The sequence below is a fragment of the Lampetra fluviatilis genome, chromosome 59 (assembly GCF_964198595.1).
Source record: "Lampetra fluviatilis chromosome 59, kcLamFluv1.1, whole genome shotgun sequence".
In the NCBI taxonomy this organism is placed as follows: Eukaryota; Metazoa; Chordata; class Hyperoartia; order Petromyzontiformes; family Petromyzontidae; genus Lampetra; species Lampetra fluviatilis.
Genome location: NC_136333.1, coordinates 7,817,800 through 7,960,899, shown reverse-complemented (window position 1 = coordinate 7,960,899; position 143,100 = coordinate 7,817,800). Strand labels below are relative to the sequence as shown.

Here is a 143,100-nt window from a genome sequence, read left to right as displayed (position 1 = left end):
TCAACCCATTTTAGTGGTCACTTAGAAGAAAAAAAACCCCACAAAGATTATGCTCCTTATTGTGTATACGACTCATATATTATTTGTGCCAGTAAAGTTTTTTTTTTTTTACACTGGAAATGAAACGATAACAGTGAGCGCTTGATTTCGTTTAAATCTCTCACGGAAGGATTTGTTTTTAAAATGCAACGGGCGTTTTGTAAATTTTTTTGAAAAATTGTTTTGGTCAAAGTTGTATTTACATTTACAATGGGATGGGATGGGGGGTTCTCATTTTTTTCGAGCCAAACAAAAAAGAAAACACCCCACAACACAATCCTGAACGTCGGCGAATCGTATACAACCAAACGTTCACAAGCAATTGAATAGGTTTGTCTTAAATAAGTCTAATCCTTACCCCCCCACCCCTCCAAAAGCCTGCCGATATACGAATTCAATCTGAAAGCGAATTATTTCATAAGTGTTAAACCTTAAATGTGTTTTTTTGTCTTATAATTACATTATCAGGAAATAGCATAATTAAGGCTTTAAACATTTTTTTTTTAAACCAAAATGCCTGTGCAACGAATGTACATTTACTTTTTTGTTTCCAAACTATATTTCGGTGTGAAACACACAGCAACATACAAATCTAGACAACGGTATGTGTATTTGTACATTAATTTCACAAGTATATACACTTCTCATCAAACCTATCAACAAACCACCAATACAAGTTTTTTTTTCCTCTCTTCCTTAAAAAAAAAGTCCCGTACATATTTATAGCCGACTTCCTATTTTTTATTTTTTTGTAATTTTTTTTATAAAGTGCCATGTTGGCTCTCTCTCTCAAATGTGACCGTGGCAACGTTGTTTGACCCGACACGCAACAAATAAAAGCTTTCCTTCGGATCCCAGCTGTGAGAATTGGCATTCGCAAGAATCCTCATTCATCACCACTTTCATACGGGCCAGCCAGGAGTGTCACATCGTCTGAATGTAACACGCCGGGTCCTCAAACACGCAAACGGCAAGCGGGTCTTTCTTATGCGCCCGCTTGACATTGTCATTCCGTTAAAAATAAACTCTTACCGGTAGGCAGGTCGCGGCGAATCCGACATGCCGGTGACAAAGGTTACGTGATAAAAAAAAAACCCGATTCAGCGCAATTGTCTTTCAGAAAAGCTTTAACAACTCCCGTTACAAATTCAGCCAAGTGTCACGGTTTTCTCGGACTCCACTTGCAATGTCACAAGTAAAAATGCCAGTCTTGGGTTAACTCAGCTGTTTATCATCATCATCATTCCTCTGGGCTTCATAAAATCAGTACCACTTTGTGGGCAGCCAAGGACAGTGGTCGTCCGATTGAGCCGGGCCCCGTCATAGAAACGTGAAATTTCCAACATCGGCTCGGGGCGATAAACTGGTAAGCAACAACCCCAATGCTATTACCACGAGGGACAACAATCAGACAATGGTCCATCGTAAAAACTCACCCCCCGAGAATCGGCCATACAGCCACGTAAGCAGGACACCCCCTCCTCTTGAAAACGTCTGCTGAGATTCGGCGAGGGTTTTACGCACAAATGACGTTACTATCGTCACATCGGAGTCGTGCGACTAAAGGTCACATGGAGAATCGACCTTCCCCGAAGCTCGTTTCTGCAAAAGCGTTGCGCTCGACCAAATCGCCGTCTTCGTTTACGAGTGGATGATGAATATTGAGTTCCCCCCCCACCCCACCCACCTCCTTGTGGTAGGGCAGTGTGGGTCAAAGGCGAGATCGTCGACGGAGATCCACGGGCTGCGTATATCAACCACGAGGACGATGACGACGACGACGAAGAGGAGGGTACACGAGGATTAACGTGAACGTAAACACGCGGCTTAAGAAGGCGGTCGACAATGAAGTTCGAAATTTTTGATTCTATGGTCACCGATCGAAGGTAAAAAAAAAAACATCGGTAGATTGCAAACATTTTTGCGAACGTTGAGGTTGGTTAAAGTTCCAAAAATGTTGGGAATCTAACCAAAAGAGCATCGGTTAGAATAATTTTTTTCATGACTACCAACTCTTATTTAATCGAAAAACCCCCCAAGATTACCTGTACACAGTAATAACAATGACATCCATGTACGGTCGATACTGAGAAGCAAAATAACAATCGTGCAACAGTCTTAAAGCCCGAATCATCGGTCACTGCCCAGCTAAATATGATTAGTTCATTAATGCCGCTCCCGTACTTTGAATTTGGAGAGATAATTTGCAATCAAACATAATTGGATGAAGCGAGGGCTCGGCATTGAGTTATGAGCAAAACGTTGACAGTTTGCATAAAATAATGGCAATGGTTTAAAGGTACGGCATTGTAGTTGCTTTGGCAATATCCCCACAACCGGCGACACCTTTTAGGGAAACGCACTCAACCAAAATGAAACTGGACCTCTTGAATCCTAGTATTTGAAAAAAAAATGGAAAACAAAGATTTGTAAACGAAAAAACGAATGTTTTCGCAGGCCATAACAGATCTGGCTAAATTTATGCTGCAAGATTCTTGGCGTGCGTAGTCAAGCGAAACGTCGCAACCAAATGCAAACTTTTGGTTGTGAGAATCGCGATTCAATTTACCATTGCGAGCGAGCCGAAACGATAATAAACAGCGCGTGAAACGATTGCGCACGGGACGATTCAACGTTTGGCTGCGTCGGGTGCTGCAAGGGTCATTTGCGGCACAAATTTGGCCAGATCATGACGTTGCCGATCACAAAACAGCGAATCGGAAATCTGCAAAAGCTGACCTGCCAGCGGGTAAACGATTTCGCATTCAGATGCAGCCCAAAAAAAAATAAGATTGCGGATTTTTACTCCTTCAAAATAACGTTAGTTTGCTACGACGCTGCAAGTTAAATCTCCTTGTGTATACGAATCACCGCCTGGTGACCTCTCAAATCTGGCTAATGGAGGAGTCTGTCGGCTTAACGGGTTTCAAATCACCCCCGCCCCCCGCCTGGGCGCCCGTAGGCTGACATTGAGCATCTCTCAGCATGCAGGTCACATGGCTCCGCCTTGACAGTGTTCATTCAAATCATTTTTTGTTGTCTGTTAAGTCATTCGCAGCTGGCACATGTAAAAGCAGTCAAACGTTTAGTCCACACTTTAGTTTTTAAATGTTGGTGCGAGGGAACAGTGCAATTCCACCCTCGCAGGATTTTCCCGTCAGTCAATTTGTGAACTCCGTTAAAAAATAATTATATACTCTACGCATATCGCCAATGACAAAATTTAAAAAAATCTTTCTCAATGCACTGCGATCTAAAATAGCGCGACTAAATTATCTAAGAGCGAGTATTCATTCAAAAACTTGGGTTCATTCACATCGTCATAGTCGGGCTCGATTTCTTCTTTGGATGGCATCAAGTCATCGTTAATTAAAATAAAACGCTAAAATCGACGGATAATTTTGGTTAAACAAATTGAGACTGCACCGTGACCGACGCCACACAAGGGCGCGCCAGGAGCGGTGCGCGCCTGAGAGCCGCGCCAACTCTCCAATTTTAAATCATTTCCAACCCACCGACGGACAGAGCGGGGGGACACAGAGCCCAAGTGTTGTTTTGTTGATCGACAAAAAGAAAGGCTCAACATATTTTGTTTGATTTGCATCTCCCTTCAAGCGACCGCACACAGCCATACCGTGGGAAGTTCACCGCCGTCAAATGGTTCAATGAACGTCACGGTATCTTCCGACTCTTACTGGCCCTCTTTCCGACGGTAAAAACGAAAAAATAAGTCAACATCCGCACCTCGAAAATAGTCAGAGCAGCAGGTTTGAGACGTGTTTTTCCCCTATTCATTCTCACCAATGTGTTAAAAATCATCTTAACACCGCATCGAAGCCCAACATTCGGATACATCCCAGGGCCTATTCCCCGTCGTAAACCACCGTAAAATGGAGATAAATATAACCTACAGTACCCAATGTCTGCTTTAGTGTAAAGGAAGCAAATATCCCTTAATTACCACAGTACATATATACACGGACAGCAGTTCACCATCAGCCCGGTAAGTAGCACTGCACTCATCGCTACGGGTGTTACGATTTATTACCGTAAATCCTAGGCTCACGACAGGTACATGAATTTCCTCGCTTTGTGCGGTCGTAGTAGTAGTAGATGCATTCCAGAAAAACGGGGGTGCGCGCAGAACAAAAGCGCACAGACAGTTGTCTGCCGAGTAGCGGTATACGCACACGGTATACACACACGCAGCGTTGCCCCGTGCCCGATCGCATAGCCGCGTACGCGTGAATTCAAAGCGCATGATAATCGTGAATTTTGGATAGACAGGTTGAGCCGCACGTACGAGAAATCGCGCAAAACGAAACCTGCGCAGAGCGAGAGAAAGCCTGTGCCGTCAAAGTGTGGTTGATCAAATCGATTGTAGTATTTCCATCAGTTAAATCTGTCAGTTGCTACAGAGAACCAATGGGCTAACGTTGCAAAGAAATGCTTCCAAGGGCTAATGTTCAAAACGTAAGCTTGTTTTGCAGACATTTCGTTGACATGACACAGTATGAATGATGAAGCGGAGTCACATTTGTTTAAGTCTCCCAACGTGAAACTTTGCTTCTCACAATCTTATTTAGCTCTTCAACTTTGCCTAAAATAAAGTTGAAATCAGAATACAGCACTGCGCAGTCTTAAAAGAGGGTGGCTTTAGTAATCAGTCACAAGTTACTATTAACCTTGGTGTATAAATAAATTAATGTCATCCCAGATAGAATTTTAAAACTTACTCTTAGGTTTTTTCGGTAAAGTTATGTAGGTAAAAATAAATAACATTAATAGAAATAATTTACAGTAAATTCAGCTGTGACGGTCCCACCTGATGACTGAGACTTGTGTTGCCTCCGAAGCGTCGCGAGTTATTCTTTTATTTCTATTATTATTTCTATAAATTGTATTATTTATTTTTATTATTTATTTTTTACCTACGTGACTTTACCGAAAAAAACCTAAAGAGTATGAATCCTTGCAGTTACGAAAGCTTCAAATCTAGAATTCTTTAACTTGACTCACCGTAATACCTTCACCCTTACTTCCATCAAATTGACAATCTCTAACAATTCTTGGGCATTAAAATCGCGCCCCGTAACGCAGCAATGCGTGCGCACTCTCTAGCGTAGCAGGGGGACACAGCCCTACCGGCAGAGTTTGAACACTTCAAAAAGTGTTCCTCGAAGCCACAGAAAGAGCAGCACTGCGACGGGGACGAACTTATTAGACCAATCACCGTTGACCTCCGCACGCAAAGTGATACCGACCCTGCAGAAGAGGGATGATGGACTGAGTGTAACCCCCGGCAACCCAGAGTTCGAACTCGCAAAACCTTATGCTCGTGAGCAACCCCTCTCTCTCTATGGGCAGAACCACCACCGTGGCTCGATTTCAAAGTAAAACCAACAGTAATATAGTATATTACCAGCAAACACACTTTGTGATCCGATTACAGTAACATTACTCCCCAACACTGCCCGTGCGCATTACATTGAAAATAAATATCCGCTATATCATGGGACCTTTCTTTTTGCCACTATCAAAGTATGAAGAAAAAGGGTAAAAACCTATTCTCAATTTTCAAATGCCTGCTGTTATCTGTAAAAAAAAAGATAAGAAATGTCGTAGTGCCTGGGTCCGGCTCGCTTGAATAATCTGGGGTTCCAAATACAGCCGACTCTCGATTTTGACGGGGAGGTCGGCCGCGGATAATTCAACATCGCGGATAATCAAAAAGTATAAACATTTTCCACGGATCTCGATGGGCAGAAGAGTCGGCCTCCTAAGTGGATCGCAGAGCCACGCAAAACAAAATCCGCCCACCGTTGTCAAGATATGCAACTACTGCACTGCAGAGGAGATCACTTGGATTTCGGATTAACCAGAGCAACGGATTTGTTCTGTTTAAGCACGTAGCCTAAAATAAACATTTCCAAAAATCACAATGTATAAGTGTTTTTATATTTCGATTTAAAGCTTTCGTGACTGCAGGGATTCATCTTCTTGGTTCTTTCGGTAAAGTCACGTAGAAGGGAAGTTTATTATTTTATTACTTCCCTTCTACGTGACTTTACCGAAAGAACCAAGAAGATGTTTTTATATTATGAGTTTGGCCTCGAAGGGAAAATCATAAGTTATTAATTTACGTCAAAACCTCACCTGCACGGTTAATCCGCAAATCGGATAAGCCGCGCACGCAAGTAATCGAGAGCCTACTGTACATATCTGGCTACCTTGAAACGTGGCCCACATAGCTCAATAGTCAATGAGCCAGAACCACCGAGTGACCCTGGGTGTGAGCAAGGTTTCCAGACACGGCTGAGACTAAACCAGGGTTCTCTCAAGCGCGCTGAGGTGGTAGCCCCAAGGCCACGAAACAAAAATAAAACAAAACCTGATCTGGTTTGTTGTGCGTCACATGACAAAACGCCCCCCACAGAGCCACGAGGGGTTGTGTGTGGGATAGCGCCGGGTAGCATTGGGTGAGCAAGTCCCACCGATCGACACAGAGCGATGATTGCAGGATGCGGCACCAGTAGCGATTTTTAATGATTCTCGGATTAAAACGATTCTAAAATTCGGCTAATCAAATCGCAAGCGCAACCAAATCACCGACTTGCGTTCCTTGCGTTCACACCGCGATGGGCTCTTACAGATCGCACCGCACGCGGGACTCTCGGCGGCGTTTCTGCGGCGGACAAAAAACCGCGAGAGAGTTGGCGTCAACAAGGACGGCTGCGCCTCCAACCTCTCCGAGTTTGTCGGTCCAAACGACAAACGCGGCCATGCTCTGAAGTCCCCCTTTTTTGAGTCGGCGGTCTAGACGAGGTTTGAGCGCGACGACGGAGTTTTTTTTGTTTTCAGCGCAGCAGGGGTGGTCACGCGCGACCGCCTGCACGACGTGAGCGCATCGACGGGGAGTAGTCGGTTTGCCTTCGTGCGGCTTTGCGAGTAGACACACCGTTGCTCGTGCCGTTAATTTTGTTTTCTTCACCCCCCCCCCAACACCACTTCGTGGCTATTCCAATTAAATCGCAAACGGCCGATCGTGGCAATCCGCCGAATTCGGCAGAGGGTAAGGGGGGGGGGGTTTCCGGCGGTGAATATCCAGAGGGCCGCCTTCTTGAAGCCGATGTCAACAAGCAGAACGCAACCACCGGGTGGGACGGGGGGGGCAGAGAAATCAAAGGGAGAAAGCTGACGGCGGGAAGCAGGCGCTTGGGGGTGAGGCAGGGGGGGGGGGCAGGGGGGGCGAGTGTCACTGCGGGGGGAAGTCCCTGTGCTGCGTGTACGGTGTTGGCACCAGGTTCGCGCCCGTGTGGTAACCGATGACGCCGGCGGCGAAATCTGCGGAACGGAGAAGGGACGAGGTGAGGACACGATGCGTACATTGTTTTCCTCGCTCGGGGACGCTTCGGATGGCGTGGCAAAGCTCAAATAGGTTGCACGCAATTGAGAATTGCTTGCCTGGAAGGATGAGGATGGTTTATCGTTGTATTTGTATGTGTTTGGGTGATTTCTTTTACCTTTCTTGTACTTTGCACTATCATATTTTTGTATTGTGTGTTGTTGTAATGCTCGTATCCGCCCCGACTGAACACCTGTGAAAAAGAGCTTACAGCTGATAGGATTCCTCCAGTATCAATACATATTCTGGTTTTGTGGACGTCTCTGCAAGAGCATTGCGCGAACTTGTGGTTCCTAAAAATTATGATAACTGTAACACTTACTATTACTTTACGAGTACATTTATTTTGTTACGAAGCTTGTGCTTGCAAGCCTCTTTTATGGGACACTTTAAATGCCCCGGCAAAAACTCAACTCGGTTGCACGGAGCTGAGAATCGCTTGCAAGCGGACGTCTCTCCGCAACTATATTGCGCGGACTTGTGACGGATGCCTATAGGGGCCATACTGCACTGATGGTTCCTAGAATTTAGCGTTGTTTTTTTACGAAGCTTGTATTGCATGCTTTTTAAAACTGTCTGTAAAAACTCAACACTGCTGTGTCAGAAGGCTTCTGGACTACTGTGCAGTTAACACTGCACCACCACCGCAGCCGTGCCGCCCATTGAGGTCGGGTTATGGACTGTGCCGTGTGGATGCAGGGTGCACGGTGCAGGATGCAGGGTGCGCACTTCCTCACCTGCGTCGTGTCGCACCGCCGAGTCGGGCAGCTTCAGGTGGCGCTGGAGACTCGGCTCTTCGCGGGGCATGCTGGGATAGGGGGCCTGAGGAAAGCTGTACGGGTGGCTTGGCTGCTGCCAGACTGGAATGCCGCTGCTTGACTGGCCTGAACAGGGACAAAGATCACCCGTATAGCCTTCAACAGATAGCAGGAGCAAGTGAAGTTAAGCGAGCACCACGCCCGGCCGCCTTTGTCTTCCTAGTGGTGATGTTTACTCACCACACGAGGTACTCATTTGAGGCCGAGTCGGCCCCAGGGGATGCCAAGGACTGATTCAGATAACCGTCACTGGGTGCTGAACGTGAGTGGGAATCGAACCCGGGTAATCTGGTTCGTAGCACAGCATGCCAACTGCTACACTACCGCTCCCCTGACAAAGATCCCCAGTTTAGCCTGTAACAGACTGTTGGGGCAAGTGCTGTTAGCGAGCACCTACGAAGGCCGGCTTGGCACACGAGGGAACGGGTGGCCAGCACCACGCCCGGCCGCCTTTGTCTCCCGAGCGGAGATGTTTACTACACACCGCACCAGGTACTCATTTGAGGCTGAGTCGACCCCAGGGGAGGTCCAGGCCTGGTTCCGATAATCATTACCGGTGTTGACCGTGAGCGGTGAAAAAAAACCCAGGTAACCGGGAGCGCGTAGTGCAGCACGCTAACCGCTACACTACCGCTCCCCTGAACGCGTGTGCACACACACGCGCACATAAGCGCGCAGTTTCAGAACGCGACCGTACCTAACACACATACACTGCAGCTAAACCTCGAACTGCGAGGTGCCCGTAGATGAAGTTGATAATTGACGAACCCAAGGACTTCCAACCGGAATGATTGAGACCGAGTTATTCCTATTTTGTCAAGGCTCTCTTCCTCCTCCCTCACAGCTTAAATAGACACTCCAAGCCTAAGACGTGTCATTTAGACTCTGTCTTATCGACAGACATGTTCTTCACCTGAGGACGGCTGCTTGCGTTGTGGCCGAAACGTCGTGAGAATTATTTCATTATGTTTTATTTTTATTATTTTATTACTTCCCTTCTACGTGACTTTACCGAAAGAACCAAGAATATTCCTATTGTCTATTACAGACGGTACCAACCTCTCCAGACTCGCGGACCACCTCACTTTTCACAGAACCACCGCACACCAGCAACTCCCCGCCCTAACCCCCGGCAACTCCGCAGCGCCAGCTTTGCCGGGGACGTCCTCGTGGCGCACGTACCCGCGTTGACGAGCCAGTGCGTGCTGGCGTACGACGGGAGGCAGTGCGGGTGAGCGAACAGATTCGCCTGCGGCCGGAACACGGGCTGGAACGGGGGCAGCGTGTAGGCGCCGCCGTAGGGGAACTGCACCGACTGCTGGTGCTGGGGCTGGTGCTGCGGCTGGTGCTGCGCCTGCTGCTGGTGGTGCTGCTGCTGTGGCGCGACCGCCGTGCCGAACGAGAGGTGCGCCGCCGCCGAGAACTGCGCCGCCATGTTGAGCAGCGGCGGCAGCGCTTGCGCCAGGGCCCCGAACGTCTGGGGCTCGGCCGACGCCGCCATCGTCGCGAGGGACGACGAGGAGCACGAGGAGGAGGAGGACGAGGAGGACGAGGGCGGCTGGGGGACGTACGCGCGCTGCGGCACGATCACGCCGGCGCTCGCCGTCCCCGCCGCCGAGTACGGTTTGGCACGGGCGGCCGTGCCCGCCGACGACGGAGACTGGAAGCTGGTGCGCTCGTTGTGCTGTGCTGCGAGCGCGCCCTCTGGGGAGCTGTCGCTCTGGGAGGTGGTGGGGCTGAGTTCCTGCTGTTGTTGCTGCTGCTGCTGGTGATGCCCAGATCGCCTTTGCTGCTGCTGCTGCTGGTGATGGTGGTGGTGTCCCGATCTCCTGTGCTGCTGCTGCTGCTGTTGTTGTTGTTGTTGCTGCTGTTGTTGTTGCTGCTGTTGCTGCTGGTGGTGGGTGCCGTTACCCGCTTGTGCGTTGTACGAGTAAGCCTGCTCTACCACGCTCTGCGCGTACGAAAACAGCGCCGGCGAGTCCCGTGGGGGCTCCGTGCCACCCACCTCCTGCCGGAACGACGCTGCCTTGCTGCGCACGCCGCCACCACCACCACCACCAGAACCTCCACCGCCGCCACCACCGTAGTTAACAGACTGCTGTGCCGCGTTCCCTCCGGCAACCTGGCTGCCATTGCTGCGCCCGTTCGGTCCAACCGGAACCAGCCGTGGCATGGGGCCGGGAGAGCCAAACGCTTCGGTGGAGCGCGGAGAGTTTGGGTCTCCGTTGTTGCCGCCGCCACCATTGCTGCTGTCATTGCTGTAACTCTGCTGCTGCTGTTGCTGCTGTTGCTGCTGTTGCTGCTGCTGTTGCTGCTGTTGCTGCTGCTGCTGCTGTTGCTGCTGCTGGGCGTGCGACAGTGGAGACACAGCCGCGGCCGAGACGTACGGCTGCGCGTGCTTGGCGTAGCTGGCGTCGCGGGTGCCGTGAGCCGCGTCCGAGATGAGCTGCGGGATCGGCTTGGAGTAGGTGTACTGCTGGGTCGCCGCCGTCGCCGCCGCCGCAGCCGCGGCCGCGGCCTCGCGGGCCGAAGCGGAACCGACGGCCGCGTAGGCCTTCGCGTAGGCCTTCCCGTAGGCGCCGTCGGCCTCGGGGAAGGCGGCGTGCGCGTTGGGCACGATGCACGAGGCGGTGGCCGCCGACAGCGTCGCCGACGACGACGAAGACGACGACGAGGACGACGGCGGCGGCGCCGAGGAGACGTGCTGGTAAGCGGCGGCGCCGCCGTCTGACACCATTGCGTGGTGCTGGTGGAGTTGCTGCTGTTGCTGGTGATGTTGCTGTTGGTGATGTTGCTGTTGGTGATGCTGCTGTTGGTGGTGTTGCTGGTGCTGCTGCTGCTGGTGGTGTTGTTGCTGCTGCTGCTGCTGGGGCACGGCATACGCCTGCGGGTTGGACACGATGGTGCCGCCCCCCGCCGACTGAGCGTAGGCGAAGGTCACAGGAGGGTAGGCCGCCGGCGGGGTGGGCGGTGGGGCCGGCGCCGGGGACGTCCGGCTTCGCGACGCCGTCGGTGCTCGCTGCAGCACGGAGACGGCGGAGGCCGCAGGGTGCGGCTGGACCTGGGGAGGTGGAGGGGAACCGCAGGGAAGAGGAGGTGTGGAGGAAGAGATGGGGGGCGAGGGATTGTCATCAAAAAGCAGATGCGGGCAACTCAGTCAAGAGGTTACGGTAACTCCTTACCCAAGTGAAAAGATTATGTTGCTGAAAAAAAAACACCGGTATTGGTAATATTCCCAATTTTAATATGTAACTTTTATAATTGGGAAATTCCGATTAAAAGTGGTAACAGCACTTTCACTACAGTGAAAAGTCTTGAGACTCCGTAAGGCCATCAAGGGTGGAAAAAAAAAGTGATGATAATAATACAAATATTACCATTGTGAATAGATTGCCAGGCAAATACATCTTTATAAGAAAAATCTAATATTATTTGTGTACATGTACACAAAGTAGAGTTACATGTTCCCTTTGCGCACGTGCACAACTGCAAACAGTTCCCTTCACGTTTTATTCCGTTACTGCCGTCAAAACTTCACCTGATGAGCAGAAGTGTTCACCGACTGCTGCTGATGCTGTTGCTGGTGTTGCTGTCGTCGGCTGTTCGTGAACGACATCTGCTGCTGCTGCTGCTGCTGCCTGCCCACGCCGCTACCCCCGTGGCCGGCCCTGGCCCCAGCGAACGACTGCGAATGCCGCGCCGATCCCCCGCCGAAATTCTGCCGGAAGGCCGCCGCCGTCACCGACGAGGACGATAAACTCGAAGACGAGGACGACGAAGACGCTGGCAGCGGGTGATGATGATGAGGATGATGATGGTGATGGGCGCTGCTGTACACCGACGATGAAAGGAGCTCCTTCAGCGCGTTGTGCTGCTGCCAGCTCCCACCTCCGACCGTCTCCCCGCCAGGCAGAGCGGCATAGCTGCCATCAGCCGACTGCTGCTGCTGCTGCTGCTGTTGCTGCTGTTGTTGCTGTTGCTGGAGCTTGCCGGGCCGGGGGTTGAGCGCCAGCTTGAGGGCGCTGTCTGCCAGGCACAGCTGCAGGTGCTTGCACACCACGCGGTGCGTGCGGAAGCGAGCGCTGCAGTTCTCGCACCTGCGGGAGGCCGCAGTGGTTTACCGACGTTTTGCTTGTCACGTAATCACCCCCCCACCCCCCCATCTCCGCATACCAGATGCAACAAACTGTTCACATACCCTGGCCAGCAGACATAGGTGTTATGTTCTAATGAAATCATAAATCCATTCGTTTTATTTGAATGACGTCCGCATGGAATGTACACCTAGGGCAGTGTTCTTCGTTGCAAGGCCTCACGGGCTACTGGTGGCCTCCTGGTGGCATTTAGTGCGGCCCCTGACGTGCTGCCCCCCCCCCCCCCCACGACAATACACAAAGGGTGAAAACACCCCCCATCATCGTCCTCCTGTCAAACTCCCAATGGTTTCAAATGTGTGGCGCCCCTCCTCGCAATGATGACGTCTTATCGGCGAAAGTGGCACTCCCTCCCTCTGAAAATTAGTGACGAACACTGACCTAAAGCATACGGTTAATACTTAAGATGAAATACAAGCGGTTCCCTGCTTCTATGACAATACAATGTGTTCCTGGAAACGCCGTCGATCTAAATCGTCGCGAAACGGACCCCCTTATTTCCCCCCCATAGACAGTAGAAGCCTTATAACCATCACTTGTCAATGTGTTTTCCCTTTTCTTCATTCGTATTTTAACGGGATTTTTTTAAGAGGTAAAAAAAAATCCACAAGAATAAATTCATCACTCAAGAATAACAAAAGGTCCACTCCCGACTCGCGTCGGAAACCGGAGCAACTCGGTTCGAATGCGCTCCGGAGTCGTGTCGGAGGACGCATTCGGAAAACCAAGTTTCTGCATCTTGCATCGATCCGTGTTGGCGTCATATAAACGTCGTAAATGTGGAGCGTAGTAAATCATGACCGTAAACCAGGAGACCGTCTGCATTTACAATTTAATAAGCACTTTTAAAATTACCGTCGTGCTATTTACGTGAATGTATGCCCTTCACAACCTCAACAACAACCCACAGCCTCAACAACCCACAGACTCAAAAACAACCCACAGCCTCAACACCAACCCATAGCCTCAATACTAACATACAGCCTCAACCACCATCTCACAGGCTCCAGGTAGGCGCACACTTACTTGTAGTAGCGGAGCGGCTTGTGGTGCACTCGCATGTGCTTCACGAGAACATGCATGCTGTCCAAAACCTCCTCGCACCCTTCCATCGAACAGTAGAACTGTTTGCCTGTGTGGTGTGAGAAGAGCAAATGGAGAGATACACAAAAGGAGTGCCCGAGATGGACACAAACTCACAGCCTCAACACGAACCCATAACCTAAACAGTCACCTACACCCACAACATCAAACCAGCCTCGACACGAACCCACAACCTCGACACGAACCCACAGGCTCGACACCGACCCACAGCCTCAACACCGACCCACAGCCTCAACACCGACCCAGAGCCTCAACACCGACCCACAGCCTCAACACGAACTCACAGCCTCAACACCGACCCACAGCCTCAACACCGACCCACAGCCTCAACACCGACCCACAGCCTCAACACTAACGCACAACCTCAACACGAACCCACAACCTCAACACGAACCCACAACCTCATCACGAACCCACAGCCTCAACACAGCTCATGCTGCTGTGTGAATGTGTACGACTGTTGAGCAAGGTGCGGAATAAATCTGCTAGACAGGTAGACTGCGAAGTGCTTTGAGCGTTCTTTAGAAGAGCATTGCGATTATTGATGTGATTTTATTTAATTGATATTCATAGGTCACAGATGTGTTTTTGGGTTTGCACGGCACACACAAATGAAGCGCCCAGTGAGCCGAGTGCAACGTTAGCCATCAAGGCGAACAACATTCATCGGTTCTCAAAAGGAGCTCGCAGGCATGCGAAACGAAATGTCGGACACAACACCGAACAACACGCGGCAATAACCTGAGAACACTTTGGCCAGCTGTACAGCACAACCGTGAAAAACCTCCGCAGCAGTAGAGCACTTATCTTTATTCCATTATTACCTGGCAAGGACTGGGTTTCCGGAGGGTGGTGAGTTTCCACATGCTCCATTTTACCAGCAGGCAACTCCTGGAGGCCATCACTGTCAGACAAAATGCACAAAACACGAGAAGCTTAAACCCTCTCCGGCTATGATGACGTTACATGTACGTCATCAAAATTAAACCGGAATGAAAAAAACATTACTTTATAGGTACCGAGGCACCAGCAAACCAAAGTAGAATGCTCTTGTTTTGAAGATGCACACCTTTGCTTTGTAACTTGGCCGTCCGGCACGCTACCTTTGAGTCGTCTCTCACAGTCTCAAAATAAAACCAACTACTTAATGCCTGCACAGGATTACATTTCATCGCTTCATCTCCATGGTGGATGTCCTCTGGGATCTACTACATTTTTATCTGACTATTTTTTTTATCTTTAGACGTGACTTAACCGAAAGAACCAAAGAATAATTCCTGCAGTCACTAAAGTTCCAAAATTAAGATTTCATCTGACTCTTCGTCATAAGCCTCTACTATCTCTCATAAATTTTAGAGATAAAAATACAAACACTTAAATATGTTGAAAAAAAACATTTGGTTCTTTTGGTAAAGTCACGTAGATAGGTTCAAAGAAAATAACAAAAAACTACGACGTTTCGATCGCAACACAAGCGTTCGTCAAATGCAGATATCAGTGCATTAATAATTACCAAATTGAACTCCGTCAATACTGATGGTTGGGCTTTAGATAGGAACCCAGTCGGTGCTATTACTCAGCCGTTACAAAGCCCCTTTTCCACCAAGCCACTCAGCCACGTGAAATGAAAAAAATATTTTGCTTAATCACCCAAATTCAATAACTTTAACTTCACTCTCATCTACTAATGGGCTTCCTGGACCGGTGTTCCTCAGTAGCATTTGTGAATTAAATGCGGAAATCTTAGGACCGCTTTAGATCTCACCAAGTGTCATCAGCAAGGTTATCGCTTGTTAAATGAAACAGTGGATGAAGTTTAAAAATTCACTAACCAGTTAGTGTTGCGCATAGGAGAGCTCCACTCACAGGTCAACTCAGCCCACAATCATCATCGTTATGCCTCCGAGGTCGATAAAATGAAAATAACGTTGTGAGAAGTCAAGTGATCCTCCTGCTTTGAATGCAGCGACCACAGGATAGTGGAATTTACCACAATGGCTCAGAGCAAGTACTAAACTATTTTTATTTCACCAGGTAAGGTCCACTGAACTACATAGCTCTTTTTCAGAAGAGACCTGGCACAAATGATGACCCAACAAAGTGGCTTACCATCATGTGGAAATTTATAGCAGCCAAACCCTCTAAACGCATGTCGATTCTGAATGTGGAGGGGAAAACCGGAGGACCCAGAGAAAAATCGACGTGATTACGGGAAGAACATGCAAACTCCAAATATACAGCAGCAGGCGTCAGGGTTGGGATCGAACCCATGACCTCCTGTATACCAGGCAAGGTAGTTAATATCTCCTAGCCACCGTGGAGATGATCACAGACCCCCTGGCTCTTTTGAGCAGGGAGACGTTTTGACCCTTGACCGGCTTGCCCAGGGGTCAGCAACCAAAACAACAAGAGCCAAAAAAAAACTCAATATTTCAAGAGCCGCAATGCACGTGAATACAAGACGATGGTTCCTTAATAAATAACGTCACAAAGCTGTCCTTAAAAGAGCCGCACGCGGCTCCGGAGCCGCAGGTTGCCGACCCCTGGGCTCGCCCGATGTTATACACTCATTCTGTTGGTTACCCCAAAGTCTGTCGCAACACCAAAACATGCACCGTGTGGTATTGTTGTTGTTATTTGCAATGTTGGGTATCGCTGTCCCCACCGGTTGAATGCTTGCTGGAAGAGAGGCACGGACATTAGGGAAGTGTTCATCACGACCACATCACTCCATCTTCTTTACCGAGCACCCACAGCTGGAAAGAGAGAACGAGACAAAGACAACAAGAAGCGCTTTTACATCATCCACAGCTCATATCTTTGTGTGCCTTAACAGACCGCCGGGGCAAATGCTGTTAGCGAGCGCCTATGAAGGCCGGCACGGCACACGAGGTAGTGGGGGTGGGTGAACAGCAACAACACCCTGCTGCCCTTGTCACCATTGTGGCAAAGTTTACACACCGCAGCAGCTCCTCATTTGAGGCCGAGTCGACCTAGGGGATGGCCCAGGACCGTCTCAGATAATCGTCATTGGTGTAGACCGCAAGCGATAATAGAACCCGGGATGCCGGTTTTGTAGCGCAGTGTGCTAACCGCTGCACGACAGACCCAGCGACATGCAAGACGTCAATGTGGTAGCACGGCAAGTGGGTTTCGGTCCCAATAGTTTGGATTTGTGTTATCCCCCTCATAGGCATGGGGGATTTGATCAAATTGCTTCTGTTTCTAATGAATGCAATTTTTTTTTTTTAAATAGAATGCCTTTATTTTAAAATTGGAATCTATCCCAATGCTGGACAGGTTTATGGCGCTGTACAACTCATAGAAGATTTTTTTTATGGATAAAGAGCGATTATTACAGACATGCTTTGTAAACGTAAAGTTTCGGTGTTCGTTTTAATGTACATCGTACATATGAATAATGATTTGCTATAAGTGAAACTGACAAATTACAATTAAGCTTGGATAATCGAGTCACTCGGCACGGTTGGCTCTCAAAATATATAAAGTACATGGGACTTTATAAAAACGTTTTTTGTGATACTTGCGTTAGCGGTAGTGCACACGCATACATAAAATAATTCTACTTCATAACACGCGTGTGCTATGAAGAAGGGGGCATTTCTAGAAATGTCACCTAAATATCTTTGAGGGCACTTGTTACTGTCCAATGTGCTGAGTATTAGTTACGCGGACTGTGTTTGTTTGTATCCAGGTGAGAGAGAGAGAAACATTATCTTTGGTATAAAAAATGCCAGGGTGCTGTCCACTAGCAATGTGGAAGGAATGTATCCGGCACACGCAGTGCATAAAATATACGGCACATTCCTGCACTGGGAGCAACACAAAAAAACGAGAAGACAATTTGTTAGCAAAACAATTATTCGTACATGTAATAAAAACAATCGTGTATTGAAATTAAAGAGATACCGGGCTTCCGCGTAATATATGCAATGTGCGCATTACATAAACATGCAATATATACTAATCAATAATGTTCACAACGTGCCAAATAGGAGTTAAATAAACATATATACAGTACAATATAAGTACAATAATGGGGGGGCGGAGGATATTTAAGCTAAACCAAAACTTGACATTTAAATAGTAATGAATGTAAAATTGTAATATGATTAATTATAGTGTAGCAATTACATAACACAATTACAATAACACAGCTATTTGACAAATTAGCAGTAAAAAGGGAACACGATAGAATCCTTGGTTTAAATCTCAAGACACATGAATACTGTTTATACTAAAGATAAGAGTACAATTATTAATACTAAACAATGCAGTTATAACAAATCCATTGTCGATAGGCAATCATCAATACTAATGAATGTAGCAATTGCTAGGGGCATCTGTTTTAAAAGCCACGTCAATGCTATTACTGTAGTAAGAAGAGAATTACTGCATTTATTACCTCAACGAAACAAGTCGGGTTTGAAATGCGATAATGAAACCTGCCATCAATCTACGAAACCTCACCTCACGTCGCCAGAACGCCACATTAACGCTAATACGGCAGTATAAACAGAAAATCACAATTATTCACTTGCAGTTTTAGCGACGAAACCAACTTATTCGAATCGAAATGTTGATCACCACATTACCTCATCGAAGGCCTCAGAAAGCCACGCCAATACGACCAACTATCCTCTGCATCGCCAAAATGACCGCAATTATTTTAGCGACTAAGCGATCTGCGAATTACATCGCTAACGACGAGGACACAAGACCACGCGGGGCACTGCCATGTGATTACAATGTGTAAGGTCTCAAATAAGCCGAATTAAAACAAAAACCTCCTTTGTATCTTATAAACTCACGTCCATCACCAAAATCACCGTTCACCGGCCGCCTGAAAGCACCGCGCCAGAACCACCACCGCTTATTTGCATTCGCATAATTACGACTATTTGTTACTTGTCAATCACACGCACACGACCGACATCGTTAAACAATCGAGAGTTTGTCAATAATTACAGTGCAAGACGATCGCTCTGGGGTATTGAAAAAAAAATGCAGCTCCGTCCGTTCCACCTCTCCCCCTCTCGCTAGGCCCAAATCCCGGGCCTCGGGCCCTGCTGCGTCGCCTTGAAGAGCGCCCCGAATCGGAACGCCGCCCCCGCCGCCGCTGCCACTGCCGCCACACCCCCCCCCCCGGCCGCGTCTCCTTCGCCAACCGCGGAACGGCGCGAAGGCTTTACCCACCCACCACCGCCTCACGAGTGCGAATCGCGACTTTGTAAAAACAACAAGAATGTTGTTGGTGTTGTCGTTATAATTGTTGTGCGGGTGGGGGAGTTGTGGTGGTGGTGGTGGTCGTCTCCTGCTCGCGGCGGCTCCCACCAAGACGACGCCTCCTCGCCTAGGCCCAGGCGAGCCGTTTGTAATCCGTAGCGCGGACGCGCATAACGGCGCGCCCACGCGCGACCCTATTGGCTGGGCGCGAGCGCGCGCCAATGGGGGCGCGGCTTGTTGGCGGGACGTGGGCCAATCGGAGGGCGCCGCCGCCCCATCGGTGGTGGCAAATGTAAAAGGCGCCGTAAAAGGCCGACGCGTCCGGGACGTGTTGGTGTTTGCGGTCGAGGGCCGCTTCTGTTGGGGGTGGCGGCGGTGATGCGAGGCCGAGGCCTGTGAGAGCCGTGTTCTCACACGGGAGGGGTGCGCGCACGACACAATAACGCGGCGGCGGCGCAAGGGCGCCCGCCCTTCGCGATTCTGCGGTGGTAATTTCGAGCGCGTGTTTATGCGCTCTGGGATATGTAACGCGCCCGATCCTTGTGCGTGCTACGAAATGCAAACGCGTGTTTATGCGCTCTGGGATATGTGACGCACCCCATCCCTGTGCGTGATACGAAATGCAAACGCGTGTTTATGCGCTCTGGGATATGTGACGCGCCCGATCCCTGTGCGTGCTACGAAATGCAAACGCGTTTTTATGCGGTCTGGGATATGTGACGCGCCCATCCCTGTGCGTGCTACGAAATGCAAACGCGTAGCTGCTTTGCAATTTATTTTGTTAAACGCAATAAGGCCGTCAACATTGTGCAGTCGGAGTAGATAGACCAACGCGTGGTGATTTTTTGACTTAAAACGTTCCTGACTGCAGGGATTCATATTCTTTGATTCTTTCGGTAAAGTCACGGAGATAGAATAAAAAATATTTTTAAAACATGACGTTTCGATCGCAACACAAGCGGTCGTCATCAGGAAAAGGCGGTTAGCCTCCAAAGGCAAACTGTTTATAACGGTTTAGAGATGGGCGTGGCCCAAGTGTGTCAGCAGCATGGGCGGGGCAGCTTATGTTAATTTAGCCCACGTGTGTCAGCAGCAAGGGCGGGGCAGCTTATGTTAATTTAGCCCACGTGTGTCAGCAGCATGGGCGGGGCAGCTTATGTTAATTTAGTCCACGTGTGTCTGCAGCATGGGCGGGGCATCTTATGTTAATGTGTCCCAATTGCGTCATCAGCATGGGCGGAGCAGTTTATGTTAATGAAGCCCAAGTGCGTCATCAGCATGGGCGGGGCAGCTTATGTTAATGTAGCCCACGTGTGTCGGCGATCAACAAAGATTCGTTCATGAAGCCATCCATATCTACAGACACAGACACAATTTCAACCGAGAGGATGGCTATAAACTCAGAAATCATTGGAAAGATGTCATCAACCACTTTGGGTCATGACAACCTCCACCTTCAGCAGTGTGGATGTGTGCAGCGAGGTGCAATGATTGCCTGGCGGCCCTTTGATTGGAGGAGACCCACTGCCTGTGTCTTTGTTTTCTCCCACATTAACATAAGCTGCCCCGCCCATGCTGCTGACACACGTGGAATACATTAACATAAGCTGCCCCGCCCACACTGCTGACACACGTGGCCCACATTAACATAAGCTGCCCCGCCCATGCTGCTGACTCACGTGGGATACATTAACATAAACTGCCCCGCCCACGCTGCTGACTCACGTGGGATACATTAACATAAGCTGCCCCGCCCACGCTGCTGACTCACGTGGGATACATTAACATAAGCTGCCCCGCCCACACTGCTGACACACGTGGGATACATTAACATAAGCAGCCCCGCCCATGCTGCTGACTCACGTGGGCCACATTAACATGAACTGCCCCGCCCACGCTGCTGACTCACTTGGGCTACATTAACATAAACTGCCCCGCCCACGCTGCAGACACACGTGGGATACATTAACATGAACTGCCCCGCCCACGCTGCTGACTCATTTGGGCTACATTAACATAAACTGCCCCGCCCACGCTGCAGACACACGTGGGATACATTAACATAAACTGCCCCGCCCACGCTGCTGACTCACTTGGGCTACATTAACATAAGCTGCCCCGCCCATGCTGCAGACACACTTGGGCTACATTAACATAAGCTGCCCCGCCCATGCTGCAGACACACGTGGGATACATTAACATAAACTGCCCCGCCCATGCTGCTGACTCACTTGGGCAACATTAACATAAACTGCCCCGCCCACGCTGCTGACTCACTTGGGCTACATTAACATAAGCTGCCCCGCCCATGCTGCAGACACACTTGGGCAACATTAACATAAGCTGCCCCGCCCACGCTGCTGACTCACTTGGGCTACATTAACATAAGCTGCCCCGCCCATGCTGCTGACTCACGTGGGATACATTAACATAAACTGCCCCGCCCACGCTGCTGACTCACTTGGGCTACATTAACATAAGCTGCCCCGCCCACGCTGCTGACTCACTTGGGCAACATTAACATAAACTGCCCCGTCCATGCTGCTGACGCACTTGGGCTACATTAACATAAACTGCCCCGCCCATTCTGCTGACACACGTGGTCTACATTAACATAAGCTGCCCCGCCCACGCTGCTGACTCACTTGGGCTACATTAACATAAGCTGCCCCGCCCACGCTGCTGACACACTTGGGTGACGCCCATCTCTAAACCTTTATAAAGAGTTTGACTTTAGAGGATAACCCCCTTTTCCTGCTGACAACCGCTTGTGTTGCCATCGAAACGTCGTGTTTGTTTTATTCTATCTACATGACTTTACCAAAATAACCAAAGAACGTGGATTTTTAGATGTACATTCCCACACAGTGTGCACTACGCAATTGTTGCAAACCCCGTACGCGTGTGCCGAATAACCTGTCAACCTCTTATCAGTGCCCTACCTGTACCGCTTATAAATCTCAACGTTCATCCTACAAAGTCCCATCGCAAGGAAGAAACACAAACAAATAAAAAAAATGTTGCCCATATTGAAACGGCTGTACGCTGTATGAACCTAGAAAGACAATGTCCCTGTTCAAGAATACGGGTAAACCGTATGGGTTGACAGGAATGCACTACCCAGTGTCTCTGTACCAGTGTCTCACCACCTGTGCCTCACCACTCTCACAGCCAGTGTCTCTGAATAGTGTAACACTACCATACCTGTCAACCCCTTATCAGTGCCCACCTTATAACAGACCAATTCAGATCTTATTGGTCACCCCGTGCCCTTATAAATCTCAAAGTTCATCCTACAAAGTCCAATCACAAGGGAGAAACACAAACAAAAATACAAAAAAAAATGTACCCGTATTGCAACGGCTGTACGCCGTAGGGACCTGAAAAGTGATTTTCCCTGTACAAGAATACGGGGATAAACCATATGGGTTGACAGGTATGTGTGCGTGATGGGGAACTGTGACCTATTTTTTTTTTAAAAATTGCTCTCTCATATCTCTTGCATCGCCAGTCCATGGTTAATCCACTGCTGGGCGACGAAGGCCTCCTTCCCTAGGCAGTCGGGCACATGAACGAACTCGTCATAAATCATCCCGTGCACTGCTGTGTTCGTGTAAATGCAACGGGTGGCAAACTGCGTGCAAATTGCTCGCTCGCACGACAGCTGGCGGATGGGTGGACGAGGGAGCGGGGGGGGGGGCCCTCCACTAGAGGCCGCTGCGATATAGAGACCCGCTCTCGACTGGTGTTTTTGGCCTACTCTTCCCACGCTGATCCCGGTCTAGGCTTGCCAACCCTCCCGGATTGGCCAGGAGACTGGAGCGGAATTTGTCATCGGTCTCCCGGCGACGATTCAAAGCAATCCGGGAAATTTTAATCGGGTGTTTTAAGATAAACCCATGAATTGTTAATACAAAAAAAGTATCTTCGGGGAATAGTTTCAGGAATAGTTCTAACCTAGCTTATATATAAGCTCCAAGCTTGGCAGTGTCTCATTCTTCACCTGAAGACGGCTGCTTGCGTTGTAGCCGAAACGTCGTGAGAATTATTTTATTATGTTTTATTTTTATTATTTTATTACTTCCCTTCTACGTGACTTTACCGAAAGAACCAAGAAGATGAATCCCTGCAGTCACGAAAGCTTTAAATCGAAATTTACTGGCTAGAGTGTTTTGAGTTCTCACTTGAGTTTTCACCTGGTTTAGAGTCGAGTCAGTTTTCACCACGTTAAACAAAATAAGCTTCAACTTTGTTTAACAGGGTTAGCACTCAAGATACTTTTCTTGTCTCATTTGCACGAGTGACCACACTGCATTTTAGGTATCTTGCTTGTTTTCTGCGGGAAAGCCTCGCTGAGTCTGATGACACTACTATTGTATATGTTTTCTTCCAATTTGACAAATTTGGACCAAGACGCCAGCATGCAACGGCATACTCATGCGCACGACGTCACGGGGTCTATAGCGTTCACTGTGAAGCAGGCGGCGTGTTCACAGACTCACACAGGATTCAGACTTACATAAGAGACCCATGGAGTCACATAGGACATGCAGATTTACAGATAGACCCACAGACTCACAAAAGACCCATGGACTCATATTTAGTCCCATAGACTCACAAAGACCCAGAGACTTACATATCGATCCATAGACTTACAAAATACCCATTGACTTACGTATCGACCCATAGACTTCCATATAGATCCATAGAATTACAAAATACCCAAATGTTTACATATAGACCCACAGACTCACGAAGGCCCCCATAGACGTACACACAGACTCACAGACTCACAAAGGCCCCCATAGACTTACACACAGACTCACAGACTCACAAAGGACCCATAATTGTCGTACTCGGTGGCATGGCACAAGCTTGTGAGTCTGCAGGAGGCGCAAGTGGCCAGGCGGCGGGGTGGATGTTTGAAGAGGGAGAGACCCCACGTGTCACCCCACGTGTCGCCCCACGAGTCGCCCCACAGTTCCCAGAGCACCCGAACCCGCGTGACGCCGCTGCGTTGATGTCAGTCGTCAAGTTGGGAATCGAACGCCCCCCCCCCATACCCCCCCCCAACCACCGCTCAGACTTCCACCTCGGCAACTTTTTTCGGCGGCTGTAAACGAAACAGCGGCCCCGGCACCGCCGTTGACTCCCCCCCCCACTGCCCCCCCAGCAACAACGTCGAAGATTTGGATGCTGAGATTTCGATTTAAAGTTTTCGTGACTGCAGGGATTCATCTTCTTGGTTCTTTCAGTAAAGTCACGTAGAAGGGAAGTAATAAAATAATTAAAAAAATAAAAATTAAACATAATAAAATAATTCTCACGACGTTTCGGCCACAACGCAAGCAGCAGTCCTCAACGTCGTGAGAATTATTTAAATGTTTAATTGTTATTATTTTATTATTTTATTATTTTATTACTTCCCTTCTACTTGACTTTACCGAAAGAACCAAGAAGATGGATGCTGAGAGTTCGAGATCTGTCGTGGGCCGAGTGGCTCGGTGGGGCGCGCGCGGGATGACGAGGGCGACCTTGCCACGAGAGCTCGTGTATTGTCACGCGCTCGCGGCGGGGGACGATGACCTTGGCTTGCCCCCCCCCCTCCCACCAACACCACCACCACACCCCCGAGCGAGTATCCCCTGTGAAGGGCGGGCGGGGACATCCCGGAGCCTGCTATTGACAGCCTTCACGACGAGCCATTAGGGGGGGAAGGGGGTGTTGATGGGGCTTAGTGGAACGCTCGCCGGCCGTTTTGGAGCGGAGCGTTTTTTTTACTCGTTTCGGATCGAGTTGAACGCGGCAGAGGTCGTTGTGGTTTAATTAGATTTTTTTAAATAAATAAATAAATAAATACCCCCCTTCCCTCCACCACCACCTCCGCCTCACCACTTTCATTTGCCAATTGACGCCCTCGGGGTGGCGGCACGAGATGAACAATCGGTGCGGAACTCTCCGCAGGGCAGCGCGCGGCCCCCCGCGATGGAGAACGGCCCACGGACGCGGGTATCACAGAGCCACCTCTAGGACGCCTTCGAGTGACCTGTGGCCCATGTGTCAAGCGAGGGGGAAGCACTTACCCACCTCGCCCAGCAGCGTGCGAGAGACAACCCCGACGGTTTAAGTCTCGGAGGTGAGCGCCTTTGGTCTGCACTCCAAAACGCCTTTTTACAAGTCACCAAAATAAATTTTGTTTTCAGGCACGATCAATCCACTGCTGGATGGAAGCTTCACCCCCCCCCCCCAAACCGTCGGCATCTCTCGCGGTTCTGCAATAACAATCCACCGAGCGCTCACACCCGAGCGAATTTCGTCACTCCATCTGCGCTGAACGTACAGGGACTCCTCGACTTACGAACGAGTTAGGTGACAGAGGTCTGTTCGTAAGTCGATTTGTTCGTAAGCCCAACTTTTACTCCCGTCGATTCCAAACACGTTGCACGGCGTGTAAACTAAACACGGGGAATGGCTTAAAAAGTTTAATGATCTCCTGTAGATGTAGATGCCACTGATGCTTCATGTTCTACAGATGTAGATGCCACTAGTTCTTCACGTTCTGCAGATGTAGATGCCACTGGTTCTTCACGTTCTGCAGATGTAGATGCTTACGACTCTCGGTCCGAACAGGCGACTGGACATACGGACGGGTTTATAAGTCGAATGGTCGTAAGTAGAGAAGTTCTTGCATGTTGAACTTCTTCGCACCGTACGTAGCCAACCGTGCTAATCGAAGGTGCGGGGGGAAGGACAACAACACTAAACACAAAAAGCAGGTCTAAAGAAATGAATTCGTCAATCTGGATGACGATGATGATTTAAAAGTGTCATGGCTCCCAGTGACTTCCGAATATCGGAAGGAAGAAGCGTTCCAGACGGCCACGTAAGCGCATCCGACATGCGGTCATGTTGATTTTTATTCGTATGTTGTTTTTTTCTGACCTTCAAAATGTTACTTCGTTGAATTCCGTCTGCGATTGCCTTTCTGACCCTTACCGATTCACTCAATTATATATCTATCGGTTTCATGTTGGTCGTCGGTTTGCTGAAACAAAATTAAAACATTTGCACGCAGAAGACAAAAAACAGCCGCCGTGTTCTGCGTCGCATTTCGCGGCGCGCCTGTTATCGACTTTATTTCTCAGTTTTATCCAACAACTAAAAAAGAATATTGGCTTTATGTCACGATGCTCGTGTGCCCCAAGGAAAGGAATTATCGATGTCTAAATGGGGCTCTGTCACATTCTCCCGCGGCGAACGGCGTTGGTGACCGTGGCGGTGGTGAACATCAGAGGAGATGATGGGAGGCCTGTTTTTGTTGTGCCCTGAAAAGATCTCCGTTAATTTTCCCGAAATTCTCGAATTTACTTTCTGCGCGTGCGAAGTCTTTAGACGCCAGACTGTCTGGTATCTGATGGGATAAAATAGACTTACCAGGACCTAAACTAGACCGTACTGAACTTTCTTTTTATTTTATTTCAGTTTAATTTATTTGGTATAGCCCTGCGAGCCATTCGGCTCTTGAATCGGGTGCAACCGCAACAAACAAAAACATGAACAAGAAAACATCTCAAAGTGACTATGTGACTAAGTGCAAACAGAAAATCCAGGAAAAAAACAGCTAAAATTCCAGAAAAAAGCACTTAAGGTTTAAGGCCCACTCACCTATACAGCTCTTTTTCAGGAGCGACCTGGCAATCACAAATTGATAGCTCGACGAAATTGACTTATTATCATCATCGTGTAGATATTGAAAGTAGCAGCCAAAAACTCGAAATGCACTTTGACTCTAAATGTGGGGGGACAACCGGAGGACCTGGGAGTGAGAGAGACACACGCAAACTCCAAATATACAGCAGCAGCAGGCGTCAGGGTCGGGATCGAGCCCACGACCTCCTGTATACCAGGCGAGGTAGCTAACATCTCACACCGGAGAGACACGCAAACTTTAAATATACAGAAACAGGCATCAGGGTCGGGATCGAGCCCACGACCTCCTGTATACCAGGCGAGGTAGCTAACATCTCGCCACCGTTGCAGGCCACGTGCATAGCCACCAGCGCCTGGCATTGGCACACAATCACAGATAACAAAAACCCATCGTCTGTCAATCATGCTGCCCTAAAGAGGAAAATACATATCGGATGACGTTTCGGGTGATGGTTCTACTTCATGGGCACATAAGTAAGAGTGAATCATCGATGAAAATGGCCCTGGCAGAAATGTTAATTGGAAGAATAATTCTTCCCTGGAAAGTTCTGGAACGCAGGCATGCCCCACCACCACCACCACCATCATCATTGTATGTATGTATGCGTGTTGATGCTTATTTCGCTCTGGACGTAGCCAACCGTGGCTAATCGGAGAGGCGGGGGAAGGACAACAAACTGAACCACAACAACAACAACAAGCGGTTAGTTGCCCGGTGGTACAAATTCCACATTCCTATGACAGGGACGAGGTCTCACCAGAGCGCAAAAACCACTGGAGACTTCTCCACGAAGCGGGCCCCCGTTGAATCGACATCGGAGGGGGGAGGGATGATGGGCTGAGATGACCCCCCTCCCACCACACCGCCCCAACAAGACCAGGGATGTGAACTCTAAAACCCTTCCGATGTTGAGCCACTCGCTCTGCCGCGGACGGACGGACCTGCGGTCCGCCGGTGAAACACCAAAACGCACCGGTCCTGCATGAAACAGTCGAGAAGAAAAATCTTTAAGTTTGAATCGTAAAAATCTGTTCATCAGTCTTTCATTGACCCCGTCGCCGAGTCTGACGCGACTCGAAAGTGTATTCAGTCGACGGAGACTTGATGAAATAAAAAAAAAGGTTAAAATTGATCGTTGATTTGGGGTTCCGTTGAATCAGCCGCTCTTGTAATCGCTCCGTCATCCGACCAGCTTCGGCATCACGAGAACTGATTTTTGACGCACCGCCACCGCCACCACCACGCCCGCAAGATTTTGCGGCAAATAAATGATTATTGTGAAAATTTTGATATTTTATTAAATATAGGAATCAGAATATGTATTTCTACTTGAGGAATCCGATAAGCTATGAAGCTCTTTTTCACAAATGTCCAGTGGGGGGCACGGGGTAGGAACGTTTCAACAGCAAACAGGAACACAAACACGATCGGAAGTGCAAAGTGCAAGAAAGGTAAACAAATCACCCACGCACATGCACACAACACAAAGACAAAGATTCCCCGTGTAGCCTGAACAGACTGTAGGGGCAAGTGCTGTTAACGAGCACATATGATACACACAAACACATACACACACACACATACACACACACACCCACACACCCATACACCCACATACACACACACCCACACACATATACCCACACATACACACACACCCACACCCACACAACAACAACAACAACCGCCATTCGCCACTAAGTGGCGGTGACGTCACCACGACGCTTGTGCCAGGCCATGTGCACCTTGAGGCCACGTGAAGTGTCGAACGCCCGCTGGCAGGAGGTCACGGGGCAGACCCAGGTGCCACGGGTCGACTGACCGAGATGACCGAGATGACTGGCTGATGCACCACCTGTGCCCCCTACTGTACCAACTTGCTGTGCTTTAGCCACCCGGCGCTCCGCTCGTTGTTGTGAGCGTTGCTCCTCCGCCCTCCGTTGTTGTTGGAGGGCGACTGCCTCCAACTGCCCAGTAGCGTCCTTCACGAGCCTCCTCCACTGAGGCCGATCTTGACACCGCTGGTACCAGTCATCGGCAAGTCCACTCAGCTCCACGTCCTCCTGTACCACATCACTCCATCTCTTCTCTAGCCAGTGCCGCGCCCGTTTAGCCCCCTCAATCCGGCCGAACAAAAGCTGTTTAGGCATGCGGTGGCTGGGCATGCGGGCTACATGACCCAGCCAACGCAGCCTTGCCTGCCGGAGGAGCTCACTGATGGGACTTTGCCCAGATCTTTCAAGGACTTGTGAGCTCCTCACACAATCCAGCCTGGTTAAACCCAGGATGGATCGTAGGCAGGCCAGCCTAAATGTTTCCAACCGGCGAAGATGCTCCACTAGGGGGTCCACGTTTCGCAAGCGTAGAGAAGGGAGGGAATGACCGTGGCCGAGAAGACCTGAAGCTTCGTGCGGAGCGACAGACCAGGTAGCTTCCACACAGCGTTACGCAACCGATGAAAAGATATTGCCGCTCGACTGATTCGGAGTGAGACCTCTGCTGATAAACTGGAGCCAGTCATAAGCACACTGCCCAGGTATGGGAAACTCTCCACTCTCTCCACAACTGCCCCATCACCAATTGGGAGTTGTGGGGGTGGAGTGTCCGATGGTACAAAATACCCAGGCAGGTGCTTAGTTTTGGTGGGGCTGATGGTAAGGCCCCACCTCTTAGTGGCACGCTCCAGTTTCAGCAGCAGCGTCTCCAACTCCTCTTCTGAATGAGCAGCTATTACCAAATCATCGGCATACATAACGTGGTTGACCAATAGGGAGCCATCCCTTGATCGCACCCGGGCGTCGATCAGCCTCCCATTATATCTGTACCAAATGGAAATTCCCCCGGTACAGCTATTGAAGGCTTCACGAACTACGCAGTCGAAATAGATGTTAAATAATGTGGGAGCCAGAGGACATCCCTGTCGCACCCCAAGGTGTACAGGGAAAGGCTCCGACTCCCGGCCACGTAGTTTTACCCGGGCCTGCTCACCATCATGAAGGTCATTAATGATCGTGAGCAGAGGGTCAGGGACTCCGAAAGCACGAAGAACAACCCAGAGCCCAGTCCTACTAATGGTATCATAGGCCTTGACCAGGTCAATAAAGCAGAGATGTAGGTCTTTTTGGAATTCCCTACACCTCTGCTGTAGCAGACGGACAGAAAATATGGCATCTGTGCAGGACCGCCCTTTCCTGAAACCGCATTGGGGCTCCGCAAGCCTCTCCTCAGCGTGCCTAGCAAGGCGATGTTGAATAATCCTTGCCAGGACCTTACCCGGCACACTGAGGAGTGAGATGCCCCTGTAGTTGTTACAGTCGGTACGGTCCCCCTTCTTAAAGAGGGGGACCACCAGGGCATCCTTCCAGTCCTGCGGAACCCGTCCAGTGGTCCAGACTGTTGTTATGATGTCATATAGGGCAGTCTGTGCACAAACACCCACACACACACCCACACACATACACATACACACCCACACACACATACACACCCACACACACATACAGATACAAAACTAAACCATCCCCATCCTACCAGAGCCCACTGAGTTGTTAACTTACTTTTCATAAGCGACTTGGCTACCACAAATAACAGCCGCTCAACAAATGGGCTTATCATCGTTTGGCCATTGAGAGCACTAAGCTCGCCTTGAACAATCTGACTGCGCGTACTGCCAATAACGTCCAAATGCCCCAATGCCCCTCACCTCGCATCGCACCCAGAGCCCCCGGGGTCACGCTGGATGCTCACCACAGCGTCACGGCAGATCAATACGTGCAAATTAATTAGAGCGATTTAGAGAGCGCATCAGCGAGTTGCCATCACGTGACGAACAGAGCCTCGGGGTGACTCTGGCTGAGTTTCGTGGGGGGTGACTTTGTGAGTTTGTAGGGGTGAGTGTGTGGGGGTGAGTGTGTGGGGGGTGAGTGTGTGGGAGTGAGTGTGTGGGTTGAGTGTGTGGGGTGAGTGTGTGGGGGAGCGGTAGTGTAGCGGTTAGCGCGCTGCACTACGAACCTGGCGACCCGGGTTCGATTCACGCTCACGGCAAACACCAGTGACGATTATCTGAACCGGTCCTGGGCCTCCCCTAGGTCGACTCAGCCTCAAATGAGTACCTGATGCGGTGTGTAAACATCGCCGCTAGGGAGACAAAGGCGGTCGGGCGTGGTGCTGGCCACCCACCGAATCGTGTACCGTTCCGGCCTTCATAGGTGCTCGCTAACAGCACTTGCCCCTACAGTCTGTTAAGGCTATATGGGGGATCTTTATCTTTTTTGTGTGGGGTGAGTGTGTGTGGGGTGAGGGTGTGTGGGGTGAGTGTGAGAGTAGGGTGAGTGTGAGAGTAGGGTGAGTGTGAGAGTAGGGTGAGTGTGAGAGTAGTGTGAGTGTAGGGTGAGTGTGAGTGTAGGGTGAGTGTGAGAATAGGGTGAGTAGAGGATGAGTGTGTGTGGGTTTGGTGGGGGTGATTCTGTGTGTGTGTAGAGTGAGTGTTGTCATGAACTGCAGTGTGAGTGGTGTGTGTGTGTGACTGTGATTCCAGTGAGTGTGTTAGTTGTGTGGGTGAGTGTGAGCGTTTGGTGGGGTGAGTGTGAGTGAGTTTGGTGGGGTGAGTGTGAGTGAGTTTGGTGGGGTGAGTGTGGTGGGGTAAGTGTGAGTGAGTTTGGTGGGGTGAGTGTGAGTGAGTTTGGTGGGGTGAGTGTGAGTGAGTGTGGTGGGGGTGAGTGTGAGTGAGTGTGAGTGAGTGTGAGTGAGTGTGGTGGGGGTGAGTGTGAGTGAGTGTGAGTGAGTGTGAGTGAGTTTGGTGGAGGTGAGTGTGAGTGAGTGTGGTGGGGTGAGTGTGAGTGAGTTTTGTGGGGTGAGTGTGAGTGACTTTGGTGGGGTGGGTGTGAGTGAGTTTGGTGGGGTGAGTGTGAGTGTTTATGTTGGTGTGAATTTGTGTCTGTGTGTACGTTCGAGTCAGAGTGTGTGTGTGTGATTGTGGAGGTGTGTGTGGGTGTATGTGTCTTCGTCTGTGAGTTCATGTCAGTGTGTGTGTTTGCGAGGGTCAGTGTGTCCGTGAGGGTGTGTATTTGATGGTGATGACAGTGTGTGCGTGTGAGAGTTAGTGTCAGTGTGTGTGTGAGGTCATGTCAGTGTGTGTGTGAGTTCATGTCAATGTGTCTGTTTACGAGGGTCAGTCAGTGTGTGTGTGCGAGTGTGGACTGTGTGTGTGTGTGCTCAGGGTGCTGCAGTGTCGCGGTTAGCGCTCTGCGCTACGAACCCGACGTCCCAAGTTCAATTCCCGCTCACGGCCACCAACATCAGTGACGATTTTCTGAACCGGTCTTGGGCCTCCCCTAGGTGGACTCAGCCTCGAATGAGTACCCGGCGCGGTGTGTGAACATCGCCACTGGGGAGACAAAGGCGGGCGGGCGTGGTGCTGGCCACCCACCCCCTCGCGTGCAATTCCGGCCTTCATAGGTGCTGCTCGCTAACAGCACTTGCCCCAACAGTCTGGTTGAGGCTATACGGGGCATCTTTGTCTTTGACGGGGGGGCTGTGGTGTGGAGGCACTGGTGGGCGGGGTGGGGGGGCTCAGGGAGCCGGGATTTTGTATAAAAAAGCGACTGACGGGAGGGTGGGATGGAGAGAGACGGGAGAGGAGGTTGTGATGGGAGGGAGCGAGATCAGTTTGTGATGGAGAGAGATAGTGGTGGGTGATGGAGAAAGATCAGTGGGTGATGGAGAGAGATAGTGGTGGGTGATGGAGAAAGATCAGTGGGTGATGGAGAGAGATAGTGGTGGGTGATGGAGAAAGATCAGTGGGTGATGGAGAGAGATCAGTGGGTGATGGAGAGAGATAGTGGTGGGTGATGGAGAGAGATCAGTGGGTGATGGAGAGAGATCAGTGTGTGATGGAGAGAGATCAGTGGGTGATGGAGAGAGATCAGTGGGTGATGGAGAGAGATCAGTGTGTGATGGAGAGAGATCAGTGGGTGATGGAGAGAGATCAGTGGGTGATGGAGATAGAGACAGAGGAGTGTGTTGATGACAGACCCGTGTGTGTGTTTGTGTGATTTTGTCAATTCGCCCCTGCCTTCTTGATGCGACACGAGGTGCTACTGAACTCATTGGCACAGCGCACAATGCACTTCCATCCTTGACCATCCATCTCATCAAAATCACAAACAATGTTTCATTTAAAAAAGTTATTTTTTAACGCGTGCAGTCGGTTTTATTCGTACAAACAAGTGACATTCTCCTCTATATGTGCGCGTTTATTTCTTTAGTCTATTCAGTAAGATTTAAACTTACCCTCTTTATCCCATCAATTACAACCAAAGTATTTCTCTCATTTAGCGCCGCTAGTGATTGTGAGGTTTGACTCTTTGCTTGTTTTATCTCCCCCCCCCTCCCTCCCCCACCGCCGTGCCAAGTGAACGGCGAGACGAGGCGAGGCGCTTTGCTTTTCACCGTGCGGTGGACAGATCCGTCAGCCCCCCCACGTCTCACCGTGTCCCACGCGGTTGTCTTTGTCGAACGCAAAGGGGGTCCCGTCCCAGACCGCGTGGCTCTGAGCGACCGCGTGGCTCCTGATGACCCCGTGGCTCTGACTGACCTCCGTGCGAAACGGCTCCACGAGGTGAGTTGCAGCATCCACGTCAATTTCTGAGCCCCGTGCCCCTTACTGGACATGTGTGCGAGAGAGAAAGAGCTTCATAGCTCATCGGATTCCTCCTACAGGATGAATAATAAAGTTTCATGATTCTCAACTTTTCAGCCGTGTTATTGAGTCAGCTGGCGCTCGCTTTAGCCACCCCTAGAGAGATGATGATGAGGTGGCACTTATTTTATACCACCAGACAGCCGATGATGATGATGTTCTTCTTAGGTTTTTTCGGTAAAGTCACGTAGAAAGTAAAATAAAATAAAAAAAGATCATTACATCTTGAATCATTGCCTCACTTGATACAGCTAATCTGGCTATGACGGTCCCACCTGATGACGGAGACTTGTGTTGCCTCCGAAACGTCGTGATTTTTGTTTTTATTTTATTTTACTTTCTACGTGACTTTACCGAAAAAACCTAAGAAGATGATTCCTTGCAGTCACGAAAGCTTCAAATCTAGAATTAGATGATGATGTTGCCAATCAGACGGTACTTATTTTACCCCCCTCCCCCAGTAAGATGATGATGGATCTAGCAATAGAACTGCTGATCATCTTTGCAACCGTTGCGACACTTAATACCCTGTTATAAGACGCTTTTTTATCACCGCCTCTGTATTCGAAGCGAAAGTTGTCGCGGTGCGTTTGGGCGCAACGCGGTGTCGATGTGCGTGTTGTGTGTGCGTGTGACGATATTTACACAACCTTGTTGACGCCGGGGGGTGCGTCTTACTTTCCAGAGAACCTTGTAATCGAGAGAGAACGCTATTTGTGTTTAGTAATTATTAAACGGCTGATAAACGCTTTAAAGTTGATCAAAACATCATCATCATCTTTCGATTTAAAGCTTTCGTGACTGCAGGGATTCATCTTCTTGGTTCTTTCGGTAAAGTCACGCAGAAGTGAAGTAATAAAATAATAAAAATAAAACATAATAAAATAATTCTCACGACGTTTCGGCCACAACGCAAGCATCCGTCCTCAGGTGAAGACCAGGTCTGTCGGGGAGACAGCGTCTGAATTATTTTATTATGTTTTATTTTTATTATTTTATAACTTCCCTTCTACGTGACTTTACCGAAAGAACCAAGAAGATCATCATCATCATGTTCTCTATGGGCTGCGTAAAACGAGCATCGTTCTGATGTGACAAAGCCAGCATCTTCAAGGGTATCTCTGGGTGGGTACATTCCTTTGCTAAACTGGTGCAGAAATTCCACAGTGATCGGATCCCGCCAGAGGAACGTGGAATTGTCACCGCTGGGCTTCGTGGCCTTTCTCAAGGGGGATCATGACGGCCGTGTCGCATCTGAGCAAAGCCGACGGGCGAAAGAAAGCCGGCGAATTGGTAGCACAGCAAGTAGATGGAACTTGAGAACTCCCATCTCATATGTGGCGAGTTGGTACTTCTCCCCCGGGAGGTATGACGGATTCACCGCCGTCGGCGAGTCCGTGTTGTCGCGTGGTTGTCGGAAGTAGGGCAGTGCAGCAAGTAGGTTAGCTGCGATACAAATTGAACACTCTAATCACAAACACACACACACACGTGTATGTTTGTGATTAGAGTGTTCAATTTCTATCGCAGCTGGGTATGTGTGTGTGTATAAGCATTTATCCGGGGCACTGCAGTTTCAGCGTGTCGAAATACAGGTCACACGCAAACACGCACATACACGCACGCACACACGCACACACACGCAACAACAACAACCGCCATTCGCCACTAAGTGGCGGTGACGTCACCACGACGCCTGTGCCAGGCTATGTGCACATTGAGGCCACGTGAAGTGTCGAACGCCCGCTGACAGGAGGTCACGGGGCAGACCCAGGTGACACGGGTCAACTGACTGAGATGACTGGCTGATGCACCACCTGTCCCCTATACTGTGCCAACTTGCTGTGCTTTAATCTTAATTTTTGGAGCTTTCGTGACTGCAGGAATTATTCTTTGGTTCTTTCGGTTAGTTAACATCTCGCTCCCCCCCCCCCATCGTGTCGAATGCCGCGCCAGGAGATATTGGAATCGAACCGGCGAGCTCCAGATTGCAAATCCATCGTGACTCCAACTCATTACAATCGTGGGGGGGGGGGGGGGGTCTCCTTCCTGCTATTGTAGCCTCTCGATCTTTGGGGGCAGAGTCAGGGGCCCTACCGTGGCAAGGAGATGTTAACTACCTCGCCTGGTGTGCAGGAGGTCGTGGGTTCGATCCCGACCCTGACGCCTGCTGCTGTGTATTTGTAGTTTGCGTGTCTCTCTCTCCCATCATCATCATCACGGTGGCTAGGAGATGTTCACTACCTCGCCTGGTACACAGGAGGTCGTGGGTTCTATTCTGACCCTGACGCCTGCTGCTTTATATTTGGAGTTTGCGTTTCTCTCTCTCTCCCCGTGATCGCGTGGGTTTTTCTCCAAGTCCTCCGATATTTCCCCCCTCCACATTTAGAAAGTCGTGGCGTTTAGAGTGTTTGGCTGCTGCTGTACATCCCCACGTGACGGTGATAGTGATGATGGGCCCACTTCGGCAAGCCATCATTTTAGATAGCTGGGGTCGCTCCTGAAAAAGCGCCAAGTAGCAGCTCGGTGGAGGCCTGACGCCTGGTGAAATATAAAATATTAAGTTTAAATTTCGATTTAAAGCTTTCGTGACTGCAGGGATTCATCTTCTTGGTTCTTTCGGTATAGTCACGTAGAAGGGACATAATCAAATAATAAAAATAAAACATAATAAAATAATGTTTTATTTTTATTATTTTATTACTTCCCTTCTACGTGACTTTTTGTCATGTTTTATTTTTATTATTGTATTACTTCCCTTCTACGTGACTTTACCGAAAGAACCAAGAAGATAAAAAGTTTAAACAAAAGTCTCGACCGCTCACGTTCACCTCTCGCCTCCTAGCAGTGGCATCTCCCCCCCCCCCCTGCCCCCCCCCTGTCCGTCCGTCCCCACTCCGTTCGTTTATCCACGGAGCGCAGTGTTCCCCTTCACGTTCACGTCGCTCACGCATCGCCCCACGGGGCAGCCACCGACACACAGCGGGAACAGAAGCAGCGATTGTTGTTGCTGTTGTGGTGTAAACCGCACTGCCACCCCTCATATGACAAGTTGGGGGGTGGGGGGGGGGTTGGTTCATCACCACAGCCAATTCCATCCGTGTCACAAAGGGGGCTCATTGTGAGACACCGCAGCCAGGGCACAGCATGTGACGCCCAGCACCTCGTGACGAGCGCGGGCTGCCCGGGCCCCCCTCGGGGCGGACACTCGAAATATGAAAGTGATGAAGAGACGACGCACGCGCACACCACGTGACACCCAGCCCTGGTGTGGTGACATGCACACCACGTGACACCCAGCGTGGTGTGGTGCCAACCACACCCCCGGGAATCGAATTCGGGACTCCCGGATTCGCAGCGCACTAACCACTACACGACCGCTCCCCACACAAACACTCACTCACGCACACACTGGCACACACTGGCACACGCACACACACGCACACACTCACACACACGCACACACACACACTGGCACACACTCACACACTGGCACACACTCACACACACTCACACACTGGCACACACTCACACACTGGCACACACTCACACACACGCACACACACACACTGGCACACACTCACACACTGGCACACACTCACACACACTCACACACTGGCACACTCACACACTGGCACACACTCACATAATCACACACTCACATACTCACACACTGGCACACACTCACATACTGGCACACACTCTCACACACACTCACACTGGCACACACTGGCACACACACTCACACACTGGCACACACTCACACACTGGCACACACTCACATAATCACACTCACATACTCACACACTGGCACACACTCACACACTGGCACACACTCACACTCACGCACACACTGGCACACACTCACACACACTCACACACTGGCACACACTCACACACTGCCACACTCACATACTGGCACACACACCAGCACCAGTGACGATTATGTAAACTGGTCCTGGGCTTCGTCTAGGTCGGCTCAGCCTCAAATGAGTACGTGGTGAGGCGTGTAAACATCGCCACTGGGGAGACAAAGGCGGCTGGGCGTGGTGCTGTCCACCCACCCCCTTCACAGGTGCTGCTACTCGCTAACAGCACTTGCCCCTCGAGTCTGTTACAGGCTACACGGGGGAACGTCGCCTTTGATGCTTTCGATGGCATCAGCTGTTGACTTGATGTGTCGCGTCCGTGAGCATCGGAGTGGTGACGACGACGATGAGGGTGGTGATGATGATGACGATGAAGGTGATGATGATGAAGGTGATGATGATGATGACGATGATGAAGGTGGTGATGAAGATGATGAAGGTGGTGATGATGATAATGATGATGAAGGTGGTGATGAAGATGATGATGATGAAGGTGGTGATGATGATGAAGGTGATGATGATGATGAAGGTGATGATGATGATGACGATGATGAGGGTGGTAATGATGACGATGATGATGATGACGATGAGGGTGGTGATGATGAAGGTGATGATGAGGGTGGTGATGATGATGAAGGTGATGATGACGATGATGAGGGTGGTGATGATGACGACGATGATGATGACAATGATGAGGGTGGTGATGAAGGTGATGATGACGACGATGATGTTTGATGCCGACTTATAAGGCAGGAGGAAGGCTTCGTCAGTGGGGCGACAGCACAGCAGGTAGCTTGTTGTTGTTGTTGATGTTTTGCAATCACCTCTCTGCTGTGGAGTGTTTCAGTGTTGTCCGCCCTTCCTTGTTGCGCGCGCGTGCGACTTTTCTCCAGGGAAGTCCACCACCACCACAACCACCACAACCACCACCACCACAACCACCACAACCACAACCTCTCTCCACCGGGGAACGCATCGCGAAGACAACGAACGATCCCACCCCGCCGAGCCGCCTCCTCCGTGCGCTGTTCCACGGGGTAGGATTGCCTCTCGCCTCTTGGTGATTCATCACGCGACATGAACTCCATACAAAGAATCGTTTCTATACCCACGTGACTTTACCGAAAGAACCTAAGGGTATGGATTCGTGCAGTCACGAAAGCTTCAAATCAAGATTAAACTATTAAAACTAAACACATTTTTTAAATAAAAAATGTTGGCTTAGGTCGCGTAAATGATATGAATGTGTCGTTAAACCGGCCACCACCCGACACAGCTGATTAGTAAGGGTTGTCAACAGAACGTGTCACTAGCACAGCACTAACCGGTGCGTTGGAGAGCCAAGCCACAACATTTACAATCTGAGTACGACGTTTCGCCAGTAATTACAACGAGCATCATCAGGCGCGCAGCCAAAACCTATATTATGGATGCTATCGATCGCGAAAGCCTACGTGTTAAACTAAACTAGTTTAATTTCACCAGGTTAAGGCCCCGCACTGAGCTGGTATGTAGCTATTTCTTCAGAAGCGACTCTGGCCACAACAAACGAAAGCGCGACGAAGTTTCGGCTTCTCGTCAACGTGTAAGAACTCTGCAGCAGCCACACCGGCTACACGCGTGGCGATGCAGGACACGGAGACAAAAAACCACGCGACCACGGGGAGAGAGAGAGAGACACGCGAACGCCAAATATACAACAGCAGGCGTCAGGTTCGAGATCGAACCCACGACCTCCTGTACACCAGGCGAGGTAGTTAACATCTCCTAGCCACCGCAGCGCCTCCATAGAGTGTGGGCGCGAGACTCGTGATGGTGATGATGTTGTGTGACGATGACGACGATGATGATGTGTGCGATGTGACGACGACGACGATGATGATGATGACGATGATGTGACCTTTGGGTCGCTTGTTTGCAGGACCGCGATTCTGTTCCAGAGGAATTGGAGAAGCGAGCGAGCGAGACGGAGGGGTGGAGAGGGGGTGGGTGACGCACGAGGAAGCGAAACATCACAACCCCCCCCACCGGCCCCCCAGAAACAAAAAGCACCGCACGTCCCCCGTGTGATATGTTTGATATATTAGGTTGTTTCTTACGCACGCAACTATATATCAGACATATGCGTACGGTGGACGGGCCGAGTCAGCCTCCACGCCGGGGACTCGCGGCCGGCGCCGTCCTCTCCGTCCCTCGTCCGGCGTCTTCGTGCGGTCCACGGACGATGACACGCGGGGTTCGTCTTGCCCGTGGTTTTTTAAAAAGTTTTCTTTTATTTTTCTGCCGAGGGCAACTCATCGGTGCGCGGGTTTCCGCGCTGTTGTCGGCGAGCTTTAGCCGACGCTCCACTCGTGCATCATCATCAGCCCGCCCGCACTTGCTGCTGCTGCTGCCACGGTGTGGGCAGTGGGTGATGTGGGTTGAGGGGTTGGACCATGAGGCCGCTTCGTGAGAGCTCAAACCCCCGGGGATCTTCTGCGTTGGGTTCCTCGCAGCGAGCTGGCGCTAGGAGATGTTAACTACCTCGCCTGGTGTACAGGAGGTCGTGGGTTCGATCCCGACCCTGAGAATGCCAGCTGTTGCTGTATATTTGGAGTTTGTGTGTCTCTCTCTCTCCCGGTGGTCACGTGGATTTTTTTTCCGTGGGAAAAAAAAAAGAGAGCTCTGTAGCTCATCGGATTCCTCCAGTCCAAAGATTCTGATAAAGATTCTGATTCTGAATGTGCAGCCCTGCAATTGCTTATGTGCGTTGTGTGTATGTTGTGTTTTGTATGTGTCTATGTTGGACTTCTTTTGCTCCACGTTATGTAGCCAAATCGTGCTAATCGGAGGGGGGGGGCAAGGACACACACAAACTACGTCGTTCTTGTTCAGAAGCGACCTGGCCATCAAAAATGATCGCTCAATAAAGCGGCTTGACATCGGTGGGAAATTTATAGCAGCAAAATTACTCTAAACGCACCACCGGGAAAGAGAGAACGCGCAAACTCCAAATATACAGCAGCAGCAGGCGTTGGGGGTTGAGTTCGAGCCCACGACCTCCTCCATACCAGGCGACGTAACGTGACCAAAGCCCCCACCGAGTCGGCCAAGCGTTGCGTGCAGAGGAGTTTATAAATCCGCGCACGAAGGCGTCTCTCTTTCTATCGGCAACGGCGTCATTGGAATCGCAGCGCGCTGGCGCGCGTCAGGACGACGCCACCCTTTTAACTCTGCGCTCATTTCGTTACGAAGCCACACGCGGAACGCCAGCGACAGCGGCGACGTCGCCTTGCTCGACATTTGACGCACATGCTGCTGGGATTCCAAGATACGATTTTGCCACCGAAGAAAAAAAAAAACGTGGTAGTTCCCAAAGAAGCCTCCCCCCCCCCACCCAGCTTGCGGGGGCGAAACGTCGGACATTCGTGACGACGTACGGACCCGAGGGCTGTACAGCTCCGAACGCGAAAACGTGTGCAGCAGTAGAATGCACGCAATGGACAGACAAGTGTGGCACCAGATAAAAAAGTGCTTTATTTGTTCTCAACAATTATAATACAATCATCACACCAGCGCAGCAGCCAACGTCGCACTGCAGCAGTGAGAACGGAGTGGAATTCACCTCCACGTGGCCACCACGAGCCAGCGGCGGGAAAACCCCAAGGGAATTTCTTTTGGCAAGGGGTCGTCCCGCGTGGCTGTCCATCCGCCGTTGACAACCCACGTAACGTGCCACTCGCTTTAAGTCGACCCCGAATGGACGATTAGGCAGCTGACCAGCGCCGCGTGAGATATCGACTTGGAACTGCAAGCCGGGCGACCTCTGGCCAGTGGACACTCCAAAAGTCAAAACATACAAGCAAATCACGTGCACGCGTTTGAAAACACAAAAGTATTCCGTTCACTTTTTGAAGCCTCGAGCAAATCGGGCAAGCGAAACTTCACGTCTTCCGCCAAACAATCGATTTTGTTTCGTCACGTTGCACACAGCTACGCCGTTGTGGCAAAATTTGGCAAAGGTATAAACACAAAACTATACAGGGCGTTCTTACATTAATTATATACAAGACATTCAAAAAAACAAGTGACCATTTCACAATCGTATTTTTGTACGCCATGGTCTTGGATTTGCAAGGTGGATGCATCTTACACGAACGGCAGTGCATCAAAAATAATTCCCACGCGCCAACAAAGCCAACGGTTTGCGTTGGGATAACGGTCCGTCGGAATCCCCCAAATCAAACGCCGGAAATTCTACGCTCCTATGACGAGGACCAGGGCGGGTTCGTAGTCCGAGTATCAACATTGGCAGTCCAGTTTTTGCAGATCGTCGGGTGTTTATTGTGCAGGGAGTAAGGTGTTCGTGGTGCAGTGTGTAGGGTTTCGTGGTGCAGCATGGAGCGTGTTCATGGTGCAGTGTGTAGGGTTTCGTGGTGCAGCGAGTAGAATGGGCATGGTGAGGCGTGTAGGGTGTTCAAGGGGCAGGGTGCTGATCGACGTTGTGTTCAAGTGGAATGCATCATGAACAACATCTGATACAGGGAACAAACAAATTAACTCAATAAAAAATTTACTTAATGTATTTTATAATCCCTTTCATACATTTAGAATCGTGAATAAATGTTAAAAAGTTTGTGTACCTTTAATTATTATGTTGCAGTGGTACATGTAAAGCGTTGTGGTTGCTTTATCGCGAAGGGGGCGCGCGCTGCATTAAATAAAGTTTGATTGATAAACGCAAGCTCCGCACACAAGATGTGCTCGTTTTATTAATCCCCCGCCGTTTTATCCGCTTGGGGGCGATGAGCGAGTGGATGTTATACGCAAGTCAGTTGCACGCCAGTCGGCGTGGCAATGTGTGCGCGAGCACTCAAGCGAGCGCTAATACGCGTGCGTGTGTGTGTGTGTGAGAGAGAGCATGCGTTGGTGCGCGAGGGTTTGAGCGAGTGCATGCGAGTGTAGGGCATGCGAGAGTGAGAAGGTGAGTGAAGGGACAGGCGAGTGCTGTGGGCGAGTGCTGTGGGTGAGTGCTGTGGGTGAACCCCTCTCCCGTGGCCCAGATGACTGCAAGTTGCAGGGTGGGGTGTCCCCGCTTCACCGCTGAATCTTGGAAACGCGCAAACGATTCAGCGCTAATTTTACTTAGAGGCATAGCGTCGGGTTTTATTTTTTAAGACGTTGTTACTCACCGCAGAGAACTGTAGCGACACGACCGCCGCACTCTACGATAGCTGGCGGCAACACTGTGCCTCACGCCCTCCCCGCATGGCCTTGTGGGAGCATCTGTACCGATAAAGTTATTATATTTTGGCTTTTCTTCTGGGTTAGGTTAAGAGTGTGCGAGGAGAATCAACGTCACGCGTTTGGAGTAATTGGCTGCTATAAATGTCCCACGTGATAAGCCGCTTCGCGTTCAGCTATCATTTGTGGCCAGGTCGTTTCTGAAAAAGAGCCACAAAGCTGAGTGGGCCTGACCTGCTAAAATAGTTGTGTTTAGTTTCTACTGTAGTTTAGTTGATAGAATGAGCGAGTGGGTGAGTGAGCGGGCGAGCTCGCGGTGATGGGAACACGACAGTTTGTGGACAGAACGGAGATGGGGTACGGGTCGTGGGGGGGGGGGGTCACAACCTTTGACCCGATCCTCTGTAATGTGGCGCAGGGGACGGCGTTGACCCGGCAGCCTCCTCCTCCAGGTGGTAACGGCACACGGGGCACGTGGCAGACTGCCGAGGGAGGGGAAGAGGAGCGCAGCAAAAATGAACCACCCTCACCCGGGGAAGCAACTCATCATGGGCAACTCCCAAGTATCGAGGCCGCTCTATGCTGACGCAAGCCAAGGGCAACGCTCACAAGGGCAGCGCTCACAAGGGCAGCGCTCACAAGGGCAGCGCTCAACTTCAACACGATTCCGGCGGTGGGAATTCCACATTTCTATGACGGCTGGGGGGGGGGGGGGGGCAATTTTTCCATTGCTCAAACATCAACTCTTGGTTTCCAAAACAGCAGTGCTTATTTTATCTACCAGTGAGAGACGATGGGCCGCGATTACCCCTGATGAGGAGTTTCAAGCTTGCAACATTTTGAAGTGAAAATCCCCACGGGGTATTTCGCGAGTGTATGTGCATGGGCTTTAAGTCCCGAGCGGTCTCTCAAGTGATTCAAAACAAAGATCTCAGCAAAAGCCATCACGCAAAGACGGTGGCCACCGCATCATCGCGCCGCGCTTTCAGATGCGCTTCTGCGGCCGTCTGGAACGCTCTTCCTTTCGATATTTGGCAGCTGCTGGGAGCTGTGTATTTTTAAATCTTCTAGACTGACGACTCATTTCTTTAACAACTGCTTTGTGTTTTAGTTTGTTGAACTTGTCCCGCACCTCCGATTTAGCACAGTTGGCTATGTACTGTGCGAAAGAAGTTCAACTCACACACATACATGTACACACGCTCCCTGTTACGATTGTTGCAATGGAATCACTCAAGTATCTATTAATATAAAAAACTAAAACAGAGTTTGTGCAAGGCTACCTTCTTGAGCCACTGCTCGATGCAGGACGTGTGGAAGAGATGGCGGCAGGGCAACGTGGTGGCTTGATCTGTGCGCACAAACTCGCTGCAGCAAATGGTGCAGATCTGCTCCAATACTGGTTTGTTGGGTAGGAGACAAAACAGCAGCAGCAACAAGTCAATCCACGGGCAGACTTCGTCGAAGCGTTGACAAACTTCTCCAACGGGCGCGTTCCCAACGCGTCTCACCGCTCACCGTCCACTCGCGCGGCACGGCGGGATCGCTCCCCGCGCAGGAATTCGTCCGTCCAGTGTCAGTGATAATCCGCCCTCTCGTTTCACTTTCTTATCTTGGCGGAATTTAAATAGCGTCTTAACCGGGGCACTTTACAGAGAATTAAGAAGGTACATAGAAATAGAATTGGTGGAGATGAGGTGAATACAATAGATGAGAGGAAGCAATGGGGGGAACATCTGTGATGATGCATGAATTCGGTAAAAGCGAAAATTGATGACAGTGAATGATGATGAATGGATTGATTGTCGCATCGTACGTAGCCAACCGTGCTAATCGGTGAAACAGTGTTGAGTCTGTGGGCAGCGTTGAGTCTATGGGCAGTGTTGAGTCTATGGGTAGTGTTGAGTCTGTGGGTAGTGTTGAGTCTATGGTGCAGTGTTGAGTCTGTGGGTAGTGTTGAGTTTGTGGGTAGCGTTGAGTCTATGGGTAGTGTTGAGTCTATGGGTAGTGTTGAGTCTATGGGTAGTGTTGAGTCTGTGGGCAGCGTTGAGTCTATGGGTAGTGTTGAGTCTATGGGTAACGTTGAGTCTATGGGCAGTGTTGAGTCTATGGTGCAGCGTTGAGTCTATGGGTAGTGTTGAGTCTATGGTGCAGCGTTGAGTCTATGGGTAGTGTTGAGTCTATGGGTAGTGTTGAGTCTGTGGGCAGCGTTGAGTCTGTGGGCAGCGTTGAGTCTGTGGGCAGCGTTGAGTCTGTGGGCAGCGCTGAGTCTATGGGCAGTATTGAGTCTATGGGCAGTGTTGAGCCTATGGTGCAGTGTTGAGTCTATGGGTAGTGTTGAGTCTATGGTGCAGTTTTGAGTCTATGGGCAGTGTTAGTCTTATGTGCAGTGTTGAGTCTATGGGCAGTGTTGAGCCTATGGTGCAGTATTGAGTCTATGGGTAGTGTTGAGTCTATGGTGCAGTTTTGAGTCTATGGGCAGCGTTAGTCTATGTGCAGTGTGAATGTTGAACTTATTTCGCACCGTAAGTAGCCAACCGTGCTAATCAGAGGTGCAGGGGTGAGTGTGTGGGCGAGTGTGTGGGTGTGTATGTACATATGAAGGAGGCTCGTGAAAGACGCTACTGGGCAGTCGTTCTTCAACAACTGAGGGCAGAGGAGCGACGCTCACAACAACGAGCGGCGCGCCGGGCGGATGAAATGCAGCAAATTGGCACAGTAGGAGGTACAGCTGGTGCATCTACCGGTCATCTCGGTCAGCCAACCCATGGCACCTGGGTCTGCTCCGTGACCTCCTGTCAGTGAGCCTTCGACACTTCACGTGACCTAAAAGTGCACCTGGCTTGGCACAGGCGCCGTTGTGACGTCACCGTCACTCGTGGCAAATGGCGGGTATTGGTGTGTATGTTAAACTACTTTCGCACCGTATGGAGCCAACCGTGCAAATCGGAGGTGCGGGGAAGGACAACAACAACAACGTGGGGAGTGTGGTTGGTGGCAGATACCGTTGTCATTGATGAAGAAGACAGGCAGACTCGATATGAGCGCGCTGGAGGCCGGGGTAGGCTGGACTTGAATCCCATAGACGTTGTCGATGAGGGCATGCAGGTTAGCAATGGCACTCTGCGTGGACAACGACAATAAAAACAAAGAACCCTCAGAATAGCCTTAACAGACTGTCGGGGAAAGTGCCCTTAGCGAGCACCTACGAAGGCCAGCACGGCACACGAACGGGGTGTGGGTCGCCAGCACCACGCCCGGCCCCCTGTCTCCCCTGTGGTGATGTTTGCACACTGTATCAGGGTCGACCAAGGGGGAACACCAGGACCGGTTCAATTAATCGTCACTGGTGAGGGCCGTGAGGCAGGAATCGAACTCGGGTCGCCAGATGGGTTATCGGAATTTTTGAGGCTCCCACAAGGCCATGGGGGAGGGCGCGTGGCACAGTTTGGCGCCAGCTATCGTAGGACATTGTACAACGGCGCTACACCTCTATAAATAAAACGAAGGCTGAACCACTTGCGCGTTCCGAGATTCAGCGGTGAACGGGACCCCCCCCCCCCACCATCCGCAAGTTGCAAGACGTCTCGGACCGGGAGAGGCTTAAGGGTGTTAATGGCCAATCAATGAGCGCTTACACATGGCAGAAGACTGGATCTTCCGGGAGAAAACCCAACCCACGCGTGTGTGCTTACCTCAACGGCAGACAGCCGATCTTCCAAAGGCAAGAGAAGAAAACGTCCCGGGTTGAAGACCTCGGCTTCCAGACTGAAATGAGCACAAAGGCAAGTGCTATTATAGCAAGGAGCACGTATGATGGCTGGCACTGTGGCACACGGGGGGGTGGGTGGCCAGCACCACGCCCGGCCGCCTTGGTCCCCAAGTAGCGATGTTTACTGCATGCCGCACCAGGTACTCATTTGAGGCCGAGTCGACCTAGGGGAGGCTCAGGACCTATTTAGATAGCGAGCGGGAATCGAATTCGGGTCGCCGGGTTCGTAGCGCAGTGTGCTAACCAATGCACCACCGCTCCTCACATGCACACGAACGCATTGTTTACTACTGTATACTTTACTATAAGACTGCTTCTCTACAATCAACTAAGAATGCTCTACAACTGTAAAAGATTACATTACGTCTTATATTACGTAGGCTTAGTTCCCTTCTTGAAAAGTTTTATGTACTTGGAAAATTTGGTGACACAGGGACGAGATGTTAACTACCTCGCCTGGAATACAGGAGGTCGTGGGTTCAATCGCGACCCTGATGCCTGCTGTATATTTGGAGTCTGCGTGTCTCTCTTTCGCTGGTCGTGTGGATTTTTCTCCGGGTTTAGAGTCTTTGGCTGCTTTAAATCTCCACACGATAGGTAACCAAAAAAACTCTATTATGGATGTATATTAGGAGTTTGCGTGTCTCTCTCTTTCTCTCCCCGTGGTCGCGTGGATTTTTCTCTGGGTCCTCCGGTTTTATTTCCCCCCTTCCACATTTGGAATCGACGTCACGCGATCGACCATTCGGCTGAACATTTCCCGCGTGATCACGATGATGAGCCATTTCGCCGAGCTGTCATTTGCGATAGCCAAGTCGCTTCTGAAAAGGGCTACCTATCTCAGTGGGACTTACCTGGTAACACAAAATAGTTTAGCTGAATAGTTTATTCTAACATCCATTTTACCATTAAATGAGATTAAATGTCCGCGGCAGACACTAGAAATTATGCAATTGATTCTTGAATAGAAATAGTAGGGAAATCTCACAAACTGTTAACAGTTCAACAGTTTAATTTTGGTGAACAATGAGTTTCACTCTCCGATAACCGTCATATATTTGATTAAACGGCACCCACCATTCCTCATGGGTGCCGGATATTAAACGAATCATTTGCTGCACGTTAGAAAAATACAAATCTCTCACCTGAAGTCGGACACAAACTCGTTGGTGGCCATTGCCGTGTCTGCGGAATTGAAGAAAAAGGTCTCCCCCTCTGAGGCATCATCGTCATCACCGTGACCGTCATCAGCATCATCATCATCATCATCATCGTCGGCGCCACCACCATCGCCTTCGTCGTCACCGTCGTCGCCGCTCAAGCGCAGCTCCTCTTCACGCAGCACCCACGGTGGCGGCCGCTGCAGGAGATTCCTGAGCGGGAGAGAGACGGTGGAGGGGTGGGGGGGGTGCCGGGTTTTAATTCGGCGTCATTGGCGACAAGACGGCCTGCACAGATTGAGTGACGTTGCCTAGTCTCTGGATTTAATATGGTCATTCGGCCTGTTAAAATGATGGGACCGTGGAATTGCCAGTCCACCAGATCATCCCCACACACGGCATGGGTTTTCTCCGGGAAATCCGAATTTGTCCCACGTGATGCCAACGATGTAACTGGCCAAGCACCCCAACGCGAGATCCTCCCAACAAATGGTGAGACTTTTTTACTCTTAGAGTTTTTCGGTAAAGTCACGTAGGTAAAAATAAACAATAAAAATAAATAAAATAAATAATACAAATAATATAAATAATAATAAATACACTGCACTTAATACAGTAAATTCAGCTGTGACGGTCCCACCTGATGACGGAGACTTGTGTTGCCTCCGAAACGTCGTGATTTAATATTTTATTTCTATTTGTGATTTCCAATATGTTTATTATTTATGTTTATTATTTATTTTATACTTTTATTTTCATTATGTATTTTTATTATTTATTTTTACCTACGTGACTTTACCGAAAACACCTAAGAGTATGAATCCTTGCAGTCACGAAAGCTTCAAATCTAGGTGAGGCTTTTCCTCGGCAAGATCCTGGCACCTCCGATTACCACGGTTGGCTACGTACGTTTGGCGAAAGACGTTCAACGCACGTGCGCGCGCGTACGTGCAGACGGGGCGGGCGCAAAAGCATCAGAAAAAAAATCTCCTACCTCAAGGCTTCTTCGGCGAGGGCGCCGACGTCGATGAAGGAGGCGTCGTTAACGGACGTGGTTTCTCCCTCCGACTCGTCGTCGCCATTGAAGAGCTCCTCCAAGGAGCCGTCAACACTCGACATGTGCAGGAACAGGGGTTGCCTTGAGGATGAACAACACAGACGCGTGAGAGACGCGTGAGAGATGCGCGAGTAATGCGCACGCGTGCGGTTTACAAGGGTAAAAGAGGCGGCCACCGACGCTGGCGCGGGCCGCGTCTCTGGACAAAACTTTACGCCAAAAACAACGCAAAGGAAGCCTCGTGATGTAGATGCTCACCCCGAGCTCTCATTACTCTGATAGTGCGTTGTCTTTGAACTGTGCGCCTTTTGGCGTCATCTGGTCGAGGACCATTTGAGACTAGGCTCTAAGAAAAGCTGCCTCTGGTGTGGACCAATCAGTTTCAAGGACAATGCATAAATTATCAGAGTATTGTTTTTTGTTTGCATTTGACTGCAAGTATTGTGGTTAATGTAAGCATGATTCCTTGCAAAAGGTGTCAGTTTTGTTGCCAGAAAAAAGGGGAAAAACCCTGTTAGTATATTTTGGTACTGGCAAAGAAGGCCTCGTGATGATGAAGTATATTGTACGCGGCAATCTCGTGAATATTCATGGTGTTGTGTGCACGCATACATTAATATATGTTCAACTTGCTTGAGAACCTGGATTAACTACAGGTAAGTAACAGTAGGGTGAGTGTGCGAGCGAGTGCAGGGTGAGTGTGTGAGCGAGTGCAGGGTGAGTGTGTGAGCGAGTGCAGGGTGAGTGTGTTTGAGTGTAGGGTCAGTGTTTGTGAGTGTAGTGTAAGAGTGTGTGTAAGGCGAGTGTGTTTGTGAGTGAAGGGTCAGTGTGAGTGAAGGGTGAGTGTGTGTAGGGTGAGTATGTGTGTAGGGTGTGTGTAGGGTGTGTGTGTAGGGTGTGATTGTAGGGTGAGTGTGTGTATATGGTGTGTGTAGGGTGTGTCTGTGCGAGTGTAGGGTGAGTGTGTGAGTGTGTGTAGGGTGAGTGTGTAGGGTGAGTGTAGTGTGAGTGTGTAGTGTGAGTGTGTAGTGTGAGTGCGTAGTGTGAGTGTGTAGTGTGAGTGTAGGGTGAGTGCGTAGGGTGAGTGCGTAGGGTGAGTGCGTAGGGTGAGTGCGTGTAGGGTGAGTGCGTGTAGGGTGCGTGTAGGGTGAGTGTAGGGTGAGTGTGTGTGTAGGGTGTGTGTGTGTGTGTAGGGTGAGTGAGTGTGTGTAGGGTGAGTGTGTGTAGGGTGAGTGTGTGTAGGGTGAGTGTGTGTAGGGTGAGTGTGTGTAGGGTGAGTGTGTGTAGGGTGAGTGTGTGTAGGGTGAGTGTGTGTAGGGTGAGTGTGTGTAGGGTGAGTGTGTGTAGGGTGAGTGTGTGTAGGTTGAGTGTGTAGGGTGAGTGTGTAGGGTGAGTGTGTAGGGTGAGTGTGTAGGGTGAGTGTGTAGGGTGAGTGCGTGTAGTGTGAGTGTAGTGTGAGTGTAGTGTGAGTGTGTAGGGTGTGTGAGTGTAGGGTGAGTGTAGTGTGAGTGTAGTGCGAGTGTAGTGCGAGTGTGTAGGGTGAGTGCGTGAGTGTAAGGTGAGTGTAGCGTGAGCGAGTGCAGGCTAACTGTGTGCGAGTGTCGGGCGAGTGTGTGTAAGGGGAGTGTGTGAGTGCAGGGTGTAAACGAAAACTCGGCCTCAGGGTTTCCAAACACAGGGACTCTGCGGTGCGGGCTTAGTGTCAGTAATAAAAACTAACCCGTAAAAACAAAGTTTTTCACTCTAAATCCTTTATATGCGTGGCGGCTAGAGTCCTCTCGTCCTCTGGCTTTAGATGGCTGCCACCTATGGGTCAGATGATTGTCTGCCAGCATTAAGCAATTGGTAATTAAATATTTTTAAAAATTTCCCTAAACAGTGTAAAATTTTGGAGAAAAATTTTCACGAAAATCAATTGTCACGCACAACGAGTCTGTGTGGAAAATGTCAGCTCGATTGGATCACGGGAAGTGGGTTAAAAAACGACCGAAAGATTTGCAAGGTCGTAAGCAAGCAAGCAAGCACGCAAGCAAGCAAGCAAGTGAACTTAATATAAAGGATTTAAAAATATATTCGCCTGTGGAGGACGCGGGGATCGATCCCGCGACCTTTGGCATGGGAAGCGAGGGCGCTACCAACTGCGCTACTCCGCCACGGCCTGTGGAGGGGTTACGCTCTGGGCTCTTACACTCTGACGTTCAGCCAAAGCCATGAATGCGTTCTATTTGAATATATGTAAAATAATTTTTTTTTGCCTAAAAAGTGTAAAATTTTGGGAATTTTTTTTCACGAACAATAATTGTCTGGCACAACGAGCCTGTGTGGAAAATGTCAGCTCGATTGGATCACGGGAAGTGGGTTAAAAAACGACCGAAAGATTTGCACGGTCCTAAGCAAGCAAGCAAGCACGCAAGCACGCAAGCACGCAAGCAAGCAAGCAAGCACGCGAACTTAATATAAAGGATTTAAAAAAAGAGCTTCATAGCTCATCGGATTCCTCCAGAATGAATAAATATTGCGACCGCGTGAACGTACAAAGCACGGAGGTAACGGTCGATCGCGAGCAAGAGAGCCAAGTTGTTATCGTAGTCGTCATCATCATCATCAAAGTCATCCAAGTCATCCATGATGATGTGGCCCTGTTCGATGATATCATCGTCGTCATCGTAGTCGTAGTCCATGTAGGAGATGCTGTTGCTGCTGCTGCTGCTAATGTTGCCGCTGATGAAGGGGACCCGCTGATCCGAGAGGGAGAACGTCTCCCAGCTCGAGTTGTCCGAGTCGCGCCTGTCGCCATCCTCCACTCCACTGTGCGATGAAGCGACACAGCGACACACGCACACAAAGATCCCGCGTATAGCTTGCAACAGACTGTTGGGGCAAGTGCTGTTAGCAGTCGCACCTACGAAGGCTGGTATGGCACACGAGGAGGTGGGTTGCCAGCGCCACGCCCGACCGCCTTTGTCTCCCCAGTGGCAATGTTTCTAACACCGCACCAGGTACTGAATTGAGGCCAAGTCGACCTAGGGGTGGCCCAATTGTCACTGGTGTTGGCTGCGAGTGGGAATCGAACCTGGATTGCCGGGTTCATAGCGCAGCGCGCGAGCCTCTACACTACCGTTCCCAACAGCAGCACAAAGACAAACACTGTTAATCTATATTCTTGGTTCTTTCGGTAAAGTCACATAGAAGGGAAATTATAAAATAATAAAAATAAAACATAATAACATTAAATTCTCACGACGTTTCAGAAACAAAGCACTGTTAATCTACTCGTTTGTGGTGTGCGAGTGCGTGTGCCGTGTGCGTGTGACGTTGATGTGTGCCGTGTATGTGTGACGTTGATGTGTGACGTTGATGTGTGCGTGTGCCGTGTGCGTGTGCCGTGTGCGTGTGCCGTGTGCGTGTGCGTGTGCCGTTGATGTGTGCCGTTGATGTGTGCGTGTGCCGTTGATGTGTGCGTGTGCCGTTGATGTGTGCGTGTGACGTTGATGTGTGCGTGTGACGTTGATGTGTGCGTGTGACGTTGATGTGTGCGTGTGACGTTGATGTGTGCGTGTGACGTTGATGTGTGCGTGTGCCGTGTGCGTGTGCCGTGTGCGTGTGCCGTGTGCCGTGTGCGTGTGCCGTGTGCGTGTGCCGTGTGCGTGTGCCGTGTGCGTGTGCCGTGTGCGTGTGCCGTGTGCGTGTGCCGTGTGCGTGTGCCGTGTGCGTGTGCCGTGTGCGTGTGCCGTGTGCCGTGTGCGTGTGCCGTGTGCGTGTGCCGTGTGCGTGTGCCGTGTGCGTGTGCCGTGTGCGTGTGCCGTGTGCGTGTGCCGTGTGCCGTGTGCCGTGTGCCGTGTGCGTGTGCCGTGTGCGTGTGCCGTGTGCGTGTGCCGTGTGCCGTGTGCCGTGTGCCGTGTGCCGTGTGCGTGTGCCGTGTGCCGTGTGCGTGTGCCGTGTGCGTGTGCCGTTGATGTGTGCGTGTGCCGTGTGTGCCGTGTGTGCCGTGTGTGCCGTGTGTGCCGTGTGTGCCGTTGATGTGTGCGTGTGCCGTGTGCGTGTGCCGTGTGCATGTGCCGTGTGCGTGTGCCGTGTGCGTGTGCCGTGTGCGTGTGCCGTGTGCGTGTGCCGTGTGCGTGTGCCGTGTGCGTGTGCCGTGTGCGTGTGCCGTGTGACGTGTGACGTTGATGTGTGCATGTGCCGTGTGCGTGTGACGTGTGCCGTTGATGTGTGCGTGCGCCGTGTGCGTGTGACGTTGACGTATGCGTGTGACGTGTGCGTGTGACGTTGATGTGTGCTCGTGTTCACCTGTTGTCTCTGTCCGACTCGGGCGACATCCGAGCCCACGGAGTGAGCAGGGACAACAAGATGGATGCCGATCCGTCCCTGTCGGCAGCCCCTCCGCTTCTTGCTTCACCATGGCCGCTTCTGGCTTCTCCACGACTGCTTCTCGTTTCTCCAATGCTTCCGATTCCTTCAAAGTTTCTCTTTTTCCTGCAGCTTCTCGCTTTTCCTCTGCTTCTTGCTTTCCCATTACTACTCCCCGCTTCCCCGCTGCTTTCATCATCCCCACTGCTTCGTTCTCCCCTGCTGCTTGTCGCTTCCTCGCCGCCTCTTGCTATTCTGCTGCTGCCTCTTGGTTTTGCATTGCTTCTCTTTTTCCTGCTTATGTTGACTTCTCTGCTCCTGCTTCTCGTTTCCCTACTGCTGCTTCTTGCTGCCCTAGTACTCATCTTCATCTTGCAGCGTTGTCCATCGCCAACAAATATCTCTCCTCTGCTACTGCCGCTTACGATTCCCCCAACAGTGCTCGCGTTTCCGATTCTGCATCTCGCTTCCCCGTTGCTATGTCTTTCCTCTCTGCTGCTGCTTCTCGATTCTCGGACGTTTCTCTCTTTCTTTGTGCCTCCAATTCGTCCACCGCTGCTTCTCCCAACTCTGCCGTCCCTTGGATCCCTGCTGCTGCTTCTTGCTTCCATACAGCTTCTGGTTTCCCTGAAACCCCCCTTCTCTCTGGCGCGTCTCGCTTCTCGGCCGCTTCTTGCTTCACCAGCACCTTGTCTTGTTTGCTGGAAGCTGCGTCCCGCTTCGCTGCCACTTCCCGCTTCTTTCTCCGGACGTTCCTCCGAAGCAGCAGCTGTGGCGGGAGCGGCGGCGGCAGCAGCAACAGCCGCCTCAAACATCGACCTGAAACCAGAAACGTCACAACCGCTGCTGCTGTCTTCGTTTGAAGATCTGCTGCGCTTGCTACATTTCTCTCGGACTTTCGGGATAGCGCCACCAGTAACGGCAGCAGCTGCGCCTGCAGAAGCAGCAGCAGCGGCGGTAGCTCCATCCCTCGCGACTCTGCTGCGAGTGGAGCGTCGAGTAGGCTCCCGCTTGTTAACGGCGAGCTCGCAATCTTCGTCGCTGTCGTATTGACCGCGAGGATGCTCGCCGGCGTAGCAGCGACCCCGCAGATCTGTCGGCAAACATGGTCGTGGTTCCATTATCTGGGCTCGTGGGGGCAAGGGGGTGGCCCCAATAAAACAAAAACAATCAAAAATACGTGTTGATTGAGCAATATAAACATCATACACTGTTTATCTACGCAGAATGGGGGTGAAAACAAAGAATGCGCCTTCTCTTTTAATGATTGTTAGAGTAATCAGTTTATTGCCGACGTGTTCGCAGTCACGTGGGCACCGAGTCACCTTTACCCGAGGGATGCACCTTATATTTTTACCATCTATTAAACCTTCTCCCCCCCCCTGCTCCCCACCCTTTTCCAGCTCCCTCTCTACCCCCCATTATGATAGTTATCTTACCCCTCATCCTCCCCTCCCCTCCCCACAAAAGCTTTCATGTTCCCGCTCGCAAAGGACCTGCATTTTACCCTCCGTTAAACCCTGGCGCCGATTTTGGAATTTTTTTCTTAATTTTATTTTATGTTGCCGAGTGATATACAGGGCCTAGATAGAGCGTGTTGCCGGCTGGTTAGCTCACTTGGTTAAAGCGTGGTGCTAATAACGCACAGGGCACGGGTTAGATTCCTGTACGGGGCCATGTGGTAGTTATTTTAATATTTGTATTTTTGTTTATCAAATTAAAACATTACAATTATTCATCATTAGAACCCTACCTCCTGCAATGGAAAATTGTTCGTATGCAAATTTCACATGCACCGATTCGAAAAAAGTCCACGTTTGAAAATTCCCTTCACGTGCACCACCCAAATTCCCCTCCACCTGCCTTTCCTTTCGCACACTCAGAAACACAGCGCACCTGACTCGTCGCGCCCTCGTCTCACGTGCGACGCAGTGGTGGCGGTGGTGGCGGTGGTGGTGGCGGTGGTGGCGGCGGGAGATGCAGAGATCCCGTCACGGGGCGGTGACGGCGGCGGCGGCGGATGAGGCGACGCTGGTGTTGCCGTCTCGGCGTCGGGGGCTGCCCGCTCGGGCCGGAAGCCAACGTACGCGTGCCGGCGCCCGTAGCGGTGGCCGCTCAGCGTGGTGTGTCGTGCCGAAGATGCCGGCTTCACATACTGCTGCCCCATGGCCGCTATCGACGGCTGCTGCTGCTGCCGATACTGCACCTGGGGGTACAGGCCAAGGCATCAAGTTCGAGAGGTTATCACCGACTTGCGACTGCTGTCTCTCGATGCCAGATCTCGCAGCGACGCATGGACGAAGGTTGAACTTCTTTCGCACCGGACGTAGCCAACAGCTCTAATCGAAGTGCAGGGAAAGGACAACAAACTAAACACAACAATAAGTTGTAAAGAAATTAGTTTGTCAATCGAGATGATGATTTAAAAGTGGCTTTCTAATATCGGAAGTTTGAGCGTTCCAGGCGGCCGCAGAAGCGAATCTGAAAACGCCGCGCGATGCGGTGGCGACCGTCTTTGCTCGATGGCTACTGCTGCTGCACCTGGGGCAGAGGTCAAGGCGTCAAGTTCAAGAGGTCATCACCGACTTGCGACCACGCTCTTTTGCTGCCAGTGCCACAGTCAACGCCGGATTGCCAACGCAGAGAGAGGCCGTGTAGTTTTGCGAATCCTCTTGTTGGTTTAGGGCACCACAAAGACGACAGTGGTATACTCTACGGCGCGGTCCATAGTTTGGTTTGCGTGGCCACAATCGCATACGACTGTGGCGTGGCGTCTTTAACACTCCATTTACGAAGATGTGCGCCACAGGCCTGATGATGTTCCGACGCGGTCGCCGATTGCTGTGACCCAGAGGTCGCAACCGGGTACCCGATACCCGTACCCTACCCGATACCCGGCTACCCGTACCCAGCCGGGTACGGGTACCCGTTTGCGACCCTGGTGCGGCCGGGTACGGGTAGGCCGTGAGTCACTGGTGAGTAACCGTCACTCATTTCGGGTAGGGTACGGGTAGGGAACGAGTGCAATCAATCTCGGAGCAAACCTGGAAAAGCAGTTGCGAGTAGCAGCAACATCATCAACACCAGCTACCATCACACGCCTCGCTAAAGAGAAGCTGTTCCAGCCCATCGCATTAGGGGCGAGTTCATTAAATGTTTGACCACATTTTACGGACTAATTTTTAAGTTGATCATTTTGTATGGCCCACGAATGATGTTATCAATATCCAAATGGCCCTTGGCAGATACAAAAAATGTTCCTTCGCCCCTGGTCGAGACGTACACACGCATGGTGGACTTCTTTCGCACCGTACGTGGCCAAACCCGTGCCCAACGGAGATGCGGTGGACGGACAACGCTAACTAAAAGTGTTGCTTTAAAAGTGCATTTAGCTATTACTACCCGATACCGACAAGCTTCGTTTTTGCCATTACACACACGAAGTAATTATGCGCATTAAGTTAAAGTACGGAGTAGTTAAAACATTTTAATCAGACTTTGATTTTCGGGCCTACCCAGCCCGCGGCGGCTAGTCGAGGCAGAGGCAATTTTTAGTTTTTTTTTAAAAAAACCTTCTTTTTACACAACGGATATTCGCCCAACCGCGCTCGGCTGTACATCGCCACGCGGAGCGCTCACCTCGAGGTTGGAATCGCGGCTCGGCGCTCTCAAAGCGCCGCTTTTGACGCGGCCCGCTCGCGATTCCAAGCGACAACTTAACGCCGACAAGGAGCCGTTTGGATTTCCCACTCTATATAAGTGGAAGCGCCGGGTGGGTGGGCGGCAGGGGGGAGGAGTTGCGGATCACGTGGGGCGCTGTTCGTCCAATCGGCGCACGGCACGCGCTTGTCCGGACTATGTATTCGGGAAGCCTCTTCGTTCCCAAGGCGACGGTTACTAAACCACGTTATCGTAACATCGTTGCTTTTGTTATTTTTGCTTCATAATTAGTTGAAGATCGATGCGTCACAGTTTCGATTTTCGAAGCATGTCGTCAAATATTGTTGGAATAAAAAACGTATAAATGTAAGGCCTCGACACAGAGGCGTTGTTTCTCCGTGTGCATATGTGTGTCTCTCTCTGTGTGTCTCTGTGTTATCTCTCTCTGCTTATGTGTCTGTCTATGTGTCTCCGTGTCTTGTCTCTCAAATTTAGCAACGTGTATATCGTTTTAAAATGACATCCTTTCCCCGTGTAGTACGAGTGATATATGGGTCTTAGGCGAATCGGGTTGCCGGCTGGCCGGTTAGCTCAGTTGGTTAGAGCGTGGTGCTAATAACGCCAAGGTCGCGGGTTCGATCCCCGTACGGGCCACGGTAATTTTTATTTTAAAAAATATCAAAATAATATCACTATTCATACTCTTTGGTTCTTTCGGTAAAGTCACGTAGGTATAAAATATAAGAATTTTTTTGTAATAAAAAATTATCCAAATATAAGAAAAAACTTTTCATACATTTTTTTAAATAAAAAATTATAAGTAATAACATTTTTTTTAAATCACGACGTTTCGGAAGCAACACAAGCTTCCGCCATCAGGTGGGAAAACCACAGCAAGAAATACAATTACTGTAGTGGACAAGAGCCGTTCGTAACAAGATATTCCTTGCTGTGGTTTCCCACCTGATGACGGAAGCTAGGGTTGCTTCCGAAACGTGATTTAATTACATTTTTTATTACTTTTAATCAACATTTTTTTTATTAAAAAAGTGCTTTCTTTTATTTTATACCTACGTGACTTTACCGAAAGAACATTGCAGTCACGAAAACTTAAGATCTAAACTAACACCACTATTCATTTTTAAACGATAAACAAATTGTTTTTATTTTACAAGGTAAGGCCCTCTGAGCTATATAGCTTTTTTAGAAGCTACTTTGGCCACAAATTATATCCCAATTAAGTGGCTTATCGTGTGTAAACGTATCGCAGCCAAAGACTCTAAACGCGTAGTGATGTCGATCCTAAATGTGGAGGAAAAACCCGGAGGACCCGGAGAAAAATCCACGCGACCACGGGGAGAGAGACACGCAGACTCCAAATATACAATATGGGACCTCTTTAACATTTTGCCGGAAAGGTTAAAACCTATTCTTATATTCTCATATCCAAATGTACAACAGGCGTCAGCATGCCTGTCAACCCTTTATCAGTGCCCTACCTTACTCCGACCTTATAAATCTCAACGTTCATCCTACAAAGTCACAAGGGAGAAACACAAATAGACAAAAAATTAAGTTTCCAATAAACAAAAACAGTTTAATGCATTAATTTAGATAATTGGTGTCAATGATGCTACGTATGATGCTGCTGTCTGTGATCTTGCATGCCCTCCCCACCCAGCCCCACCCCTCCCTCCCACCCCCCACCCAGCCCCACCCTCCCCACCCAGCCCCACCCCTCCCACCCCCCACCCAGCCCCACCCTCCCCACCCAGCCACACCCCTCCCACCCCCCACCCAGCCCCACCCTCCCCACCCAGTCCCACCCCTCCCACCCCCCACCCAGCCCCACCCTCCCCACCCAGCCCCTCCCCACTCTCTCCACCCAGCCCCACCCTCCCCACCCAGCCGCTCCCTGCACGACGGACACAATAATCCCCTGTGGGCTGGTGTAACCAGGAGGTTCCTACCAGTAATATTTTCGTTTCATAGTTTATTGATTTATCTCGTGGCGTAAAGTCTTACTGCTGGCAGTCGTCGCTAGAGGGAGACATCTGCCCGGGTTCAAGCTGCAAAGGAACGTGGACGGCGAACGTGAAGCAGCAGCAGCATCATCAGCTGCTGCTGCTGTTGACTGGGTGAGTGTCACAAGATGTGTCTGTACAACTACACACACACTGACACATTCATATACAGATCGCCTCCTCCGCCCACCCAGTGTAGCCTCAACAGGCTGTAGGGACAAGTGCTGTTAGCGAGCACCTATGAAGGCCGGCACCGTGGCACACGAGGGGGTGGGTGGCCAGCACCACGCCCGGCCGCCTTTGTCTCCCCAGTGGTGATGTTTACACACCGCACCAGGTACTCATTTGAGGCTGAGTCGACCTAGGGTAGGCCCAGGACCGGTTCAGATAATCGTCACTGCTGTTGGTGGCCGTGAACGGGAATTGAACTGGGGACGCCAGGTTCGCAGCACACGAACCACTACACGACCGTTCCCCACTCACGAACACACACACATACACACACACATACCCACACACACACACACCCCTCCACACACACACCCCCACACACACACACCCCCACACACACACGAACACACACACGAACACACACATACCCCCCACACCCCCCCCACACACACATACCCCCACACACACGAACAAACACACATAACCCCCCCCACACACACGAACACACACACACACGAACACACACACACACCCCCACACACACACACACACACCCACACACACACACCCCCACACACATACACACCCACACACACCCCCCCACACCCCCCCACACACACACACCCCACACACACACACCCCCACACCACACACACACCCCCACACCCCACCACATACACACACATACCCCCTACACACACATACCCCCCCCCCTACACGCGTGGGCGTTTCCTCACGAGGGGAAGGAGTTGAGAGCGCCAGGATTGAGACTCCTGGCGCCCCGCTCCACTCCAGAGTTCATCACCATCACCACCACCTCCATCACCACCATCACCACCTACACCATCACCACCATCACCACCATCACCACCATCACCACCTACACCACCACCACCATCACCACCACCATCACCACCATCACCACTACCACCATCACCACCATCACCACCACCATCACCACCATCACCACCACCTACAACTCCACCACCTCCTCCACCACCTCCACCGCCATCACCACCGCCACCACCACCTCCACCATCTCCATCCACCACCACCACCCCCACCACCATCACCACCTCCACCACCACCACCGCCTCCACCACCATCACCAGCTCCACCACCTTCTCCATCCTCCACCACCTCCTCCTCCACCACCTCCACCGCCATCACCACCGCCACCACCACCACCTCCATCCACCACCATCCCCACCACCACCTCCACCACCTCCTCCTCCACCACCTCCATCCCCACCACCATCCCCACCACCATCCCCACCACCACCACCACGTACGTAGCGCATCGCTTGCGGGGCACACAGAGACACGCCACGCAGCTTGGGATACGCGCTTCACTACACGCACGAGATTGTGAGACGCAACAGCGTGTCGCGCACACGCACACACACACACTACACACACACTACACACACACTACACACACACTACACACACACACTACACACACACTACACACACACTACACACACACTACACACACACACTACACACACACTACACACGCACACACTACACACACACACCACGTAGATTATACACAGCCATACACGTCACCATATAGCTGACCACATACACACCAAGTAGATAAACACACACAGCTCAACACACACACACACACTACACACACCACACACACACCACACACACTACACACACACAATCCACACACTACACACACACTACACACTCTATACACACTACACACACACACTACACACACACACTACACACACACACTACACACACTACACACACACACTACACACACACACTACACACACACTACACACACTACACTACACACACTACACACACTACACTACACACACTACACACACACACTACACACACTACACACACACACTACACACACTACACACACACACTACACACACACACTACACACACTACACTACACACACTACACACACACACTACACACACACACTACACACACACTACACTACACACACTACACACACACTACACACATTCGCTGTGTAGTTAAAACCAGACGTGCTCTGTTTCTTGTGCAGGACCACGGGCTTACAATTCGCTGGTGAGTACGTCATCCAAGCGTGCAATCAGCTTGCTCACAAGTTTAAACAAATCATCCTCTCGGCTAACAGGAGAGCGCGCCGAGGCTGACTCCCATCCGTTTCAAAGCGCGACCAGCGAAGCCGCCGGCGGAAATTCCACGTTCCCATGGAAGGGGCCGGGCGTTTCGGCGAGATGACCACCGGTCAACTTTTGCGCTGCATGGACGGATCGGTCGTGCGGAGTTGACGCGTGGCGGTCGACGGCCCCGCCGAGCGATGGAGCTTCTCTCTCTCTCTCTGAATCGAGACCGTCCGCTCATTACGGGACTTGCGTTGTGATCACGTTTCAGTGTCTCATTGCCCGTCGCTTTTCCATCAAAAACGATCGTCGCAAATGATAGCGGCTCAGCCAGAGTGGGATCGTCGTCTTCATCATCATCGTCATCACGTGGACATTTATAGCAGCAGACGATTACTCTAAACCAGTGGTTTTTAACTTTTACTGAAGCCTCACAACGCTTTGCTTCTGGATCAACCGACCTCCTGTATGCCAGGCGAGGTAGTTAACATCGCCTATCCACCGCCGCGCCCCCAAGTGACGGTTCTGATTCTGAGGTTCTCAACACCGCTGAGGTTCTCTGAGGTTCTAAACAGCCCTGATGTTCTCCGAGGTTCTAAACAGCCCTGAGGTTATCTGAGGTTCTAAACAGCCCGGATGTTCTCTGAGGTTCTAAACAGCCCTGAGGTTATCTGAGGTTCTAAACAGCCCTGATGTTCTCTGAGGTTCTAAACAGCCCTGAGGTTATCTGAGGTTCTAAACACCCCTGAGGTTATCTGAGGTTCTAAACAGCCCTGAGGTTCTCTGATGTTCTAAACAGCCCTGAGGTTCTCTGAGGTTCTAAACAGCCCTGAGGTTCTCTGAGGTTCTAAACAACCCTGAGGTTCTCTGATGTTCTAAACACCCCTGATGTTCTCTGAGGTTCTAAACAGCCCTGAGGTTCTCTGAGGTTCTAAACAGCCCTGAGGTTCTCTGAGGTTCTAAACAGTCCTGAGGCTCTCTGAGGTTCTAAACAGCCCTGAGGTTCTCTGAGGTTCTAAACACCACTGAGGTTCTCTGAGGTTCTAAACAGTCCTGAGGTTCTCTGAGGTTCTAAACAGTCCTGAGGTTCTCTGAGGTTCTAAACAGCCCTGAGGTTCTCTGAGGTTCTAAACACCACTGAGGTTCTCTGAGGTTCTAAACACCCCTGAGGTTATCTGAGGTTCTAAACAGCCCTGAGGTTATCTGAGGTTCTCTGAGGTTCTAAACAGCCCTGAGGTTCTCTGAGGTTCTAAACAGCCCTCAGGTTCTCTGAGGTTCTAAACACCCCTGAGGTTATCTGAGGTTCTCTGAGGTTCTAAACAGCCCTGAGGTTCTCTGAGGTTCTAAACAGCCCTGAGGTTCTCTGAGGTTCTAAACACCCCTGAGGTTATCTGAGGTTCTCTGAGGTTCTAAACAGCCCTGAGGTTCTCTGAGGTTCTAAACAGCCCTCAGGTTCTCTGAGGTTCTCTGAGGTTCTAAACACCCCTGAGGTTCTCTGAGGTTCTAAACAGCCCTGAGGTTATCTGAGGTTCTAAACAGCCCTGAGGTTCTCTGAGGTTCTAAACAGCCCTGAGGTTATCTGAGGTTCTAAACAGCCCTGAGGTTCTCTGAGGTTCTAAACAGCCCTGAGGTTATCTGAGGTTCTAAACAGCCCTGAGGTTCTCTGAGGTTCTAAACAGCCCTGAGGTTCTCTGAGGTTCTAAACACCCCTGAGGTTCTCTGAGGTTCTAAACAGCCCTGAGGTTATCTGAGGTTCTAAACAGCCCTGAGGTTATCTGAGGTTCTAAACAGCCCTGAGGTTATCTGAGGTTCTAAACACCCCTGAGGTTCTCTGAGGTTCTAAACAGCCCTGAGGTTCTCTGAGGTTCTAAACAGCCCTGAGGTTCTCTGAGGTTCTAAACACCCCTGAGGTTATCTGAGGTTCTAAACACCCCTGAGGTTATCTGAGGTTCTAAACAGCCCTCAGGTTCTCTGAGGTTCTAAACACCCCTGAGGTTCTCTGAGGTTCTAAACAGCCCTCAGGTTCTCTGAGGTTCTCTGAGGTTCTAAACAGCCCTGAGGTTCTCTGAGGTTCTAAACAGCCCTGAGGTTCTCTGAGGTTCTCTGAGGTTCTCTGAGGTTCTAATCAGCCCTGATGTTCTTTGAGGTTCTAAACAGCCCTGAGGTTCTCTGAGGTTCTAAACACCGCTGAAGTTCTCTGAGGTTCTAAACAGCCCTGAGGTTCTCTGAGGTTCTAAACAGCCCTGAGGTTCTCTGAGGTTCTAAACACCGCTGAAGTTCTCCGAGGTTCTCTGAGGTTCTAAACACCCCTGAGTTTCTCTGAGGTTCTAAACAGCCCTGATGTTCTCTGAGTTTCTCAACACCCCTGGTGGCTTTGGATCCTTCGCCGGAGACGGTGGAGGAGATGGTGCGAGTGAGCGAGCGAGGCAGCGAGTGTGTGGGGTGTTCGTGTGGCTTGCCAGGGCGGGCCGTACCATGTGCGAGGCGTGGACCCTGAAGGAGATGGAGGCGCTGGGTGGTGAGAACGGCGACGACCACGACGGAGGAGGAGGAGGAGAGAAGGTCGTGGAGGACTCTCTGAGCGTCATAATCAACCAACTCCGCAACCTGGGACAGAGCGGCGGGGACGAGTCGGAGCTCTACATCCAAAGCGCCGTCCCTCCGAGGTGCCAGCACCATCGTCATCTTCACCTCGTCCCCAGCAGCAGCAGCAGTAGCAGCAAAGTTGAACTGCTTCTTGTCATTAGTTTGTTGTGTTGGTTTCGTACGGTGCGAAAGAAGTTCAACAAATAAGCGTACATATATTTGACACGAATTTCTTTAGAGCCGCTTTTTGTGTGAAGTGCGTTGCCCTTCCCCCGCACTTCCGATTAGCACGGTGGGCTACGTACGGTGCAAAAGAAGTCCACCATACACGTACATCTATACGCTGACATTGTTGGACCGCGTTTCCATCGCCTTCCGTTCAGCGTTCTGCGCTGTCACTAACGTTGGCATTGGAAGCACGATCAGTAGCAGCATTGTTATCATGATTGTCATCGACATTATCATCTTCATCATCAGCAGCAGCAACGTTGGCATATAATAATAATAATAATAGGTTTTACCCTTTCTGGCAACTAAACAGTTGTGTTAAGATTTGAAAACACCAAACTGAAACCTTTTGCAAGGAATCATGTCCTTCATTAACCACACGTACTTGTGGTGGACATGCAAACAAAACGCACGCTCTGGTAGTAGATGACGCATTGCCTTTGAAACTGATTGGTCCACACCAGAGACAGCTTTCTTTAGAGCCTCGTCTCAACCGGTGTTAGACCAGAAGACGCCAAAAGGCGAACATCACAAAGACGATGTCACCGTCAGGACATTCGGAGCTCGAGGAGAGCGGCTACATCAACGGAGGCCCCATGAAGCAACGTCGGCATTGGACGCATGTTCAGTGTCACCGTCACCGTCATTCTCATTACCATCTTCACCTGCTGTGCTTCACAGACACAGCCTGCGGTAGTATTATTGTGCCGCGCCACGCTACGCGAATCGTTCGGAACGATGTCCGACGTTTCGCTCCGCGTCCTGGGAGCTTCTTCTGGCAAAACCGAATTCAGCGGTTCAGTGAACGCTCCCACCGCAGCGGTTTAAACTCAACTGATGATCATCAATCAACCCACCGTCCCCCGCCGCTTCTGTCTATCCTGTCTGAATGTTGAACTTTTTTCGCACTGTACCTTGGCCAGCCGTGCTAATCAGAAGTGCGGAGGAAGGACAATGAAAAAAACACAAAAAAGCAGCACTAAAATAAATTAGTTTTGTCAATCTAGACGATGATTTAAAAGTCCAAAGCTCCCCGTGGCTTCTTAATATCGGACGGGGAAGAGCGTTCCAGACGGCCGCAGGAGCGCATTTGAAAGCGCCGCGTAAATTTACGCGCGTAAATGTACGCGATCTAACCCAACAAACCTCTATTATGGACCTTGCAACGTGTTAGTTCGGCAACCTAAAACCAGTGCAGCTCAGCGAGCACTGGACAGACACAGAGTGACCTCGCAGTAACCCGTCACGACTCGTGCCAGAGAATGTCGCCCATGCTGCAGCTTGCGAACGTTTTTTTTTACCAGACGTCCCGTAGAGTATTGAGCTGCAATAATCGAGCCTTGTCGATATGTTACTTTGGCCACGTCTCTCCCCTCTGCTGCCCCCGGCAGCCCGTACAGCACCCTGCCTCCCCAGTGGAGCCAGCACCTCCCTGCGCCAGCCGAACAGCCCCGGTGCAAGCGCATCCTCACGTTCGCTCCGGACATCCACTCGCAGCAGCAGCAGCAGCAGCAGCAGGAGGAGGAGGAAGACGCGTCGTGTTGCGTCAAAGCGGCCGAGCTGGGTCTCTCCATGCCGTGCCATTACTGCGTCGCCGACACCAACTCGTCCAGCCCGGAGGAGCGGTGCGGCGAAGACGGTGAAGACGGCGGCGGCGTCGGCGTCACCACCGACGTCTCGTACGACGACGGCTGGTCGCCGGCGCTCGCCAGTGCCCACGGGAGCTACGTGGCGGGGCGCCGCCGCCACCACCACCACAACCACCACAACCACTACAACAACAACCACTACAACCACCAGCAGCAGCAGCAGAACCACAGTCATCAGCGGCGGAGGCACGGCGGCGACGAGGAGGAGGAGTTGGAGGCGGGCCGACACCATCGCTGGGACGCAGGTGACACACGCCTGTGCAGAAGCAGAATCAGAAAACAGAATAGGAATCATCTTCTTGGTTCTTTCGGTAAAGTCACGTAGAATGGAAAGAACAAAAGAACAAAATAAAACATAATAAAATAATGATCACGACGTTTTGGCCACAACGCAAGTAGCCGTCCTCAGGTGAAGACCAGACGCTGTCTCCCTGACAGACCTGTTCTCCACCTGAGGACGGCTACTTGCGTTGTGGCCAAAACGTCGTGAGAATTATTTTATCATGTTTTATTTTGTTATTTTGTCATTTCCATTCTACGTGACTTTACCGAAAGAACCAAGAAGATGAATCCCTGCAGTCACGAAAGCTTTAAATCAGAATCGGAGTGTTTATTTGTACCGGAGGAGGAATCCTATGAGCTGTGAAGCTCTTTAATGTTTCCTCCCCGTGCCCTTCCTGGAGCGCGTGGGGCGAATAACGCCGCTGCACGGGCTCTTTCGACGGGTCAGCCGCTCCAAACGATTTGTTTTATTTGACCAGGTAAGGCCCACTCGAGTGAGGCCTACACTCGAGTGGTGTAGCTCTTTTTCAGCAGCGACCTGCCCATCGCAAATGACAGCTCAACGAAGTGGCTCATCATCGTGGTCGCGCGGGAAATGTTCAGCCGAATGGTCGAAACGCGTGACGTCGATTCCAAATGTGTAGGGGGGTAAAATAAAACGGGAGGACCCAGAGAAAAATCCACGCGACCACGGGGAGAGAAAGAGAGAGACACGCAAACTCCTAATATGCATCCATAATAGAGGTTTTTTTGGGTTAGATCGTGTAAAAAACCCCAAAAACTCTATTATGGATGATATTGGTCACGAAAGCCTACGTGTTAAACTCCTACTATACAGGCATCGGTCAGGGTAGGGATGGAACCCGCGACCTCCTGCATACCAGGCGAGGTAGTTAACATCTCGCCAGCTCAGCGGCGGACCCGTTGCCACTTGGTAAACACTCCACTGCTGTTGTCTTTGATCCGTTGAGGGAGGATTGGAGCAGATCCACTCCGCGTCTGAACAGACGGCAAATCGAGTGGATAGCAAATCTAAAACGACGCCTTGAATCCGCTGTTGTTAATCCGCGCGAAAGAAGAAGCCGCTCCCGTGCCAACGTCTTTTTTGGATTGTTTAGCTGTGTTAAGTGGGCAAATGATGGGGGCCACTTTGTTGAGCTATCATTTGTGGCCAGGTCGCTTCTGAAAAATGAGTGAATACCTCGGTGGGCTTTGCATGGTCGGATGGGGATGGCTTCGTGTTGTATTTGTTTGTGTGTTTGGGTTTATTTGTTTTAACTTTCTTGTACGTTTCACTCCTGTCGTGTGTGTGTGTGCTGTTGTCACGTGCTTACCCCGTACCCCCGACTGGACATCTGTGAGTTTCGGAGCTCATCGGATTCCTCCTCCTCCTGCAGTGTCAATACAACATTCTGTGTCTGAGCCTTGCGATGCCGCTGTCGTCGTGTGTTTCACCGCTCGCTGAGGAGGTGGAGATGGAGGAGGTGGTGGAGGAGGCGGCCGTGACGACGTCCGCCACTGGAACCACGCGGGGCCCCCGCGAAGCTGGCGGCTGCTGGAGCCGTTCTCCACCTCGTCGCTCGAAGGAGACGACAGCTTCGAGCTGATCCTGCGCGAGGCCGACGCGGACGAGATGGCCACCGTGCGCGCCGTGCTCCACAAGAAGGAGAAGCGGCGGAGGGACGACGGCGCCGACGAAGGCGCCGACCGCGGCGCCGGCAAGCGCCGGCGGGACTCCGGCCGCTTCTTCTGCTGCTGCCGCCGCGGATCCGAACCGGGAGGTGGAGACGGGACGGGCGGCCGCGACGGCGGGCGGCGGTGCTGGCGCTCGCTGGGCTCGTGCGCGCTGGCGCTGCTGCTGGCGCCGTGCCTGGCGTACGCCGCGTTCGCCGCGCTGCCGTGGAGCGCCGCGGCGCCGGGGAGGGCGGCCGCGCCGACGACGGCCGAGCGGCTGGCCTACGCGCTCCGCTGCGGCGCCCTCGCCCTGCTGCCGCTCGTGCTGGGTGGGTGGGTCGGCGCGGGGGTTGCGGGGCGGGGCGGGGGGGGGGGTCCGCTGGGGGTCGCCGGGGGTCGCGGAATCGACAAGTTCGTGGAGTCGTCGGGGGCGCTGGGGTTGCGACGTTGCCCGGGCGGTTGGGGTCGTGGGGCCGCTTTGTAGCTGGGGTCGCAGAATTGTTGGGGTCGGGGAATCGTCGAAGTCACTGGGGTCGCGAGGGTCGTAGAATCGTTGGGGTCGCCGGGGTCGTAGAATCGTCGGGGTCGCGAGCGTTGCTGGGGTCACCACGACCACGGGGTCGCCAGGGTCGCGGGCACGGATCGATAGATGCTGCTGTTGCGATTCTGAGTTCGATTCTTGGGTTCAGCCGCCCGTGATGAAGGAAGTGCCAGAGGTTGGGATCATGTTCGTGCTGATGAAACCCCAAAAGGGGCGTCAGCGTTTCTTCGACGAGACAAACGCCGCTTGCGAATAACATTCGTTTGGAAAGCCAACAACGGGTCGAGAGAGTCAAATATGTCTTCACGCGTGGAGATGCGGACTGCTGCCTCTATTTGCTTTGTGCGTGTGAGAGGTAAGTCTTGTTCCACTCTCCGCCAAAACGCAGAAAGTGGGCAAAGTGGGGAGCACGGTTGGCTAATCTGCCGGTCATCTCAGTCAGCCGACCCCATGGCGCCGCCCGGGTCTGTCCCGTGACCTCCAGCCAGCAAGACTCCGACACTTCACGCGGCCTCAAAGTGCACCTAGCCTGGCACAAGCGCCGTCGTGACGTCTCCGCCGTGAATGGCGTTTCGCGCGCTGCGCCATGAACCCAGTTCAATTCCCGCTCACGGCTACCAGCACCAGTGCCGATTATCTGGGCCGCCCATAGGTCGACTCGGCCTCAAATGAGTACCCGGTGTGGCGTGTTACCATCAGCACTGGGGAGACAAAGGCGGCCGGGCGGGCGCGTTTCTGGCCACCCAGTCCCTCGTGCGCCGCGTTCCTGGCCGGCACCCGCCACTAGCGGCACTTGCCCCCCCGCCCCCCCGCGGCGTTCCATCGCGAGCTACAATACGCGAGCATCTTTGTCTTTGCATTCCGCCAGGCATGCTGGCGGCGGGGCTGGCGCTGCTGCTGCGGCAGCTGCGAGGCGGTGCCGCGGCGAGTACGTCCGCCGTGCGTGCGCAGCGCGCGTTCGTGAGCGACACGGCCCAGCAGCTGCTGCTGCACCAGCTGGCGGCACTCGTGCTGGCGCTGAACGTGGAGCCACACTTCCTGCCTCTCGTCCTCGTCACGGCCGCACTCTTTGTGATCTCACGGTGAGGGGAGCGGTGGGATGAGCGGAGAGACGCCAGGCGGTGGCTGCCTGCCGTGTATTTGGAGTTTGCGTGTCGATCGCTCTCTGGGCTGGCGAGACGTTAACTACCTCGCCTGGTATGCAGGAGGTCGCGGGTTCCGTCCCTATCCTGACCGATGCCTGTATATTAGGAGTTTAACACACAGGCTTTTGTGACCAATATCATCCATAATAGAGTTTTGGGGTTTTTGCGCGATCTAACCCAAAACACCTCTATTATGGATGTATATTAGGAGTTTGCGTGTTTCTCTCTCTCTCTCCCCGTGCTCGCGTGGATTTTTAATAAGGGTCCTGAGGTTTTCTTTTTTCCCCTCCACATTTAGAACCGCAGCTGGAACCAAACATTCCGCACACGGCGATGGTGAAGCCGCTTCGTTGAGCTGTCGTTTGCGACGGACAGGTCGCTGCTTAGAAGCAGCGACGCAGCTCAAGTCTGAGCCTTACCTGGTAGAATCAAGAATAGATTAGTTTAGTTTTTTACTCGCTAACAGCACTTGCCCCAAATGTGGCCGCTTTAAATTTCCACGTGACAAAAGCCAAGATGGTTGAGCCGTCATTTGTCAATTGGCAGATCGCCTCTGAAAAAAGAGCTACACCACTTCAAGTTCAAGTTCATTTATTAGGTATAGCCCTGTGAGCCATTCGGCTCTTGAATCGGGTGCAACCGCAACAAACAAAAAACTAAAACATGAACAAAAAACATCTTAAAGTGAATATGTGACTGAGTGCAGACAGAAAATCCAAGAAAAGACAGCAAAATATTGCAGAAAAAGCACCGTACACCAACAGTGTGCAAAAATCCCAGTGGGATGCAAGTCAAACAACAACAACCACAACAAGACAACAACCACAACAACCACTCAAGTGTAGGCCTCACCTGGTGAAATAGAAAGTTTTACACCATTGGAACCTCATTTGCCAGTAAATGCTTACCCCGAGCTCTCATACTCTGATGGTGCATTGTCTTTGAGTTGTGCGCCTTTTGGCGTCATCTGCTCCAACCCATGTGAGACTAGGCTCTAAGGAAAGCTGTCTCGGGTGTGGACTAATCAACTTCAAGGACAGGGCATACATTATCAGAGTTGTGGTTTTTGTTTGCATTTTGACTGCAGGTATTGTGGTCTATGCAAACATGACTCCTTGTAAAAAGGTGTCAGTTTTGTTGCCAGATAGAAGGGTAAAAAACCAATTATTATAAAAGAAAGTTTTAGTTCAGCTCGTTAACAGCCCTTGCCCCCAACGGCACGGGGGGGAGGGTGGTGGTGGTGGGGGGGTAATCTCTTATCTTTCCCCCTCCGTGTCTGTGCCCGTGACCCAGCCTCGTGTTCTGGGCCACCATCAGGAGCTGCTACGCCGGCTTCGGCTTCTGCCTGAGCTTCGCCCCGTCGCTCGCGATGCTCTGCCACGCGCTCTACTGCCTCTTCACGCTGGGGCCGGCCGGCCCGCACGGCGGCCTCGACGACGGGGGCCACGGGGGGACGGGGGCCCGCTCGCCTCCTACCCCCCACGTGCCCCCGGAGGTGCAGTGGTGGGGCAGCTGAGCCGCTGGAGACGGCCCGCGGCCCGCGGCGCTGATCGGAGGCCGTGGTGGCCGCCGTTTCGATCTCTCTCTCCCGCCGGACGTTTTACCGGCGGGGTCAAGGGGAGAGGGGAAACGTCCGTGACGGTCGGGGGGGCGGGGGGGGTGGCCGGGGCAGGTGGGGGAGGCTCGCGGACCGAGCGGACGCACAGACTTGCGCTTGGACTTCTTCTGCGAGGAATCCGTCGTGCGGTGGAGAGATGTTAACTGTGGTGAAAGATGTTAACTGTGGTGAGAGATGTTAACTGTGGTGGAGAGATGTTAACTGTGGTGAGAGATGTTAACTGTGGTGAAAGATGTTAACTGTGGTGAAAGATGTTAACTGTGGTGAGAGATGTTAACTGTGGTGGAAGATGTTAACTGTGGTGAAAGATGTTAACTGTGGTGAGAGATGTTAACTGTGGTGAGAGATGTTAACTGTGGTGAGAGATGTTAACTGTGGTGAAAGATGTTAACTGTGGTGAAAGATGTTAACTGTGGTGAGAGATGTTAACTGTGGTGAGAGATGTTAACTGTGGTGGAAGATGTTAACTGTAGTGAGAGATGTTAACTGTGGTGAAAGATGTTAACTCCCTCGCCTGGTATGCAGGAGACCGTGGGGGTCGATTTCGACCCTGACGACGCCTGCTGCTGCTGTATATTTGGAGTCTGCGTGCCTCTCTAATCCGAGGTCGCGTGGATTTTTCTCCGGGCCATCCGGCTTTTCCCTCCACGTTTAGAATCGACGTCACGCGTTTCGAGTCGTTTGGCTGCTGTAAATGTTGTGTAGCTCAGTGAGGCCTGACCTGGTTACAGTAAAAAAAATAGTCAACAAAACACCGTAATGCCCTCTTCCAGTAATTATTTCTCCCCACGTTACATTTTTTAAAACTTTTTTAAAATATTATTTCACTCAATCCATCGGCTGTACGGCCTTCTGGGAGGGAGCATCGTAATACATCGGCAGCATTGGCTCAATACCAGCAAGATATGCGGACCGGTTTCGATATTCAGTGTCTCATCAGCGGAGCCCGGCTTGCTTCGACCAGTGGCCAGTGAACTGTCAGATGTTTCGTAGGCCACGATGTTTAGCTGCAAGCAATGGGTCCTTTGCCAGCATCGGTTTAAGCAAGCCTGAATCTGCTGATGAGACAATTAATGTTGAAAGCAACCCGGAGTTGTTCGTGCATTGAACCAACCGTCCTGGTGAGACGGACTTACAAAATGCGTGCAGCTCATGGGTTGTGTACATTTTAATTCTTTTTTTTCACATTTGTTAAGTCGTGGCGAGACGTTCCCTTTGACCCGTTACATTTGTATACTCACCGCAAATCTAAGACTTTTATAAGCACATCATTTAATAGAGTGTTAATATATATATTCGTACTGCATTTTGTGGTTGCATGACGGTTATGTTGGCCGAGTTGCGTAGCGGTGAGACAGGGTTTGCATCCACGAGAGCTGTTTTTTGGGGTTAGATCGTGTGAATATAAATGTGTCGTTAAACCCGCCACCACCCGACACAGCCAATTAGCGAGGTTTGTCACGTAAACAGAACGTGCCAATTCGTTACTAGTTCAGCACACACACCGGTTGTGTGTTGGAGAGTTAAACTCCAACTACAACGTTTACATCTTCTTAGTTCTTTCGGTAAAGTCACGTAGAAGGGAAATAATAAAATAATAAAAATAAAACATAATAAAATACAATTCTCACGACGTTTCGGCCACAACGCAAGCAGCCGTCCTCAGGTGAAGACCAGGTCTGTCGGGGAGACAGCGTCTGAATGACGCTGCTTGCGTTGTGGCCGAAACGTCGTGAGAATTATTTTATTATGTTTTATTTTTATTATTTTATTATTTCCCTTCTACGTGACTTTACCGAAAGAACTAAGAAGATGAATCCCTGCAGTCACGAAAGCTTTAAATCGAAATACAACGTTTACAATTCGTGTACTGTGGCGTTTCGCCGGTAATTACAACAGCAGCAGCAGCCAGCATCATCAGGCGACAGCCAGATGAGTTGTGGAGAAACCCTCCCCCCTGCTTCGGTCTTAAATAGACGGAGGGGGGTAGATGCGACGTCGTCACTTGTGAGATAATCTGGTGCGAGGACCAGGGTTTGAATCGTCATCGTCATCATCATCAGCAGCAGCAGCATCGACACTTTTGCAATCAACATCATCATCACTTCCATCGATTTAAAGCTTTCGTGACTGCAGGGATTCATATTCTTGGTTCTTTCGGTAAAGTCACGTAGAAGGGAAATAATAAAAATGAAACATAAGATTTGTATTGCTATTATTTCATTAATTCCCTTCTATGTGACTTTACCGAAAGAACCAAGATTATCACTTCCATCGTCACCATCAGCCAAGTAATAATAATCAGCATCATCACTTTCATCATCAGCCAAATAATAACCATCATCTTTTCCATCATCTTTATCTTAAGCATCAGCATAACCATTTCTCTATCACCATCATCAGCATCATCATCATCATCGTCATCGTCGTCGTCATCACTATCACCAGCTGTCGAGGCTATGCCATTCGGTCGCTTTGTAAATTCTTGCCATAGGAAGGTGGAATTTCCACCTACGGGCTCAGCACCTGCAGCAAAGCCGAGCATGAGCCGCCCCGAGGGAGTTCCCTCAGATTTCTAACAGCTCAGCGCAATCTTGATTTGAAGCTTGCGTGACTGCAGGAGGCAGAAATAAAATAAAATAACGTCGTGATTTGGCTTTTATTTAATTTCTAACTACGTGACTTTACCGAAAGAACCAAAGAGTATACCTTGGTATGAAACTGGAGAAAACTGCGGAAGCCGGAGTGACGCGAATAGACTTTCCCCTGGCAGCAGAGCTAGGCATGTGGACTCTACCGCAGATTTCTAATTTTTCTCCAAAACTATTTTTTAAACAGAAGAAATCTGCGGAAACCCGAGTGGCACACACTCGCCCGTGGCAAGCGGAACCAGGCGCGAGTGCGCTCCCAGGGACGTTTACCGCAGATTTCTAAACGTAATACGCCACATCCTCGTGTAACATCCCGTGTGGCTCTTGGCCATAAGATGATCCTATTATGCAGCTATTAGGGTTACGGTGGTTGGCAGCCCTTTGAATTACGCCTTAACGTGTTCCAATCAACGGTGTGTGTTCAAACAATGGGCGAATCGCACCTCAACGCACCTGATCCCATCAGATGTCTCTCCGGAGCTAAGCAGGGATTAGCCTGGCCAGAGGGCAGCTTCGATGGGAGACCAACGGAAGTGTATGTCGACGCGTGTTGTGGCTGCTGCAGGAGCTGCGTTGTCAGTGGATGTCAATGACAATTGTGCAGGGACTCCTCCACTTACGAACATTCGACTTACGAACTTTCGGAGATAAGAACAAACCCTGCGCGTATGTCCAGTTGCCTGTTCGGACCGACAGTCGTAAGTTCAACCGCCACGCAATAGATGGCGGCGGTGGCATCTACATCTGCAGAACGTGAAGAGCCAGTGGCATCTACATCTGCAGAACGTGAAGAATCAGTGGCATCTACATCTGCAGAACGTGAAGAATCAGTGGCATCTACATCTGCAGAACGTGAAGAGCCAGTGGCATCTACATCTGCAGAACGTGAAGAATCAGTGGCATCTACATCTGCAGAACGTGAAGAACCAGTGGCATCTACATCTGCAGAACGTGAAGAACCAGTGGCATCTACATCTGTAGAACGTGAAGAACCAGTGGCATCTACATCTGCAGAACGTGAAGAACCAGTGGCATCTACATCTGTAAAACGTGAAGATCCAGTGGCATCTACATCTGCAGAACGTGAAGAACCAGTGGCATCTACATCTGCAGAACGTGAAGAACCAGTGGCATCTACATCTGTAAAACGTGAAGATCCAGTGGCATCTACATCTGCAGAACGTGAAGAACCAGTGGCATCTACATCTGCAGAACGTGAAGAACCAGTGGCATCTACATCTGCATAACGTGAAGAACCAGTGGCATCTACATCTGCAGGAGATTATACAACTTCTAAAGCCATTCCCCGTGTTTAGTGAACACGCCGTACAACGTGTTTGCAATCGACATGAGTAAATTTGGACTTACGAACAGATCGACTTACGAACAGTACCTCTGGAACCTAACTCGTTTGTAAGTAGAGGAGGTCCTGTATATTCTTGTATTGTACTACGCTGCCAAAGTCTGCATGCTACTCGCCGCCACTACAACCACAGTGACCAGCGTGGTGAAGTATGGCCAGTTAAGCCTCAGTAGTGGAGGGCTTCATCCAGCAGTGGATTGGCCAGAGGGTGTATTCGTACATTTGTAATGTGTGTGTGTGCGTGTGGAGGGATGTGGCACGCTGCGCTACGAATCCGGCGACCCGGGTTCGATTCCCCACTCGCGAACAATTACAGCGAATATCTGAACCGGTCCCGGGCCTCCCCTGGGTCGACTCAGCCTTAAACGAGTACCTGCTGCGGTAGGTGTGGAACAATCAGCAACCGGGGGGAGACAAAGGCGGCCGTGCGTGGTGTTGTCCACCCCCCTTCCTTTCGCGTGTGCCGTGCCAGACCTGCGGAGGTGCTCGCTAACAGCACAAGCACTTGCCCCGGGAGTGTGTTAAAGGCTATAGGGGGAGAGGGGATCTTTGTCTTTGTATGACGCATATATAAATACGTGGCTCTGTGTAACTTGCATGGCCCTGCCTTGTTGTTGGCGGTGTCCACGCGCTCGCATGTACGCACTGCGAACCCAGACCGATGTGCTCACGTCCCAACTATGCAGCCGGATTTCGTTTTTTTCTCCGATGATTTTGTTTATTGTGAAAACCGTGGTTTCGGGAGGCAAGGACTTTTTCGTTGCTGGGAAAGAAAGTATATAAATAAATATGTAACGATCATAATTTTGCACGAAGCTATTTGTTTAACCCGTCAATAAAGGCGCGGCCCCTGCAATTGCCTGCCCACGCCACTGCCGGCGGAAGGGGTCTCCACTGGGGGAGGCAGCTCTACTGTGGTGCCACTCGAGACGATGACTTTGGCCTATTCTTCCATGCGGTGGTCGTCTCGCGGAAACAACCGGCCCCTTCCATGGGAAAGTGGAATTTCCACCGCACAACATTTCCACACGATGAGCCACTTTCGTTGAGCTTATCCAGGCCGCTGCTTCTGAAGAGGAGCTCAATCGTAGCTCAGTGGGCCTTACCTGGTGAAATAAATACAGCGTGCTTCAAAAAAGTGTTAACACTTCTGAGAATTTGCAACAACACCGCGAGAAATGTGGCTCCTCCGAGCTCTGGAGACCACGTGGAGAAGATTCCAGGCCAAGCGTTGACAACGACGGCGAACAAGTTGGGAGACTCTGGAACTTTTTGAAGCTATTAACATCACATTTGTTATCACGTTTGATTTAAAGCTTTCGTGACTGCAGGGATTCATATTATTGGTTCTTTCGGTAAAGTCACGTAGAAGGGAAATAATAAAATAATACAAATATGAAACAAAAATTCTCACGACGTTTCGAGGAATCATCATCAGGTGTGAAATCCACAGCAAGAAAATTTGAAACGTCGTGAGAATTTTTATTGTTTTATATATTTTTTATTTTTTTTATTTCCCTTCTACGTGACTTTACCGAAAGGACCAATCAAATTTGTTATCACGTTACAGTGTAGCATTATCCGTCACTTGTACCATTAAAAACGATAGTCCCATAATGAGTGTTAACATTTTTTTGAAGCACCCTGCATATTTAAAACAAATTCAAAACATGTTGATGCTCGGGGCGAGGAGCTGGACTTCACTCCGACTCCCTCCATGTGCCCCCACACCCCCCTTCTCTGTGTCTCTCCTCTCGCCCTGAGAGTTGCAGAAGAACGGCCCCGCTCTGCTCTGGGGTGCCCCCTCTCGTGGCGTGTGAAGGTTGCCCTGCAGCCGAGGCTCCTCCGAGTCGTTCTGTCAATTCCTCCGGCCGGGGCCGAAACGTCGGACGCCCGCAACCTCCGAGGGGTGAGCCCCCGCCGGCACCTCCGGCTGAGCGAGGTGTCGGGCTACAAACGGTGCGAAAGAAGTTCCACACACGTCCACGAAGCCGCATCGCCGCCCCCACACGGCACGGTGCAAAGGCATCGGTGGAGATAAGATTTTGGGCTCGCAACAATTAGAAGGGGGGGGGGGAAATCCAGCTTGGAAACGTTATAAGTACTGTATACATTTCGATGTAAAGCTTTCGTGACTGCAGGGATTCATCGTCTTGGTTCTTTCGGTAAAGTCACGTAGAAGGGAAATAATAAAATAATAAAAATAAAACATAATAAAATACAATTCTCACGACGTTTCGGCCACAACGCAAGCAGCCGTCCTCAGGTGAAGAACAGGTCTGTCGGAAAGACAGCGTCTGAATTCTTCACCTGAGGAGAAGAACAAGTCTGTCGGAAAGACTGTGTCTGAATTCAGACGCTGTCTTTCCGACAGACCTGTTCTTCACCTGAGGACGGCTGCTCGCGTTGTGGCCGAAACGTCGTGAGAATTATTTTATTATGTTTTATTTTTATTATTTTACTGTATACATGTCTATCTGTATTCAGTTTCATTTATTGGGTATAGCCCTGTGAGCCATTCGGCTCTTGAATCGGGTGCAACCGCAACAAACAAAAACATGAATAAGAAACATCTTAAAGTGACTACGCGCAATATAGAAAAATCCAGGAAAAACACAGCAAAGTCGTATAAAACATTTGTATACGTCGGAGGCAAGAGCTCGTGCGACTTGCGTGCGCTTGCGAGAGAGGAGGGACAAGCTGGAGCTTTGTGTCTCGTCCCAAGAAAACAAAATCTCAATCGACAAACTGGGATCGCATGCTGCCCGCAGGCTGGCACTCTCAATCGTAGGGCCATGTGTTACCCACGTGGGATCTCTCTCTCTCTCGACTTCCCTCCCTCCACTCTCTGCCTCTCCTCCACTCTCACCCCACCCCCCAAATGGGGCCCCAAGTTTGTCGGGGGAAAAAAAACTCCCTTAAAAGGGGCCATACGGCTCAGGAGAGAGAGAGATGAGAGAGCGAGAGAAAGTAGGGAGAGAGGGGGTAGAGAGAGGGGGTAGAGAGACACCGGGAAGGGGTAAGAAGGAGGAGAGCAGAGCGTGACATCTTTCGTGAAATCTTTCATTTAAAAAAGGGGGGGGGGCACATAAAGCAAAGCATTGGGAAAAAAACGAAATGATGGACGAAGCAAAGCGCCGACTACACCGAACATCTTCCTGTTTCCTCTGTTCGTAAACAAAGAGAGAGAAGGGAGAGAGAAGGGAGAGAGAGAGAGAGGAGAGAGAGAGTATGGCGGTTCAGCTTGGCAGCGTTTGAAGAACGCTGCCGCGGTCCGCGCTATTGGCAAGCCAGCCGACTCGCAATCCGTCGTTCTCTTTGCGCGCCGTGGTGGATAGAACATCGCCACGAGGGAGACAAAGGCGGCCGGGCGCGGTGCTGGCCACCCCCCCCCCTACGTGTACCGAGCCGGCTTTCACAGCGCTTGGTGGCCCCCCACCAGCCTGTCGACGGCTACACGAGGGGGGGTTTGTCTTTTGGGGGGCACGCTGCTTGCGCCCGACTGCCCTGGGCCGTCGTGACCCGGCGCTGTGGAGGAAGCAGCAGCAGCAGCGGCGAGGGTTGATGGGTCACCGCTCAGATGGGCTGTGGAACTGCCTTCAATCAATCAAGTCAATCGAGTCTTTATTTCGATAGCGGTATTTCGCGCAAAAGATGCAATTCCAAGTGCTGTACAGGTCGAAGAAAACATCGTTTAAAGACTAAATCGCAAGAACAATGAAACCTTGATGCAGCTAATCTGGCTGTGACGGTCCCACCTGATGACGGAGACTTGTGTTGCCTCCGAAACGTCGTGAATTTTATTTTTATTTTTGTTTTGTTTTATTTTACTTTCATTACTTTTAATGTTTTACCTACGTGACTTTACCGAAAAAACTTGAGAATAACAATGAAAGCACTCTCCATACAAAACGAAATTGCATTATAATAAATTGCTAGCGAATTCATATATAAAAAAACAACACGATAAAAATAACGGTATTGAATAATTGTTTCGTTGCTGCCAGGGTGGCGGAGTGATGGCTGTACAGCGGCACTGCTGACTGGACCTGCAATCCGTAGGGCGCCTGGTTGGTTCGATCTCCCGGCGCGGCAGTGAGAACGGGGCAAGTGCCTTAAACCCCCCCCCGCCCCTATCCACCCGGCAGTATTGAAGGTCCTCACTGCAGTTTGTCTTTCAACAAGAGGCGCTTGCGATGGGTGAGACACGTGGTGTGCAGGGTGGAGGAGGTTGTGAGGATGGGTGGGACACGTGGTGTGCAGTGTGGAGGGGGTGGAGGTTGTGATGATGGGTGGGACATGTGGTGTGCAGGGTGGAGGAGGAGGAGGTTGTGATGATGGGTGGGACACGTGGTGTGCAGGGTGGAGGAGGAGGAGGTTGTGATGATGGGTGGGACACGTGGTGTGCAGGGTGGAGGAAGAGGAGGTTGTGATGATGGGTGGGTCACGTGGTGTGCAGGGTGGTGGAGGTTGTAATGATGGGTGGGACACGTGGTGTGCAGGGTGGAGGAAGAGGAGTTTGTGATGATGGGTGAGACACGTGGTGTGCAGGGTGGAGGAAGAGGAGGTTGTGAGGTTGGGTGGGTCACGTGGTGTGCAGGGTGGTGGAGGTTGTAATGATGGGTGGGACACGTGGTGTGCAGGGTGGAGGAAGAGGAGTTTGTGATGATGGGTGGGACACGTGGTGTGCAGGGTGGAGGAGGTTGTGATGATGGGTGGGACACGTGGTGTGCAGGGAGGAGGAGGTTGTGATGATGGGTGGGTCACGTGGTGTGCATGGTGGAGGAGGAGGAGGCCAGGTCACCGAGACGGGCATTGCAGTGGCACCCAGAGGTTGGAGACCAAGGGGGACAGGATAACCCCAACCATGATGATGGTGGTGTGGTGGTGGTGTAGTTGGTGGTGTGGTGTGGTTGGTGGTGGTGGTCGGTGGTGGTGTGGTGGTGGTGTGGTTGTTGTGTGGTTCGTGATGTTGGTGGTGGTTGTGTGGTTGGTGGTGGTGGTGGTGGTGTGGTTGGTGGTGGTGTGGTTGTGTGGTTGGTGGTGGGGTGGTTGGTGGTTGTGTGGTTGGTGGTGGTGTTGTGGTGGTGTGGTTGGTGGTGGTGGTGGTGGTGAGACGAAGAGTGGACGTCGGAGGATGGCCGTCGACTTGACAACAACTGGCGGGATTTGGCAGCAGAAGGAAAGAAGCGACATCGAAGTGGCGGGAGGCAGGCGACGGGCCACGCGATTGGGCCAGATGTCATCTCCCTCGCCTGGTATGCAGGAGGTCGTGGGTTCGACTCCGACCCTGAGGATGTCCGTGTATTTGGAGTTTGCGTGTCTCTCTCTCCCCGTAGTCGCGTGGTTTTTTCACCAGGTCCTTGGGGGATTTCCCTCGACATTTAGAATCAACATCGCGCGTTTCGAGTGTTTTTTTTAAATTATTTTTTTCTGCGCGACCACTTGTGACCAAGTCGCTTCTGAAATAGAGCCGTAAAGCTCAGTGGGCTTGACTTGGTAAATTATAAAATAAAGAAATTAGTTTGGCGCGTGAGTTGGATTCGAAGCACGTTTTAGCAGGGTGGGCTCTCCCTGCTGCGATCACCACGGACCAGAGGTCGCCAACGGGTTTTGATTCCTTACCCGTACCCGGCCGCACCAGGGTCCCTACCCGTACCCTACCCGAAATGAGTGACAAACGGTTACTCACCATTGACTCACGGCCTACCCGTACCCGGCCGCACCAGGGTCGCAAACGGCTACCCGTACCCGGCCGAGTACAGGTAGCCGGGTATCGGGTAGGGTACGGGTATCGGGTACCCGGTTGCGACCTCTGCCACGGAGTGAACAATGGACTCGGTTTGGTGGTGGCGGTGTTGGTGTTGCTGCTTCTACTGCTGCAGCACAGACAGCCACAAACCCATCACGGGCATCAGTAACAACTGACGGTGCGTGCGTGGCCTCGAAGGAAACATGATAGGCGACGTTTCGAGCAATGCCCCTACTTCATAGCACTTACATTAAGAAAAGGAATTATTACGTGCAGTAACACGGACTGTAATATTTAAGTGCTCTGTAGAAGGTCATTTGGCCGGAACTTTGACGATCATTTTTTTTTATCTTAAGGCTACAGAGTCTAATTTACGAATGTGTTACAGGCATATAAGTGTTTCTTTCATTCGGCTTGCCAGTGAGAAATGTGATGTGTGCTTATGTAAGCAGAACTCTCTTTTCACCAAAACGGGTCATGGTTAAAGCTTGGGCATAATTGCACACACACACGTGCTTACACTAACATGTACTGTACTCGTAAAGACAAAGATCTCCCGTATAGCCTTTAGCAGGCTTTTGGGGCAAGTGCTGTTAGAGAGAACCTATGAAGGCTGGCACGGCACACGAGGGGGTGGGTGGCCAGCACCACGCCCGGCCGCCTTTGTCTTCCTCGTGGCGATGCTTACCAGAGGTATGGACTCGAGTCATGTGACTTGGACTCGAGTCAGACTCGAGTCATGAATTTGATGACTTGCGACTCGACTTGGACTTGCATAACAATGACTTTGTCCCACCTCTGATGCTTACACACCGCACCAGGTACTTATTTGAGGCCGAGTCGATCTAAGGGAGGGGCGATGCCCAGGACCGGTTCAGATAATCGTCACCGGTGTTTGCCGTGAGCTGACATTTAAATCGGGTCGCCAGGTTCGTAGCGCAGCGCGCTAACCGCTACACTACCGCTCCCCATACAAAGACAAAGATCCCCCGTATAGCCTTTACAGACTTTAGGGACAAGTGCTGTTAGCGAGCTCCCCATACACACACGGACACACAGACACACTGACACACAGACCCACGCTTCCACAAAGGCAAGGTCAGAACAATTGCAACGTCGTTCTGCAGGAAGGAAGGGCGAGGCAGATTGGACGTTTTGGGGGGGGGGGGGTTGACTTCAAGGTCACTTTCGGGATGTGACCGGGCACGCAAAGTCTCCCCAAATAGCCCCACAGCGACACGATAGGGGCAGGGGTTGAGGGAGGGGGAAAGTGCTGTTAGCGAGCACCTATTAAGGTGCGCACGGTGGCTGACACCACCACCATGGACCCGTCGCCTTTGTATCTCCATTGATGACGTTCACACAATGCACCGGGTGCTGAGCGCAGGCACTCAAAGCGCCAAAGAGGTCAGCGACAAACAGCACGGATACAATTTTGACATTTGATGAAAACAAACGTGTATCCAAAGTGGTTGTTGTAAAAGATGATGGGAGGGAAATCGGGCATTCCAAAGCGGAGCAGAGCGAGGGGAGAGAGCAGAAGGAGACAGAGTGACCTGCGGTGTGGTGAGTGGGTGGGTGAGTGCACAGGTGAGTAGGGGAGTGAGTGAATAAATGAATGTGTGGGTGATTGGTTGGGTGAGTGGGGCGAGGGGTGAATGAACAGGTGAGTGAGGAGGTGAGCTAATGAGTGGGTGGGTCGAGTGAGTGAATGCTCAGGTGAGTGGGTGAGTGGATGAGTGGGTGAGTGAATGAATAGGTCAGTGGGTGAGTGAGAGTTAATGAATGGGTGGGTGAGTGGGTGAGGAAAGAGAGTGAATGAACAGGTGAGTGAGGAGGTGACGCTCCACACGGTCACCACCACCACCACCAGCACCACCACCACCACTCTGCAGCCCTCTCGGCCTCCTCGTTCACGGGGAGGGCCCCCGGTCACGTGCTCGGGCCCCTGGAGGCCCTGGGCCAACAACGCCAGCTGTCTCCAGCCCCCCCTCCCTTACTCCCTTACTCCCCCACAACAAAGACAAAGACACACACACACCCTCACCCCCCCGTATAGCCTCGACATACTTTTGGGGCAAGGGTTGTTAGGGAGTAGCAGCACCTGTAAAGGCTGGGACTGTGGCACACGGAAGGAGCGGGTGGGTGGGTGGTCAGCACCACGCCCGGCCGCCTTTGTCTCCCCTAGCGGATTTTTTTTTAATGTTGTTTTACTTTACACAGCACCCGGTATTCATTTGAGGCCAAGTTGACCTAGGGGGGGGGGTTGGGGGTTGTCAAGAGAATCGTCGCTGGTGTTGCTCGAGTCGACGACTCCGACTCTCGCTCCCCCACAACATCGCCCCCCACCCCCGCGATGACGACCCCCCCCACCCCCCCGGTCAACGCCCAGCATCCCCGCTGGGTCTCAGCGGCTCAGCGATGCCCTCTCCTGCCACTGCACGGAAACTGCAATCCACGCGGATCGCTTTAGGAACAGCGGCGCGTTGAGTTTGTTGTTGGCGTGGTTGTTGTGCCTCGTTGTTGGGGGCAATTCGCTCATCACAATCGCGGTCGTTCCCGTCAACCGTGATCGCCAACCGCACTCCTGCAATCTTAATTTTAGAACTTTCGTGACTGCAGGAATTATTATTTGGTTCTTTCGGTTAAGTCACGTCTAAAGATAAAATAATAAATTAAATTAAATAATAGAATACGACGTTTCGATTGCAACACAAGCAATCATCATCAGGTATAATGAAATAGCGACATAAAATCTAACCAGAAAACTATAGACAGACATATTAGCAGACAGATATCACCAAGATACATAGCGGGAGCAACACAGGTAACAGAGAGGGGTGATCGTCTCTGTGTGGTGGCCTTAAATAGACAGAGGGGGGGGGCGGAGGCAGAGAGAAGGAAGGGGGGTTAGAGAAAAAATTAGCATATCAATGAGTGGTCAACAGACGTGGTGCTGCACGGCAAGCAAGCCTGAAAATCAGGAGGACACACTAAAATTAAATAACCTAGTAAAATATCGAAATGTAATGTAATACAACACAGAGGGTCGGTCAACACACAATTAACGCATAGTCTGGTTGATAATAATTCCTGCAGTCACGAAAGTTCTAAAATTAAGATTGAACCACTTCTACGGGGAAGTTTTAAGCTTATCTTTTTTCTCTCTCTCTGGCGACTTGTTTTCTCTGCCTGTGTCCTCTTTAGAATGTTCACACTTAAATTCTAACTTAGCAATCTTTGAAATACGTAATCAACCAGGCTATGCGTTAATTGTGTTGACCGACCCTCTGTGTTGTATTACACTACATTTCGATATTTTACTAGGTTATTTAATTTTAGTGTGTCCTCCTGATTTTCAGGCTTACTTGCCGTGCAGCACCACGTCTGTTGACCACTCATTGATATGCTAATTTTTTCTCTAACCCCCCTTCCTTCTCTCTGCCTCCGCCCCCCCCTCTGTCTATTTAAGGCCACCACACAGAGACGATCACCCCTCTCTGTTACCTGTGTTGCTCCCGCTATGTATCTTGATGATATCTGTCTGCTAATATGTCTGTCTATAGTTTTCTGGTTAGATTTTATGTCGCTATTTCATTATACCTGATGATGATTGCTTGTGTTGCAATCGAAACGTCGTATTCTATTATTTAATTTATTTTTTTATCTTTAGACGCACTCCTGCAGTTGATCAAAGTTGAGCAGCACTTGACGACAAAGCCAAACCCTGTTGAGAATAATGATATTATTATGAATGCCACTCGTAACGCGCCAGATGTTGCAGACAAAGTCGACAACTCAGAGGCTTGGAGCAAATCTCAGGGCTGCTCGAAAGCCCCGAGCCAGACACACACAGAGAGAGGTCTGGAGATGGTTCTTCAAAGCCGGAGTGTATTTGACGTTGTGCATGTTTAGTGTCTCAAGGGAGGCTGAACCCATTGCAGATCCCACAACAATGCGTACTCTAAACTATTCTTTACTGGTAAGAACCTCCTGGTTCCACCAGCCCACAGGGGATTATTGTGTCCGTCGTGCAGGGAGGGTGGGGAGGGGCTGGGTGGGGAGGGGCGAGGGGCTGGTCACCCCGTGGTGCCCTTATAAAACTCAACGTTTAACCTACTCACGCCGGCTTGTGCCCGCCCTCACAGTCGGGCATATTTGCGGAATACACCACGCCGCCGTTGACCCTGGCCATTGACCGAGCAACCCAACGTTCCTACCAGCTCCCTCCGCAGGAATGTGTTTTATACCAGGTAAGGGCCACTTAGCTCTGTCGCTTTTATTCAGAAGCGACCTTGCTATCACATCTGATAGCTCAACGGAAGGCGTCTTATCATCAGGTGCAAATTTGATGTCAGCCAAATATTCTAAAACGCATGTTTCTAAATATGCGAGAGAAAAACCGGAGGACCCGGGAGGAGAAAAATCCACGCGATCATCGGACCATGTGGAGAGGGACACGCAAACGCCAAATATACAACAGGTTCGGATCGAACTCACGATCTCCTGTGTACCAGGCGAGGTATTAAACATCGCAGCGCTCATTCTCATTTTGTTCAACCCTGCTGGAATGACGATGGGTGAAGTTGACCCTACAACGAGCGCTGGAGGAGTTGTGACCACCTTCCAATTGACGAGCCAAGTGGGGAAAGGAAGGGGAGAAATCGCGAATAAAAAATACAAACAAACATCGTCTAAAGTGTTTAAGTTTATTTCTTATTCACGTTAAGCTGCGAGGCCAAATCATCTAAATCTCCCGCAAAGTCAACATCTTCATTTTAAATGCAAAAAATAATTCATTCGTACAGATTAACATATGCAAACAGCAGTTTCGCAGACCAATATGTACAAAATTACCCATCCACTTGGTCACAAAGTATATTCTTTTCACGTTTCTTAAATATATAGCTTGCATTAAATGTTTGTAGTTCACTCAATAGTTTTTTGGACCTCAAAAATCAACTTAGAGCAATCAAAGCTACATTCCCATTCAAACCGCACCACGAGTGGGGTGGAGGGGGGGGGTGGTGCTTTGGGTATCCAAAACGAACCGAACGTCGCTCTCCCGGGAGAACGGAGACCGTCAGTGCGAGGAGGAACAACAACAAGCAGGCGGATCTTTGACGAACGCGAGACGAGCGACAAGTCCCGATCGCCCCCCCCCTCGTTTCTTGCCCATCAGGCAACGGCGGAGCAAATGCCAAAATGTCCAAATAGTCCATATAGCTCATGGGTCCATATTAGCCCATGGGTCCAAATTATCCAAGGGTCCATATTAGCCCATGGGTCCCATATAGCTCATGGGTTCATATTAGCCAATGGGTCAAAAAAGTCTATGGGCCTAAATTGTCCATGGGGGTTCAAGGGTCCATATATCGTCCGTGGGGCTCTCCTCCACCCGTCGAAGGCAGCAGCATCAGCAACAACTTTCAGGGTGTTGTCGTTTTTTGTTTACTACTTTACAAGGCCAATGCGAGCGACTTGCGCGATAAGTGGGTATCGGCGTCACGCTCCGTTAAAATCGGCCATGAAGACAAATTGGCAACCCGCCGAAGTGGAACGTCTGGGGTCTGGGGGGGGACGGCTCATGGATGAGATTTGGTCACAAGGCAAAGCGGGGAGAGGGGAGGGCAGGGGCAGTAGCAGAGGCGGAGGCGGGATTTCGCGGGCACGCGCTGCAGGATTGGAGAATGTTGCAGGAGCCTAATAAACAGCACTACTTGTCTCACCAAAAAAAAAGTCTGGAATCTGCAAAGCTAACCTTGGAAAAACCAGCGGGGCATTTCTGTACCGCGCAGGCTGCGGCATGGACACCGTGCAAGAGGAGTTTAGAATTGTGGATATGCGCGTCGGTGTAACGACAGCACCACGTTTGGGGGAGGGAGGGTGACGATACACACGGCGTGGAGACGCTTTGCCGACTAAACAAAAACCACGCGAATTACACAACTGCGAAAACAAATGCCTTACTAATAATGCCGCATTCACGAACTCAGGCGTGGATAGGGAGCCATCTGCATTCTGGCCTTGGTGGTTTTGATTTGGAGTCCACCGTCTAAAAATGTGGGAACCACCTGCATTTAAAAACGAGCTTAAATTTTACCTTCATCCAAAGCATTCGCATTAAGTTACTAGGACCTATCACAGAACTTTCGGAAGCTTACACTCCGGTAATAACGAGCAAGGCTTGTTGGGGACAGGGGGGTGGGGGTGAAACATTTACGAATGACATCTCATCATCATCATCATCACCACATCGCCGACTGCCACAGCACCATCCCCTTTCCAGCTATAAAATTCCTAAAAGTGCCGGCAGCGTCCGAAAAAGACAAAAAACACCCATCCCATCTTCAGCAAACAAATTCAGACGCCGGTCAGTGCCGCGGCTGGGCGCGTTGTTTCTCGTCGTCGTCGTCACGGATGGACGGACACGCTGGCAAAAGCGAGGAGCCACGGATTTAGCATCAACGTCGCCCCCCCCCCCACGCCATCGCGAGTGTTTCTCAGGCGCCACGTAGTCGCCAGCGTGCCCCCCCCCCCCCCACTGGCCGGAGCCACAGTGCCCCCCCACCCACCCCAATTCACCCAAGCGTCACGCGAGATTTTGGCATCGGTGGAATTAAAAACACAAAACCCAAAATCTATTTTAGTTACCCCCCCCCCCAATCCTCCCCACCACCCCGCCCTTCACCCGGCACGATTCAAAGATTGTCCATAGGATTTTAAAAACAACATCAACATCTGGTTCAGGACTTTTGAAACGATCCAAGCAAGCAGCGCGGTGCGGGCTGCGTGAAGAACGACGACATTCTTTAGGGCACTCGTCGGTGAAGCTGCTGCATAGCGTGGGAGGAGAGGTCGCAGAGGCTTTCGGTTCCGTGACCATGACCCCTACACCACCCCCACCACCACCCCACCTACCCCCCCCCACTCAGGATTGTTACACGGTGTGTATGCTCAGATTGCCTGTGCAGGATTTCAGCATGTGCCGGTGAGCTTTAGGTTTTTGTTTGGTTACGATTGCTTTCATTGTTTTCATGTTTGATACAAAAAAAGGATTCCAAATTAAGAGGGCAGTAATGAGTGTGGTGTCAGCATGGAAGTTAACGGTGAACGTGGTGGAGTTTATAAAAACATGTATCGATTTCACGACCGATATTATCCACAAGGACGATTTTGGGGTTAGATCGCGTAAATCTGAATGTGTCGTTAAACCCGACACAGCCCAATTAGTAAGCAGTCAGATAAAACAAAACGTGTCAATCCATTACTAGTTCAGCCCACCGGCGGTGTGTTGGAGAGTGAACTCACAACATTGCTGTACTAGTAACGAATTTCCATGTTTTGTTTACGTGAGAAACCTTACTAATTGGCTGTTACGGCTACGGCTGCTGCCACCACCCCCCCACCCCACACGTGTGTCCCATCGCAGGTATGTTTAACTTCCTTTGCACCGTACGTAGGCCAACCGTGCTAAAAAATATCGGAGGTGTGCGGGAAGGTCAAACGGAGCACGCAAAAATCAGCGAGGAAAGAAATTAACTCTCAATGCAGTATCGTGGCGTCGTGTTTCGCAGTGCAGTTTACAGCATAGTGTATAGTAGTCGTCTGTGTGAATAACTCATTTAGCATCGCATAGAGCCAACCGCGCGAAATCGGAGGTGCGGGGAGAAAGACGGCAAACTAAAACACAAGGCCGTGCTAACGTAATTGCGTTCTCAATGTTGTACAGTGGTGCAAAGTAGTGTGTATGTAGAACTTCTTTCACACCGTACGTAGGCCAACCGGTGCTAAATCGCGAGGTGCGTGGCAAGGACAAAACCAAACCCAAAAAGGAGTGCTCAAGAACGGAGCCGCGATAACCCACGGAGCCAGAGGAGCAGCAGCAAGACGACGTCCGAATGAACCCACGGCAGAGAGGATCAGGGGGCGAACGTCGCGGGAACGTCGCGTGAACGTCGTGCCAAGACCACCCCCCCCCCCACGTCACCCGCAAAGACGGTCGCGTCGCTGGCGCGTCTCGGCTCGTGCAGTGGGGAAACAAGAAACCAGCAGCTCGGCACGGTTGTTGCAGTGGGAAAAGCAAGCGGGTATCAGAGAGCGCCGATTAAGACCAGGAAGGCAAGCACACACGCACGACCCCCCCCCCCCCCCGACCTACTGTCGTGACCACAGCACCACCACCACAGCACCACCACCACAGCACCAAGGGACGACTCATTTAAAGGCAGAGTCGGCCGAGGGGAGAGGTTCAGATTCGCAAATTGAAGCGAGTCAGGATCAGGCGTCAGCGAGGGGCAGTGAGTGAACGCTTAGCGCATCATAAAGGCAGAGGTTCCCCGTACAGCCTTCGTGGAGTCTTGGGGCAAGTGCCACCACACACGCGCACAAAAGACAAAGATCCCTCGTATTGCCTTAACAGAATGTTGGGGCAAGGGCTGTTAGCGAGCATCTACGAAGGCCGCTGCACGGCCGGCTGCCTTTGTCTTCCCTGTGACGATGTTTACTACACACCGCACCAGGTACTCATTTGAGGCCGAGTCGACCTAGGGGAGGCCCAGGACCGGTTCAGATAATCGTCACTGGTGTTGGCCGTGAGCGGGAATCGAACTCGAGTCGCCGGGGTTTGCAGCGCGCTAACCGCTACACCACCGCTCCCCACACACACGCGCATAAACACACGGGCACACGCGCACGTGTTTGCATTGTAGGCTAGCCCAGGTTGTGTGAATATTGACCGTAAGCTTTCATTATATGCCGTTGAGCCATCAGTAGTACATTTTTAAAAAAGAACCTTAACACAGCACCACAACTGTGCGCGTTTAAGTGTTACATTAACGTTAAACATAAAACGTGTTTATGCCTAATAAATGAAACAGAAAAACTGAAAAACATACCGCACGACAAAACACGTAAATACAGACGCGCATTATATCATCTCCGTGTGTGTACACATACGCGCGTGCCGGGTAAATGGGAACTGTCATAGGGATGTGGAATTTCCACCACTGGCTCTGGCAGGGCTGCCGACTGCAGAGGAGGGCACGGAGGGGGGGGTGTCTCTTGCTTGTTTGAGCAGCGATACTTTGGGGAGGTGAGCGTGTGTGTCTGCATGTGTCGAAACAGTACAAACAAAACACACAGCATCTAGAATTAGGTGCACGCCGCACTGGTGGCAGATGGAGGAGGCTCTGTTAGCGAGATAACTCAAACGCTGGCTGGACCGTATTTGAAAGAGCTGGGCGTACCCACACACTTTGCGAGATGTTAACTACCTCGCCTGGTCTACAGGAGTTCGTGGGCTCGATCCCAACCCCGTTAGATTTGTTTGCGCGTCTCCCCGTCGGTGGCGTGGATCTTTCTCTCCGGGTTCTCCGGTCCCCTCCTCCTTCCAAATTTTAGAAACACGCTTTCAGAGTATTTGGCTGCTCGTATAAATCCCCGCGTGATGGACAAGCCACTTCGTCCAGCTATCATTTGTGACAGCCAGATGGCTTCTGAAAACGAGCTACACACACCTCAGGGTGGGCCTTAGCTGGTAAAATAAAAATATAAGTTTAGTTTAGTTTTTACCCCACTGCTACACGCGGCCTTGCCCATCGGCTAACTGCAGCAAATTTCCATTCGCAACTACTGCTGGGTGGACCAGAGGTGGTGGTGACATCTACATCTGCAGAACGTGAAGCACCAGTGGCATTTACATCTGCAGAACGTGAAGAACCAGTGGCATCTACATCTACAGAACGTGAAGAGCCAGTGGCATCGACAGCTGCAGAAGATGAAAAACCAGTGGCATCTACATCTGCAGAGCGTGAAGAACCAGTGGCATTTACATCTGCAGAACGTGAAGAACCGGTGGCATCTACATCTGCAGAACGCGAAGAACCAGTGGCATTGACAGCTGCAGAACGCGAAGAATCAGTGGCATCTACATCTGCAGAACGCGAAGAATCAGTGGCATCTACATCTGCAGAACCAGTGGCATCGACAGCTGCAGAAGATGAAAAACCAGTGGCATCTGCAGAGCGTGAAGAACCAGTGGCATCTACATCTGTAGAACATGAAGAACCGGTGGCATCTACATCTACAGAACGTGAAGAACCAGTGGCATCTCCATCTGCAGGAGGTTATACGACTGTTAAAGCCATTCCGTATTTAGTGTGCACGCCCTACAACATGTAGGGCGTGCACACTGGTAAACAAATCGACTTACGAACAGACCTCTGGAACCCAACGTGTTCATAAGTAGGGGAGTCCCTGTACATGCGGTGTTGTAGTATCAACATGTTGCGTCTAAGATAAAGACACCGATCCCCCACGTGTAGCCTTGACAGACCAGAGGCAGAAGTGCTCTTTGGGAGCACCTATGAAGGCCGGCACGGCACACGAGGGAGTGGGTGGCCAGCATCGCACCTGACCGCCTTTGTCTCCGCAGTGGCGATGTTGACACACCGCACCAGGTGCTCATTTGGGGGTGGAGTCGACCTAGGGGAGGCCCAGGACCGGTTCAGATAATCGTCACCGGTGTTGGTGGCCGTGAGCCGGATTGGGAACGCGGGTCGTCGGGTTCGCAGCGCAGCGGCGCTAACCGCTTCACCACCGCTGCACCCGCAACGCTGTGCACACGTGCGTGTACGCGCACACCTACGGCCTGTTTCTGAAAATCGGCTACGTGTACATAATGTACACGCACACCAGGGTTTGCGTAAATATTCGTGTATGCGAAAACCACAAGCGGCGAGACGTTTAAAATGTTCGATAACACTTGCAATTAAAACGTAGGACTGTGAATGTAAAGCAACCAAGAATTTGGATCATGTGTTGTAAAAAGGACTTTCAAAATTTTTTTTGCATTCTTTTACCCTAAGCAACAGCAGCAGCAATGTTTCGTACATCTATTTACACACACACACACGCACCCGTTTTATATACAGACACTTAAGACTATGCTGTCCTTTGCTGGATATGTATGTATACAGTACTTTCACACGCACATTTTTTCAACGGAACTACACAGATTTACACAACGGAAGCGTAAAGCTTGTACACAGCTTGCCAGGGCAAAGTGTTGTTGTTTGCAAGCACCTATTAAGGCGACCCATCACAGCGCTACGCTCTGCAACCTCTGTCTCTCCAGTGTTGGATATTTAGTTTCACACACCACGCAAAACAGGGAGGGTGGGGGGGGTCAGACACCACCGCAGTGCGCTAACCCGCTGTGCCACCGCTCCTCACACAGTGCTGATGTAACGGCACACACCATATAGGTAATATTACACGACACACTGGCTGTGTGTGTATTACAGAAGTAGTGCACACACACACACGCACACACGTACTTAATGCATAGTGTAGATGGGCAGACACACACATATAGGTACATTTACAACATGTAGCATACAGAAAACACTATACAGTATAAATACACACCATTTCAGCAACATTATAGGCACATGTATTTAAAATAGATGCACTTTATATCTGCACGTGAACATGATGTTACACGTATACAAAACATATACAAGACCAAATATATACAAATAGAGACAAAGATCTCCTCCCCGTATAGCCTTCAACTGACTATTCGGGCAAGTGCTGTTAGCGAGTAGCAGCACCTGTGAAGGCGGCGGGGGCACGGCACACGAGGGGGTGGGTGGCCAGCACCACGCCCGGCCGCCTTTGTCTCCTCGGCGGCGGTTTACACACCGCACCGGGTACTCATTTGAGGCCGAGTCGACATAGGGGAGGCCCAGGAACGGTTCAGATCATCCATCACCTGGTGTTGGCCGCGATCGGGACTCGAACCTTTGGTCACCGGGTTCGTAGCGGCGCTAACCGCTGCACTACCGCTCCCGACACACACACATAGTGTACACTGGCACACGCACATACACACACACACCAGTGCACACTGGCAAACACCACTCTACAGGTTCGAAACAGCAGTCAAAATAAAGACATGTGCATATACCATCCCATCATACACGGTAGAGTAGACTTGCAGCGTGTGGATGCGCGCGTACGCAGTGATGCCGGCGTATACGCACACGATAAACCTCAACATCCACAGGTGCAGCACGCTGGAGGCCAACCATTAGCCGGTGATAATTAGCTAAACAGTGTTAACAATTACGAATATAGCCACTTGCAAACCCGGTGTTTAAGAGGTTTTCCCAGCGAACCACGTGCAGACCGTCCAAAAAAAAAAACTTGCAATTTTCTTGGCACCCGTGACAATATTTGCCAGCGGCAAACACAACGAGGGCGTAGTGTGGTGTCGACGGACCTTGGAGATGGGCCACACGTACCCACCACAAAAAAAACCATTAAAGAAAAAACATTTTCCAAATATTGGGGAGCCCAACTATGAAGTTCGCACAAAAAATGGGCCACGGGACACAAAAATAACAAAACATTGATGCTGCCAAAACTTTCCAAAAAAAAACCGCGTGAACCGAATTAACGACGAACGAAAACTAAAAGATAGCTGCAGAAACACAAAGACCGGAATTGTCTTAAGGACAAACGAGGAATTTGCACTCCGAGCACAGCTGCATCATGAAGACGAAAACAACCAGGAAGAAAGAAAAATAATAATGCAACGTGCACAGCTGCGCAACCCTCGCGCGCGCGCGCCATCTCGTGTCGTGCCGCTCACGTGACGAAACAACGTTATTTAGAGACATCGACCTGAACGGCACGCGGCAGACGACACAAAGAAATGCACGGGAGAGCGAGAGAGAGAGAGCACGTGACTGGAACAAGACGGAAGCTACCAACGACAAAAACTAAAAACGGTCGCACGGCCGCGCTTCGTCCCAACGACTAAACGAAACGGGCTGCACGCAAACACCCAATTCTGACGAGCAACAACCACAACAAAATGACGAGTTAAAAAAATGAATCTCCGCCTAAAAACGAAAAACTGCAAACGCGGAATCAAAAACGTGCACACGCAACGGAAATCTAAATTTGGTGAGGTCACAAACAAATCCTTAGACGACACAATAAACCTCAAACAAAGACAAACAACCACCCCAACAAGACAAAGCACACTAAAACACACACACACAAACAGCTGCACCGCAACAACAACGGCCAACTGAAATCTGCCCACGAGATTTATAAAACGGCGCTAGAGATGTATTTTACGCACGGCCAATAAACACAACGGCCGCCATCTTCCACGGCTCCCCGTCAGGTCGGGTTGCCACCTCGGGGTGGGGCGTGGGTGGGACAGGTGTGGGGTGGGTAGATAAATAGCCTCGCAACAATACCGCAAGTGGGAGGGGGTGGGAGGGGGGGGAAGAGATAAAACGTGAACGCATCGAGCGGCGGATCGCGTGGTCATTTTCACGGCCGACAAACATCGCGACGCGAGATGTTTTGCGTCCTCGGGCGTTTATCAGCATCAGCAGCAGTAGCAGCGAAACAACGACTCAAGCGGAGACGGGGAACGTCACCGGCGAAGGACGCAGCTTCGCCAGGAGCGAGATCGGCCACAGTCACAACGACAGAGACGCACACGGAGAGTGCGACCCCGGGAACAGTAACCAGGACGAAAGGCGGCAGCGGCGGCGTCGTCAGCCCTGGATGAAGGCCCGCGTCTCGCTGTGCAGCTCCGCGTCGCTGTCCTCGTCCATGAAGCCCTCGTCGGGCGCCTTGGCGCTCAGCTCCTCGTACGACACGGCCATTCCCCCTCCTCCTCCGCTCTCGCCGACGTCCCCGCAGCAGCAGGAACCGCCGCCGCCGCCGCCGCCTCCGCCGCCGCCACCTCCGGCCGAGGTGAACCACACGGTCCTCAGGGCGCGGGCACCGGCACCGCACTCGCCGGAGCGCAGCTGCAGGACGGCGAAGAGGACGGCGAAGAGGGCGACGGCGGCGACGCAGGCGACCGCGGCGGTGCGCCGCAAGTCCACCAGCGGCGGCGCCGTCGCCTCGGGGGACGCGCCGCCGTCGTCGCCGGACGACGAGAGGGAGAGCGGAGGGGACGCACGGCCGACCTGCGGCTGCGGGACGCAGCGCGACGCGACGAGGCGCGAGTGGGGAGCGCACGAGAGGCACGCGGCCGGGCCGGTCCCCCAGCACGACACGCACGACGCGTCGCACTCCTCGCACAGCGACGGCGATGAAGACGATGGCGGCGCTCCAGCCGCTGCTAACCGCGGTGGTGGAGGTGACGACGACGACGACGACGGTCCACCGCGGCTGGGTGGAAAATGCTGCTGCCAGTCGTCTCGCTTCCACTGCTGCTCCGTCACCCGATGCTCCTCCGAATCCTCCGGCCTCCACTGCCGCTCCCGCAGCCACCGCCTCCTCCTCGCCCCCCCGGGCTGCTGCTCCGGCTCCCTGGCGAAGGTGCCGTTGGGACAGCGCTGCACGCAGGCGTGGCCCAACAGCAGGAAGGGCGCCCTACACTCTGCCAGACAACAGCGGCGGCGCGGCGCACGACAGCAGCAGCAAGGCGCGCGCCACCACCACCGCCACCAACACTGTCAGCCGACGTGCGTCAGCACCGCTCCAGCAACTTTCCCCGGCGTTTTCCCTACGGGATGTCGGCGCCAGCTCAAATTGGGCACGGGCGTCTTCTGGGAGGATTGGCGGGGTGGGCGGGCTCCCGCAAGTGGGAGGCGGAGGGGATGAGTTGGTGAGCGAGTGGATGGGGGTGGCGATGATGCGGACGCGATGGAGTGGACGGGTGGGCGGGTGGATGGGTGGTAATGAGTAGGTGAGTGGATGGGCGAGTGGTAATGAGGAGTTGGTGAGTGGATGGGCGAGTGGATGGGTGGGTAAGCAGGCGAGTGGGTCAGTGAGCGGGTACGGATGAGCGTGTGCGGTGCAGACGAGAGGGCGAGTGGATGGGCGAGCGAGCGGGTGGGGGGAGGGACAATGGGTGGTTGACCAGCAGGCTAGTGGTTGGCACAGCCAAGCGCGTGGTAGGTGAGTGGGGGGGGTAAAAACACTCGGGGAGCTGCAGCTGCCACGCGATGATCAGGTCACAGCGGCAGCCACACGATCCCGTGGTGCTCGGGAGATGTGATTGGGGGGAAAAACCGAACATTAAAAAAAAAGCAACCGCAGGCTGCGAGCTCCGACACAGGAGAGTGCTCCCCCGCAGGTAAGGTTCAGAGACACCGGGAGAAGCCAGGACGTGGTCGCAAACCTCGCGGAGACTCGGTTTACTGGTGAGAGTGCTTCGGAAGGGGTGGTGAGAAGGGCCGAACCACGCACACACAAACCACAGCTCCCTGCAAAGTTTTCCCGACTTTGGGCAGTTGGTTCTACTGGTAAAGTCACGTAGATAGAAAAAATAATAACAATAAAATAAAAATAAGTTGTTGCCCTGCCCATCTCTAAAACCTTTATAAAACAGCCTGCGCCAGCAGCTTTCCCCCTTTTTTTCTCCTGATGATGATTGCTTGTGTTGTGATCGAAACGTCGTGATATTTTTATTTTTTATTCACTTTATTTTTATTTTTTTATTGTTATTATCTTTTCTATGTGACTTTACCGAAGGAACCACAGAATATGAATTCCTGCAGTCACGAAAGTTAAGTCAAAATTTAACACGATCATTATGCATCCAGGAAAGGCACACCGAGTCGTCCGACTAGGATGCTCGACAACGGTCCAGAGTTTTTGCTCGCTTGACAAGGCACTCCGGGATAGTATTTGGCCTGACAATCCAATAGGAGGCCGATGGGGGTACACATCAGATTCCGTTTTATCTATATAGCGTGGAGGCGCTGAACGCAGCACTGCTTATACATTTCATTTTTCAGAGAAGCGTGGCCTGCGTGCTCTCGGCACACAACGTGAACACAGTGCAACAACAAAGACAACCCCATCACTACCCCCACCCAACCCGGAGGAGAAGAGAAAAGGTCACCCCCCCTTGCCCAAAGCTGGGTCCCCACATCGGAGCAGGCCGAGTTGCGCAACTCAGTGGGGCAGCAGGCAACCGAAATGGCTTACGCAGACGTCCCTACCGACCGGTTGCAAGGGAGCAGTTGCGCCGAACTGATTGTGAAAACAAAAAAATTTAGACTGATCGGTTCGGCGACATGGTAAGGGACGAGTGTCGTCACCACATGTTAGTTTGGGGGGGGGGGGCTATCCAGGAAGAAGGTGGGGGCTCTGGTGTAAAGAAGAATGGGCGAGATACCTTCACCGTGCCTCCCCCTTTCTCGTTGCGCAACCACCTCACCTCAAATGCAGACATGGCAGCAGGGGGGGGGGGGGGTGACGGATTAAGGTGCACGACGGTTTCTGCAGCGGTGCGCCGGGTTTTAAAATCGCGCGACTGGGACCCAGAGTGCAAAAAGAGAAGCACCAAGCAGCGAGAGGATGAGACGACCACGCGTGTGCACCCCCTTACCCATTCCCCACTCATCCCAATCTCCGCTTGGCTAATTACTTATTGGGGGGGGGTCGGCATTTTGCGAAGACACCCGTGGTTGAAAGTTGAAACTTGGATTGGTCGACATTATGGGGGCCGATTTAGTCAAGTTTAGGAAAAAAAAATTCCTTTCTTCTTAGCCGAGGAAAGTTTTCTGGGAAGAAATTCAACGTCCGTCACCAACACCGCGTGCTCGGGGCAACCACGACGATCACCCGTCGTCAACAACCCGGATACGTAACAATCAACGCCCCCCTGCCCTGGTCTGGCTCGAGGCTGCTCTGCGCCCCAGCGGGGTCTTTGGGACCCCCCCCAGCCCACAGTGGCGGGGGTGGGGGGGTCCGTGAGGGCGGTGCCTTGCCTGCCTGGGGGAGGGGGGGGGGGGGGTCACTCACCGCACGCTCCTCCTGCCTTCCCTGCCGGGCCCTATCCTGCTTCCTGCCTAGGCTAGGGCGACTGCGAGCGCGCCGCCTGGGGGGCCCCGCACTGCCGCCAGCGCCACCAACGACGCCGCTGCCACTGCCGCCACAGCCGCGATCCTGCGTGGGCCGAGCAGCACGAGCACCAGAGTACACGCGGAGACACGTGGAGACACGGGGGGATGCAGGGACACACTGCGCTGCACATGGGGAGACACCGTTATGCAATGGAAGACACGGCGGATGCGAGGGGAGGCATGGGAAGACTTCTGGGACGCACAGGGAGACAACCGGGACACGCGGGGAGGCTGAAGGAAGATAGGGGGGGGGATGCACGTGGAGGTCAAAGGAGACACGGGGGACACACTGGGAGTCACGGGGAGGCGAAGAAAGACATGGGAACATACGCGAGCGGCAGAAAGGAGATGCGCGGGCAGTTGAAGGCAGATACGGGGCAGGGGTGGGAATGCATGGGGAGAGAAGATGGAGGTAAGACGGGAAACGTGGCATGGCGTGTCTCGCCAGGTGAGCGATGGCGTTCACCCGAGTGGTGGAGGGTGGTGGCAAGCGTCGGAAGTACCACGCTCAGCGCTCTCGGTACCGCGCTCACGAGCGCCGGCGAGCATTTGCGCGGCGAGTTAAGGAGCCGGCGAGGGTGGGTGGATGCAGGCAATGATGCGTCCGTGAGTGCGTACACACGTGCGTCAGTGTTTGTGTTTATGGTGTGCATAGGAGCATCCGAGTGTGCGCACGGGAGCGTGTGCGCAGGACCACGAGTGTGCGTGAGTGCGTGCAAGTGAGTGAGCGAGCGAGCTAGCGGTCCACGTACCCACACAGAGCCCCGCAGGGTCGCGCGCTCGGCAAGCGACGCTCGACGCCACCGTGGGGACGCCCTGCAGGCTGCGCTTGCGGTGAGCGGTGCCGTAAAGCACCAGCGTGAACCGCTTCAACGTGCCTGGTGGTAGGGGGGCAGGGAGGGGCAACACGAGGTTACCACGGCCGGCAGCAAGACTACATTGACGCTTGCACAATTACATCGTTGTCTGAGCATCGTCCAGGCCCAGGATGGAGTTCACGTTGGCGAGCAGGTCGGCAGCTGCCGTACGTTTGGACACAGATCGCCGTTGTCCTCGTCTCCACGCGCAAGGTGAAGGGAGGGAGAGGTAGGGAAGGGGGGGTAGTGGATGAGGGTGAGTAGTCACGTGAGCAGTAGGTGGACGGAGCGGAGAGGGGGGGACGGGGCGGCGTGTGAGCGAGGCCCTGGTCCCTCACCGGTGTTGCGGACGCTGCCGGTATTCTCCAGCTCCAGGGTCCACACCCCCGTTGGGTCCTCGCCCCACGAGTGGGTGCTCATGAACGCCCAGTCGTTGAAGCCCTCCGTCGAGAAGTCGTGAGGCCTGCGGAACAATGTCAGCATCATCGCCGACGCCGTGTTTAACGCGAGCGACGAGCACGAACATCGCCATGCAGGGGTTCCCCGTCGCACTGTACGCGGTTGCACTGTACGCAGATCGGCGACACCCGCGCAAGTTGTACTGCGCGTTGCTCGGCGAACGGTGGTGCAGCGGTGAGCGTGCTGCGCTACAAACCAGCCCGGGTTAGATTCCCGCTTGCCACCACTGCTGCTGCCGCCGCCGCCGCCACCCCCGACAATTATCTGAACCAGTCCTGAGCCTCCTCTAGGCCGAGTCAGCCTCAATTGAGTACCTGGTGCCGTGCGTGTAAAAACAAATCGCCACTGGGGAGACAAAGGCGGCCAGGCGTGGTTGCTGGCCACCCACCCTTCGTGTGCCGTGCCAGCTCACACCACTTGTCCCAAAAGTCTGTTAAAGCTACACGGGCGATCTTCGTCTTTGTTCGGCACGAGATCCCACGTTTTACTCCCAGCAGCAGCGGCGCGCACCACCCCCCTTACCCCCGCCCCCCCCCCCTCTCACCGGGGTGCCAGCAGCGTGCAGCGGGTGCCCATTGGGCTGGTGAGACGGACTGCCAACTCCCCGCGGTGGCTGAACGCCAGCGTGAGGCGGGCTTGCACGTGCTCCAGCGTGGTGACGTAGTCGCCGGTGCCCAGGCAGGAGCTCACGCGCCCGCTCACCAGCAGCTTCTGTCCTATGGGGCTGTGCGGGAGGGGGGGGGGGGGGCACAGCGAGGGTCGGGGGAGAGAGTTGGCGGTGAGCGAGCGAGCGAACGGCGGCGCAGCGATTAGCGCGCTGCGCTGAGAAGCCGGCGACCAGAGTTCGATTCCCCACTCATCGCCAGGTGACACGATCATCCAAAGCGGTACTGGGTCTGCCTCACCTCGGCGGTGTGTCGACATCGTCACTCGGGAGACGAAGGCGGCCGGGCGTGGTGTGCGAGCGAAAGACCTCACGAATGAACGTGCAAGGGAATGAGCGTGCAAGGGAGCGGCTGAGCGGGCGGGTAAGCGAGCGACAGAGTGAGCCGGTGAACGCGTAAGCGAGAGGAGTCAGCGCGCGTGCCAGTGAGTGACGACTGACCGGGCTTCAGTGCTCATCTCCATGGTGCACGCCCGCTGAGGGGGAACGGTCGTCCAGTTGCGAGCGAGCGTCACGATGGCGCCGGCGTCGAGGAGACCGTAGCCGTACGAGTGGCTCACTGCACGCACAAAGACAAATATCTCCCGTGTAGCCTTAACAGACTGTTGGGGCAAGTGCTGTTAGCGAGCACCTATGAAGGCTGGAACGGCACAAGGGGGGTGGGTGGCCAGCACCACGCCCGGTCGCCTTTGTCTCCCTAGTGGCAGAAGTTTACACACAGCACTCGGAACTCATTGAGATGGAGTCGACATAAGGCCAAGGACCAGTTCAGATCAGACACAGGTGTTAGCCGTGAGCGGGAATCGAACTTGTGTCGTCGGGTTGGTAATGCAGCGTGCTAACCGCTACACTCCCGCTCCCCATCACAGACGCACGCACACAGGCAAGCAAATACCAAGTCACGCACATACGCACACAGAGACGGGAACGCACTTTGCACGCACGCGCGCACACAAGAGATGCATGCATTGATTATACAAAGACTCCCCATATAGCCTTTAACTTTAGGGCAAGTGCTGTTAATGAGTAGCACCTAGGAAGGCTGGCCATGACGCACGAGGGGGTGGGTGGCCAACACCACGCCCGGCCGTCTTGCGCACGCACACAGATAGACACACGCAGAGATGCAGACAAATACGCAGAGCCACAAACAGACTCGTGCACACACACACACGAAGAAGAGACGCACATCGGCACAAACAACAGATGCATGCACACTCATGGCCTTCGATTAGCACAGTTGGGCGCACACACAGTCTGTTAAGGCGATACATACAATCAAGTCACCCGGCTGAGACCAAAACTTCTCTGCACACGATGACCCCGTTAAAATCGCGGGTGGACGGACAGACAGACAGGTCGGCGGGAGATCTGGACTCGAACCCGGCGCCTCGGCGGGGGAAGTGCGCGGTGCGCGAGCGTCACCTTTGCGACCGACACCGTTGGTCACCCAGTCGGAGGCGTGAAGGTGCGAGGGGTTGGACGTGCGAACCACCAGGTGCTGCATGTCCCTCCAGGTGAGACGGGGGCTGGTGACACAGCCACACGTGACGCACGGATAACACAGGCAGTGACACTCGTGATAATTACTATGGCTAACGTGACACTCACAACAATTAGAATAATTAACACGACCCACGTGACAGCATAGATGGCACGACATCGACGGGGGGGGGGGGGGGTCTAGCGGGACAACGTGTCTCACTTGGCCTCGAGCGCCAGCGCGATGATGCCGGCGGCGAGCGGGGCCGAGGCCGACGTGCCCGTGTGGCTCTCCGTGCACTTGAGCCGCAGATCCGTGGTCACCTTGGGGGGGGGGGGGACGCGGGGGGTGGGAGGGGAGAGTTTTTCAATGTGGGAGGCGGCTTCAACGTCGGGTGGCAGGGAACTTACAAAGCGCGGGGCAGTCGCGAGAGCGCGAAATGGGACAGTTTGGGAGGTGATGGCAGTTAACAGAGAGGGTGGCAATTTAAACAGAAGGGGGCGCTTGAGAGAGGCCAGCAGTTTGAAGGCGTGGGGGGTGGCGGTGGGAGTTTTTGGCAGGGAGGTAGCTGAGAGAGGAAGACGGTTTAGACCCCAAGTGTAGACAGAGTGGCAGCTACGGAGGGGACGGATGGGGTATTGGTCCCCTGGTCATGCTCACAATCTGCTTCTCGCCGATAGCGCCGCTACTGTAGGTGGTGGCGAGCGTGGAGGAGCACGCCTCGCTGTACCACGGCACGTTGCCCTTCTCCGTCGTGCTGCTGATGGACAGCGTGTAGATCGAGTTGGTGTAGCCGTCGCAGTTGCAGCTGTCCTTCTCGCGACCGCCGTTGCCCGAGGCCCACACGAAAATGGAGCCGAGGCCGCCGCGGCCCTGCGAGAGAGGACAATGGGGGGGAGCCCCACACATCCCCGGTTGAGGGGGTCGCGACGGCCGCGGCAAGACACGGAGCTCGCGTCCACACAGAGCAAGCAACCGTTGAGAGCGCGTGCTCACGAGGAGCTGGTGCCGACATGGAGACCACACAGTGGGTCTTTGTCTCCCCGTGAGCTGCCGAGGTCGCGACGCGTTTGTTTTCATTTCCTGTTTCTCGACGCCTCCTGCACCGTTTCCATTCAGCTGCGATGGCACGTAAAATAAAGACTGAACGATTGAGTGCATGCGAGTGCACCTTGGTATCCAGAGGTGTTTTTGGGTCAGATCTCGTACATTTAAATGTGTCGTTAAACCCGCCACCACCCAACAAAGCCATCAAGTAAGGTTTGTCAACAAAACGTGCAAATTAAGTTACAAGGCCAGTACACAGGTGTGTTGGAGAGTAAACCCACAACAATTACAATTCGAGTACAACGTTTCGCCACGAATTACCACCAGCCTCATGAGGTGAGAGCGAGAGTCTACGTGTTAAACTCCTGTGCCTTGGATATGTCACAATTATCTCAGCCAGTGAACCCACAACACATCCTGGGTGCTATCCTACGACCTGCTTGCAGCAGCGAGCCTTCCACACCTCAGGTAACGGACTCGAGGTGCACCTAGCCTGGCACAATCGCCACGGCAACGTCATTGCCACTTAAATGGTGAATGGCGACAACTGTTGTTGCCTTTGAACGTGTAGGTGTGCACAGTAGAACCCCTCTTAACGGCCACCCCTGTTAACGGCTAATCGCTTAATGACGGGCTTACTTTAAGCCCAATGTGTAGTGTATAGTAGTGTAGTGTGTAGTAGTGGTGTATCGTGCAGTCTATAGTAGTGTAATGTAGAGTAGTGCTGCCATAGAGCCCAATGTGTTTGCTTAGTGGCCATTCCCCTGTTAACGACGGGCTATACATAAGCATATAAATAATATGCTTATGTATAGTATCGATTGTTTAAACATTTAAGTACTTTTTTGGGTGAAAAGGTGGTAACTTTCGATGGTATCGGAACGAATTAAGTCTTTGTGAATTTCCTAAACTCGATTGACGAACCACCTACCGTCGTAATGTGCGTCCTTGCGAACACAGCACTTGCCCCAGCAGTCTGCTAAGGCTATACCATAAGGGGGGGGGGGGTTCTTTGTCTGTCTGCGTATTCTACGCAAGCGCCGGTACCTTGGTGATCCCCCGCACGAAGGCCTCCTGTGCGAGCCGCGCAGGCCCGTCCACCGTCTTGCCGTCATCCTCGGGTCCCCAGCTGGCGCTGTACACGGCGATGTGCTGGGGGTTGAGGCTCAGCGAGCGGGCCTCCACCGCGTCCGTCACGTCACCGTCCAGCATGCGCACGCCTGGGAGGGACATGTCGGTGGGGACACACACACACACGGGGACACGTGAGCGAGCGTGTGGATACACGAGCGGGCGAGCCGACGGGCGAGGTGGGAGAGTGTTCGGGTTGGGCGAGGGCAACCGACGCTCACCGCCGATGCGAGCGTTGTAGGCGATGCCGACGCCGCAGACGTCGTTGTTTGCCGCGGCCGCCACCTCTCCGGCGCAGCGCGTGCCGTGCCTGCGGGTAAGACGGGCAAGATCGCGCTCACCAACCCCCCCGCTGGCCCACCTCGACCACCATGCAAGCCCACACAATCACTTTCCCGTTAGCTCGTATACTCACTCACGTGACCACTAGCCGCATTTACGGACCCACCAACCCATCCAAAACAACTACCGCCCCCAACAAGCCCATTTCAAATCACCACACCAAAAACATCCGCTCACTCACCCGCTAGCACATTCTCGCTTTACTTAGGCACTCGCTCATTCATCAACTCGCTCGTCTGCTCACCAACTCACCCCGCTCCCCATTCCTCACCTGTTGTCGTTCATTTCCGTGTAGCGCGGCTGGGGGTCGGGGTCGTTGCTGTTGACGTCGTAGCTCGCCATCGGATCCTGCTCGCAAACACAAGGACAAAGATCCCCCCCCCTCCGTGTAGCCTTAACAGACTGTTGGGGCAAGTGCTGTTAGAGAGTAGCACCTATGAAGGCCGGTACGGCACACGAGGGAGGGTGGTTGGCCAGCACCACGCCCGACCTCGGGGAGGCTCAGAACCGGTTCCGATAATCGTCCCTGGTGTTCGCCGAGAGCAAGAATTGAATTCTGATTACTGGATTCGTAGCGCAGCTCGCTAACCGCTACATTACCGCTCTACTACAACAACCGCTATTCACCACCAAGTGGCGGTGACGTCACCACGGCGCTTGTGCCAGGCTAAGTGCACGTTAAGGCCACGTGAAGTGTCGAACGCCCGCTGGCAGGAGGTCAAGGGGCAGAACCAGGTGCCATGGGTCGACTGACTGAGATGACTGGCCGATGCACCACCTGTGCATCTCGCTAACCGCTACACTCTCCATACACACACTCGCACATACACAGCCAGTAACCTTCGTGCGGCTGTCGAGACTTACAATGCCGCGCCGGTAACTGGCCCCAGGTTTCCTGGACGGATACCACAGTGACACTGCGCTGGCTGCTGTAAATTTCCACATGGTGGTAAATAAGCCACTTCGTTGAGCCATCACTCGCGAAGCCAAGTTTGCTTTTAAAGTTATAAAGTAGCTCAGTGGGGCTTACATGGTAAATAAACATACAGCAGAGACTCAATTATTACGCATGCAGTTTATTTTTTCCCTCAAGCCCAAATGAATAATCTAAAAACAGTTATGCATTGTTATTCTTGTAAATATTTGCTGAAAGTCAATAAACATTTAAAACGAACAAATATGTGCTCCGGTTAACCCGAAATCCACGTGATGGCCCCTACAGTGCAGTACAATCGTTGAATATCTTTACAACGGTGGGTGGAGTTTCATTGATGTTGATTGGCGTGGCTCTGCAACCCACTTGGTGGGCCGAGTGTTAGCACCGAGCACGCGCGTTGATCGCTCGATCGTGAGCGTGCGTTCTTCATCTATACCGATATTAAGCGCTTCTTGGCATAGAGATCCGCGGAAATTGTATCTTTTCGGATTATCCGCGATTTTGAATTATCAGCGGCGGTCCTCCCCCGTCATTAGCGCGGATAATCGAGAGTCTGCTGTAGTTTAATGTTATAGTTTAGTATTCAGACACCCACCCCCTGCCCCTCACCGTGTCCAGCCGCCGCCCCCCCCCCCCCCAGAGCTGGACTCACGTAGTTGGACACCAGGTCGGGGTGGTTCTTCTCGATGCCGTCGTCGAGGATGGAGACGACGACGCCGCGGCCCGAGACGCCCTGGCTCCACGCGGCCAGCACGTTCAGGTCGTGATGCACGCTGTTGTGCTGCACTCACGCAGGGCGCAGGGGAGGAGACCGATACTACAACAAGTGGCGGCGACGTCACCACGGTGCTCGTGCCAGGCTGGGTGCACCGAGGCCAGGTGATGCGTTTGATGGTTTGTTGCTGGCAGGAGGTCACGGGGCAGACCCAGCAGGTGCCATGGGTTGACCTACCGAGATGAGTGGCCGATGCACCACCTGTGCCCCCTACTGTGCCAACTCGCTGCGCTTTAGCCACCCGGTGCACCGCTCGTTATTGCGAGCGTCGCTCCTCCGCCCTTCGTTGTTGCTGGAGGCCGAATGCGTCAAACTGCCCAGTAGCAGCAGCGTCCTTCACAAGCCTCTTCAACAACCCGGTGTGCATTTAAAGCATTGCCATAAGACATTATGGTCTCAAGCAATCCATTGTTGCACTGTCATCTACTGCAATGCATGGTGGTGTGCATTGGTGTACATTTCGTATTCATGTTAAACTTCGTTTGCTCCGTACATAGGCAACTGTGCCAATCTACGTTAGCACAGTTGGCTACGTGCTGAAATCGGAAGGAAAACACACGAAACACAAAAAGCACTTTATAGAAATTAGTTTTCAATGTAAACTTTAAAATCCACAACTCCAGTGGCTTCCTAGTACCGAAAGAACATTCCAGACGGCCGCAAAAGAGCATCTGAAAACGGGCAATGCCGTGACCGTCTTTGTTCGATGGCTAGCCATGCATCGGTGTACAATGTGTTAGCGTGCATTGTAACATGCTGGGGTACAAGGCCTCGGCATTACATTACATTACAATTCAAGGCGTCTGCATTGCTTCACATTGCAAGGCAGTGGCGTGCATTACATTACAATGAGAGGCGTCGGCGTGCATTGGAAAGTGCGGTGAACGTACCAGATACCACTGCAGCAAGTACTTAGGATCGGTGGGCTCCTGGAACAGCTCCCGTTTCCTCCGGGCCTTCACCACCTGCTGCTCGGCCCATTGCACCTGGGCGAAGGGCAGGAGAGGCCTTCTAAGGTCAAGTTGATTTTGTGCAGCCGAGCGTGAGGAAGGGGGGGGGGGAATTGTCGGCTCAGCGGTGTGGCCAGCGCCTGACCATGACTTGACTAAAAGTCCACGGGTCGTCGTTGGCGAGAGTAAGACGACGACAGCCGGAGGGAGACGACTGCTGTGTTGTGTTATCTTGGCGTGCTCTGGGACGGTTTATTTATTTATATTTCGTGACTTGCTTACCGTTCTCCCAAGTCGCGGGTTCAATCCCAACCACGACGGCTGCTGTATATTTGGAGTTTGAGTGTCTCGCTCTTTCCCCGTGGATTTTTGTCCGGGTCCTCCGTTGTTGTTTTTTTTCCCCTCCGCATTTAGAATCAACATCGACGTGCCTTTCAGAGTATTTGGCTGCGATAAATGTCCACGTGATGATGATGATAAGCGCCACTTCATTGGGCGATCATTTGTGACAGCAAGTTCGCTTTGGGAAAAAAAGAGCTATATAGCTTAGTGGACCTTACCTGGTAAAATAAAATACTTTAGTTTGTATTGTTTGCTGTTAACTTGCCAACCCGCCCATACTGTACACCTGTACATCAGATTGTTCCACCAGTCTAAGTAAAAATCTCAATCATGAACAAGCCCCACTAAATTTACACCGATCCACACCTGGCGGGGAGGGGGGGTGGCTACGACATGTCACCACCGGCTTCTGACTTAGCATGAAGCATCAGCATCATCATCATCATCGAGAGAGAAAGAAAAACAAGAAACTGAAAGCGACAGCCGCTTGACTGAGCTGCTCGCCCTCCAGTGACGCCGCCACCGCCGCGCCAAAAGGAGGAAACGCATCCTGGCGGACGGCAAGGCCCACAGGAGCTACTATGTAAGCTCTTTGTCGGAAGTGATCGGGTCATCACAAATGATAGCTCAACGAAGTGGCTTATCAAGTGGAAGTTTATAGCAGACAAATACTCGAAACTCGTGTTGTTGATTCTAAATGTGGAGGGAAAAACCAGAAGGACCTGGGAGAAAAATCCAGGAGACCACGTGCAGAGACACGCAAACTCCAAATGCACAGGCATCAAGGGTGGGCATCTATAATAACCCACGACATCCTGCACATCAGGCGAGGTCGTCAAAATATCGGGACCATGGCGCCCTCGCCACCATGACGACGATGACGTCGATGACGCCGATGACGCCGATGACGCCGTTGCAAACCGGGTCGCTTTGCATCGACCCCTCAGGATGACCTTCGAGGGCCGGTGCCATTCATACATCCCTTGAGCATGGCGGCAGGGACTAATTTTTGGCCACAACGCAAAACTCGGTCGCGTTCCGTTTTCGCACAGTGGCGCAATTCAAATTGCCCCCCCCAACCTCCGAGGTGGCAGCAGCTGTACCCAGAGAGACATGGAGACGGCTGGGCGTGGGATACCGTGGGTGGGGAGGAGACTTTGCGGTTTGGCGACATTCACAGCTAACTCGGCGGCGTCGCAGCGCACGCAGCACGTGACCCGATCGTGGGGGCGGAGAAGGAGAGGAAGTCTCTTGTCTGATGCGGACTTGATCAGAGACCGTTCTGTCAGCCCCGCCATTGTCTCGAGAGCACATCAGAGACTGGAATGTCAAAAGTCTAGATTCTACAGAGCCCATCACAAAGCAGTCTGTGCGAGTCGATTGTTGTCTAGGGAGCCGTCCGAGACTGGAATACCAAGCCGAAATTCTATAGAACCGATCGGAGAGGAGTCTGCGAGTCTTCGATTCACGTCTAGAGAGAGCCCATCTAAGACTGGTCTCCAAGTCGATTGTTGTATTGCGGTTGTTCTCAGAACGTGGTTCGCGACAGGTCTGCCAGGTGGTTCGCGGTGACGCAAGCGTGCAGGTTGTGCCAGAAATAACGACAACATTTATCCGTTTTATTTCAGACATTAAATTTATATTTTTAATATAATATAAATGAATGTCTTCATTAATATTTTTTTATATAAATTAATTTAATAAAATGAAGTTTGGTAAACTACCATAATCCCAAAATCTAAATGCCCTCCCAAAAAAAAAAAATACCCTTTCAGCGCCGCAAAAAAAACAATTATGTTCCGGAAACATGAATCATTTAGTATTAGTGGTAGTTTAGAGAGAAGTGAATGCGTTTTGTTACCAGGGTTGGGGCTGGGTGGGTCTGCGGAAATGTTTGCATCGACTCAGCGGTCCGTGGAGAAAAAAATTGTTTGAGAAACAACTCTTGTATCATATTCTTGGTTCTTTCGGTAAAGTCACGTAGAAGGGAAATAATATAATAATACAAATATAAAACAATAAAAACATTTTTTTCACTTTTTTCAAATTTTCTTGCTGTGGATTTCCCACCTGATGATTGCTCGTGTTGCAGTCGAAACGTCGTGAGAATTTTTTATTGTTTTATATTTTTATTATTTTATCATTTCCCTTCTACGCGACTTTACCGAAAGAACCAAGAATATGAATCCCTGCAGTCACGAAAGCTTAAAATCGAAATTTAACTCTTGTATTGCGAGAAACCACTCGGCGAGCGGATATATTTGAGTCTAGAGAGCCCATCTAAGACCACGGGGTCTCAAAGTCCATCGTTGTATTGAGAGAGAGAGAGACCCCAAGAGAGACTACTGTGCGAGCGTGCTGTTGTAGACAGCCCCATCAGGCGGGACTGTCCGCGCGCTGTCCACCGAGGTGAGGGGGGGGGGGCAGTGTGTGCGACTTCACCTTGGGTTCCTTTTGCAGCTTCAGATTCCGGTTGTGATGTCTCGACAGGGATCGCTTTGCGACCGCCCGATGCCGGAAATGATAGTAATCCCCAAATATCTGTGACGACACGTACACACACACACACACATATATATATGACTCAAGAGGGCAAGTGCTGTTGGCAATCACCAATGAAGACCGACAGAGCATGAAAGGGTGGTTTTTAGTCAGCAACCACAACCGGCCACTTTGTCAACCCTGTGCTGAAGTCTAAAACACACCACGACAGGTACTCTTCCCCGCAAGGCCGAAATAAAGCCACAGGAAATACACACCCCCCCCTCCCCTCCAATTACAAACGCACCAAAATAACAAGGAGCCCCCATTCACGCCTAGGTGACGGTCACATCATCACAGAGCTTGCACCAGGCTAGGTTTACTTCGAGGACATCATGAGAGTTGTCGAAGGCTCACTGTTTGCAGCTCACAACGACAGACCCAGGTGTTATGGGTCGACTGCCTGTCCGTTGTTGTTGCCGGAGGGCGACAAAACTCCAACTGCTCGGCAGCTTCCTTCAGAAAAAAAAAAGCTTCCGCCACTGGAGGCCGATCGACACCACCGGTAGCGGCTCTGCGCACGTGTTCGCACGCACAGACGCGCCGCTCGCCGCACACAATCTTATCCGTTCAGGAGAGCATTCTGTTTACTTAAAGAGGCCGAAGACGCTTGGGAATTGAACGCAAGTCACCAGGTGCGTAGCGCAGCACGCCGACCACTGTGCGACCGCCATCTAACGTAACAGAGATAAAATAGACTTCAAGTAGCCCATGCAGCGCGACTAAGCGCTGTTGTGAGAGAAGACCAGTAAAAAGAGCCTCACCACGGTCCTAAAGTCCACATATAGATATGCATGCATATATAAACAAAGATCCCCTCGACCTTTAACACACTGTTGGGGCATCACCTATGAAGGCCAGCAGACCAGGCAGCGAGTGGCCAACATCACGCCTGGCCGAGTCGACGCAGAAGAGGCCAAGGAACTATTCATTAAATTCCCGTGAACGGGAATTGAACCCAGATCACTGGAATTGGGGCGCAGTGTACCAACCACTGCGCCACCGCTTCCCATACACACACACACACACGCCCCTTCCATGGAAATGTAGAATTTCCACTACTGGCTCAATACAACCCACACCGCCAACCCCCCCCCCCACATCATGTGACTTTTGAGGAATACAAAGTCACATTTGTTTATGCCTCTGCTCGTGGCTCATCGCAAAATAAACTCAAGCGATTGTCTCCGGATTTAATCCGACAATGCGGTTGGTTACTCCATACTTTCCCAAGTGGCATTTCGAGAGATTTATTAATAAAAACACGGAACAGCAATCGCACTGTTCAGAAAAAAAAACCAATACAAGGTCGTCTTTTCATTTTGCGAAAGCAGGACACACGGACGGTTGGAAACTGTGAGCAAAGCATTCGCCGTGAAAAAGGGCATCGTGTTTACGATGGTTGTGTGTGGGAGACACAGAGACAGAGCCACAGACACGCGCTGGGTTCAATCCCAGAGTCGGGGTGTTTCTGACACGACCGTTGCAAACGTCCGAGAGACGTTCACAACGGCGCCGCAGCCGCCGAGACGTTTAAGCACCCCGCGCTGGAAGTCTCTCGGTGTCTGTGACGTGGCCATCTTGATATCACGTTTAGCAGTGCTGGCTCACCGTCTCCAAAACGACGATTACTACGAATCCCCCCCAAGAGAGAGAGCGAGAGAGAAACACCAGGACCCAGTGCTTGAGGCCATAACCTGAGCCCATAACTTGAGCCCATAACCTGAGCCCATAACCGCCACACCGCCAGCTCAAGTGTCTGACGCGGCCATAGTGAACTCCCAGACAGACATATAAACCGCTCAATAATATTTTCCATGTGCTGCGTCGCTCTTCCATGTGGTTTGCGGGTTACGCCGCAGCGCGTTGTCATCGTCGTTGTCATCGTCGTTCGGCAAGTTGTGTACGTACACCGAACTTCTTTCTCACAGTACGTAGCCAAAAGCCGGGAGGCGCGGCGGGCTAATCGGAGGTGCGGGCGTCCGACGTTTCGCCTCCGCATGCCGAGAGCGTCTTCCGTACACGCCGAACAACCACGTTGCATAATCAACGTTTTTGGGTTTAGATCGCGTTATTTATAAATGTGTCGTAACCCTCCACCACCCAACACGGCCAATCAGTAAAAAAGTGTCACGTTGACAAAAGACAAATTAGTTCACTGCTTTAGCCCACCGGTGTGTTGAAGTGCGAAACCACAACATTTACAATTTGAGTACGACGTTTCGCTGGTAATTGCATCCAGCATCATCGGGCAATTCACCGGTGGGCTAAAGCAGTGAACTAATTTGTCTTTTGTCAATGTGACACTTTTTTACTGATTGGCCGTGTCGGGTGGTGGAGGGTTACGACACATTTATAAATAACGCGATCTAAACCCAAAAACGTTGATTATGAATAATATTGGTCACGAAAGCCTACGTGTTAAACTAACCACGTTGCAGCGGCACGGCCCAGAAAAACGTTACAAGGAGCCGCGGCAGAGTAACCTTCCAACCCCACAGAGTCACCTTCCAACCCCACAGAGTCACCTTCCAACCCCACAGCACGGGGGAGAGGCCCGTGGCACGGGGGGGGGGGGGGCAACTCATCCCCCGCGTCGCTAAACCTCCAGAATTCCTGCCAAGGCGGGAAGCTCCAGCACACAAGCCCACCACAAAGATACAGGCAAAGACCCCCCGTATAGCCTTAACAGGCTGTAGGAGCACGTGCCAAAGCCGGGATGGCACACGGAAGGAAAAGGGGACTGCGCAAGGCATCGGCTCTTCACCGTGCGTCGTGTGGGCGACTGCTACGCTGCGTTCTCGCTCGCTCTCGTACCGAGCGAGTGCAGTCTGTTCTCTTATAAACGCAGTAGTTGCGTTCCTGAAGCACACCGAATTATAATAAATATATAATATGGTAAAGCAAATACTGAACAAAGACCGAGGTGCGTGGGTAGCATCCATCAGCATCCCACCGGGTGCGATGCTACGACAAGCCAGCCGTACGACCGCTCATTCCTGACTACTCGCACGACGTAGTTCCGTTAATTCGATCACGTGACATCCAATTCACATCTGCGTTATGAAAAGTGTTCCAATACATTCAGCTTGTTAAATCAAAATAGCGTTACGAAAACAGGCTGTATTGCCGATGAACATTGTACAAGCTAAACACGTAGCCAACCATGCTAAAAATCGGGAGATGTGGGGGAAGGACAACTAAAAAAACAAAAAGCAGTTAAAAGAAATACATTTTCAATCTGGATGATTGAAAAGTGCATCATAGCTCCCAGTGGCTTCCTAATGAATCAGAAGGAAGAGAGCGTTCCAGACGGCCACAGGAGTGCATCTGAAAGTGACGCGTTGCGACCAGTCTTTGTTCGATGGCTAAAAAAACAAGACATTGTCGCCACGCTAATATTTATGGATAACACGAACAAGGCTTCGGGTCGCTCAAAGATTGCATAAAAAAAATTCAGGATCATTGTTGTTTGGAAAAATATTCGCAATCTATCCAGATAAACTATAAAAAAACAATTTTTTGATGTTACCAGGTAAGGCCCACTGAGCTATGTAGCTCTTTTTCATAAAACGACCTGGCCACAATAGATAGGTCAACGAAGTGGCTCATCGCATGGATATTTACAGCAGCCAAATAGTGGAGAGAAAAATCCGTGAGAGAACGCAAACTCCAAATATACCAGGGGAGGGAGTTAACATCTTGATACAATGAGTATCACCTTGTGATAAGTCAACAGCTGTTGCCCTCGTGACTAACGTTACCCTGCTCCAGCGAGCTTGGTGGAGGGGGGGGCACTCGGTTTAAAATTCCACATTGACATGGCGAGGGCCAAGTCTGCCCCATAGGATGACCACTGCTTTCCTGTCACAAACAGTCGCTACTCATTTAATCACTGCCAGGGGGATGATGATGATGGTGAATCTGATTATGATCTAATATGATGACGATTTGTGCGTGATCATCATAGATATGAAAACTTTGACAACAACGATGATGATCAGATGGACACATTTTTGCAGCATTATCATCGACTGTACTGGAAAATGACTTAGCTGTAAAAAAACAGGCTCGTCCATGGCTTGTTTATCGCTCAATTGTAAACAGCTCACGGAAAATAATTATTGTTTCAATGCTTTAAATAACACGCATGCCTAAACGCTCCGTAACCCGGGAGGGGAAATTCAAGTCATTTCCGCCATGAAAACCACAAACGCGACAAGTCGCTTCCCATGGAAATTTTTTTTTGTATAAATCCGTCACGGCATTCTCGCTCTTCCGGATTAAAATGTCAACATCCTTAGCTTCATTCGATGAAACCGATCCAATCGCAGAACACTCGAGACTCGTGCACTGGTCCGGATCCAACGCCAGACAAACAAAGATGAATCTGATCACAATGACAAAGTCTACGCCGTGGTGGCTAGGAGATGTTATCTCCCTCGCCTGGTATACAGGAGGTCGTGGGTCCGATCCCTACCCGGACGCCTGTATATTTTGGAGTTTGCGTGTGTCTATAGAGCTAGGTGGGCCTGTTAAAATAGAGTTTTTTGGGGATTTTACATAAGGGTTGTACAGTGCGCGTTAGGTGGCAAAGAAACGGACATGGGGCTTTGACAGAATGTCACAAGGGGGGGCGGGGGGTGAGGATTGATGGTCAGCGGGTAAGAAAGGTGAAGGAATAGCAGGCAAAGTGGGGAATGTCCATCGCAGGTGGAGTGCAGAGATAAATTCAGCTCGTGCGCAGATGCCAAACGGCTTGCAACTGCTTGCAAAGGCCTTCATATCCAGCAGTGCACTTATCATGGCTGACGATTGAATGAATGCACGGCTGATTTATTTACACGTGTAGTGACTGATTGTCACTGTGGTGTCGGGCTTACGAAGCCACGGCAGTTAATGTGTTGGCATTACGTGTAGCCCGCTTACTGGGCGTAGTACCAGCCCTAGCGGGGCCTGGGTGAGCACTGGTCAGCGCGGAGGCACCACGTACAGTGTGCGGTGCGGGCTCCTGGTGAGGGAGCGAGAGGGAGTGTCAGCCAGCCAGGTTACGTTGGGGCATGGTACGCCGGTTGACCTGCCGACACGTGACCGGATGATATTGGAGGGGGGCCACCGGTGGACGGGGGCCGCTGGGCGGTCACGTGGTCTAAAAGAGCTCTCGGGGAGCCTTCGGGAAAGAGCCAGAGAGATCTAGAAGGTGGGCGGGGCGAGGGGCGGAGCTAGCCCCAGCCCGGGCCGATATAAGGGGGGGGGGGGGCCGTGAGGGGCTTGGGGTTCTTCGTGTTGCTGGTGATGATGATCCACGTTGGGTAAAAGAAGCCTCTAGCCACGCGGTCCGGAACCCAGCTCGTGGTCCGGGCCGGGATAGCGAACCGTGTCTAGTTCTGCCGTGGCGTGGCTAGATGGGCGTTCAACACCCAAGTGTAGGTTGTGTTATGTTGATTTACTGAATAAATAGTGTTTACCCAAGACAGCGTCTGCAACCCATGTATGCGGGAGTTTTTTTATGCCGATGCAGAATCTGAATATTTATACTGGAGGAATCCGATGAGCTATAAAGCTCTTTTTCACAGATGGCCAGTAGGGGATGGGTAAGAATGTTACAACAAATAACAGCACAAAAACCAAATGATGGTACAGTAGTGTAAAGTACAAGGTAACAAATCACCCAAAAAACCAAACAAATAAAACTAAACTATCCTAACCAGGCAGAGCCCACCGAGGCATTAACTTACTTGTCAAAAGCGACTTGGCTGCAAATAATAGCTCAACAAAGTGGGCGATCATTTGGAAATTTATAGCAGCCAAAATAATCGAAATAATGCGAGGGGCACGCGGGATCCTAGAACAAAGACTGCACATATTGCACACTTCAGTGGAGGAAATGGAGCAGTGGTCACAAGTTGACCCAACCACCCCAGCAATAACCGCATACCAAACCACCAAACCACCACCCCACCAACCATCGGGCTTGCCTCCACAACCGCCACTTCCCGGAGAAGCATGGTCACTCGTAAAACGCACGGCAAGGGATTTATGATCACGGCAGGGCCAGCAGGAGCAGACGAGCGCTGCTCCCTCCCTTCCCTCGCAAAACAGATGAACGATTCAGATTATTTTAAAATATATTAACGGTCGAGTAATCCGCACAGAAAGCCTTTCAGCTTAGCGGCGAGATGTCACGGAATGAAAACACGACGGGGCTTCAATGCCGCTTTCAAATATGAAACAGCATGCATCAGTGAGCGTGCGAGAAAAGGAGAGAACGTGTGGAGGTGGTGTCAGTGGGGAGCCGTCAACCGCGCCATCCGAACATCAACAGGCCGACGCGCACATCTCCCCTACGAAAGGAAAATGAAACGCGAGCCACAGTGGTGCGATTGTGGCAGTGCAACCCAAACTGCGGACTGCACAGTAAACCCACTGTGGGTCTGCGCTCCCTTCAACGGAGCAACTGCGAATCGACACGAACTCTCTTTCTTGGCGTCATCTGGTCCAACACCAATGGAGACTAGGCTCTAAGAAAAGCTGTCTCGGGTGCGGACCAATCAACTTCAAGGACAGTGCATATCATTATCATCATCAGAGTTGTTTCTTTTTGTTTGCATTTTGACTGCTTGTGTTGTGGTTATTGCAAACATGATGCCTTGTATAAAGGTGTCAGTTTTTGTACCAGTTGAAAATATAAAAACCTATTACTATATTTTGCCACTAGTAAAGGAGGTCTCCTAGTATATATCTTATTTGATCTTGATTTGAAGCTTTCGTGACTGCAGGAATCCATACTCTCTGACTCTTTTGGTAAAGTCACGTGAGTAGATTTGATTGTTTTTTCTATCTCCGTGACTTTACCGAAAGAACCGGAGAGTACGTCTTATTTGCCGTATCAAAATCTTATCGCCTCGTTTCATTGCCAGAAAGGGGTCAAACCTATCCTGATTATTACACGCTTTTATTTAACTCACTTCGTCTGTTGTATCCTCAAAAATGAAATATTGTAACTCAATTTTTACACACTTCCCAATGTGCTATCGACTGCAAACTTGAAATAGCTATGTCATACTGATGACAACACGATATTCTATCATAAAAAATCCAAAACATATATCTTTAAACATTTCACACGCTTTTATTTAACTTACTGTGTGTGTTGTCGTATCCAAAAACTTGTAACTCAATTTCAACCGTATTCCCAATGTCGTATCGACTGCAAACTTCGTATAGCTATGTCATACTGATGACAATACTATATTCTATCATAAAAAAGAAAAAAATATTTTTAAACAATCTTTTTTATATGTTATGTTTCGGCTAGGGTCTAATTGTCCACGGTAAACTGACGTTGGCTGTAATTGGCCACGGTCCCTTACGTCACGGCAAGCCTCGGGGCCACTTCCTGGAGTTGTGGAGTTCTTCCATTACCAGTAGGGTACATTTCATTAAAGCGTGTTTTAAAAAATGTTTATATTACTTATTTTACAAGTACCGTGTGTGGTTAATGCAGACTTGCAAAAAGGAATCTATTTTGAGTTTGAACATCTTAACACAACTCCTGTGTTATTGGCAGCAAGGGTGAAAACCTATTCTTACATTTTTCATCATTTTTTACTCTGCCAAAAAAAGGCATCCCCCATTGATGTAATTGGGCATCAGTACGCAAGTGAGGGGTGGATGATTGCTGCTGCTGCTGCCGTGTGCAATCCAAAAATTCGAGTAATTTAAGTGTCATTTTTCGACTGGCAAATTTGGAGCGTGACGCCAGCACTCAACAGCCTGGCCTTCTCATTTCGAATGATGAGGCCACGTCACCGCTCCCCACATTAACACGGAGTTTTTCCACTTTGCGGATCTGTCCTGGTCAGACCGACTACAAAAACAAATTAAAACTAAACTATTTTTTTATTTTACCAGGTAAGGCTCACCGAGCCATGCAGACCTGGCCACAATTGATAGGTCAACCAAGTGGGTCACCACATAGAATTTTACAGCAGCCAAATGGTGGAGAAAAATTCCACGTGACCACGGGGAAAGAGTAAAACACAAACTCCAAATATACAACAGAAATCGTCGGGGGTCGAACCGATGACCTCCTGTATACCGGACGACGGAGGTAACATCCTCGCCACCGCATCGATTCTCGAGACAATAACCGCGCGGCGGGGGTTGCGTGCTGCTCACTGACCTGCCCCAGGTTGGTGAAGCCGTGCCTCCCCGCCACGTCGTCGGCCGCGGCCGCGCCGCCCGGCACGAGCACGGCCCACGTGTGCGTGTACACGTCCCTCGGCTGGCCACGCGCGCCGCCCGCCACCAGCCACGCAGCGCACGCCAGCAGGGCCAACGTCGGCCGCATCACGGCCTCGTGCGCTTCCCTTCCTCCTCTCCCTCCTCAAGCGCTCGCCCCTCCTTCCTCCTCTTGGCCGTCTGTGCGCATAAAACACAAACACGGGAGATTGTTTTTTTTGCTTAGGCTACGGCTCGGGTCTCTTGATAACCCAGTGCCCATTGGTGCACTCCACAATTCCCAGACTGGAGCCAAGTATAGAGCACTAGCAAAAGGTATTCAAAGCACAAATCAGACTGACTTTCAGATGAAGAGGACTATACAACGAAAACTAACTTCATTTTAGCAGGTAAAGCCCACTGAGCAATATAGCTCTTTTTCAGAATAGACCTGGTGACGAATGATAGCTCAACGAAGTGGAAATTTATAGCAGCAGAGGGGAAAACAATCCACAACAACCTCTTCGCCACCGTGTGTTCCACACACTCATCGATATGACACCAGGCCGCATTTTTTTGTTTAACCAGGTGGTGAGTAGTAGTCAAGAAAAACCCAGGGGATGGAGTCTCATTTTGCAAGGAGAGACCCTGGGTCACCAAAACAGCAAAAGCGAAACAAAACTACGGCAACGTCGTAATACAACATGGGACATTTATTTTTTGCATGGGGTGATGTAAGGACACAACCATGTGTTTGACAATCGCCAGACCGATGCCACCTTTGCCTAATATATTAGAACAACACGACACATTCAGAACAGCTGGCTGTAACTATGCGGCATTATTAATTCTATAATCTGGCCTGGTTGCTCTCCGGTACAGTGAGCGGCTCGCAATGAGAGGTGGGAGAGCGTTCTAATGCCGAGTCAGATGAATCGAATCGCGCGGCCAATTTCTCCTCGCAATCTGCGGCAGACCGTGGTGTCGGCACAACCATTTTTCCAGCCGATTAGAGAACCTCTGCGACGAGCCTCGGATTGTACGTACGTACGTGTAGATACGTACATGCGCCATGGATTACATGATCCGCGATGATATGGTCGAATAGCAACGTGGATTATTGGGAATTCACTTGCATAAATCGCTGGTCATAATCGGCGATAGAGTGGGATAAAAAATAAAGCATTCTGGCCGATGTATTTTTAGGTTGTTGCCACGCGTTGGGACAAAACCATTAGAGATCGTGCGGAACAACACCGGGTACAAACGAAACAAAGCGTGGGACAGCGACACAGCGTGTCCGTGAAAACCTACACAGCCATAAGTTTCCATCCACTCTCAGTGCACTGCTAAAACCGGCTTTGCCAGGCTTACCCCAACAAGCCTCGTTGCTCGTGGATCACACTTCCAATCCTGGTTTTTCAGACGACAATCGCGCACCGCTGATGGGAGCCAACACAAGGAACCTCGCACGGATCGCCACATTCTCTCGTGCCGCGCATTATGCGGCATGTACCAAGAGCAAATTTTTTATTAAACCACAAAATGGGCATGCAATTGGTTAGACGCCTTAAAATGTCCCCGTTAATATCTCACGTCGAGGCAATGTTGTATTAAACACTTGGGAAAATGGGATTAATTCGGTGTTGATAAAGTGCCCTTTTGTTTAAGGGGGATTTCTTTTTACATTCGTCAATAAACACGGAAAAATAACATTTAATAAGCGAGGTTTTGGGACAATGGTCCTTCTGCACAGCAGAGGCCAGAGAGGCAATTTAATTATAACCCGCGATTTCAATCGGGAACTGGTGAGGGATTAATACCCCACCAGAAGCCCTCCAAAGTCGATAATAACTTTACCATTGTTGAACAATTTCACAAGCTGCCAAAAAAATCCCACCAGATCCACAATCTTAGATAAGTGCAAAGTCCGCTGTTGGTGTCGTTGGGAACTCGTCTTAGCAACCCATTGCAGCAATATCTTCACTATTGGGTATTCAGAGATGCTCAAAATTTAAAGTGGTCTCAACACTGCCAACAGCATCATCACAACGCAATTCATGTATTTACCCAGTTAAACTGCCCGTATTTGTATAGGCCAAGAAGGAACAACAGAGATAATGTGAAGCAATGACCTTGCGAAACTTAAGCAATCATTATAGCTAGAAAAAAAAACACATTCTATTGGAGGAACCGACCTGACCTCCCGCAGCTGATAAGCACAGGTCAACATGTGCCTTTTCAGAAACCACAACCATTACAAAAAAACTGTTGACGCGTAAAAGCACTTAAATCTTTATGGCTGCCGCACAGAGCACTTTTTTTGTACACATCTCTTCAACAAGTCTTTTATTTATTATTGACAATGGAGGCTCTGTGGGAAAAGCATGCGGATCACAAAACGGTCGTTGGAGCGTTCCAATACCAACTGGACCGATCGTGATCATCATCTCTATGGAATTATTAAAAACGAGTACTCCTGTGGGGAGTCAACAGTTGTCAGCGTATGCAAGAGAGATGGGTCCCTGTCACAGGAATGTCGAATTTCCACCATTGGCTCAGAACCAACAAGAACAACGGTCTCGGCGTCACAGGACTGCAAAAAGCTGCAACGGCAAGGCGACTCAAGGGGTGCTCATGCCGAGTGAAACGTAGCGGTCAGTAAATCCTCGTTTCAGACGGAAAGCAGAGCAAGGAACAAAAACAAGGATGTACAAATGCGAGCTGCAATTACTACTTCAAGGGAATTTGTAGTCGCGTCATTGTCGTGGAAATTTGATACCATATGGCGAAAGATGACATCGCAGCAAGACCGGCGGTGACTTAAGTGGCGGGATTGAATAATCACAGAGGGGTGGAAGCACCTGTAAGGTGGTGGTGGCTCATGAGGCAGTGCAGCATTGAGGTTGACAGCAGGCACGTGGGTATGTTGGACTTATTTCGCACCGTGCGTAGCTGACCATGCGAATCGGAGGCCATAGTGATGTAGGAATATATGTTGACATTTTTTCGCAACTTACGTTGCCAACGGTGCTAATCGGAGGTGCGGGTCAAGAACAAAGGAAACACAAAAAGCAGTTCTTGCTTTACAAGGAGATCCCTCGATTTGTGAAAGGGATGCGTTCATCAAAAAACCACCCGTAAAACGAAATTTCGTAAATCGGAATGGCTTTTCCTGTTAATTTGAAACAAAAAAAAATTATGGATGCGTTGAGCAGCCATTCACGCTCTGCTCCTAACCTGAAAAAAAACTCCCCTATAACCAGCGGATCAGAATCAGAAAATGTAGCCTCCCAGGTTGCTCCGTGTCCGACGACCTCACGGCGCGTGCAGTGCGAAATTTCGTAAACATGGAAATTCGATTTCGTTAAAAATCTAAAAAAGTGTCCAGAATTCGTCAATTTTCGTTTAAGTGCAATTTCATAAAAACCGAACGTTCGGACAATCGCGGCACACCTATACACACGCGAGCCAGAGCGTCGTCTCCTCGTGTGTTGGTGGATTTTTCTTCAGGTATTCGTGCTTTCCTCCCATATTCAAAACGACCTCAATTAGCCCATGCACCAAGGGGGTTTGTGGGTACCACCGAGGGTGGCAAACGCTGCCAGTCTGCACCGCAGGCAGTGGGGGGGGGGGCCTACCAAGGACCGTGTCCCACCATGGGAATACATCAGTCTACACACCATCTGTTTTATAGACAACTTCCAAGGGTTCGCATTCTGCAGACGTTTCATATCAAAGTCGTTCTTCCCCCCCCCCCCCCCCCCGAAAATATATTATCTGTCAAACGAACATACTAAAAAGGCACCCTCCTTTATATATTCTCATTAAACGCTACCACGGTGACCTTGCTATCATGTACATTTCTAATCTAGAGATAGTAGGATCTAGGAAAATAAGCATAATTTGGCATCCTGCGCAGTACTAACAACCCAAAATTGTCCCAATGGCTCAAAGGCCAAAGAAGAGATTATATTTCAAGCGATGGAACCTCGTGAACATGAGCTTTTGAGACCACGGCTTTCCACGGTTAACCACACAACTCCTCACCTCATTTTTTGTTGCAGTTATAAACCGCATTGCTCGATTTTGTGCGAAGAAATGTGTGCGCCAAGCACATTCTTTGCTTTACAACCCAGATCTCCCTTGAAAAATAGCTTTGATCTCCCAGGGCTCTCTCAGGTATGTCTCTACATGTGTGTAACTAAGACAAGAGTGTCGTGTAGCGGTTAGCGCACTGCACTAAGAACCTGCCGTGCCCGAGTTAGATTCCTGGCTCACGGCCAAAACCAGCGAAGATTATCTGAATCGGTTCTGGGCCTCCCCCCTAGGTCGGCTCGGCCTTAAATAAATACCTGGTGCGGTGTGAAAAACATCACCACTTGGGAGACCAAGGCGGCCGGACGTGGTGTTGGCCACTCACCCCCTTGTGAGCAGTGCCAGCCTTCATAGGTGCTCGCTAACAGCACTTGCTCGCTCAGGCCAAATGGGGGAATCTTTGTCTTTGTAACTAAGGCACTAAAAAACTCGTCGACAACCATGCTCAATCCACTGCTGTACAAAGGCCTACCCTGCACCGACACACGAGACGACTTCAATCGCGACATCTCCACAACCCCCTGGGGTGAATTCTCCACTTTGGCCGTCATTCCATTGCCGGTCTCGTCAACCAGCACCCCCCCCCCCCACGTGTCCTGCCCAAGCCCACTTACCTTGCGTTTGTTCCTAAAGCATCGCACGACAAAGATCCCCGTATATCCTTAACAGACTGTTGGGGACAAGTGCCGTCTTGACGAGTAGCGCCTATGAAGGCCGGCACGTCACACGAGGTAGAATCCCCAGTGGCGTGTTTACACAGCGCACCGGGTACTCCCTTGTGGCTGAGTCGACCTAGGGGAGGGGCTCAGGACCGATTCAGAGAATAGTCGCAGGTGTTGGTGGCCGCGAACACGCTCACCGCTACAATCCCCACTGAAACATTTGCGCAGATACACGCCACACCAAACTTTGTCAATCCACTTCTAGACGTTGGCCTTCTCATGCTCGCCAGCGCGAGTCGAAGGCGAGCACAGAGCTGCACTTCGACCATGGATTTTGCGGTGCCGGCCAGAGATCGCTTGCCCATTGTGTAGCATTGTAGCGGCCTACAAACAAAAAACAAACCCGTTGCGTATGGCGATCGCCCATGGGGGGGATGCAAACATCCACGCGTTGGTTTTAGCGCTCGAGTCAAGAACCGTGTTATGACTCTTTGCACGTATGTAATATTGAACTTCTTTCGCACCGTACGCTAATCGGAGATGCGGGGGGGGGGACTAAACCACACAAAGCAGTTTCTAAAACAACGGAGTTTGTGAATCTAGACGATTTAAAAGGTGCATCATAGCCCTCAGTGGCTTCCTAATATCGGAGGGGAGAGCGTTCCAGACGGCCGCACAGGAGCGCATCCAGTGCCACGTCTTTCTCGTACTGCATGTTGAACTTCTTTCACACCGTACGTAGCCAACCGTGCTCATCGGAGGTGCCGGGGGAGGTCCAACTAAAAACAAAAGCAGTTCTATTATTACAACTCCTGACCGCGTTGTTTGTCGCAAGCCGTTTGAAGTATTGGCGCCCGTGCTAAGTAACCGTTTATAGAAATATATATTACAGATCACAGAATGTAAACAACATTAAAATAAAAAGCCACAGTGCACAAACGCCGCAGCGCCTTGCAGCTACTCGAGAGTTTAACAACCACCTGGGTCTGTCCGCCGGTCATCATCACGCAGCCCACTCATCACGTTTAGACGGAGTACGCGGCAGACGAAACCAACCACAGCCAACGGATGACCTCAACTCCGATGGAGAGCGTTCAGAAAGAACGATAGGGGGGGACGAGGATGACACTTTAAAAAGGCACGGATCACACGAACCATTAAGGCGCTTCGGTCACGTCAATCACCAGCCATGGTCAATCGACTGCTGGTTAAAGCGGGCGGGGGGAGAAAGATGCCTCACCAGACGCGCATCCCATATGATCATCGCACGATTAAGCCACCTGTGCAAACTTAACGGATTTTGTTTCCCCCCCATCGTCATCGATTGGGGTTACCAATTGTCACGGACAAAATTGAATTGGAACTCGATGGACACCGCTAGGATGGCGTGAGGCTGCTGGACGCTCCACTTTTAAGTCGTTTAAACTCCCCTAATGCCCCACCACCCCCCCCCCCCCCCCAATTATTCTAATTTTCCCGAGTATTCCGACTCGAGTCGAGCCAGCACAGGGAGACACAGAGCCACGTAGATTTTGCTTGCAGCCCTCTGCCAATGCGCTGATGGACGGGTGTCCATACTTCACCTCACGGTTTGGTCAAGAGAGGCGGGACCGAATCCACACACCACTCGCCGCCGATGTTAGCCGTGGCCGGGAATCGAACTCAGGCGAGCCGGGCTCTACGGCGCAATGCGCTAACCACTGCGCCACCGCTCATTTTAGTCAAAGACTTTCAACATCGCCCGGCGAGCGAAGGAAGGTTGGGGGGTACCCCGGGCCTCTCGGACGGCACCGACGCTCGCCTACCTCACCGGGCAGGGAAACTAGGCAACACCGTGGTCTGGCGGAGGCCTACCCGAGGAACGCTCGGAAGCGGCGGAGTCCCCACAGCGGCAGCAGCGCGTGGCGAGGGGAGACCGAGGCGAGGGCGGCGGCGGCGGCAGGGGGGGGGAGAAAGACGGAAGCTCAGCGAGACAGCGGGGTCGCCATCCTGGGGATCACCACCAACGAAAGCGATGCGGACGCCCCGGGGAAGACGCCAACACGAGTGCTCATGGCGCTCCCCCTTTTATAGCCGGGCGGGCGGACAGCTGCTGTGCGACGTAAACCACGCCCCCTCTCACTTACGTCACGTTAAAGCGATGACGTCAAAAAACTAAACAGCTGTGTTCGTAGGCGTAACTCTGGTGACGTCATGTGCGCACGCATATCGTTGCGACGGCGATTTAAATTCGGTGACGTCATCGCGCAATACAAATTCCGCGTAGGACGGGGAGCGACTCTTCGAGTTACGAACGCGATTCGTTCGTAAGTCGAACGGTTTCTAAAGTAGGGAATTTCGAGCAATGTACTGCACAACAGAGGGTTTGGATGGGTGAGATGGGGTAAATATAACCTTGTCGTTAAACCCGCCACCACCCGACACGGCCAATTAAGCAAAGTGTTGTCACGTAAATAAAACGTGTCAATTCGTTACTAGTTCAGCACACACACCGGCTGTGTGTTGGAGAGTTGAACCTCAACTACAACGTTTACAATTCGAGTGCCGTGGCGTTTCGCCGGTAATTACAACAGCAGCAGCCAGCATCATCAGGCGACAGCCAGAGGAGTTGTGGAGCGAGAGGGGGCACACGTGATGCCGTCACTGGTGAGCCAATCAGATGCGAAGGTCAGAGTGGGGGGGGGGGGGTTAATCTAAGCCTATAATTTACAATGGTGATCCATTACCCGTTGGGTTATTCATCGGTTAATCAACATACATTATGCATGCACACCATGCATAATGTACAATGCATGGTTATGCTCTTTTTGGGTGGTCAAAAACCTCTATCATGGATAATATTGGTCGCGAAAGCCTATGTGTTAAACAGTAATGTACCGTTTTTAAATGCCCATACGGTCAGTGTTATGAAATGTGTTACAGTCCAACTAAACAGGGAAGCTTTGTTAAACTCAGAAGAAATATTGTACATTTGCATGTAATACTGGTAAAAAAATACCGTATAGTCAATAGAACATAAAATAAATTAACATGAATATACAAAAAAATCTGTTTTATTTTCACTTGAGTCCTGCCGCCGGCTTGCTTGTCGGCAGGGGGCAGTGAGCAACCACAATTGCACAAAGACACACAAAGATAAAGACCCCCCATATAGCCTTAACAGACTGTAGGGGCAAGTGCTGTTAGCGAGCACCTATGAAGGCCGGAACGGTACACGAGGGGGTGGGTGGCCAGCACCACGCCCGACCGCCTTTGTCTCCCCGGTGGCAATGTTTACACCCCGCACCAGGTACTCATTTGAGGCTGAGTCGACCTAGGGGGAGGCCCAGGACCCATTCAGATAATCGTCACAACGCGAAGCAGACTCATTACATCTCTCGCGGGGGATCGATCCGCTGAACAAAATAGTTCTGCAAATGTGAGTTCACGTTATAAGTTGATGTAAAAACAATATTTCATGGCAGTTGGTTTGCAAGTGCTCGCGTTCGCAAGTGCGGGTGTTCGTGTGGGTGTTTGCAAGTCGAGGACTGCTTGTAATGCAATCTGCAAATTGAATGACGTCATGTAATTGAAGCTCGATGTGCAGCCCAGACGGCCATCGTGTTTCGTTGAGTCGTAGGGCTCTTTTTGAGGAGTGCTACATTTGGATTTTATGTTAAATTGTTTTCAGCCAATTGATGAGTGTTTATGATACAAGTGGGTGGAGAAAACCCACGCCTTGCGTGAGGGGGCAACACTATATCCCCATACAGATGGAAACAGATGGCAAATACATCCACTTGCCTCAATGCGCATTTGAGCCGGTCATCGCTAGTGTTTGTGTGTGTACAATAAGCACATTCACGGATTTAAAGTAACAAAACCATTTTTTTATTGAGTGGAAATGTTTTCCAGTTTGCTTCTTTTAAATTTTAACCTTTATATACCCAAAGGAATGTTCAATCCATTCCAATCTCCACCACATTACAGCAAAACCACAGTGTTTAACTGCTCAAATGTCCTCCAAAAGGGCCAATTTTACCACAGCAAATACGGCATTCAGTTCAGCTGTGCAGATGGGTGACTGGCCTAGTTTTCTGTGATTTTATACGAAAAAGTATCGTACAGATGTATAACCTCAGAGCTGAGCTATGCTCAAATGGTAAGCTCATTTCATTGATTTCAATTGTGAGCAGTGATTGATGACCGGGCTGAGACATCGAATTCGTAATGCTTGAGAACCCAGTTTAATCACAGGGTAGGTGCCCGGATTTAAACTCAAGATCTCAGCACTGCTGGATCAATGTTCCAGACATGGCCATGAAGAACCTCCATTGTAAGGAAACAGTAGAATAACCAACCCCATGATCTCTGAAGCACTTCCTTAGTGTCCGACACAGCCATTGTCACCCTCCTAATACGAATGTGAGAACCCCACCCCGAAAACTTGGCTCATGACGTCCCCAGTGTTTGTTCAATTACTCCAACACGGTGCTCTGACAGAGCCAGATATACCCAGCACAAGGGCTTCATCTTCGCAGTGCTGGCTCAAGAGCCTGCCACGGCCATCATGAGCCCCTTGAGACATCCAACCCAAGGGATCAAACCTCGGATGTCAGCAGTGCTGGTTCAGTGTCTGCGACGCAGCGATGACGAACCTTCGACACGAAACGCCCAGCCCCCGCAAGGATTCATTAAAACTCAAGTGTCAAGAGGTTCTAGCTCGTTGCTTCTGCAACGGCCTTTTCAGCCACAGAGCTACCACTGGCTCATGTTAACATGAGTCCAAATCCCAGCAGTTGTGTGTCTCCATTGACAGCCGTGAGAGTTGTGTGAAGTGCAGAGGAGTGAGATGCCAGGGAGGAAGAAGTAGAGAGAGGGGAAAATGGAGAGAGATTAGAAGTGTGGGATGCAGAGGAGAGTGTGTGAAAGTGGTGTGGTGTGTCGAGAGAAAATGAGACGTGGATAAATAATGGGAGAGTTGTGTGGCGGAGAGAGACAGAGTGAGAGAGGCGATCACAGCTCCTCGTGAGGTTTCCTCGACACGATCATGAGCTTGGAAAGCTGCGATCCAAACTGGCCCGGGTTGTGGCTCACTGCAAAAACAGAAGGAACATTTTCAGCTGGCATTATAATCTATTATCAAGATTGATTATATTCTTGGTTCTTTCGGTAAAGTCACGTAGAAGGGAAATAATAAAATAATACAAATATGAAACAATAAAAATTCTCACGACGTTTCGACTGCAACACAAGCAATCATCATCAGGTGTGAAATCCACAGCAAGCAAATTAGAAAAAAACGCCATTTTTTTTCTTGCTGTATTTCACACCTGATGATCATTGCTTGTGTTGCAGTCGAAACGTCGTGAGAATTTTTACTGTTTTATATTTTTATTATTTTATTATTTCCCTTCTGCGTGACTTTACCGAAAGAACCAAGAATAAGTTCAACATACATACATACATAAACGTGGAGAAAAAACTTTCACACACAGGCTTTCGCGACCAATATTATTCTAGGTTTTTTTTTGGGGTAAGATCGTGTCGTTAAACCCGCCACCACCCGACAGTCAATTAGTGAGATTTGTCACGTAAATAAACTTGCCAATTAGTTACTAGTTCAGCACACCGATGTGTTGGAGAGTAAACCCACAACATTTACAATTTGAGTATGACGTTTCGCCGGTAATTACAACTAGCCTCATTAGGCGACAGCCAGAATTGTGGAAAAATCCCCCTGTTTGGGTCTTGAATAGAGGGGGGTAAATTTGAAGTCGATGTTGATTAACTAGCTATCAATAACCCAACTAATAGATATCCATTGTAATTTGATTGGCTCACAGTGACATCACATATATCTACGCGATCTAACCCAAACAAAAACTCTATTACGGAGAACAAAATGTTTGTTTGGCCAATGTGTTATTGGGTGCTATGGTCTGAAAATAATAGTGGGCTTTTAATAACGGGATCCAGTCATTTGGGGGTCACCTCTGTCCATCATCCTCATCCCATCATCCTCATCCCTCAGGGGTTGATAGAAAAATAAACACTAATTAGGTGGATGTTGACAGTGGTTGTCTGACAGATAAACCGGCCGCTGCCATAAGAATGTGGAATTTCCACTCCCAATTCAGGGCCACTAACCGAGATGATCCCTGCCCAACACTCATTTCGAGTGGGGACGTGTATCGACTTGACTTGAACTTTTTATAAAGGACTGTTATTGTTATGCACCAACTCCACACCACAAAAGTAATGATTTGCTGTAACTCTATGATGTACTTTTGGGGTCGCACCGCGTGTTATTGGACAATAATGCCTGACATTTCGCTCCACAATCGAGGCAGCAGCATCTTCAGCGTGTAACAAAACAAGAGTACAAAACCAAAATCTACAATATATCACCTGTGTGTTCGCCAACCACAATTTCACTTGGCTTCAAAGCGATGTCCTTCAGGTTAATTGTAGCTGCCTGCGACTGAAAACACAAACGTGACATTTAAAAATTTCAAACACTACATTTTCGGTGCCAGTGTTGTTTTATAGAATGTTAACAGAAACAGGATTTTAGGATCGTCCAAGAGTCCAGGTTTATGGATCAGTCTACATTATTTAGATTATTTTGCTGCGATAAATTTCCACGTGATAAGCCACTTCGTTGAGCTATCATTTATAGCCAGATCGCTTCTGAAAAAGAAGCTAATAAGCCGTATCACGTGGACAAATATAGAGCAGCCAATACTCAAAACACATGTTGATCCTAAACGGGGAGGGAAAACCCAGAGTACCCGGAGAAAAATCCACCCGACCACGGGGAGATAGACACGCAAACTCCAAATTAATCGGCGTCAGGGTCGGAATCAAACCCACGACCCTGCTGCACACAGGGCGAGGTAGTTAACATCTCGCCACTGTGACAACCCCATGGCAGCATCCTCCTTCCTGACGTAACGGTTGTTAAACCGCTGCGATAGATTTGTGGAGCAACACTGAACAATGAACTACAAAAAACCCAGACTCCCAAACTCACAAAGGCTTCCGCGAACTCCACTTTGGCTCCAGAAATCTCAGTGTTGAACTGAACGAAGAACAGATATGACTTCCCGTTTGGCCTGAAACGAAAAGGCGGAAAGAATTTGTCTCGACACATTGGTGACAAGACGTACAGGCATCTCAACTGACTGCGCAAGCCGGTGAACTGAAGAAGGCTGTACCATTTTTAAAAGCACACGTGATTTTTCCAAGTCATATTTAAAATTTCACACACCAATAACAGCACGTCAGCATTGCCAACAACACTATAACAGAAAACGATAGTTGTATTCACCAATGTGGGTCCTGAATGGCCTACGTAAAACTTTAAGAAAGGTAGAGAGGTCAACCTAGGTGTGAAGAAGTGAGTGTTTGAGACAGGAGGAATGTGTGTGTGTGTTACTATAGGGCTTAGAGGCAGTGGTTAACATTTACTACAATATGCACTCATTTGGTTCTAAATCATAAAAAATAACAATGATCATTAATACATAGGTTTGATTTTAAAAAAAGTAGCTGTACTACCCCAGAAATGGCATCTCTCACGCCCAGGGGGTGAGTGCACCCCAGGTTAAGAATTACTGGCCGATAGAAAGTTGGAATTATAACTAAAACAAATACGAATGAAGGTGCTGGCCTTTGAGTATATAGATGTGTAGAAATGTAGGAATAGAAGACAGATTCGAAATAGAACGTGACAGGAGAGCACTGGAGATGTGACCTTGATCGAAAACTAATTTCTTTAGAACTGCTTTTTGTGTTTAGTTTGTCATCCTTCCCCCGCGCATCCGATTAGCGCAGTTGGCCTTACTTACGGTGCGAAAGAAGTTCAAACGTACATACTTCCAGAAGAGGAGGTTGTGATGGGTGTGACACGTGTGCAGGGTGGTGGAGGGCAGGTTACCGAGACTGGTAATGCACGTGGCACCCACAGGTTGGCGACTAAGGGGGGTGACCTAAAGTCAGATACAAGTCGTGGTGCCGGTAATGCCGGTGATGGTGGGATTTTGAAGGCCGTGCCGACCGATTGTTGCGAGGCAGCGCTGTCGACTCTGACAGGGCGTGCGTGTTCAATCTGAGGCTGTAAAAGCTGAACGTCAATCACAATGGGCCAGGTTGTTGTTGTTGTTGTGATAACAGAGCCATGTTGAATTGCACCAATGGATTGGCAGCTCAGCGGCTGCTGCACCGCGCTACAATAAAAGCGGACTGTGACGGAATCACCGACCTTGCTGATATTAGCCAATCAAATAAAGAGGGTGTTTCACACGACTGGTCGATCCAAATATCGCTTGCCAATGAATTGGATTGCCAATGGATCGACATTTTCAAGATGGCTGCCCGATCAACTTTGAGCTGGGTGCCGGGTCGACCGAGCGCAATCGATACGATGATTAACCTCGATTCATGATCCACAAATATTATGGGCAAAGACAACGCCCCTTCGGCCAACGCCACGCCCAACACTCTCTTCCGTGTAGGTGTCCCATTTCGTCGCTCCATTACGGCGTCGCCATGGAGCCAGTGACGTGGAGCCTGGTTCCCAGATGTGGGTAACATCACCAGTGGCGAGCGACATCCATACATGTCAAACCCTTGTCAGTACCTACGTGATTAGAGATCAATTCAGACCTTATTGGCTACCCCGTGCACCTTATAAATCTCAACGTTCATCCTACAAAGTTCCATCACACGAACAAAGACGTGTTTTTTTTTCCCGTATTGAAACGTTTGTATGTCGTCTGGACCTGAAAACTAAATTTCCCTGTCCAAGAATACGGGTAAACCGTATGGGTTGACAGGTATATGGGTCTGGTTCCCAGCCGCGGGTAACATCATCAGTGGCGAGTGACATCTAAACCGGCCCTGGGTGCCCCGCTTCGCCGACCTGCAATGACCAGCACGGTGAAGTAAGGTCAAACAACTCCGACGCCTGACGCAGCGCATAGGAGGCCTTCACCCAGCCAAAGATTGAGACAAAGGGCGGTAAAAACGAATGAAGTTAAATGAACGGATAGTTTCCATACCTCCACACGGAGCACGAGAAAAGAGAGTGATCCTCATTCGACCCCAAACTCATCAGCCATTGCTGCAAGAAATTAAACAATCATCACCACCGTCATAATCAACATCGTCATCATGATCATCGCACAATGTATTGTGGGAGTTCCTGTGTTTGAGTCCCGCTTGGACTGGGTGTCCGTATCAGAAGGTTTCGTACATATCTTTTAGTGATTCGTTTACCGTTCCTATACTTTGTACTCCCGTCGTGTTCTTGTATTGTTTGTGGTTGTACCACGCACTACGATCGGACATCTGTGAAAAAGAGCTTTGAAGCTCATTGGATTCCTCCTGCAGTATAAATAGATATTCTGATACATTGATATTCTGATAAATAGATATTCTGATACATTGATATTCTCATGTTGATTCTGGTTGATGTCAGGGAAGGTGGGGGGGGGGAATCTCTTGCCTCGTTTGTCCCTCCCTGTGCAGCGTAGGTAAAGGTGCAGCCGAACTTCCCCTGTCAACACAAAGAAGCTTCCGGTTAGCACGGTTGGATACGCACGACACAATACAAGTTCAACATTCATACATACTGCCCATAGACTCAACACTACCCATAGACTCAACACTACCCATAGACTCACCACTGCCCATAGACTCACCACTGCCCATAGACTCACCACTGCCCATAGACTCAACACTGCACCAATGACTCAACACTGCCCATAGACTCAACACTGCACCAATGACTCAACACTGCCCATAGACTCAACACTGCACAAAAGTCTCAACACTGCCCCATAGACTCAACACTGCCCATAGACTCACCACTGCCCATAGACTCAACACTGCCGATAGACTCAACACTACCCATAGACTCAACATGGCACCTCCGATTAGCACTGTTGGCTACGTACGGTGCAAAATAAGTTCAACAAATACATACATTTAAAAGATTTCATTTAGAACTGCGTTTCGCATAGCCTGGGGAACACCCAGCGGCTGCTGTCCCTACGTGGCGCAAGGTGTACGCGGTGCCGGCCTGCAAATGGCATTAGTCAGCCAAGTAGGGGGCCGTGTTGCCGCCTGGTTTTCACCCCGTTGAGTTCTTAACACGAGAATGTTATTTTCTCGCAAATTTGTTGAATTTGGACCAGAGCACCGGCACACATAGCCTGCTATTAAATGGGACATTTTTTTTGCTAGAATGCCAGTATCAAAGTATGAAAAAAGTAAGAATAGGTTTTACACCCTTCTGGCAATAAAACAGGTGTTAAGATACTCTTTGGGTCTTTTGGTGAAGTCACGTAGCTAGAAAAATAATAGATCTAGAAACACATTGTCCTGCAGAGGGAGCTGGTAGGAACGTTGGGTTGCTCGGTCAATGGCCAGGGTCAACGGCGGCGTGGTGTGTTTCGCAAATATGCCCGACTGTGAGGGCGGGCACAAGCCGGCGTGAGTAGGTTAAACGTTGAGTTTTATAAGGGCACCTCGGGGTGACCAGCCCCTCCCCACCCAGCCCCACCCAGCCTCTCCCCACCCAGCCCCTCCTTCCCCTCCCCACCCAGCCCCCCCCTCCCCACCCACCCAGCCCCTCCCTCCCCACCCACCCAGCCCCTCCCTCCCCACCCACCCAGCCCCTCCCTCCCCACCCACCCAGCCCCTCCCCACCCACCCAGCCCCTCCCTCCCCACCCACCCAGCCCCTCCCTCCCCACCCACCCAGCCCCTCCCTCCCCACCAGCCCCTCCCTCCCCAACCACCCAGCCCCTCCCTCCCCACCCACCCACCCAGCCCCTCCCTCCCCACCCATCCCTTCCCCACCCAGCCCCTCCCTCCCATTTTTGGATGCACGACGGGCGGACGGACGCAATAATCCCCTGTGGGCGGGTGTAACCAGGAGGTTCCTACCAGTATAAATATTCCGATGCTCTATCCAGTCACTACCGTGAGGGGGACAATTTGTATCCTGTCCATCCACTGCCTCTTAGGCGATCGACGGAAAGAGGTCGGCGGTTGTTGACAAGTAACAATGTTTACAGATCGCACGGAGTAGCGATGTAATAAACCTTTACTCACCAGCTCCTGTTTGAACGAGTGCACGATCCCGCCGGGCCTGACATCGAACTCCACGGTGAGCGCCTTCTCGTCAGCCGACGCAGCCACGAACAAGGCGGTCAGCGCCAAACACGCGGCCCACGCCCTCATTGTTGTTGTTTTATTTGTAATTGACATTAATCGATTAAAATTCGATTTTGAATTAACCGAAGCTCCTCCGATCGCGGGACCTCTCTCACTCAGGTGCCACACTGCAACGACGATGGTCTTCCTCTTCCGGAAGTAATCTTCCTAATCCGGAAGATATCTTCCAATTCCGGAAGATATCTTCCTAATCCGGAAGATATCTTCCTAATCCGGTCCAGGCATCTTCCAAGTGGTGTTGCTCTTCCGGAATGCCATCGGTCGGCATTGGAGGCGGCCGCGATATCGAAAAAACGAAGTTACTTCTTCTGGAAGAACTCCGCTATCCGGTCAAATAAAACAGAGTGGGCCGTCTTCCGGAAGAGGAAGATCACCTACCTCGTTCGCCAATCAGCTGCTTTGTTTGCATCACGCGCTCACGTTTGACCAATCGTACGCGCGCACGCGTCGCCTCTCGTCATTGTGGGCGGGTGGCTGTGGCGTCATTGTCGGTTGATGTGGGCGGGGGAGGGAGTGCGCCATCTTACGTAGGGAGGGCGCCATCTTGCATAGGGAAAACACCATCTTGCATAGGGAAAACACCATCTTGCATAGGGAGGGCGCCATCTTGCATAGGGAGGGCGCCATCTTGCATAGGGAGGACGCCATCTTGGAAAGGGAGAGCGCCATCTTACGTAGGGAAGGCGAGATCGATACAAAAGGATGTACCGTATCTCTGGATTATAAGACGCACATTTTTCCTGTAATGTATGTCAAAGACATACCTGCGAACCCATACGGTTTACACTGTGCTTGCAAAAAACATTCCTGCGGAGGGAGCTGGTAGGAACGTTGGGTTGCTCGGTCAATGACCAGGGTCAACAGCGGCGTGGTGTATTCCGCAAAGATGCCCGACTGTGAGGGCGGGCACAAGCCGGCGTGAGTAGGTTAAACGTTGAGTTTTATAAGGGCACCACGGGGTGACCAGCCCCTCCCCACCCAGCCCCACCCCACCTAGCCCCACCCAGCCCCACCCTCCCCACATACCTGCGAACCCATACGGTTTACAGTGTGCTTGCAAAAAACATTCCTGCGGAGGGAGCTCTCTCCCCAGCCCCACTCCTCCCATTTTTGGATGCACGACGGACGGACGGGCACAATAATCCCCTGTGGGCTGGTGTAACCAGGCGGTTCCTACCAGTATAAATGTATGTCTACACTGCCTATCGTGTGTACTTGTCCTTCCTCCGTGCCTCTACGGTGGTGCGAAAGAAGTTCAACACACATTACAAACAAAAACATCCTAATGCTGGCAGGAGCATAGTAATAGGTTTTTACCCTTTCAACTGGTACAAAAACTGACACCTTTATACAAAGCATCATGTTTGCAATAACCACAACACAAGCAGTCAAAATGCAAACAAAAATAAACAACTCTGATACTGATAATGATATGCACTGTCCTTGAAGTTGATTGGTCCACACCCGAGACAGCTTTTCTTAGAGCCTAGTTGCCATTGGTGTTGGACCAGATGACGCCAAAAGGCGTACAACTCAATCAACTTCAAGGACAGTGTGGACCAATCATTTTGACTGCTTGTGTTGTGGTTATTGCAAACATGATGCCTTGTATAAAGGTGTCAGTTTTTGTACCAGTTGAAAGGGTTAAAACCTATTTCTATATTTTGCCACTGGTAAAGGAGATGTCTCATAGTGTTGGCAGGACCCTCATGAAATTAATATTGAGAGATACATTACTTTTTGCGTAAAGCACGTGGTGCATTGTGACGTGGGCGGTGGTGTTCGTCTCAGCCAGGAGGTGGCGCTCTAACCGCGATCTGCACTCCAGCTGTTGTACACAATATATGTGTATAGCTATCGGATTCCTCCAGTATAATTACATATTCTGATTAGTCAAGATGTCTGCTCAAACAAAGCAGGAATGCAACAATGCATTACTAAAATGTATTCTTATGCTCGTAAATTGCATTGTTTTATAATCATTAAAACCCAATTACATTCACCATTGGAACCTACTTTGCCAGTAGCAAAAAATGATCATTGTTTTTTTACCTTTTTATCTGGCAACAAAACTGACACCTTTTTTTACAAGGAATCATGTTTGCATTGACCACAATACCTGCGGTCGGAATGCAAACAAAAAACACAACTCTGATAATGTATGCACTGTCCTTGAAATTGATTGGTCCACACCCGAGACAGCTTTTCTTAGAGCCGAGTCTCACATGGTGTTGGACCAGATGACGCCAAAAGGCAATGTGGCCTTGAAAGGGAAATATATATACACACTATACGTGACCTTTCAGGCCCTTCTTCAGAGCGCATAGGCCAGCAGAGAGATAAAGTGGATAAGAGTTGGAGGCTGCAGTATACTCCATGGGGACTCATGAGACTTACATTTAAAAACATATTTTTATTTCTTGATGAACAGTTTCAAAAAGGGCATATGAATGGTTCCATCACAGTTCATATTGAGCTACAGACAACCACGCTTTAAATATTTTTTTTAGAAATGCTGCACACGCTAATTTGTTTCAAAAGCAAAATGGTGAAATGTTGTTCGCACATTGCATCCTGGGTAACCGTGTTGCTTTGTGGTCGACTTGGTGACTCACGTTTGGGTCTTGCGCATGATACCTGAGTGGGGATCAAAAAGACTTTCAAGAAATGTGCTGAACTGCCGGAACCTTGCAAGCATGTGTCGAGGAATGTGCGTGTATTGGAGTGTATGTTGAATGCCTTTCGCAATGTATGTCGTTCACCGTGCTCATCGGAGGTGAGCAACAAAGCAAACACCCACAACAGTTATAAAGAATGCATGATCAGTATAGTGTGGTTGTGCATTGTAGCGTAGTGTATAGCGTGGTGTGTATCGTAGCGTAGTGTGTAGTGTAGTGTGGATTGTATATTGTAGTGTATAGTTTGGTGAAGGTACGTTGCATTTCTTTCGCACCGTACGTAGCCAACCGTGTTAATCGGAGGTGCGGGGAAAGTACAACAACCGTAAAAACACAAAGGAAATTTCTAAAGAAATTAGTTTGTCGATCTAGATGATGATTAAAAAGTGTATCATAGCTCCAGTGACTTCCTAATATCGGGAGGAAGAGCGTTCCAGACGGCTGCAGAAGCACACCTGAAAGCCCGCGATGTGCTAACGATCTTTGTTCGATGGCCGGCTGCTACGAGGATATTTAAGCGATCTAACCCCCCCAAAAAAACCTGTCTTATGGATGATATTGGTCGCGAAAGCCTCCTCGTTAAACAGGGTGAAGGACGTTGGCGTGATGGTTTATGCTCATCGATATTAGCGAGGTAAACTCGTTATAGCCCTTGCTGTGACATTTTACTGACAAGTAAAATATGTTTCTCAAGAAAATATTGTTTCCAAAAAGAGGTGCACCTTATAGGAGCCTAAGATAGCACACGGGTTGACGAGCACTCAACGGTAAAGTAATGTTTATACAAGACGGCGTGTCTAGACACGTCTGTACATGGCCTTGCCTTTAGTTATGGCGGGAATGTATGTTTGTCTGTTGGGGAGATATTAACTACCTCGCCTGGTACACAGGAGGTCGTGGGTTCAATCCCGACCCTGACGCCTGCTGCTGTAGATTTGGAGTTTGCGTGTCTCTCTCTCTCCCTATCCCTGTGGTCTCGTGGATTTTTCTATGGGTCATCGGGGTTTTCCCCTCCACATTTAGAATGGACATCACGTGTTTAGAATTGTTGGCTGCTATAAATGTCGACATGATGATGATGACACACCACCTCGTTGAGCAATCATTGATGATAGCCAGGTTCTGAAAAACAGCTGCATATCAGCTCAGTGAGCTTCATTAACTGGTAATTTATTTTATTTTAATGTTAAACTAAAAACTAGAAACTACTTTTTATTTTAGCAGGTAAGGCCCACTGAGCTATAAAGCCCTTTTTTAGAAGCAACCTGGCCACAAATGAAAGCTAAACGAAGTTGCTTATCACGTGGACATTTATAGCCTCCGAACAACTCTCTAAACGCGTCTTTCTAAATGTGGATGGGAAAAAACCAGGGGAGAGAGATAGAGAGAGAGAACATGCAAACGCCAAACATACAGCAGCAGGCGTCAGGGTTGGGATCGAACCTGCATTTATTTCGCACCCTGCGTAGGCAGCCGTTCTCATCGGAGGTGCGGTGGGGGGGAGGGAGCAGTGATATTTGACGTTCGCATCTTCCAATTTTACTGAAAAAATACTGCGGAGAATAAGTGCGTCGTGTTAACCCGGAGAAGACTTTGGTCATGGTGAGGGGGTCGGTGGTGGCGAGTAGATCGGTGGTATGTTGATCACCTTATGCTTACCCTAATGTGTTTTAATAACCCTATACATAACCTAACCGGTAATGTTTATCCATTGTAATTGATATCTATACATTAATCCCCCCCCCACTCTGTTCTGGCCTTCGCACCTGATTAGCTCACACGTTACGGCATCACGTGTGACCCCCTTGGGGTCACCGCACATTCAAAGTTTGGCATCGTTCAGCCGGCGGAACTGAATGAACGCTGCACATTTTACGTAAACATCGTCTTTATTTCGATTTAAAGCTTTCGTGACTGGTTTTCTCGGTAAAGTCACGTGGAAGGGAAATAATAAAATCATAAAAATAAAACATTATAAAATAATATTTATTTTATTATGTTTTAATTTTAATAATGAACATAATAAAATAATATTTATTTTAATGTTTTATTTTTATTACTTTATTATTTCCCTTCCACGTGACTTTACGGAAAGAACCAAGAAGATCGTCTTTATTATCGAGCGCGAGACAAACTCAGTATTCTGCAGCAGCTTTCTCCTTCTGCTTCGCTTGTGTACGAGGGTCACACACGTGGCGTTGGAACACGCCGCAGTTGTTTTTAAATATTTCACGGCGCATTTCATTTCTCAGTTAAATCGGACGGCACGTGCTTAAAAAGGGGGCACTCGAAATTAGTTTTTGCTCTCGTTTATTGCCCTTCCTGCGTCAATTCCTCGAGTTCACTTGCGAGGTCCATTGGGGGTGGTGGGGGGGGGGGGTCGAGATGCGACTGTGCGGTTGGAGGCGGTCCCTCTCCAACAAGCAACAATTGGGAGGGCGGAAGGGGGGACGCTCACAACAACGAGCAGAGCGAGGGCGGTTAAATCGCAGCGAGGTGGCACCTCCGATTGGCACGGTCGGTTACATACGGCGCGAACGAAGTTCACCATCCGTATCAAAATATGTAAGGACAGTACGGCCATGGAACGTGAAGAACCAGTGGCATCTACATCTGCAGAACGTGAAGAACCAGCGGCATCTACATCTGCAGAACGTGAAGAACCAGTGGCATCTACATCTGCAGAACGTGAAGAACAAATGGCATCTACATCTGCAGAACGTGAAGAACCAGTGGCATCTACATCTGCAGAACGTGAAGAACCAGTGGCATCTACATCTGCAGAACGTGAAGAACCAGCGGCATCTACATCTGCAGAACGTGAAGAACCAGTGGCATCTACATCTGCAGAACGTGAAGAACCAGTGGCATCTACATCTGCAGAACGTGAAGAACCAGTGGCATCTACATCTGCAGAACGTGAAGAACCAGTGGCATCTGCATCTGCAGAACGTGAAGAACCAGTGGCATATACATCTGCGGAACGTGAAGAACCAGTGGCATTTATATCTGCAAAACGTGAAGAACCAGTGGCATATACATCTGCGGAACGTGAAGAACCAGTGGCATATCCAGCTACAGAACGTGAAGAACCAGTGGCATCTACATCTGCAGAACGTGAAGAACCAGTGGCATCTACATCTGCAGAACGTGAAGAACCAGTGGCATCTACATCTGCGGAACGTGAAGAACCTGTAACTCCGTCCCATCGTGGTGGTGGTGGTGGTGGTCGCTCGCGCTCTGGACATTTGGTTGGCCTTGCAGTCATGGCCACGTTAATGGTTTTCACCCGCTCACAAAGTCAAAGACGTTCGCGTGTTTGTGTGTGACTTGCTTGTGGTGTGTGACTTGCTTGTGGTCTTGCTGCGTCACAAAGCCGGAGACCACCATGTTCGATGTCTCGCTTCACGGCCAACACCCAGTGACGATTATCTGAACCGGTCCTGGCCCGCCGCTAGCGGTTGACTGGAGCTGTGTGTAAACATCGCCACGAGGGAGACAAAGGCGGCCGGGCGTGGTGTTCGCCACCCATCGCCTCGTGTCCCGTGCCCGCCTGCATAGGTGCTGCTACAGCACTTGCCCCAACAGTCTGTTCAGACTATGCGGGGGATCTTTGTCTTTGTGATTTGCTTTCATTGGCTATACTTTGCACTCTCCTCGTGTTTTTGTTGCAATGTTTGCTGCTGGAGCTTTCTGACCCACCGCTACTTCGTATCTCATTGGATTCCTCCAGTATAAATACAGATTGTGATATTTGTTGTTGAAATAACAAAACACTACCGCGTCGCCATGGTGACAACTCATCCTCATCGCTGATTTCGTTCGAAAAGTAATGAAAATAATCGCTCGCTTACATATTTAGCGCGAGGCAGTTTTGCCACTTTTTGCGGCGATGCCCCGTGATGGTTTCTTCCCCGAAACCTTGTGGAATAATAACAACAACAATAACAACAACAATAACAACAACAATAATAACAACAATCAGTTCAGTGCCCGTGACAATGCCATTATGAACCAGGCCCCCAGGGCTTCACGAAGCCCTGCAGGATCTCAGCAGTGCTCACTGAGTGTCTCTGGCATGGCCATTATGAACCTTCCATACAAGAAGAGAGAGAGAACTGAGAGAATGAGAGACACCCCGCCCAGGAGATTGCACCCAGGGTTATCAGTGCTTTGACACGGCCATTGTGGATCGATTTCTCACAAGACAGACGCAGGGCATCGAACCTAGGCACGTGCGTATACTGTTTGTTGAACTTCTCTCGCACCGTACGTAGCCAATCGTCATCATCAGCCATGGTCAATCTACTGCTGGATGAAGGCCTGCCCCAAGTCGCTGCCCCAATCCACTGCCGCCACCTCTCACGATTCATGGGTGGGTGGTTGGGTCGGGAGGTTGGTTTATAGGTGGGTAGGTTGGATAGGGTATGTACTTTTCCTCCCCGAACCCAGCAGCTTAAATATACGCTGCCAAGCTTGGCGGTGTTCATTCAGACGCTGTCTTCCCGACAGACCTGTTCTTCACCTGAGGACGGCTGCTTGCGTTGTGGCCGAAACGTCGTGAGAATTGTATTTCATTATGTTTTATTTTTATTATTTTATTATTTCCCTTCTACGTGACTTTACCGAAAGAACCAAGAAGAGGGTATGCACTGTATGTTGAACTTCTTTCGCACCGTACGTAGCCAACCGCGCTAATCGGAGGTGCGGGGGAAGGACGACACACTGAACGCGAAAAGCAGCGCTGAAGAAGCGAGGATATCAGGCAGAGGTCGCAAACGGGTTTAGATTTTTTACCCGTACCCGTACCCGGCCGCACCAGGGTCGCAAATGGGTACCCGTACCCGGCCGGGTACGGGTAGCCAGGTATCGGGTAGGGTACGGGTATCGGGTACCCGGTTGCGACCTCTGATATCAGGGAACTCGCCGGTTGTTGGCTCATTATCTTTGACACGGCCTCTATTGAACCTCTGACGAGAGAGAGAGACACACACACACGCAACCCTCGGGGTTGAACCGAGGATACAACCGGTACTGGTTCAGTGTCTCTAACACGGCCATTACGAGCCTCTTACAAGAGAGACGTGGAGCCCCGGGGTTTGAACCTCGGATGCCAGTGGTGCCCCGCTCGTTATCTCTGACGTGGTCATGATGAACCCCTGGCAAGAGATCCAGGCGGCCCCACTGGGACAGGCCTCGTTACAGACCCAGCGTCTCCCTGGTGATTGGCTCAGAGTCTCTTTCTCTCACCTGGCCATTATGAACCCCCTCAGCGAGACAGCCCACCCCCCCCCACCACCTGGGTGCGTATTGTTCGATGCAACTGCCGTGGACTTTCATTCGCAGGGAGCAGGCCACCACGTGCCTGGATATGCAAGGTGACGGTGTGAGTCATGCATATCTGCTGCATCGCGATGGTGATTTTTTTTTTCCATTTACACGGAGGGCTGGTTCTGGCTTTTTTCTCTCAAGTGTCACGCAGGTCCGTACGCACAATCGCGTGGAGAGGTTCTCGCATGAGTCGTTCCGTCTTAACAGAAAGTCAAACACACGCGTGTGTGGGGTGGTGAGTGTGTGGGGTGGTGGGTGTGTGGGGTGGTGGGTATGTGGGGTGGTGAGTGTGGGGGTGGTGGGTGTGTGGGGTGGTGGGTGTGTGGGGTGGTGGGTGTGTGGGGTGGTAGGTGTGTGTGGTGGTGGGTGTGTGGGGTGGTGAGTGTGTGGTGTGGTGGGTGTGCGGGGTGGTGGGTGTGTGGGGTGGTGGATGTGTGGGGTGGTGGGTGTATGGGGTGGTGGGTGTGTGGGGTGATGTGTGTGTGGTGGTGTGTGGTGGTGGTGGTGTGTGTGTTGGTGTGAGTGTGTGGTGGTGGTGTGTGTGTGTGATGGTGTGTGTGGTGATGGTGTGTGTGTGTTGGTGTGAGTGTGTGGTGGTGGTGTGTGTGTGTGATGGTGTGTGGTGGTGGTGTGTGTGTGTGATGGTGTGTGTGGTGGTGTGTGTGTGTGGTGGTGTGTGTGTTGGTGTGAGTGTGTGGTGGTGGTGTGTGTGTGATGGTGTGTGTGGTGATGGTGTGTGTGTGATGGTGTGTGTGGTGATGGTGTGTGTGTGTTGGTGTGAGTGTGTGGTGGTGGTGTGTGTGTGATGGTGTGTGTGGTGGTGTGTGTGTGGTGGTGATGGTGTGTGTGTGTTGGTGTGAGTGTGTGGTGGTGGTGTGTGTGTGTGATGGTGTGTGTGTGTGATGGTGTGTGTGGTGGTGTGTGTGTGGTGGTGATGGTGTGTGTGTGTTGGTGTGAGTGTGTGGTGGTGGTGTGTGTGTGATGGTGTGTGTGGTGGTGTGTGTGTGTGGTGATGGTGTGTGTGTGTTGGTGTGAGTGTGTGGTGGTGGTGTGTGTGGTGATGGTGTGTGTGATGGTGGTGTGTGTGTGATGGTGTGTGTGGTGGTGTGTGTGTGTGGTGGTGGTGTGTGTGGTGGTGTGTGTGTGTGTGATGGTGTGTGTGGTGGTGTGTGTGTGGTGATGGTGTGTGTGGTGGTGTGTGTGTGTCATCTTAGTCAACCCATGGCACCTTGATCTGGTGTGTCGCTTCCGCTCCCTCTGGAGGGCTTCACGACGGCCGTGTCGGAGTCACTGCGAGACCTCGGATTTGAACCCTAGCAGCGATCAGGTTGTGTATTGCAATGCATTGCATTGTTATTTGTTTGAGGCTGAGCTGACCTAAGGGATGCACAGGCCATACATATATTTAACAGCCCTCTGGCTACCGTTAATGATGCGTGCCGCGGTCACGAGGTGGGCGGAGAGTGATGGGACTTGGAGCGCGGTTTGTTCAACCCCTGCAGCCATCACTCAGCAAAGACAAAGGCCCCGACGTATATAGCCTTAGAGCGACTTCTGGGGCAAGTGCTGTTAGCGAGTAGCATCTATGAAGAGGCCGGCACCGTTGCACACGAGGGGGGGGGGGGGGGCAACACCACGCCCGGCCGCCTTTGGCTCCCCAGTGGCGATGTTTTAACACACCGTACCGGGTGCTTATTCGCGGCTGAGTCGACCTAGGGGAGGCCCAGAAACCGGTTCAGATATTCATCGCCGATGTTGGCCGCGCACTGGACTCGAACTCGTGCCATCGGGGTGGGGTGGCGCATTGTGGCTGACCACTGCGTGCCACCACACGCACGCACGCGCACGCACGCGCGCGGTCACGCATCATCTTTACAACCGCACACACATATACCGCAATTACACGCACGCACGCATATGCACGCTCCTCGTGTCACAGCCTGGCTGCTCTCTCACTGCTCCCTGGCTCGCCCAGCTTGGCGATTCCACGTTGCACAGTTGTCGTCGATCGAGCGAGGGACACGTTCGGTCACGCTTCGCTTGAAATGTCAAAAAATGTTTGGCAGCGGGGTTGGGTTGGCCCCCCCGTCCCCCCCCCGTAGCAAAGGCGGAGCGAGATGGAATTTTCATGACATCCGCTCGCAGTGCGGCAGTAAAAAGATAAAGGGGGCAGGAGGGCATGGGGGGGGGGGACGCGAACTGAGGATGGGCGGAACGCCAAGAAATGCCACCAATTATTGACCATAACGAGCCTGGCACTAAATTCCTACGTGGTGGGGATGGGGTGGAGGGGTTGTGGGTGCCTTGCGCCGATATCGCGCCCGCTAAAAAAAAGCCCTACCCAAGGCGGCGTATCCGTTAACTGATGAGC

The 143,100-nt window shown here is 51.0% G+C and overlaps 5 protein-coding genes and 1 non-coding gene across 10 annotated transcripts; 2 read left to right on the top strand and 4 right to left on the bottom strand.

Annotated features, from left to right (window-relative positions):
* Positions 1–6,128: 6,128 nt before the first annotated feature.
* On the bottom strand, positions 6,129–18,667 carry LOC144950864 (uncharacterized). The gene is made up of 8 exons (XM_078881010.1): positions 18,510–18,667; positions 16,186–16,276; positions 14,345–14,424; positions 13,443–13,548; positions 11,801–12,359; positions 9,445–11,323; positions 8,182–8,328; positions 6,129–7,383 (listed from the first exon to the last, which is right to left on the bottom strand). The coding sequence occupies exons 2-8, from the start codon at positions 16,233–16,235 to the stop codon at positions 7,295–7,297; spliced, it is 2,910 nt and encodes a 969-aa protein (XP_078737136.1). The 5' UTR covers positions 16,236–16,276; positions 18,510–18,667; the 3' UTR covers positions 6,129–7,294.
* Positions 18,668–40,538: 21,871 nt separating this feature from the next.
* On the bottom strand, positions 40,539–56,351 carry LOC144950863 (uncharacterized). Its single transcript, XM_078881009.1, has 10 exons — positions 56,249–56,351; positions 54,506–54,815; positions 52,550–53,702; positions 50,795–51,067; positions 48,197–48,340; positions 47,188–47,415; positions 45,966–46,038; positions 45,276–45,393; positions 43,554–43,669; positions 40,539–42,752 (listed from the first exon to the last, which is right to left on the bottom strand). Exons 2-10 carry the CDS (start codon positions 54,774–54,776, stop codon positions 42,651–42,653), a joined length of 2,478 nt encoding a protein of 825 aa, XP_078737135.1. The 5' UTR covers positions 54,777–54,815; positions 56,249–56,351; the 3' UTR covers positions 40,539–42,650.
* A 498-nt stretch (positions 56,352–56,849) lies between these two features.
* On the top strand, positions 56,850–56,923 carry TRNAI-AAU (transfer RNA isoleucine (anticodon AAU)). Its single transcript has one exon. It is a non-coding gene; the product is annotated as a tRNA-Ile (tRNA).
* Positions 56,924–59,209: 2,286 nt separating this feature from the next.
* On the top strand, positions 59,210–70,337 carry LOC144950759 (uncharacterized). 5 transcript variants are annotated; one of them, XM_078880836.1, is made up of 7 exons: positions 59,210–59,752; positions 60,519–60,541; positions 63,063–63,266; positions 64,806–65,308; positions 66,812–67,348; positions 68,429–68,642; positions 69,999–70,337. In XM_078880836.1, the coding sequence occupies exons 3-7, from the start codon at positions 63,076–63,078 to the stop codon at positions 70,219–70,221; spliced, it is 1,668 nt and encodes a 555-aa protein (XP_078736962.1). In that variant the 5' UTR covers positions 59,210–59,752; positions 60,519–60,541; positions 63,063–63,075; the 3' UTR covers positions 70,222–70,337. The 5 variants fall into 5 exon arrangements, with proteins under 5 accessions (XP_078736962.1, XP_078736963.1, XP_078736961.1 ...); XM_078880837.1 differs by having other exon boundaries at positions 59,210–59,832; XM_078880835.1 differs by lacking the exon at positions 59,210–59,752 and having other exon boundaries at positions 59,958–60,541.
* A 16,401-nt stretch (positions 70,338–86,738) lies between these two features.
* LOC144950862 (furin-like) lies at positions 86,739–123,684 on the bottom strand. Its single transcript, XM_078881008.1, has 16 exons — positions 123,350–123,684; positions 116,698–116,936; positions 108,414–108,512; positions 105,570–105,665; positions 104,557–104,685; positions 103,239–103,315; positions 102,847–102,935; positions 102,542–102,714; positions 101,108–101,320; positions 100,670–100,770; positions 100,390–100,493; positions 99,406–99,523; positions 98,845–99,024; positions 98,180–98,304; positions 97,737–97,862; positions 86,739–94,508 (listed from the first exon to the last, which is right to left on the bottom strand). Exons 2-16 carry the CDS (start codon positions 116,863–116,865, stop codon positions 93,673–93,675), a joined length of 2,634 nt encoding a protein of 877 aa, XP_078737134.1. The 5' UTR covers positions 116,866–116,936; positions 123,350–123,684; the 3' UTR covers positions 86,739–93,672.
* A 1,658-nt stretch (positions 123,685–125,342) lies between these two features.
* On the bottom strand, positions 125,343–132,848 carry MYDGF (myeloid derived growth factor). Its single transcript, XM_078881007.1, has 6 exons — positions 132,598–132,848; positions 130,986–131,036; positions 130,540–130,601; positions 128,511–128,592; positions 127,886–127,958; positions 125,343–126,570 (listed from the first exon to the last, which is right to left on the bottom strand). The coding sequence occupies exons 1-6, from the start codon at positions 132,751–132,753 to the stop codon at positions 126,491–126,493; spliced, it is 504 nt and encodes a 167-aa protein (XP_078737133.1). The 5' UTR covers positions 132,754–132,848; the 3' UTR covers positions 125,343–126,490.
* Between the last annotated feature and the right edge of the window lie 10,252 nt (positions 132,849–143,100).

Bases quoted from the DNA above. Each gene is read 5' to 3' on its own strand.
- LOC144950864 (XM_078881010.1), bottom strand. From the start codon at position 16,235: ATGAACACTTCCCTAATGTCCGTGCCTCTCTTCCAGCAAGCATTCAAC. The intron at 14,425-16,185 runs GTGGGGACAGCG...TTTGTCTGACAG, and splicing joins TTCCAGCAAGCATTCAACCG to TGATGGCCTCCAGGAGTTGC. The intron at 12,360-13,442 runs GTAAGTGTGCGC...GGCCTCCCGCAG, and splicing joins AAGCCGCTCCGCTACTACAA to GTGCGAGAACTGCAGCGCTC.
- LOC144950863 (XM_078881009.1), bottom strand. From the start codon at position 54,776: ATGGGGCAGCAGTATGTGAAGCCGGCATCTTCGGCACGACACACCACG. The intron at 48,341-50,794 runs GTACGTTCACGC...TTCATCCTCAAG, and splicing joins GACCGTTACCTCCGTGCTTT to GCAACCCCTGTTCCTGCACA. The intron at 43,670-45,275 runs GTATCTGCCACC...CCAACAAACCAG, and splicing joins CTTCTTCATCAATGACAACG to TATTGGAGCAGATCTGCACC.
- LOC144950759 (XM_078880833.1), top strand. From the start codon at position 62,941: ATGTTCTCTGAGTTTCTCAACACCCCTGGTGGCTTTGGATCCTTCGCC. The intron at 65,309-66,811 runs GTGACACACGCC...CCGCTCGCTGAG, and splicing joins ACACCATCGCTGGGACGCAG to GAGGTGGAGATGGAGGAGGT. The intron at 67,349-68,428 runs GTGGGTGGGTCG...GCATTCCGCCAG, and splicing joins CCTGCTGCCGCTCGTGCTGG to GCATGCTGGCGGCGGGGCTG.
- LOC144950862 (XM_078881008.1), bottom strand. From the start codon at position 116,865: ATGCGGCCGACGTTGGCCCTGCTGGCGTGCGCTGCGTGGCTGGTGGCG. The intron at 100,494-100,669 runs GTGAGACACGTT...CTGTGTCACCAG, and splicing joins GCGCTGGCGCTCGAGGCCAA to CCCCCGTCTCACCTGGAGGG. The intron at 99,025-99,405 runs GTCAGTCGTCAC...CCTCCCGCACAG, and splicing joins GAGATGAGCACTGAAGCCCG to CCCCATAGGACAGAAGCTGC.
- MYDGF (XM_078881007.1), bottom strand. From the start codon at position 132,753: ATGTCAATTACAAATAAAACAACAACAATGAGGGCGTGGGCCGCGTGT. The intron at 131,037-132,597 runs GTGAGTAAAGGT...TTGTGTTGACAG, and splicing joins ACTCGTTCAAACAGGAGCTG to GGGAAGTTCGGCTGCACCTT. The intron at 130,602-130,985 runs GCAAGAGATTCC...AATTTCTTGCAG, and splicing joins CACAGGGAGGGACAAACGAG to CAATGGCTGATGAGTTTGGG.